The sequence below is a fragment of the Colletotrichum acutatum genome (genome assembly GCF_030867785.1).
Source record: "Colletotrichum acutatum strain CBS 112980 chromosome Unknown BDZ83scaffold_11, whole genome shotgun sequence".
Taxonomy (NCBI): Eukaryota; Fungi; Ascomycota; class Sordariomycetes; order Glomerellales; family Glomerellaceae; genus Colletotrichum; species Colletotrichum acutatum.
The window spans coordinates 9,000-127,256 of record NW_026849005.1 but is presented as its reverse complement, the minus strand read 5'-3'; the positions used below and the strand labels follow the sequence as shown (position 1 = coordinate 127,256).

The following is a 118,257-nucleotide window of genomic DNA, read 5'->3' as shown; positions in this document are numbered from 1 at the left end:
GATCCGCACATCCTCCCATCTCCAACCACATATGGCACCAGCCAGCCTGCAAAGCCAGAACTCTGTCCGACGCTGACCCTCAAGCCACAGCTTCACAATGATACGCCCGCGCGTACTCCCAGCCAAGGGAGAACTCCTGAAGACAAGAGAGCCCCCACTCGTTGAGTTCTTTCGAAATAGGTTTTAGAGCTTGCGACATCTCATCATCCACCCTCCCCCATCCGGTCCGTTCCGGTTGGAAGACGGAGCTGAAGCTCCCGTAGCTCACACAACATGCCAATATTCGACGCAGTGAGACATCACTCTGGCGCGTATTTTACCTAAGGCAAGGTACGACGAGGCGAGGGGGTTCAAGGTAGGCAAAGTTGTGTGCGCGCGCCAATCACTGCAGTAGTCCATGACGTAAGGTATACTTTTATCAACCCAAGTGGGCGGTGCGTCGGAGCCTTCGGGAAAAAGGTCATCATGATACCTATGCCCGCATACGCGTGTAGGTAGGTATTTGTGTGCGAGAGAGAGAGAAACTTCGTACCTACCACACTTTTTTCCAATTCCGCATTCCTCAGCCCGCCGTGTATCCTGGGACGAAGATTGGGACACGCAGCGCGAAAAGGTTGTTTCATCCCTTCCAAACCCATCTTCACCTATCCAATCGATGTGGTTTTCCCATCCCAATTGGATGTCGTTGCTTGCTGCTCTTTCAAACCTGCGACGGTGTCACGCAGTGAATTCGTCGTCTCATCTTCGGTCCCAGCTACCTACCTACCTACAGCTCCCCTCTTCTTCTGATTCAATCACCTTCTAGTGAAGCAACAATCCATTCAACGGGACACCCGGGCATCACCGCGGCCATGAAAGCCGCCTCGGCCGACCCCTTTGGCCAGATCCTCAAGGATCTGGTCCTCATCGTCATCAGCATCGCTTTCATCCCCTTGACAACGATCATCCTCGCCCTGAGTTATGCGTGGCAGCGCTTCTTGCGTCCCGGCCAGGCCTTCGATCCTGCCGCCGCCACGGACCGCCAACAGCAACAGCGCCGCACCATCCTCGTCACAGGCGTCGGCATGACAAAGGGCCTCACCCTCGCACGACTGTTCCACCAAGCCGGCCACCGCGTCGTGGGCGCCGACTTCTCCCCCCACGCCTGCGGCAGCCGGTCCGCCGCCCTCGCCGCCTACCATATCCTCCAGAAACCCGGCCGGGCAGGAGGCGGCGCCGACCCGTACCTCGACTCGGTACTTCGGATCGTCGAGCGGGAGAAGGTCGATCTCTGGGTCAGCTGCTCGGGCGTTGGCTCGGCCGTCGAGGACGGCGTGGTCAAGGAGGTCGTCGAGGCCCGCACGCGGTGCCGCGCCGTGCAGCCCGACGTCGCGCGCACCCGGATCCTGCACGAGAAGGATTCCTTCATGGACCACACGCGGGAGACGGGCCTGCGCGTGCCAGAGTCGTACCTCGTCACGAGCCGCCACGAGATGCTGGCCGCGCTGGATGAGGCGTCGGGGGGACTGTCCTACGACGCCGAGTCTGAGACCACCGCCAAGAACAACAGGAAGCCGCCGCCGCGCTTCATCGCAAAGTCGGTGGGCGTCAACGACCGCGGCCGCGGCGACATGACGCTGCTGCCGCTGCCGACGGAGAAGCAGACGTACGATCACGTCTACCACCTCGAGTGGCTGGGCCTGTCGGACAAGGAGCCCTGGCTGCTGCAGGAGTTCATCGACGGCGAGGAGTTCTGCACGCACGCGCTCGTGGTCCGTGGGGAGGTGAGGGCGTTTGTGGCGTGCCGCTCGGCGGAGCTGCTGATGCACTACGTCGCGTTGCCGGCCTCGTCGCCGCTGTCGAGGGCGATGCTCGAGTTTACGCGGAAGCAGGCTGCGTCGTTTGGGGATGCGTATACGGGCCACCTGAGTTTCGATTTCATGGTGAGCTACGAGGACGTTGCTGCGGCGGAGGCGGGGGATGGATGTAAGCCTGAGCAGCTGAAGCTATATCCGATCGAGTGTAACCCGAGGGCGCACACCGCTGTCGCATTGTTTGGAGAGACGCCGGACATGGTGGAGCGGTACCTGAGCGTACTTGACGAGATGGGAACCTCTGGGGGCAGTTCGGAGACGGACGTAGTGACGCCGAGGCGGCCGGCTAAGTACTACTGGATCGGGCACGACCTCTTCACGCTGCTGCTGCTACCCACGGTGAGGGTGCTGCTCCTCCGGGTGTCGATTGCGGCGTATTGGCGGTCTATTAAGACGTTTGTCGAGCACGTGCTGTTCTGGAAGGACGGGACGTTTGAGCTGTGGGATCCGTTGCCGGCGTGGTGGCTCTATCACGTCTACTGGCCCATGACGTTCTGGGACTGCGTTGTGAACCGGCGGAGCTGGAGCCGGATCAATGTGAGCACTACAAAAATGTTTGAGTGCGATTGAGTCGTTGGGTATCAGTGTAGATGCCGTGTTGCTTGGCGGTTTTCAATTCAAGGCCACCTTTCAGAGGTTGCATGTCATTTACCCTCAGAGATTTACTTTCAAATGCTTCGAGAGCACAAATTCAGGCAGAGCATAGCCCAGAGAAGATAAAAAAAAGTTAAAACTCCAGAGTCGTAAAACTTATGATCAATGTAGATTCGGTGGCCGCTTCCTTGTTGGTCTGACATGGCAAGTAACCCCAGATACTAGGTAGATCTGGGACTTGACCCTTAGTGCCGGGATCAGCGATCCAGAAAACTCAATTGCGACGCTCATGTCACTTTAGGGCGGAGGGTCCAAAACGCATTTTTGACATTCGTTTGTCAAAACGGCGCCCTTTGAACTGGATTTGGGTTGACATTGGGTGTGTTGGGCTTATAATCGGAGCCGTTCCGAGAGCGTTCCGGCCGATGTTCCGAGCGACGACCCCGCGTTGAGCCGCCCCGCGCGGCTGGTTGACGAGTAGTCGAGTTCTCCGTACGCCACGACGAACAGCTTTCGACACCATTGACCTATTACATTACTGCAGTCTGAATCCACCTCCCAAGAATCGGGGATTTAGGAAATCGGATAATGATGTGATGGGCGGACCATAGTGGAGTACCAGATAGAGATGCACACTTCCATGTCGTCTATGAACCGCCGACCCTAGTCGATGAGCTACTCTTGATTGGCTGGGCTGTTACTTACTACGTCCACACACAATTGACTTCATCTCATGTGTGCGTCTCTCATACTGCTGTAAAGGTGGCATTATAGACTCGAGATATCATTCTCTATAAGACTGACAATCCTGCCCTCCAAACACGTACCCAGGCTCTGAGCGAAGAACATCGGTATCAGTACTTGGACCATTGATCAGCATACCTTCTTCAAGATGGACTCATCCGAATTCCGCACCGCGGCCGCAGAGGCCATAGAAGACAGTAAGTCTCTCATCACACTTTCATGGTTCTCATCACCGCCAAGCATCCTCACCCCAATCCTCATCCTCCAACCCCTCTCACGAAAGCCCTCAATCACTAACCACCATCCCTCAGTCACAAAATACTACGACACAATCACCTCCCAACCAAAAGTCCTCCCCTCGGTAACCCCAGGCTACCTCCGCCCCCTCCTCCCGCAATCCGCCCCCGAGGACCCGGAATCATGGCAGACCATCCACGCCGACCTCCAATCCCACATCGTGCCCGGCATAACCCACTGGCAATCCCCTTCCTTCCACGCCTTCTTCCCCTGCTCCTCCTCCTACCCGGCCATGCTCGCCGAGCTCTACTCAAACGCCTTCAACGGCGCCCACTTCAATTGGATCTGCTCCCCCGCCGTCACGGAGCTCGAGACAATCGTCCTCGACTGGCTCGCCCAGCTCCTCAACCTCCCGCCCGCCTACCTCTCCACCGCGCCCACCCGCGGCGGCGGCGTCCTCCACGGCACCGCCTCCGAGGCCATCCTCACAGTCATGGTCGCCGCCCGCGACAAGTTCCTCCGCGCCCGCACCGCCCACCTCCCTGCTGATTCTGAAGAAAAGGAGGAAGAGACCTGGCGCCTGCGCTCCAAGCTCGTCGCCCTCGGCAGCGAAATGGCGCACTCTTCCACGAAGAAGGCGGCACAGGTCCTCGGCGTCCGCTTCGCCACCGTCCCGGCCCCGGCAGAAACAGGCTACGCCATGTCCGGCGCCGCCCTCACCTCCACCGTCGCCGCCCTCCGCGCAAAAGGGCTCGAGCCCTTCTACCTCACCGCGACCCTCGGCACCACCGACACCTGCGCGGTCGACGACTTCCCGGGCATCAAGGACGCTCTCGCCTCAGACGAGCAGGACAGCATCTGGGTTCACGTCGACGCGGCCTACGCCGGCTCAGCGCTCATCCTCCCGCAAAACGCGCACCTCACGGCGCCCTTTGCGGCCTTCCACTCCTTCAACGTGAACCCGCACAAGTGGATGCTCACAAACTTTGACTGCTCCGCCCTCTGGGTGCGCGACCGCGCCTGGCTCGTCGAGTCGCTGAGCATCAAGCCGGCCTACCTGCGCAACCAGTTCTCCGAGGCCGGGCTGGTGACGGACTACCGCGACTGGCAGATACCGCTCGGCCGGCGCTTCCGCAGCCTGAAGCTGTGGTTCGTGCTGCGGGCGTACGGCGCAAGCGGGATCCGGAAGCATCTGGAGAGAGGGATCCGGCTCGGGGAGAGGTTTGCGGAGATGGTGAAGTCGAGGGGGGATTTGTTTGAGATTGTGACGGGGCCGCGGTATGCTCTGGTCGTGTTTACGTGCAAGGCTGGGGACAGGGAGAAGAGTAACAAGGTAACGGAGACGGTGTTGGAGGACGTCAATGGGGAGGGGGTGATTTATTTGACGCCGACGACGCTTCATGGGTTGTATGGCATTCGTATGTGTACCGGGAGCAGCCAGGTCATTGAGGAGGAGCACGTCCAGAAGGCGTTTGATATCATTGTTGCGGCTACCGAGAAGGCGCTTGCCGGTGGGCAGTAGAGTTCTGTTTTTCGTACGTTGGAAAAATACATCGAATAGTCAGGGTGGGATACGAGTATACATCATTTGACTCGCAGCCGGTCAGGTGAACGCGAAGCATTTTTCTGTGTGAATGAAGATGATGTCCCGGGCTGCTGAAACCCTCCAGCTCAGGATTCAGACTTGATCTTGGACATAACGCCGCATCATGGCTCTTCTGCACAGATTCGTTGCGGTGACCGAAGTTCCATGAGCAGAAAACCTCAACCGGTTGATCTCGTCATACCGTAGCTGGCCAGTAACCAAGAACTTAGAAGTTGACAATGATCCAAGTATCATACACAGAAGTGACCGAGGTGAGATGGTACTGTCCACCAAGTTGTCGTCAGATGCAAGGCCGAGTGTGAACTGCATAAATGCATGATTAAAATCTAAGCGAGAGATCTGTCAAAAAGATGAACCGACACAAAAGCGTCTAAACCATGTAAATGCTTCGCTCCAACATGAAATCTAGCCCAGTACTTTGGAAGGGAATAGTCTGTATCTGTTTTCGATCTCTTCCATATGTAAATCCCATTCCCACCATATGCTAATCATAATCATTCTCATAATGTCGTTTAGTGATGAAATGTCTTCATCCGTCTGAACCGATGGATGTTGATGCACAACCCACGCCAGAGCCTCTCTCTCTCTCGCTCTCTCAGTCCTCACCAGTTCGAATAATACTCCCTCGACCTCGACACAGGAATACTCTGACTCCGCCTCCGCTCATCATACCTAGGCCGGCGCTCCCCATACCCATAATCCCTCTGAAACTGATCCACAGCCCTCACATACTCCCTCCCGCCAACACCCCTGACACTGACACTCTCCTCCCTCGCAGTGGTCCCCCGCGTCGCCCTCGCCTCGGAAACATCGCTCGGCGGCGGCGCATAGTCCCTCACGGACTTATACTCCCTCTCGTGCCAATCCGGGTCGTAGTAATCCCGATCGCTTCCATCATCCCGAAAACTCCTCCCGTCGTCGGTTCTGCCGTCGTCGTCGTATCTGCTGCTATACCTATCCCTGTCCCTGTCTCTGTCATATCCTGCCTGGCTACGGCTGCTCCTCGGCGGGCGAGACCTCGACTGCCTCTCCCTCTGCCTCCGCCTCTCCTCCCTCCTGTCCTCCTCCTCGTGCTTTTCTTCTGTGCGCTTGAGCGACTTGTCGATCCCAAAGGCGACCGTCGCGCCGATGAGGCCGAGGGCGATGGCCTGGCCCCAGTCGAAGCCGGCGACTTCCTTTTCGAATTCTTTGCGTTCTTTGCGCTTTTCGGGTTCCGCTTTCCAGGGTCGTGGATCCGGAGGGAGTAGCTTGCTCGGCTTCACCATTTTGGTGTATGTGTGTAGTGTATATATGTGTATGTATTATCCTTTTCTCGTTGTTGGCTTTTGTACCTGATTCGGTATCTTGAAAATCGAAGTACGAAGGCAGATGGTTTGACGGTAGGTTATGTTACGGTTTCGGTTTGGTGTCAAAGAGAGTTGTTCAGCGTTCCTCGTACACGAACAGCTTCTTTGTTTCCAATGTTCTTGGTAAGCGTCTCGATGGTAAAGCGTGATCAAGGTTGGGTTTGGTGTCCCCTCAAAGCGGCGTCAAAGTGCCAAAAGTTGCAAAGGATGTAGCGGTACGTAGGATTATATATCTCAAAGGATTGCAGATGGCGTCAAGGCCGCTTGTCGAGGATAGGGCAAGAGAGGAGGGGTCCGGATGCCGAATTGAGACAAAATATGCAGGGGAGACTCTGACGGCGTTGCACTTTCCAACGGCAATCGGGAAGGGATCTGGATCGAAGTGTGTGGCTTGCTGGCTGGCAGGGGGACTGGACCACACGTCTGAATATCTTGGGTATGAAATGACAAGCACTACAGGCACAAGAGAGACATTGCTGGGCACCTGTAGAAATTTAATACCCAAGCTACTAACCCAGCCCCAGTCCCGGGCCCCTTCACCGCTGGACGCCGGCATTCCCCCGCATCTACTAGCTGACATCTTTCGTGATCCATGTTTCGACTGCCGGGAGCCTAGGGGGGGAGCTTGCCGTGCTTGTCCATTGGGCTCGAGCTGGAAAGCTTGTCGTCACCGTGCCTGCATGATGTCATGGGTTGCGGCCCCGAAAATGCTCCCCTCCAGCCCCACTCTGTTTGCTCTGTCGCTGCCATCGCTGGTCTTACCCCATCATTCCTGCCAAGCCGTTGACGTCAAAAAAGGTTCTCGATCTGGCCATAGCTCCCGGGCCTCACATTCTCCAAAACGAAATGGTTCCACCAACAAACGAGGCCTCAGCACCTCATCCGCGGTGCAGCAGTGCAGCACAACAGCACAACTCGAGAGCCCAAATGCCCATCATGAGACCATCGTGCCATCCTTGCCATCGTACACTCGTGAGGCATGAGTCGTGTCCTCTTATCCGAACACCCACACACTCCACGACACCCTACTCTCCCAATGCCCATACACCCTCGGGGAACAGACCCTGTCTTAGCCACGAGGGCTAGTAGGGTCTTCCCCCCCTGGTTTTAGCTGAACGCCTTCGACAAGCGGTTGACGCCGTCACCGCCAGCCGCGGGAAGCATCAGACATTTGTTTTGAGGCACACACTACAAAGGGAAATATGTTGGTCTGTTGTGGCAGTGCAAGGGTGGTATCATTCATGCTCCTCGTGTAGGCAAATCATGTCTGAGGTCTGAGAATCTACTAGATGCTGGCTCTCCTGGGTGCCATGGTCCTCCGCATCGCCTTCTTTGCTTCCGTTTCTTCCATGAACGGTAACGACCCGTCGTCTCTAAGTTTCTGCAAGTACTCTTGCCCATACTTGTATCCCATTTGATAGAGTTCGTCAAACTTGCCAAAATCGAGGGTGCCATAATCATCGATCGGAGGCCGCATGTAAAAGCAGCCTGGCATTGTCTTTGCCCGTTCCAGGGCATCGACGCTAGACACGTAAGCCAGTCTAGCCTGGATCTCGGCCAATGTCGGCGGGTTGGCTGTGCCCGAGAAAGGATTCCACCTATTCCAGAATGCCCACACTCCCGACAGCGAATCACCATACGCCTGTGGGGTATCGTCGTCCAGTGACCCAACGTCAACTGAGAAGATGGTGTCCACACCCAACCTCTTCATGTGAGAGACAGTCAGATTATCAATGTAGCCACCATCTAATAGCATGCTGCCCTCATCGCAGAGTGGTGGGAGCAAGCCAGCCAGTGACATGGAAGCTCTGATGTATCTCCACGCATAACCACTGGTGTGGTATTCGATTCGGCTCTTGCTGATGTTCGTCGTGTTGCAATAGTACTCGAGCCAAAAGTCTTCAATCTGAGTCTTGCCAAATGTCTTGAAGATACCCCGGTTGAACTCATGCCCCGTGGTGTAAGAAGCAGTCGGGTATGTAAGGTCGAGAGCGAAACGCCACATGCTAGCCATGCGACCCGAAAACTTCTTGGCGAGGCCGAAGATGGGAACAACATCAGCATGACGGGCGTAGAGAGCGCCAATGAATGCGCCGATTGAGGTGCCGCCAACAACGTCGATGGGGATGCCAGACTCTTCCATGGCCTGGATGATGCCAATTTGAGTGATGCCTCTTGCGCCGCCACCACCCAGAACGAGGCCAACAGATTTGCCGCAGAGACGTCTCGCTAAGCGATGGAAGTCGCCCTTGTAGGGTGCATCTGGAGAGTAGAAAGGACTGTGCCGAACCTTCCTCGAAGTGTACTTCTGAATCTCCGCCTGGATGATCTGAACCCGCTCCTTCAAGGTGCTGGTTCGCTTGGAAGGCGGATGGGCAGGCATAATGTTTGCCCCGAGAGCCATTTGGACGTGATAGTGTCCGCCATTGATCCACATACGATTCCTCAGCCAGGCTCGAGTCAATCCCGACTGGGAGTACCTCTCAGAATGGAGGAGAACAAGAAGCTTTCTCGCGGTCGACTTCATGCCCAACATGAAACGCTCATACTCTCCAATCTCCGGTGATCCTTCAGCAAGACCAACAAGCAGGATGCAATCGGCCTGAGTAATGCATGTCTGAGTCCACGGAGAATTGACGTTGGTGTCTGATGCAGAGTTAGCATCGGTGTCCGACCAAGAAGTGTCATCAACAAGCGTAAGATAGGTAGTCCAATCAGGAAAAAATTAGAGTATGTTTGGCCATCAACGGCTTTTGCCTCCGCAAACGGTGTTTGTTCATCATAAAAAGGACAGTGTGGGAGAATAGAGTACTAAAGAGAGATCTTACCTGCGACGTATACAACGAGGCCATACTTTTCCTCGAGATCAGCCAAGTATTGGGAGAGCTTCAGCTTTCCCATCTTGTTGAAAGCATGCTTGCCGAGATGGTTGAGAATGGCAGATTGGTTGAGGGAGGTGGCACCGTTTGCAGGGCCAACTTGAGACAAGGCATTCATCAGCCGATTGCCAAACTCGACTACAGGAACCCCAGAAGTCACTGGCAAGATCGCGACTGTCCTCAGGTTGAGTGAAGAAGAGCCTTTGGTGATTGTGTTGGTATTGCCTGCCTCCTTGGAGAGAAGCTGTGAGGGATCGTCGACAAGGTTTCTCATCCGCGACGCAATGATCTTGGAAATCTTGATTGTGATGTTCGGGTGCTCCTGAGCAAGACTGTTGAAGAGTGTGCGTGGAAATTTGACCAGCTCAGTCTGACGGATAGCGTGAAGCGTGCCTGGTCTGACAGACTCCGTCAAGACTTCGAGTTCACCCACACTCTCGCCCTGACCGAACTCGGCTCGCACACTGACACCGCCATCCTTCCTGTCCTGCACGAGACGAAGTCGGCCATTGAGGACAATGTGAATCGCCTCGCTCTCTTCGCCCTCATGGAAAAGCACTTGACCAGCATCGACTTGCTCCCAGTCAAGAGCAAAATCGATATGCATAATCAGACGCGGAAGCAAGCTCGTCAGCCGCTTAGCCATTGTAAGCAGGACAATGGGATAGCGGTCGACGATCCTCTCCAGAGCAGAACGCGGCAGAAAGCCGACATAGACGTCTGTCTTGGCCACGACGTCGATGAAAGATCGGTACGACGATACTGTGCCCACGTATCCAGCGAGGCCACCTGGCTTGATGAGTGACACACTGCGACGATAGGGCCGCTTCTTCTTCGCGTCCAAGTGATCAGGCGGATACGCGGGAGACCCGTCCATACCCATGTGATCAGTGTGCAAAGTCGTTCTGCTTGAGGACTGCAAAATGTCCGCTGAGGTATCCTCCTTCGACGTGCAAATGTCGAGAAAGCCATCAACGACGTAGTAGAGGCCAGGATTGCGCTCGCCTTGCTCAACTAAAACAGAACCCTTGGGGAAGAAGACAATCTCCACGTCATCCTTCATATCGCTTGCCAGGATGTGCGCGTTGGGCGGCGTATTCAATGTGAAGCCTCCGGATGTCATAGACTCCGTGTCTCCATCACCAGAAGCATCGAAAGGGCCCATAAGACCGAAAGCATTATTGCCTAGACCAGGTCTCGAACGCCTCTGGTCGTAAGAGAAGAGCCGCGGGGATCCTTCGACAGACTCGGCTTCACGAGAGACACTTCCATTGCTGCTCAAACCGATTGCCTTGAACATGCATTCAAGAATCGATTGACGGAAGAGGTTGTCTTCATCCAGGGACTCTCGGCCGTCGATCGAGCCTCGAGACTGCCTCTGAGTAGTGAATGGGTTGAAGGCTCGCTGAGCAAGCGGACTTGTGCCCTCCTGACGGAGAGCGTCAGCGACTTGTTCGAGGTGAACACTGGCCGAGCCAGATGGTCGGTGGCCAATATGCCGGGCAGACTGGATGTTGGCCAACAGATCGCCGGGGCTTGTCTGAGTGGAAGCCCTCTCCCTCGGCGGTCCGATCGTTGTAGCGACCTGAGAAAATGACCTCTCCTTGGTAGTCATGGAATGCATCATTGCATCCTTGCGGAGAGTCGAAGTTGACTTGCGCCGACGATGCGCGTTGGCGTTGTGCAGTGCAATGCCTTTGCTCTCCGATTCGCCGCCAACTCTCTCTCGCTCCCGGTCAAACTTCTCCTTCAGACGCTGCAAGGCATCGCCCCTAAGCATGTTCGGCAACTGACATGAAGTGAAAGAAAGCATGTTCTTCTCCGTTTGCAAGACTTCACCAGTGAGCCCCAGGTAGTTGTAAGCCGTCGCCAATGTGACTCTCTGGAAACGGGAGAGAATGACTTGAACAATGTGGGAAGTCGCCTTGGGGTAGACCTTGGTGAGCCGGCGAAATGCGCTTGCTGGGATGATGGCGATAGTCGTGTCTACCGTCGCTCTGGCAATGATATCTGGGTGGGCTGAGCCAGAAGTTGCTCGGCTCTGAAGCGGGGGACGCTTTGGCTGACGAGCACTGCTGGGGACACTGCCGCTGCTGTCAAGCGAGATGGGTGGGATTCTTGCGCTGCCAGGCAAGTTGGGTGTGGTGGCCCGTTTTGGAGGTTCCTCGATCCTCACCGCAGGCCTTTCCTCTGAGATCTCTGGGAACTCGGGAGTTGCTGGGAACGGACTGGCAGGGTCTGATGGCATGCGGCGGAAGCCTGCGGTGCGCGGGAATGGTGAGGTTCTCAGTCCAGCACTGCCTGAGGTGGGTTCCGGGGTGTCGTCATCTGTCGAACGAAGTTTGACGTCTTCCGTGAACAGTGACATGATGGAGAAGAGAGACGACATAGGAGCTCCATTGCGAACCTCTGTAAGCAGTTGGTATCTCTGCTGTGGGGCTGACGACATGTCGTCGTCTTCTCCAGGATAGGCAGATTCTCCCCCGAAGCTGTCGCAAGGGTCCGGATCCATGGCTCTAGCATTTCGGCCAGATTTGACAAAGATTTCCACAAGACCGTCAACAACGATACAGAATCCCTTCTCCTCTTCCAGGTTAAAGGTCTCGCCAGCAATGAGCTTGCGAGTCTGCATGCTCCGGGTCAACTCGTGGAAGACCTGCCGCTCGAGGTAGCCAAAGATTCTGATGGCACTGAGGAACTCGTCCAAGTAACTCGAAAGGCCTGATTTCTTGCCCTCATCGTGGGATTCGGGGAACAAATCGACGTCAGGCTCTTTCCTCTGCGGCTCCGGGGGAAGTCGAGAGTACATGTTGAGGATGCGGTATCGCACCACCCAACTGACGGCGGATATGATGGCAACCATTATTACCATGCTGCGCGTCATGTCAGCAGAAGCTCAGAGGTAGCCTGGTAGAATGATGAAGCGCATACAGAGTAGTGGCGTTCATCGTCACAGTCCAGCTTGTTGAGAACAAGGTGAAGAGGACGGTAGGGATTGTAATGGTAACGATTCGAATCGCCCAATACAGGATCGAAGAGATCAAGGACAGCATGGCGAGGATCAACCGGCCAAAAAGCCCCAGCCAACTTGACGATCCCTGAGCTGCGACGACCTCCTGCGCACGCGTAAACGCGGATGGCAGGGCCTCGGGAGAAGCTTTCATTGTGGCCGACAAGCCCTCTGATACCGCGTGGGCGGCACTCGAAATGTCGGACGACGACATGGCTGCGGTGTGTTGTGTTGGGACGGGCGTTGCAGCATAATGCAGCAAGCAGGTAAAAAAAGACAGATTACATGGTGCAGTGCGACCCTGAGGCTAGCAGGGTGCGGGCAAGGGAGAGCCTCTGGTTTTAAGCCGTTGTTTGGTGGCTGAGACGCAAGACCGAGGTGGAAGGTGGTTGGAGAGAGAGAAGAGGGAAAAAATAGAAGAGGGAGGAAGAAAAGAGCTTTTGCGCTGTGGGGGAGCTTGAAGAAGCTTGTAGCATGGAGGAACATGGGCACGGGCGGTCAGCCAGTTTGTGCCGCCCCACCCCGCCAAAAAGCTCCCAGGGCGGGCGGAACGTGCGGCATGTGACGCCAGCCCGGCCTAACAGTGACCATGGCTTTCCTTAATGTGGTGGTGTTGGTAATGCTTGCATGGAGGGGCACGACTGGCCTGCACTTGTGTAAATCGTACACCAGGAAACTTTGATCTCTAAAGATCAGTTCACGATTTCCAACAACCAAATATCGACACCAAGTTGCGCACAATTCCCATGCATACGACGCATGCTCTGAACATAACACTCAGCAATCAGACGCGATGCCCTTTGCGCAGCTCATTCTCGGCGCTCCAGGCTCTGGAAAGAGCACCTATTGCGATGGCAGTAAGCCACCCTTGCCAACACACTTAACTTCGTCGTCTGCGATGCTAATATATTGCGCCTAGTGCACCAGTTCATGGGCGCCATTGGTCGTGCATGTTCCGTGGTCAACCTCGATCCCGCAAACGATCACACAAACTACCCGAAAGCCCTCGACATTCGCGACCTCGTCAAGCTAGAAGATATCATGGCTGGTGACAAGCTGGGTCCCAACGGCGGCATCCTCTATGCCCTGGAGGAGCTCGAGCACAACATGGAGTGGCTGGAGGAAGGCTTGAAAGAATTCAGCGAAGACTATATTCTCTTTGACTGCCCGGGTCAAGTCGAGCTATACACACACCACAACTCTCTGCGCAACATCTTCTTTCGACTGCAGAAGATTGGCTTTAGAGTAAGCTGCCCACGATGCTTCCCCCCGGAACGACCTTGCTGACTTGTTCCTAGCTCGTCGTCGTACATCTCTCCGATTCGTTTTGCTTGACCCAACCCTCGCTGTACATCTCCAACCTGCTCCTGGCCCTTCGCGCCATGCTCCAGATGGATATGCCACACATCAATGTCCTAACCAAGATCGATAAAGTCGCCTCCTATGACAATCTCCCCTTCAACCTCGAATACTATACCGACGTCGATGACCTCTCGTATTTGATCCCATACTTGGAAGAAGAATCGCCGGCAATGCGCAACGAAAAGTTCAGCAGACTCAATGAAGCCGTGTCAAACATGATCGAGAGCTACAGCCTAGTCCGGTTCGAGGTCCTCGCAGTCGAGGACAAGAAGAGCATGATGCATCTCCTCCGGGTGATCGACCGAGCAGGAGGGTACGCCTTTGGCAGCGCAGAAGGCGCAAACGACTCCGTCTGGCAGGTCGCAATGCGCAACGAGTCGTCCATGATGGAGGTCCAGGATATCCAGGAGCGTTGGGTCGATCGAAAGGCGGAGTACGACGAGCTGGAGCGGAAAGAATGGGAAGAGCAGGCCAAGATGCGGGAGGATGATGATCCAAACGCCGGGCAGGCGCCGCCGCCGCCGGCCGACGATTATGATCCGGACTTTGGCGACATGACGATACCTGCAGATAGTGGCATAAAAGTAGTACGCAAGAACAAATGATACCCTTCAGCCGTCTTCTTCAACCATGTCATTCTCGTCAGAGACATCCGACGCGTCGAACATGACCGCGTCCTCGGCTTCGGTCCTAAACTCTGAGAAAAGCGGCAACGCGCCGGCGGCAGCAGCCGCGGAAGAGTCTTTGGCGGCGAGCACGAGCTGTCTAGCCTGTCGAACGGCCTCTTCCTCGGCCTTTCGAATGGTTCCGCTGACTCTGACAACCTTGAAGGTGCAGGGCTTGCCCTCTCCGCTCTTGAGAGGCACGCGGTTCATAAACGTCAGAGCAGCCCAGACCAGACGGTAGTGCGACCTCTTCACTTTCAAGATAAAAGTCGACGTTGCCTGAGAGAGATATTTGACTGCATGACTGTTAGATGCTACTCAACACAGACGGACGTATCTTGCTCCATGAACTCACCGACAAGATTTCCTTCTATGGCACCAGACCCGTAGTCACCGAAAAGAGTAGCGACCTCAGCTCGTATCGCCTTGAGAAGTGACTGAGGTGTGAGACTTCCGGTTGTCGGTTGATGCATCACCACAAAGTCTGGGACGTTGGGTTTCTGTTTTGAATCTTCTGGCGGGTACAGAATGTTGACGAGAATGTATCTCTCTTTGATTCGGACCATCTTGGCGCGCTCAAGATCGTGTCGTCCAACGTCGGCCTTGAAGGTTGAGTCTTGTAAAAGTTCAAGCTCGAGGTACGTATCCTGCAAGTGCAATCCGTCGGAATGGGTCCATGCAAGGACATGAGTCCCGTTGCTGACTAAGGCGGGGAGCTTCACCTCCGGTAGCTCCCTCCTACCACAAGCTCCCGACGTCACCAGGCATACTAGGTAATCCGCTGAAGTGACATATACCTAGTTCATCAGAGTTCATGTGCTTGGTGGTCGCCGATTTATCTTGAAGAAAACTGTGTCTGGAAACCATTTTTCACTACTGTTTATAGCATTTCGAGCTACCTCCACTATGACTGACACCCCGCTCAAAGTAGCTATCTTGATCGTGTCGACGACAGCATCGAAGGACCCATCGACAGACAAATCGGAACTTATTCTACGAGATGTGATCGAAAATGAGGGTGGTGGTAAATGGCAGGTCACCGATACCAAGATTGTGCAAGATCATGTCCCCCAGATCCAGCGACAGATTATGCTCTGGGCGGATTTGGGACCCGTGGAAGGAATCAACTTGATCCTTACCACTGGTGGAACTGGATTCGCTGTGTCAGATAACACACCCGAGGTACGGTGAACTACATATTGTATATATGCAATCGATGAATGCTGATCATCAAGCAAAGGCTGTCGCAACCCTCCTCCATAGGACCGCCCCAGGCCTGGTTCACGGAATGCTTGCTGCATCCCTGGCCGTGACTCCATGTAAGTGAGTCTGATACTCACAGGTAACACCAAAACTGACTGTAGTAGTTGCAATGATGTCAAGACCGGTGGCAGGTACACGCAACAGCACCGTCATCGTCACCCTACCCGGCTCCCCCAAAGGCGCCAAGGAGAACTTACAAGCCATCCTGAAGACCCTGCCGCATGCATGCGTACAGGCCGCTGGCGCTGACTCCAGGATCCTACACTCTGGCGGGGTGAAGAAGCTCGAGTCTGAGGCGGGGATCCAAGGTGCTTCTGCAGGATCAACCACCCAAAAAGAGCAGGCGCACTCTCACGATCACCACAGCCATGATCACGGTCACGGCCACGGCCATAGCCATGGACACTCACATACCCACGGACATGGCCACGGTGGTCTCGTTAGGCATACTAAGCCGGAAGAGAATCCCCTCTCCAACGATCCGAGTCTCGGCCCGAGTCGCAGATACAGAGAGTCGCCGTACCCGATGCTGGAAGTCGACGACGCTCTGCGGCTAATCAAAGACTTCACCCCTGACGCCGAGGTCGTAACGACCAAAGTAGACGTCAACATCATCAACTCGGTTCTCGCAGAAGACGTAACGGCCAGAGAAAGCGTCCCGGCCTTCAGGGCATCCATTGTGGACGGGTACGCGGTGGTGGTCCCCGAGGACGGCAACATGAAGGGCGTCTTCCCCGTCACCGCAGTATCCCACGCCGCCCCGGGCGAAGCTAAGACCCTCAAGGAAGGAGAAATCGCCAGAATCACAACAGGAGCCCCCTTACCGCCGGGAGCCACCTCTGTCATCATGGTCGAGGACACGATTCTAAAATCCAAAACAAAGGACGAGAAGGAAGAAAAGGAGGTAGAGATTCTCGCCGACGGCGTCAAACCCGGCGAGAACGTCCGCGAAGTCGGCAGCGACATCCAAGAAAACGACACAATCCTCAAAAAGGGCGAGCAAATCTCCGGCGTAGGTGGCGAAATCGGCCTCCTCGCAGCCGTCGGCGTAGCAGAAGTCCAAACCTACAAGCGGCCCGTCGTCGGCATCCTCTCCACGGGCGACGAGATCATCGAACCCGACCGCCCCGGCGGTCTCCGCCTCGGCGAGGTCCGCGACACGAACCGCATCACGCTCATGTCCGCCGCTCGGCAGTGGGGTTTCGAGGTCGTCGACCTCGGCATCGCGCGCGACAAGGAAAAGGCCCTCGAGGAGAACCTGCGTGAAGGGCTCCGCCGCAGCGACTTGCTCATCACCACGGGCGGTGTCTCCATGGGCGAACTGGATCTGCTCAAGCCGACCATCGAGCGGGCTCTCGGCGGCACGATCCACTTTGGCCGTGTGGCCATGAAGCCGGGCAAGCCGACCACCTTCGCCACGGTGCCCGTCAAGACAACGCTCGGGAAGCGGGTCACCAAGACCATCTTCTCGCTGCCGGGAAACCCGGCGTCCGCCCTAGTGACGTTCCACCTCTTCGTTCTGCCGGCGTTGCATAAGCTGTCTGGCATCGAGCCCGCAGGTCTACCCAAGGTTCCCGTGACGTTGGGCCACAATTTTTCTCTGGACAAAGCTCGGCCAGAGTACCACCGCGCCATAGTCACCGTCGGAAAGGACGGGTCCCTGTCCGCAAGCAGCACCGGCGGTCAACGAAGCTCAAAGGTCGGTAGCCTCAAGTCTGCGAATGCCCTACTCGCTCTCCCGGCCGGCTCGGAGCCGTTGAAGAAAGGGGCCAAGGTGGCGGCTCTGATGATGGGGGACATCCGTGTGGAGTATTGAATCATGAGGCTATGTTCATAACAATAATAAGAATGCATATGTGATGGCATGATCTTCGGTCTTCAACAATAACCTTCACCCTTCATGTGCTTATTCAGTTATACAATGAGCTCAAAGGCGATTTGTCATCACTTGTTTCCGGTTGAAGTACAACAGCTGCGTGTGGATGATTCGGGTCGAGATCCCACCCTAGGAAAACCAGAAGTCAAAAATTTATGACGCGTAGAAATCATGTCGATGAGGAGCTATAATACTTGGGATAGTGTACAATACAAAATGTCCTCGCCCTGCCTGTATACCATTAACGCCCGCCCAAGTAAACCTTGGTGTAATGCAGTGCTTCACTATACATCGTGTCCGAGGTAGATAGTTGCTATGCTGTCGGTGATAGACCTCCTCTTTTTGAACCTTTCATATTGTGTAGACAGCTTGTTATGCCTTATGCCTTACCGAAAGCGTTGGCCTTGCCAGAGACAAGAAGTCCAACAATCAAACCAAAAAGACCGAGGACAGAGCTGAAAATCTCGACAACAAGAATCTTGACGAAACTGTGCCCAGGCTGATTAGCACATGTATACGATCGCTCATCGCATATGGATAAACATACAGTGTAGGGTCGGCGGCATCGGCCAAAGCGGCTCCACTGCCGTTGATGCCGACAGCGACACCGCAAATGAGGTTGCACATTCCGACGGTGATACCGGCCCAGAAGAGGGCAAAACCAGTGTAGTAGCTGTTGCCGTCGTGCAGGACCTCACCCTGGACGTTCTCGAGCTGGGCGGAGAAGACGATAGCCATGATAACGCCGTAGATGGCGACGACTTCGCAGAAAATGATGGAGATCAAGTTCTTGGTTCGCACGCGCGGGGCCTTGACGCCCGCGCCGAGGATGGAGGAGCCGGTGATGAAGATACCCCTAGATTTGTTCGCCTCGTTAGATTATGCATGGCTCTGCGCCGCGCGATCGCTGCGTCAATTGCTGGAAAGCTTGGATTCATACCATGCCGCGCCTACAACGGAGAGACCGATGCAAAGGGCAATGCCCGTGTCCGCCCACGCGTAGGGTGAGATAGATTCGAGGAACTCGCCGACGTTGAAAGCCTCGCCCGATCCCGTGAAGAGCATGTCTGTTTAAAAGGTGTTAGCTGGGACTGTGATCCGCGTAATCGTCGGTGCCATCGCGGGAATGGGGTTTCGTACAAGCTCCCACAACGAGAAGGGTGCTCCCAATGCCTCCCAGGCCATATGTGAGACTCATCGTGCTCGATTCGGTGCGTTTCGTTGCCTGTGTCGTGGTTGTGGTTGACGGCGGAGGGCTTTGGGGGGCGTTGCAGCTACGTCGAGCTCTCTAGTCCAGGTCATTGAGGTAAGGTATCTGAGGTAAGGCAGAGGGATCCAGAATCGGGAAGGTCACATGATGTGGCTTGATGTATCCTTAGGTAATGCAGAGAGCCACGGCAAGAAGGACCGCCAGGCGTGGGAGGCACCAGGGTGTCATCAGCCACGGCAAGAGCAAGGGCTCCACTTTCGTCAGATGAATAAGCAGAATCCAAGGATATCCTCAAACAAGGCCACTATAAATACAACCTTGCCTCTTTCACACTCACAACCGCCTAAAACGACCCGCCCGTAGGAGATCAGAACAAATCTCCAAGATGGCCGCCGCACCTCAATCTTTCTACGAGCTTTACCGCCGTAGCAGGTACTGCGCCATCCATAATAATTACTATACACCTGTGCTACAGATGACTAACTCATTTGCTTAATGCAGCATCGGCCTTGCGCTGACAGATATGCTGGACGATCTTATCAGCGAGGAGCGCATTCACCCTCAGTTGGCGATGAAGATTCTGGCCAATTTCGATCAGGCTATCACAGAGGCCCTGCAAAAGAGCGTCAAGGCCCGCTTGACTTTCAAGGTATGTGCTGCTTATTTATCATCTTAGTCGTTTGCGCCGAGGCTCGATGTCCCTTGCCAGCCTCCGGCGCATAACCCAGAACACTTCTTCTGTCTTTGGGGCGAGTCCCTATTGGAATGCGCAGGAGATGCGCCCCAATTGGTACAAGAATTGTGAATCAGAGCTAACGTTGCGCGCATCACAGGGAAGCTTGAGCACCTACCGATTCTGCGACGAAGTCTGGACGTTTCTTATTAAGAACGTTCAATTCAAGCTGGATAATGGTGGGCAGATTGTGACCGCCGACAAGGTCAAGATCGTCAGCTGCAACGCCAAGAAGCCTGGTGAAGGCCCTTGAAGGGTATGCGCCAACAACGATAGAGAGCATCAGAGGCGGCCTCGACCACCTTACTCGGATACACGAACGAGACGCAATCGCGGACAAGGGCGATGGGAACGACAACGAGCGCCCCCAGTGGCTGCATATTACAGGCGTTCAGGTTCATGCTCTTACGATGGCACGGTTTAAGGATACGGGAGTTTGTTCGTTCAAGATTGCCATTTTGATACCATCAGAGGTTTATACAGCATCGTTCATAGGTTTGCGTCAGCGCATCAATAGACTGGCTGCCTGCATTGGAACTGTGTTACGACTGGTGATGTTAGTTCTGATACGCTATGACTACGGCCCAGGTCTGGAATGGAATTACAACTGAATTTGGCATTTGGCAGTAATTGGACACATGCCATTGTATTATCACATTATGTAGGTATACAAATACCGCTCGCCCGCCATACGTCATCTTATTCCGTTTGTCCCAGCCGCGCCGGGTAGTGACGATGTTAGATGTTCCCCAATTGGCATCTATACGTTGTGCCGGCGAATTGAATAGAGACGTGAAGTTGACGCATTATGTGCCAACAAGTCCCGGCTTCTGCACAAAGTTGAAGCCATAGCCCCTGCCACTTTGTAGAGGGGAAGAAGCCGATGCCGGGTGACTGTTGAGCAAGCCGGAGCCCCATCTTCCGGAAACGGGGAGTACAACCGAAGTGGTTCCGCCTCGGGTTTCCTCCCTGGCAATTGTCGATTAGCAACTGGCGACAATAAGGTAGACCTGGCGCTTCTTTTCTCCTTGAGCCTCAACGGCCTATGATTTCCAACGACGTGGTCACCAATCGAATTCCTTTGTTCATCATACAACCTATACCGAGCTGCAGTGGTACAAAGATCTTGTCAGACCCGCATTCATACAGCGAAACAACACCTCCGAGGCTCTGAAAGACAAGGACGCGTGCCCCTGGACTCGCACGCACTGGGATGTTCCCCTTACACTAGTCGTGCGGCTTCTCGAGGACTTTGTCAAACAATCCCCATCCACACCATTGAGACACACGCCAACAGTCGCCATCAGACTTTCCCAAACCGCCCTCCCGCGAACCCGTTCCTCTTTTCTCTGCGCGCACACACTCTCTCTACCGCACGTGGGTACATCTGTCTGCAGCAGTTGCTGCCACACCGAAACCGCAGCAGCAGTAGTTAGCAGCGCACCGAGCTACCTTACCTCATCCCCCATCGCCAAGCCCACCACCAAGACCGTCATCCATCCCGTCCCATCCAAGCAAAGCAGTAATTAGCAGGGATCACTCACACCAACACACCCAATCTCCCTCCTTCCTCTTCCTCTCTTTTCCCTCTCCACATAATGCTCCGCCAGCGACAACTCGCCGCAGCATCCGCCCCCGACCGCCGCTCTCAAAAGGATCAGATACCCACCATGGCGGGCGCGACGACGACGACCCTGGACAATGAGCGCAGTCCGCTGCTCCCACGCCACGAGGACGACGCACACAGCGAACCGCCCACCGAGGCAGAAGGCGACGACGAGCAAGCGACTGAGAGCATGGCTTGGGCACGACGGAATCAGTGGATTGTGCTCGCCATTGCGAGCGGCGCCTGCGCTGCTTTCAACGGCGTGTTTGCCAAGTTGTGAGTTGATATTCTCGATTCGGTTCATTCGGGTCGTTGTCGAGTGTGGTGCCAAGACTTCCCATCAATTTGAGTCGACATCACAACTTGAGAACCAAGTTCACTGTTTTGCATTACCAGAGCAATTTGTTTCATACCTGTTAGCTCTGTGAACTCAATGCGCTCGTTTTGAGTGTCTTGGGCACACTGTCGAGCTACCGTCTTTTAATGCTTTACTTACAATTATATAGGACCACAACTGAGCTCACAACGACAATATCTCAAGCAATCTCCAACTTTCTCCATCTTCAAGATATCGAAGGCGCCTTTGAGGTTGTCATGCGAGCAGTGAGTCGACATGAAAAATCATGATCATCAAAATGCTAATCATGTCTCAGGTCTTTTTCGGTCTCAACCTCGTCTTTAACGGCATCGTAAGTTGCCCAGCCTACCATTCTCACCTACGTGAGCTCAACTGACACTTATCTTAGATGTGGACTCTCTTCACAAAAGCACTCGCCAAGGGCCAGTCAACCACGCAGGTGTCCATCATGAATACGTCCTCCAACTTTGTAATCACCGCCATGCTCGGCTTCGTCATCTTCTCCGAGTCGCTGCCACCGCTCTGGTGGGTCGGCGCCGCCATGCTCGTCGCCGGCAACGTCATCATCGGCCGCAAACATGAGGAGGCGGACAAGTCTGGCGACTACGCGCCGGTGCCGCAGCAGCCGGGTCTCGCTCCCGTCCCGCTGGATGGCGGCGACGAGGACAAGGACTCCGAGGACGAGGATATCGTCGATTTGGGGGATTTGAACTCTGCGGAACATCACGCTTGAGTTTAGACTGGGGCGATTGCATATAGGAGACCTTGTACATGTTTGCTTATATATACCATGCATGTTGGATAGATAGACAATACCCCGAGTTGATTAAGAGTGAACTTAGATGAGCTCCAACTACTTCTCTCTGCTTGTATACAAATGAAGCGACTGGCCACTCATATGAGTGTTTGCATGATCTGGTAATCGCTACCTACCACTCGACATATACCGCTCCTCAGAGTGCAAACGAGTTTCTATTAGCGATGCCCCATCAAGCTATGCTCGTCTACTCTGCATTAAGAAAGAAAGAGAGAAAGAAAAAAAAAAGTGAAAAAAGTGATTCGAACCGGCATAAATAATGCTACAGTGAGACGCCAGGCATCTGTAGACTTTAAATGGCAGGTTCGCGTCAGTGAAGGAGAAGCCGCACGATGAACCACTGGCCCAAAGTGTACTTTCTCGCCCACCCCGACAGACTCTGCGACTTGGTGGGCTATGATGGACGACGAGGAGTGTAGCCGTGTGGGGCTGTGTTGGACCGCAGAGGTGCCTGGTTGTGAAGTGTCTCCAAAGGTCAGTCAGTGAGAACCGCCACCCTGCTTGCCCCTTCCACCCGACTCGATGAGGGAGATTACGCCTTGGCCATGTGATTGTGTAAATATCGGGACAAGGCTCAGCTTGGAGATGCGAAATATCCGAGACCAGTATCTAAGAGAGTCTACAGCACATCACTTCAATCAAGATGATTGGTAAAGCTTCTGAAAAGGGGGCTGGAGGCCGCGATCTCGCCATAAGTGAAGCATATTGATGGATGTAGTAGCTTGAGTTCCGCATGGCATGTAAGTTATCAACATTACCATGGCTAGAAGAGTGAAAAAGAATAAGCTGTCGTCCATGGCGTTATATAGGACCGCGAGCCAACGGAGGACGCCTTCACCATTTCCGGCCAGAACTGTATCTCTCGGTTATCGGAAGGACACTGCCTATTGATAGCTCATCGATCTTGGGTCTCTACAATAGCTGGGATGGAGGGTGACTGGATAATAGGGGATAACCTAGATGGCCTAGATGGCCTAAGTAAGAGGAGTGTGCCTTGTTCTAACGAACAACCTCTCTGAGCTTAGAAGAAGTACTGACTCACTAGTATATGTGCCGTTGAGAAGGAGGCGACGCCTGGGTCTCACCTCCTTCCCTCTTATTACAAACCAAATCAACGCCAGGTAGCCAAGGGGTATATCAGAAAGCGCCAACCTCAATTTAACGAGTCCTCTCAACCGCCCTCAACCATTCGCTTCTTCCTTGAATTCTCTGCATTCCAAAGTCAAAAGGGTCTTAAGACCAAAAAGTTCAAGACGAAAAAAGAGTTCACCCCCCCGGTGCTGAATTGGGGGCTACATCTCTTGGTGCTCATGCTGGGATTCGAACTCGGGTACTCGCTAAGCCTGTCGTCGAGTAGGCTGGTTGGCGTATGTGTAAATCGATTGTTGACCATAACCCATTCCACCACCTGTCCCAGTTTGACCTGACCTCTCGACCTAGAGAGGCGCCTGCTGGTGACTGGAATGGACTTGAGGGGGGGTATATACCCTTCTCGTATACGGGGAGGTAGGTACGATCGGGGCCGCGAGGAGGGAAGGAACGATGAGATATGCTTTCGCAGCAATTGAGCACCGCAAATCTATTCGACGTCTATGTGCCCAAACCCCTATATGTTCGTAACTAACATTGTTGTATACATACGCCCGACCTCCCAAGATGACCATGTCCCTCACCACCTGAATCACACATTTCAAACTCCAAAGTTTCGCCCGCACCAAGTGAAATAAATCCAAAGAAAACCTCCTTTTACCGGTTCTCGAGCTCCAAAGCGCCGTCATCGACGTCGTCCTCGTCGCCGTCTAATATCTGCGCCCCAGCCGGCCTTCCACCACCGCTTCCGCTGCTGTTGTTACCACCACCACCTCTGCTTCCACCGCCCATACCCCGTCGCTCTTCAAACGACGAAAGTTGAATTCTCCCGCCGGAAGCCGTTGTCACCTTGTCAGAAACCCACCCAGCCGCACGCCGCATCGCACTCCATAACTTCTCCTGGCTCTCCGCAAAGGCAGAGTCGTCGCGTGGGTTCTCGGCGTGCTCGGCTGTGAACTGGTACTTGAGGCAGTCTTTCACCGTCACCAGACCCGACAGGCGGCCGTGGTACTCGACGAGCACGACTCGTGGGCCGATTTTACGGAACAGTTCCATGACGGTCTCAAGGGGTAGGCGCGGGTGCGCCGTGACGGGTGTGGTGTCGATGTACCGGCTGAAATCAACCGACATGGTCGACATCGGGTCCAGGTTGACTGTCACGGTCGGCGTAAGTGGAGTAGTTGCGTTGAGGGACGCCGGCGGAGGCGAGAAGGTGCATCGGGCTTCCGGGTTTATGGGTCTCTCCCGCCGTACGCGGTCAATGGCGTAGCGTAGCTCGGTGCGGCCGATATAGCCGACGAGGATCTTCGAGGCTATGTCCTCGACGATGGGAAAGCCTTGGTACTTATCGTCCTTGAGAAGTTTCTCCAGCTCGGAGAATTCCATGCCGCTCACGGGCAAAGATGTAAGCTCCTTTCGCATCACTTCCGAGACGGGGACGCCAAAGTTGTGCTCCTCCTTGTTGTCTAAGAAGGGGAACCCGCTGAACCAGATCATCCTGTCCGCAATGCCGCCCTTGCCGAACGTTTCGCTGACGATCTTGGTCACGCCCACCACGATCATGGTGGGTAGAATGTACGTCAAGGCGCCGGTGAGCTCGAACATGATGACAACGACGGAGACGGTGATGTGCATGATGCCACTCAGAGCGGCAGCAGCGCCAAGGAATGCGTACGTGCCGGGAGTAATACACGGCTCGTCTGGCTTGCAAGCTGCGAAGAAAGCACTCGTAGGGTTGGCCTCGTGAATGGCCTGAACAATGATACCCACTGTCCGTCCAAATGAAGCCCCAATGGCCATGGACGGAACGAAGATACCAGCGGGCACTTTGCAGCCGTACGAGATGATGACCAGCAGGATTCTGAGGATCGTAGCCAGAGCTAGTGACAAGATATTGGAAAGTCTCTTGTCTGGCTCACACAGGCCATGGTAGTCCTCAGCCCCTTCGCATTCGAGGAACAGGATTTCCATGCTCTCAGTCATGTCGATCCTCAGAAAGACATTGGGGTAGCAGATAATGGCAGTGCCGGCAGCAAGAATCGTTGCTTCCGCGATGGCGTACTTTGACAGGTATTTCTTCCGGAATGCCTGAGCCCGCAGATTCCACTTCATCACAAAGGCGCCGTATAGACCGCCAAAGATGCCCAAGATGATGTAAAAGACAACCTCGAAGAAGTGCCACGAGCGATCGTAGTGGACCTGGAACATGACGAGCTGTCCCGTCCTGAAGGGGTTCATGGCCGCAAGCACAGCCGTCGCCACAAGAGCGCAGAAGTAGCTGCGCCACAACGTCTTGAGGGGAAAGTAGTTAGACATCTCTTCCAGAGAGAAAAGCACTCCGCCAATTGGGCTACCGAACGCGACGGCGACACCAGCAGCGGCGCAGGCGCTCAGTATCTCTCTCGTCTTGGAGGCGTTGCGTCGGTACTTCTCGAATAAGCGAGAAATGACGTTTCCGGTACACACGGCGTAGTGTACACTGGGACCCTCCTTGCCGACGGACAGACCAGAGGCGATGGCCAGGGGCAGACAGACGGACTTGATCAAGAGCGTCCAGAATCCCAAGAACCCCTTCATGACGAAGCCCGCAATGATGCACTTGATCTCCGAGATACCCGATCCCGCGGCGTACGGTGCAAACGACTTGACCAGAGTAGCCGAGGTGAAGGCGAAGAGGGCGCCGACGACAATGTAGATAACGTAGTTGGCTGGGCCAAACCCCGTCCAGGGATGCCACTCGTCGCATCCATTGTCCTCTCCCCAGCAGCAAAAGTTCTCGTTCAGGTAGAACGCCGTTGTGCAATGTCCCATTTTTATATCGGACAACCACTCCGTAATGATGTTCAGGAACGCAGCGTTGAGCCCAATAGCGATACCAATCAGCGTGACGACGAGCCATCCCTGCGCAGCATCGTAGGACTCGCGCAGACGATACCTCCAGCCCGCCGCCTGACCTGTGTCAAGCATGCCGGCGCGCCGCCTTCGACGCAGCTTTTTGCGCGCCTGCTCCCTGGCGGCATCTTGTACCCAGTCTATGGTGGTGAAGTCCTCATAACGCTTAATCTCGGCGATCTCGTCTTCGATCTGCTGCTGCTGATGACTCGCGGGCGGGGCGCCGGCGGCCTCGTCATCGTGCTCGCTCTGTTCGGCGGTCGAGACGGCAAATGAGATCCTCGAGCTGATGGAAGGGCGCGGGGGCCGGTGCGGGCTGTGCGAGAAGGATGTGCTTCGGGAAGTCATTGTCGCACTTGCGCCGTGCTCATGTTCGCGGCGGTCGAGGATTCGTGGTGAAGGGCCGGACGTCCCAATGGGTGTCGTCCTTGGAGTTTGGCTGTTTTCTCGTTCGGTTTGGCTCTCGTTGTAACAAGGCTTCGTGTGGTGTCGAGTCGTAGATATTCTCCAGGTACGCCTTCTTCGCTTGCCAATCACTGGGGAGATGTGTAGTTGTAGTCGTAGGTTGCGGCGACGAGGCTAGCTGGGTGAGCCAGGATGATGAGGACAGTGATGGCCGATTTGCCGTCTCCCAGCTAATTGGGGTCACTGGGGACGCTGCGAACGTCTCCAAAGTGGCGGGGGCTCCCCTGCAATTGGCGTTTAAGCTTCCACTTACCTCGCCCGGTACATTGCACACCAGCGCGTTTTTTAGTGGTCGCGTCCCAGTGACCTTTTGGCGCGACCCAACTCTATCGAAAGTGATTCCTTCTCTCCTTGACGACCACATCTGAGAAGACATCTCACACCCACGAAGCCTACAACCGACGATACCAAGGTTACTGCCTAGCAAATAAATCACTGCATCATAGCGCATCAGCTCATTCAAGCCAAAACCAAGCAGACTTGACCGTTGACGCCGGTATCTCTTCAGCCCCTTATCCTCCTCGGCAGCCACTCACGCCAAGGTCCAATCAGGTAGGCTGTTCTTCTTCTTCACCAAAATCCGCATTTCAACCCTATGGCACGACAAATGTCGACAAGAGCATGACAATCGGCATTTTATGTATTATGAGACGATACTAGATAGAACTTTGGTCCATTCTTGGGCTCACTTACATGCACCCAGTCATTGCATGAGCTCCGGAGATGGTCTCTGATGCTTGGCCTGCGTTAGGCACCTTTTGAGAGGTCGTCTACCTCAGGTCCTTCAACCAACTCAGTTTCATTCCATCTTCCTGCGTACTTAGGCACCTTGGGAGGTCTTACCAACTTACACGAGCTTTCATTAGCAAAGTCCATTGTCTCATATACCTAGTAGCTAACATTAATCAAGGCACATTACCTAAACCTCGCCTCCTGACAAGACACTACTCACATCCCATCCCAACTCACAATGCCTCCCAACAACAACGCGATACCTCCCAGAAAGGAGGTCACAGGCCAGCCGGCCCTGCCTTGTAAGCCCCCTTTCCCCCATCCCATGGTATCATAAACTTTTCTAACATTCCCTTACAGTGGCCCGCGTGAAGAAGATCATTGGCACAGATCCAGACATTGGGATCTGCTCAAACAACGCGGCTTTTGTAATCACTCTGGCAACGGTATGGCGATGTCACCTACGCTCTTCCTCATCTCTCATCGAAGGCGTATGCTGACCCTTGACTTGAAAGGAAATGTTCATCCAGTACCTTGCCGCCGAGGGCCATAACATGGCAAAGGCAGAGCGCAAACCCCGTCGTAACGTTCAATACAAAGACTTGTGTACGTGTTTTTCAGGAACCTAGTTCCCAATTCTTCTTCAACCATTACGCTTCTATCTCAAAAGACCCTTGAGATGCTTAAGAAGTGAAGTGATTAAAGCAAAAATGAAAAACAAACAACCACTGACACAGCAAACGCACCCTCCAGCAACCGCAGTCAACCACCACGACAACCTCGAGTTCCTCGAGGACGTCATCCCCAAGACAGTCCCCTACAAACAAATCAAGGACTCGGCCGCCGCCGCACGCCTCAACCCCAGGAAAGCCGACCAGGAGCCCAAGAAGCGGCAGTCGACCCTCAAAACCAAGGGCGCCGGCGCTTCCAGCGGCAACAGCAACAGCAACGGTATCAATGGCTCAGCCGCCACCGCCGCTTTGGATCCAGTGACGGCTGTCATTCACTCGGACGATCCCAGCGCCCAGCTCGTCGCCGAGGCTCGTCGCGCGGCTGGTGACGAGGACGTTGACATGACTGGATAGGGAAAGTTCTAGTCCGTTCTTCTTCTCCGACACTTCCTTATAGGGGCAGCCTGCTCCTCTTTTCTAAAGCTGAGTGCACATCTGGATGCTTGGCAGATTGTTATTTGCGGTTGTTTGTGCGGGATAGGGGCATCCTTCGTCACAGAGCTTGGATCTGAACAGCCAACATTATAATAACCAGGACCGCAGCATTCACCAATGAGGGAGAAAGGGACACAATATTACGAAGTGTACGATGAATAATTGGTTCCCATTTTTTGCCACCGAATGAATAGTGATAGGATCTTTTTTCTCCTCAGATCCAACGAACCCTTCATCCATCAGCAAAAGGGGGCAAGGTTCGTCTTCAACTCAAAATATCCCTTTTTTTTAGTTCTTCATCAACAAAACAAACGCCAGTCCATGATATGGCCGTTTTCTTTTTTCGAAACCGTAGTTGAAGACACAACCGTTCTCTTCCCCCAAGTGCATCCTTCTCTCGCCCTGACTTTCTTCCTCTCTCTCTCTTGAAAGTAGGAGGAATTCGAAGAGGTCCTTCCTACAACTGCAGCCAGAAACACTCAGTCCTCCATAGTAGCGTCCCCATCCAGGTGTACCCCCGCAGGAATAGTTCCCTCGGTCAACATCTTCTCCAGCCGGATAATCTCCTGCAGGCTGTCGGCCTTCTTGATCATCTCCTTCAGCCGCTCCTTCTCCTTGTCCGTGAGCTTTATCCTCGAGAGCTTCGAGGGCGCGGCGCCGCCACCGGCCGTGCCATTGGAGGCTGCGGCGGCGATGTCGAGCTGTTTGGACTTGTTGCCCATGATCTGGGAGAACACGCACCAGAGTAAGTATCGACTAGACGTGAAAAGCATAAGGGAAGGAAGAAGAAAGAAGGGGACACGGAACGTACCTTGGCAGCCGCTTCAGTAGGCTCCTCCGCCGTACCAAACAGCTCCCTCGCCTTCTCCCTCTCCGCCTCCTTGACCTTTTGGTAATCCAGGAACCGCACAGTCGGACACCTCCAGACGACCCAGTATCGGTAGTTCTAAAGCCTCACTGTCAGCCCTCCACCCCTCCGTGAATCCTCCCCTTTTTTCCCGTCAAAGAAATATGAGAGGAGGGTAAATCATGAAAAGCGCACCTCCTTCTTGGTCACCGGGTTATCCACCAACACCAAATGCGTCAACCGCTTGAACCCCGCCAACACATCCAGGTCAGCGAGCTGCGCAATTTGGTTCGACGCCAGCACGAGCTGCTGCAGGTTCGGAATCGCGTTGGGGAGTGAGGTCTGTATGCTCGCGACGCGGTTATGCGCCAGCAGCAGCGTCGAGAGGCGCGTCGAGAGCGGGAAGTTACCCAGGACCTGGATGTCGTTGTCGGTGAAGTCGATGGAGTCGTGGGGCTGTTTTTGTGACAAACGGTCAGCCATGAGTACTTCTTCTTCCCAGAGCTTTGAAATCAAGGGGGGAAAAAGTCAAGGGAAGAGGACGGGCGAGAAAGGGAAGAATAACTCACGCCTGCAACACCCAGATTCTCAATCGCCGGGATTCGATGTCCTATTCATTCCAACCGGCGCAAGACGCTATCAATTCTGGCCCTCAAAAAGTGTAGTACCTGCTCCTTTCACACAAAACGCACCTCGGAGATCAAGCTCTCGCTCCTTGAGCGGGTTCAGGTAGGAGAGCGAGCCCTTGATGAGCTCCGCCGTGAGCCTCATCTTTGGTTTTGGGGCTTTCGGTTGGTGACTGTAGGTGATTTGCTTGTGCTGGGGGTTACCTCTCTCGAAAGTTCTCGGGTTCGCCGTCCAAAAAGGAATAACAAGCCGTGCGCTCGATGGTGTTGCGACTCGGGTTTGGTCGTCGAGCTGTGTGTTCGGTCAGTGGCGCCGCCGCAATTCGTTTTTCGTTGTCGCGTCTTGGTCGCGTGGGTATAATACTGGGTGGACGATTCGACGAGGCTGAAAGTTGGCGGTCGAACAAGGCGCTCAAAATTTACCACTTGACTAGAGCTGCCATCCCCGCGATTCTGTACTGTGCATTTCCTCCCCAACACGGTCAAGGGTTCGAGCATTACTTCATTACGCACTGTGCCGTTTGTATCTCTCAACTGCGTCTGATTCCAAATTTATTCAGTTGAAAAGACATGATATTGTATGGTTCGTTATGAAAATGCTTCATCACGAAGATCTTCATACTGTCAGTGGTATTTTGTAACACTCAAATTCATTTCCCAGTTTATTATTAATCTTGTAAAATTTATTCACTTGGTATCTATGTTCAAAGAACCCTCGATCAAACGCCCAAGAAGCAATCCGCTATGAAAACACAAACACCACGCCAGACCGGTCCACTGACAGCGTCATGCTATATGGGAGCTCAAGGAGCGCAACATCCATAATGGAATCCAAGTGAGACCGCAGAAGCTGCTGCTGCTGAAGCGAAATCACAGTCGAGCGCGGCGGTCGCGCACCGGCCGCCGTGCTCTTCCCGCTGACCGCCGCATTCGGAGCCGTCGGCGCTTGTCGCGGGATCCTCTCCGTGTTCAGCGTCATGGCCGTCGTCGGATGAGAGGCCGTGAACGTTGGCTTCGGGTCCTCTCCTTGTAGCCCGCTGTAGACCACGGAGCTTTCTATGCGAGACAAGTCCCAGAATCGTAACTTCTTGTCCGATCCCGCGGTGACGATGAATGCATGTCGTACGTCGCGTGAGTCCTCCGAGGCGCCTGTGCCTGCTACCATCGCGCGAACACCTCGGTCTGTGTTTCCGGTACCGCTTGGCTCAATATTGGTAGCAAATCGCCCAAGCATACCTTCAGGCTTGTCCTCGTCCACTTCCCAAGCCTCGTATCCCTTCGGGCCCTCCTTATTGCCCCCAACCCGGTAAATCTCTCTGCAAATAGTGCGCTCTAGGTCCCAGACGGTAACTTCGCCCTGGCCCGTTCCACCAGCAACACAAACCCATTTGCCTCTGCCCTTGCTCGGGTGTATGCATAGCCTGTAGATAGAACTCTTGCCTGGAACGCCCCAGCCCTTGAGTCTCATTCGGAACCTTAGGTCCCAAAGGTCTATGACTCCGTGAGTTGTTCCTACGCATAGCCAGTTTCTCTTACGATCGACACAGAAACATGTAGGTGTACCATGGTGGACAGGATTCTCCAGCGTATACAGCAGTGACATAGTCCGCAGATCGATGCCGAGGATCCTGGAGCGATTCGTCGCAAGGAGCATCACCGAGGTGGATTCCACTTTGAAGTGCTCACACCACACTGCGTACTCGTCTTCTGGGAGCTGATACTCCCGGAGAAGGCGAAGCTTCCCATATCGCAGGGTGCCACTTGCCGAGACGGTTTCGACCTTGACAATGTGAACGCTTCCATCGCTGGCACAGCTGATGAAGCAGTGCGTGTTCTCAATAAAGCACAGCGCAAGCACCCTAGCCCCATCGGCATGCTTGTGGCTTTGCCTTGATCGGTGCGTGATGTTCTTCTCGAGGCGGGCACTATCCCAGACTCTGACGGAGCCATCATCGCCTCCTGTGATGAAGAACACATGGTCTGGAGACACTACCAGACGGTTGATTGAGCCGGTGTGTTCAGCAAACGTAGCAACCATGCGTCCCTGTGGGTGCCACGGCTCGTCGCCTGGCTGACCTACAGAGCGATTCGTTTTCCGACGTGTTATAGGGGTCACCATCGGTCCGAACTCAGCGATGTCGTGAGGGTAGTTGTCCTGGTACATCGAGTCGAGCATTTTGAGAATGCTGGGGTCGGTTCCCTCGTAGGAGTGATTGGGCCTCAGTTTGGCCACGACGCTCGCAGTGCTGATTGAACGATCCTGTATGTTTGGTCGAGTAAGAGGAGCCGGGGCAAACGGACCCTCCACTTGGCCAACAGCATTCGTTCCCGACATGCCAGTCTCCGGCACGCTCTTGTTGCTGTCTTTACGATCCAGAAGACTAAGAGCACTGGCCTGGTGGCGAATGGCCCTCCGAGTGGCGTAAGGCTGATCATGGATAGAGGCCCCATCGTCACTCGGGCTCCCGACCGTGAGCTTGCCCTGCCCAGTCGATGCCCGTCTCGCAGGATCGATCTCTCTCACACGAGAAACATCACGCGAAGTAGACCCCTGGTCTTCCACCACGCGAGTCCGGAGACTATTGAGAGCCGCAAACCGTCTCCTTCCTGTCGAGTCATCAATTGTCATAGAAGCATCCAGAAGAGCGTCAGCAATGGTGTACGGGCCCTTCTGATTTGACTCGGGCGTGAATGTAGACTGTTGCAGGGGCTCCTCGTCAAAGAATACTGTCTGCGGCGTGATGCCCAGACTCTTGAGAGAGATCACCTCGTTGAGCCTGGCCGGTTCGCCGTCCATGCCGTCTCGCGATTTCATCTTGCTGATTCGCCAAATGAACTCTCGCAAGACGAGGAGTTTGAACTCGTCGTCTGGCCCGAGGCCAAGGTTCCGAAGACGTCCAAGCCACAACTCGTCTTCATCGTTCCGCCAGACTTTGCTCAGTGTATCCTTAGACGACCGACTGCTGATAGTCTTAGGGAGCGATCCAAACGAAAATGACCTGAGCTGCTGCGTCAGCTTCCAGAAGACGCCTTTGTCGGTCTTAAGAGCCCAGACTAGGGCCTGATCAAATACAGCTCTCGACATTGGCCGCTTCAGAGCGTCCAACAAGCTGAGCTCAGAAAACGCAGGAACCATTCCAGTTTTAAGGTACTGCTTAACCAGAGGATATACGATGCACCTGACGTCTGCTTGAGACAAGAAACGAGTCGTTTCAGACAAGAACTCCGTCGCAGATTCCCGGATCCATTGGTTGGGGTGCATCGTAAATCGTGCAACAACGTCAATTAGCTCCCAAATCTTGGTTTTGGAAAGAAGGCCCAGCCGTGCCAGCTGTGCCAGAGAATGTAGGGCTGCTTGTACCACGAACTCCTCTGGATCGGTAAAGGCCTGCACCATGAGCGGCAGCATGAACTCCTCGAGGCTGACGCTTCCCACCACGCTGGCTATGCTGACGATGGTTTCGAAGAAGGCACACTTTAGCATCCAGTCTCGGTCATTTAAGTAGGTGTTCAAATGGGTCAGAAGAATGTCGTTTGCCTCTGCGGGACCAAAGAAAAGGCACAAATCGGGCACAGAAGTCAAGAACGCCCTGCGAACAGAAACATCCGAATCTTCCACGAGTGCCTTCGTATGGAGCTCGAACATTTCGTAGAGCTCGCGTTGTGCATCGTCGAACAGCCCATCGAAGGCAGCCTCCGCTTCGATCCCTGGCTCAAGCTCAGGGTCAGCTACCGTCAGGGTTCCATCCGACTTGAGGGTTGCCGCGAGCTCCAAGTACCGAGCTGCTGTGGTCGCAAGGCTTCCGATACAAGATGCATAGGTTGCTCGTACCAATGGGCTGGCCGGTTTCGATGGTGCGATCAAGGCACTTTGCAGTCGAGGTAAGATGTACTCGACAAAGATGTGCGAGTTGACGGGAGACACCACTCGGACTAAGTGTAACAGCTGAGATATTGACCGGAGCGCTGCGATCACCACAAGTTCGGACTTATCGTTAAGAAGCGTAATGAGGTATGGCAACACGCGGTCTAATTTAGCTTCGTCCGTGATTCTCTCGGAGAAGGCAAGCAATACATCACAGGCTCTGATCTTCGACGCCGCCCTAGCCGTGTTACGGAGGGATGAGACAATCAGCGTGAGAAAGATCAAAGTCCCGTCATCTTCTGGCGGGTCGGACGACCCAGTGATGTACTGTTCATGGTTTGGTATGTTGAGGCGAACAGGAAAGTGGCCCAGCCCCAGCTTTCCGGCCAGGGGCTCGACTTGCATCGGGCGTTTGTCGTTTGGATAACCGAGGAAGTATGATATTTTGTCAAAGTCGAGGAACACGCGGTCGATGCGGTCGTCCGCCTCTCCCAAGTTCCTCGTCGCACCAGATATAGGACTGTTCCCAGATGAAGGATCCGTAATCAACTCCATGTACTGGTGAAGGAAGTTGTAGAAGTACTCGGGGAAGACCTTCTTCTTCCAAAAATCCAAATATTGCTCTGCAGAGTACCGACGTTCAGGGTCAAGCTGAATCATGTGCGATATCATATCCCGCAAGTCCTTGTCCGGGATACGACTGATTTGCGAAATGACTGGATCGTACTCGCCCTTGCGGAACTTGTATAATGAACTGAGTGTGAATATGGGCGACTCCAAGAACATCTCGGCAATGACGCAGCCGGCGCTGAAGACATCCATGGCCCACGTAAGCTTCGCGTCCTTGCTGTTAACCTCCTCCGCTGCGACGAAGCGTTCGGGCGCCACATAACATGTTCGTCGTCCGGATGTGTCAAAGTAGTATGAGAAGTCGCCTGGATTGTCGTCGGGCAGCAGGATGGGCTTGAAAGGAGCAGAGAAGTCGGAGAGGTACAGCCAGTTCCAAGATGTCACCAGCGTGTTCTCCGTCTTAATGTCGCCGTGATAAATGTCTCGAGCATGGCAGTCGCGCAGAGCGCACAGCAGCTGGAAAGCAAGCCATTTCTTCTCTATATCCTCCAGGAACGGACGGGTGCTCATGCGATCGTAGAGGGAGTTGTAGAGGAACTGTCGGACTAGGTAGCCATTCGTTTCGGTCTCGACGATCCGGTGGAAGCCCAGCGCATTGGGCACATCGGCTAGGCCGCTACGTTGTTCTGAGAGGAGTCAGCCATATGTTCAGCGATCTCGTGAAACGGTTCAGAGGCTGGCTCACTTTCTATGTCGCGTTTGTACTTCCCCAGAGGCATCGGGGTGTATGGCTTGACCAGGACCTTGACAAGAGCGACTCCATCGTGATGCCTCGCGCGTATGCTTTTCATGAAGCGCGCATTCCCAATACTCTTCTCGTACACGAGGTCGGAGAGCTCGGGTATATCGATGCCCGCAGAGCCCGCGGAGGGCGTCGCCAGAGAGAAGCCTTGGCCCATGGCGGGCAGAGATGCTCAACTGCTCAGGAAGCTATGCGATTACTTGATTGGTGTGGTGGAAAGCGGTCATGTTGGGGAAGGCAAGTCGCGAGGAGCAGTCATTTGACCTAGATGTACCAAGAGACGGGACTCTATCTGTTGTAGAGTTCTCGTTGCGTCGTGAAGATTAAGGAATTGTTGATGGAATGCCTGGTAGCAGTGATGCAATCACGAGTGCAGTTAGGTCACCGTCCCCCAGATCAAGCAAGGTACCTGCCGCGGGACGCAGGCAGTCCACTTAAGCAATCAGTAAAGGTAGGTAGGTACCTTACCTTACGTGGTACATCGGCGTCACGCCGTCTTGAACCTCCGCACGGCGTACCCGTAAAGATGGCCCGTGCTTTTACCCCTGTCAGGCCTAAGTTGAATGATTGAAGCTCACCCGGTAGCTTAGTCCAATATTCACAGAAATGAGAAGTAGGTATACGATAGCTTACAAAGCTTGATCTGCAAACTATCATTCAAGCACAAGTGTCGACCTCTGTCCGCGTCTGCGGACGAATCAAGCGAGACTTGGACAAAAAGGCTGATTACTACCTAGTAATGCAGCCTGCAGGAGCTCTCAAGGGTGGTGTATTTACTCCCAGCATCCTCACGGCTCATTGCTAAACTCATAGAAGAACCGTTTCGTGTACTGATATCCCCAGCTCCGTAGCCCATGTGTATACTCCATTTCAAGCACCGTATTATCACAGTCTCGTCATCTAAGCCCAAGCAGGAACAATACTTCCCAGAACGTCAGCAGTTGCTACTCAAGATAGGTGGGTTACACACAGCTCACGCACCGTAACATCAATCGGAAACCAGCTCATCTAAGAAAGCGAGAGAGAGACACACACACACACACACACAAAACACAAGCTGCCTGTATAAGCGGCAGCTTCCCAGCGAATCAGCACGCAACAAGAGCGCCCGACGATCGCCAAGTTGCGAGATGGCACACGTCAAGATCTCCCCGAAGCGGAAACCTCCTCATACCTTACCGCGTAAGGTGGGAGCTATGAAGAAACCAACCCCTCCAAAGGAACCCCCAAAACCCCCACCTTGGACACACGCCGCAGCAGTAAGAACATGGAAGTTCAAAGGCCACCGCCTTCACCGGGAGGTAACCCGGCCGTCTCGGCGTTACACGTCACTAGCCAAAGACAAAACCTACTTCCTTCCATTCGTACAAGATAAGGTGAGAAAAAGCGACAGGTCTCAGAAGCTAGAATAAAACCGCCCCTCCTCTTCGGAGGAACACCTTGATAATGGAAAGAATAGCCCGCCGGTATTATTCCCAAGCGGAAACCCTTTCAAACACGACAAGCTGCTCAGCTTGGCAGCAACACCCTTCAACTCTTCCCTTCCCTCACCCAATCCCAGGCCCGTTCCATGATCCCCCAAGCTGCGCGATCCGAAGCGAGGGAGGAGTAGGACAGCAAGAGTCATGCCTGTCCATCAAAAGTGGATGACTCTGAAGATACAGTTCGTCTGAAGGGCTACGCCATTCCTACGATGCCCATGTCTTCAGTGTCAAGATCTAGGTCTAAAAGTCTCATCTCACCAAACTCTCTTTCCAGCCCTAGCCTCGCCGCCAAATTCCACTTTCACAAACGCCCCCTCGTTGTGTCAGCATTTTCTGAGCTTCTTAATTCGCGATCTTAATCTTCCTGGTTCAGGGACTTTCCCGACGGAGCACAAGCTGAAAGAAGCTGCTCATGCGCGCGTGACCACCAGAGTTTCAGCTCCCGATGCGGATGAAACCATTCAGGGTAGCAATAGCGGCACAAATACCACGCTATCACGTCTGCCTCACAACCGTCAACTATAGCGAGAAGCATCATCAGTGTGAGAGAACTCTCTTTGGTATTTGAGCTAAGTAAATTGAGCGGCTATCCAGTAGGTTACAGGAGGAAGCCAAAGTAATATCGTCACGCCATGTGTAGCAGGATAGGTTTCGCGCCGCAACAGCCAACGATTAAGACGAAATCCGATTCAGCTCCTCAAAGCCACCTGCCCATGCTTTCGTCGTTGTCCTCGCTTTCACCTAGTTGACGAAGGGTCGACGTGGTGACCAGATGGCACCAAGGACAACAAACCAGACATATCGGCTGCCACAGGCTCAGCTCTTCTGCCCAAGAAGTCCGCCATTAAGTATGTCGCAAAGGCCCTCCCCGACCTCTTACTACTCCACAAACATCAGTACCTCGTCACCGCACCATGGGTATATAAGTCGACTGTTCGAAATAAAAGGGGAGGGCGCACTGCGTGCGTGTTCGTCATAAAACTAAGATCGCGTATCGTTGTCTCATCAGAACCACTCGCATAGGGTACTGGAATTGGTCTGTGAAGGCTTCCGAGTGGCCATCGTGATTCGAAGCGATGCCGCGTTGAAGAAGAAAGTTTCGTTCGTTCGTCTAGGATTGATGACATTAGGCGGGTCGTCGCAGAAATATAGTTACTTCGTCTCTATGTGCAAAAAGCCAAGGGAGTCAAGTGAACTGCGGTCAGTGGAAACGTTAAGCGCGTTTCATTAAGAGTCGCTGGTCAATGTCGCCCGAGGGAAATTTCGACCTCTCTGTGAGGCCGAAGTCAATACAAGCTCGATGCCCAAACGCCGTAGCCCATGCTGGAAAGACAACTATTTCGTTTAGGTGTATGCAAAACTCAGTAAATTGGCCTTGCTTTTTTCATGAAAAAGATGAGTGTCCTTGGTGAGCGCTGGAACCTTCAGTCGAGACATCTCCCTCAATAGTTTTCCTCCAGTGTTCTGGCAAGCAGACGCAAACGAGGGGGAAGGCCTTGATCTCGCCGCTCACGGGCGGCGAATTGTCTTGATGTCGGCCAGAGGTGTTGGAAACACCGCTGTCTCGTTGGGCCTGTCGTCGAGCTTCCCATTCATCGGCCCGCTCGTCCACCAGAATACCCGTTGCCCAACCGTCATCCCAGATACCCACAATCTTGAGCATGTCGCCGCGTTCGAGAGTAAATTCATCGGGGGCACGGGGTTGGTAGGCCCAGAGTGTAGCGACTCTATCACCGGGGTGGATATCGTCTTGAGAGTAGTAATCCTTGAAGAATGGCAGCTGTTCAGATTGCTGGCTGGCCATGCCTTGTGGGGACGACATTCCGGCGCTCGTTGGCGATTGCGGATCCGCCAGGACTGAGCTACTGGATAGAGATCCGGTCCTCCGGATGTTAGTGGGAGGGGGCCGTAGAACACCAGCTCTGGATTCCGACTCGGGGCTGTCTCCAAATTCGGATGAGGACGGATCGTCACCTCTCCTCCTGCCTGTCATATATCCTGCTGCTCCTCCAGCGGCGGCGGCCATGAGGGGGCCACTGTTGCGACTAGGTGGAACAGGAGCCGGGTCTGATGCGCTCTCCAAAGCTGACATCCGGGCGATTCGGCCGCCGGGCAAGACTTCGTAACCGCTCGTGGTCTGGGCCGGTGCTATCTTAACCGTAGACGGTCCTTGCCTCGAGGGGGACGGTTGGTTGAACACACTGCCCTTTTGGCTCCCACGTCTTCTTCTTTTGGCGAGCAAGATGCATGCGAAGATGAGACCGGCAAGCAACAGGGCGCCGACCACGCTGCCGATAACGATGCCGGCTATGGCACCACCTGATAGGCCTTTGGATGCAGCTGCTGTATTTGACGGGGTCGGGGTCGCCGTTGCCGTTGGAGGTGCAAAGGTCATGGTAGGGAAAATGGAGGGTAGCGTGACTCCGGCACAACGCTGGTCGATGTTCGAGTTGTAGCAACATGTGTCAGTAGAGTTAATACCACCAGATGCGCAATAGGAGCACAATCCCACGGTGCTGTTGCCGTATCCACAGTTTTCCTTTTCGTTGGCGATGCCTTGAATGCAGTTGGAAGATGACAGAGACCCGGCAGGCAGAGCGCAGTTGGTGAAGTCTGCTCGAATTTGATTGACGAGATTGCTGCCCGGATTGCCACAGAGACTGCTGTCCGAGGTGAGCAGAGCCTCACTCTGTGCGAATTCGGCCTTGGATTCATGTCAGCAACTGTCGCAACTGCTACCAGTTCCACGAGTCACTTACACAAGTATCGGCGCACACGGGCCGTGAGTTGGATGCAGTCAAATTGCATGCGTCGATCGAATTCTGAACAATTGAGTTGCAGACAACCGTAGCCGTGAAACGTGCATATAGCTCATCCGGGTTGGTAAGATTGACATTGCTACAGCCAAGTAATGTTTGATACCTTGTTACGTGTGAGCAAAAGCATTTACGAAATCGCCGACGGATGAGCTTACTTCTCCCGCACGTATGTTGTCTCAAGATAAGACGACATCTGCTGATCAAATGTTTCCCTGCTGGACACATATTGAAGGAAAGGGCTATCAAGGATAGTCAGTGTTAGGACACGGCAATTAGTGATTGCACAACGTACAAAATCCCCGCCACAAAGCCTGTCGTCGAAACGGATGCTGATTGGAAAGCTGAACATGTCGTCGATCCCTGCAGAGAAATACAGCTTGACTGCGCCGAAACCACTGCCGCGGACAGCACTGACGAAAGTGCTGCTCTCGCTATTTGACCCATCACTCTTCCTCTGCCTGTGGGCTTTTCTTTGCCGGTGGTAGATATTGTCGTTCCGTAGCTCGTGGCCACCAGCTTGAGAGGCTCGATTTGAAGTCGTGGCTCAGAGAAGGATCCCGTTCATGACTATCTTTCCAAGATGTCACAGATCGTTGTCCCGGAGGAATTTCTTGGCGGGCCGAACGGGAGATCGTCGCGAATGTTTGACAGCTAAAGTAAAGAGTGCTTGTGGCTCTGAGAGATGCTGGACGAGTGATAGTCGTAACCAAAAAGGGTTCGGGCGGTGGTTCAATTGATTTTGTAAAGAGGCCGAATCGTTTTCACTGAGCTGTGGTTGTTGTCGTCGTCGGGAAAAGAGGCGAAACGGTGGGTAGGTAGGTGGTTGATCAACTGGTGTCAATTGAGGAAATAGCTCTAGGTAGGGACCGAGGAAGGTGAGAGGCTGTCGAATGCTCGGGACTTGGGTCGCGATTAACGTATTGACATGGAAACCGGGTTGAGATTTCGTCGCAGGAAGGAGGTTGACCAAGAGATTTAGAAATAGGTACTCGGAGAACTGCACCACTAGGTCGGTGGGTTGCGAGAGATAAGAGGCTGAAAGAGAGTAAGTAAGTGAAGGCAAACAAAGGGTGATTGACAATATTCGGGTAGGAATACAATTAGGAGGATGCAGTCAAGATCCGAGATTTGTAAGGAAATTCGACGTGTCACGGTCGGGCTCGTCGAGGCGAGAGAAGAAGGGAAAGGCGATGATGTTGTTTTGAGGCGGGACGAAGCTCGCAACCACACAAACACACACACTCACGCGCGGGAGGGAAAGGGAAGGGGAGGCAAGAGGAGCACTCTGCGGCTGGTACGGGAGGACCTTGGGGAAAATAGGGAAAATTTGGAAGGCAGCAAGCAGCGCGAGGGACATGGGATGGGCACATGGGCACAGCCGATTATCAGAGGTGCGGTGGAAGGTACCTTCCCAAGTCTTTCCACACTTCCTTCCCTCAGGTTGACCCCGGGCCGGGACCTGGGCGGTGGACCATGGACCAGGCCTGAATGGCGACGGCACGCGGCGGGAAGGTGCAACTAAGAGGTTTGGAGGTGTGGACTTTCTTCTCTGGTAAGGATGGAAGTTCTTTCTGGACGCGAACTGGGGCCATATGAACATGGGACATGGGGCATGGATGTAAGGAGGCTGGGGCCCTTGCCTTCTTTGGGTCTTTGGGGAGAGACTCCCACTCTGAGAGAGAAAAGGAAAGAGATGAGAGCGCACCATCAAAAAAGAAAGTCGCCCACCTCACGGCCATCACCCATCTGCAGGAAAGCCATCCGCGCGACTTTCTCTCCAATGAGAAAGAGAGACTACCAGAGACCCGTCAGCTGTGGACGATATGAGTGGCTGCGCTACCAAAGAGGCACAGAGGCTACTCCAGTCTGGCCACCATCTGTGTGGGCAACCGCTCAGAAACTTGGGTACATGCCATGTATTCCTTGGGTGCTGCAAGTTGCGAGTTGCGACCAGGAAGGTAAAGAAAGTTGATGGTAAGAACAAACAGTACGTACTTTCCCCCTCGTACCTGGCAACGTACCAGCTACCCCTGCTCTTCACGAGAACTTGGGAAGCAACGACCACCGGAATTGTCAGAAACAGGCAAGGCGCCTTGATCATTCAAAATTGGTGGAGCAGGGGAGCAACTACGAGCTGACAGGGGCGTCTCAGGGTCTCCCCTCGTCGGCCATGGATCAAACTGCCAACACTGCACTACGCCCGTCCAATCCTCTCTTATCGTTGGTCTCTACTCCGTTTTCTCCCCATTTGAATCCGTCCCCTCCGTCGCTATGGATATATCCCATTTGCATAAACCACAATAAACCCCTTCATCGCAACCTTGGCCCGTGGCCACCAGCACAAACTTCCCCCTTTCATGGGCATACGGAGTAGACAAGGCCCGTGGTTCGGCTCGTCAACTTAACCTCAAGGCTGTCACCGTTGTTTTTATCATCATCTTCTCGGAACATTTCCTAACAGTGTCCCGTCCCGAGTACTTGGAATCCAAGCGCCTCAACGCCGGCAGATTCTACGGATACATCTGGAGAGACAACAAGACGGTTGGTCACCTGCCGTTTCTTTCCGCCTCCTTTTCATTTCCTTAACTTCACTCCCAGAGACACTCAATCCTATGGCACCAAGCCATCCTACCATCCGTTTCTATTTTCAAACTTCCACTGCTCACGTCTACGTTGTATTTACGGCGTCACAACACCAATGTGCTGGCAATGTGGGCAATGAAAACAAACACCACCTGAAGATGACGAGGAAGACTAGGAACATGAATTGAATGGCTTCCACCATGGGGGGACCATCCCTCTTCCCCCGGCTTCGTCAGGTCAGTGCGGCAATGGCGGGAAATCAGCCGTCGGCAACACGTCCTCCTCGTCGTTGATCAATCTTCACACCACACAGTCTTCCTTGTCGAAGCTTGATTATCGCGATGGTTAGCCCGCTCGTGTCACTCGCTGCCATCCCATCTCAGATAATGGCTGTGATGGGAAGTCTAGCCAAACCGCTCAGCATCTCAGCAACAAGAATGAAGAAACCCATCAAACTGCAAACGATCGTGCCAGCGTTGGCAAGGGAGAGCCATGTCTCGAGATACCATGTGCCGATACACGCTTGTTGGCAGACTGTCTCACGGCTATCGACTCGTGTTTCAACCCACTTTGTTCTACACAGTCACTTCCTCAGCTTCTTGAAGACACCTCGCAGGCTCACAGTCAGTAAGGATACGAATACCTACTCGCTATCCAAGCCATTTCCCCTCATCCATCCGTTGTGATCTTGATGCATTTTCTGGGGTACTGCCGGCACCCTCCCCGTCCGAACACGGTTCACAAGACGGTTGTGGGCGACAGCTCGCATACTGGCTGGTGCAGGACGGCCGAAATCGGCAAAGTGGACAACTGCATCCACCAGAAAACGATCAATTAGGAAACGGGCAACAATCTGCACAACGAACTCATTATGTTTGCAAGGCGACTGGGCGTCGGTGTGGTGGCTTTCTCACCATCAGGCTTGTGCAGGTACATGTGTCCGCAGAGTCACACTGCAGCAGCGCAGCTGTGGCGCGACGCAGCATACTGGTTGCTGCTCGCAGACTGCAATCATGGCCATTGCATTGGCATTGCCATTCACGTTTCAACAAGACGATGACGCGAGCTGTCAAACTGCGGACTTCCATCATCGTCAGCCCAAAAACAGAGCTCCATAAGCTAAGTGAGCATAAACATGGTATCCATTCAGCGAAGAAACATCCACAAACTGCCGAATAGACTCGAGGGGCAACCAAGGCAGTTGGCAAAGCGGAGTAATAGGCGAAATTACCACGACTTCGCGCATGTCTCAACTCTATCAATACTGGGCTCTGATTGGTGAGGCTCACAATGCTTCAGGATTACAGCAGGGGTTGCGACTATAGTGGGGGCGAGAGCAGCGCAACTCCATCGCTCCCTGACCCAGAAACCACGTCGGCTACTGGCGATGCCAGCGTTTGCGAAATGAAAGATGGTCCCAGCGCTGCCTCTACCTTGCGTGGCACGGACAAGGTCTAGCCACTTCGTCGGATTGTTCCCAAGGATGAACGCGCCGTTTGGACGATCTACCCAATGACAGCTCGCCTTCATTCCGACCCCATCATATCTCAATTAGGTCGCCAGTCAGCAGCGCCGAGTTCTCGAATTCAGCACTCGAGGCTTGACTGCGAATTGTCCAATACTCGAATCCGATAACAATGCCGATCATTGTCGTGTTTCAAGCCGGACCATTTGCGGGATTCCACATCCGTAGACCAAGATTTCGGCCGTTTGTTCACCACGCGGCCAGCCGCTCCCGCTGTCACGGAGAACTCACTCAACCCTGAATCGAAGCACGTGCAATGATCAGCAAACAAACATAGAACCGGCGTGGGATGAGTGAGAAACATCGCAAATCGTCGAGCTTGAGTGTCTTCAACTGCTCGTCCCATTTTCACTGCCAATCGCTTGTTGCAATACACGTCAGCCGACCATGGAACAGTTCGGATCCGAGGTCAAATCCCGACTTCGGGTAAGCACGCTGAAAGTCTATATCCACACGTCTCGCGGCTGTGAGGCACAGGAGGCTGGGTTGTGCGTAAGAATCTCCTCGCCGTCTGTCCTCAATTGTGACGCCAGTCTCATCTTCGCTGTTGAGTACCAGCGATGTTGTGGGTGAGGATGATCCCTTGCATCGACATTTCCAGGCTCAGCAGTCACACACGGAGTATCCGCGCATACTGCCTCAGTTCAGGTTTAGTCGGGCACGACAACTCTAGATTTTTGCCACAGTTCGGACCGCTCTTTCATGTCTTGAGACACCGGCGCCGCGCAATATGGTTTACCTTGCATGCCGTGGGAAGCAGACGGATCCGAGCGTGCATGTTGCCGCTAAGTCTTAGGCTAAAACGCCCTGCCATTGGCTTTGTGTTGGCTTGTCGTCGAAAGCTATCAGCTACTATGCTTCCTTCTTCAAGAACGTGGCAAGCGTTTGCCCCATCGAACTAAAATACCTATCCACACATCCAACAAAGATCAATAAAGAAACGTTTCTGACTTGAGACCGTTGCTCACCACACTACTGCACATAACGGCGTTCGAGTGACTGCGTATTTCTTAGGTACTCAGTACACTTGACAGCTCCGAGTGTCTTGATTGCCTTGTTTAAGTAAGAGTTGGAAGGAAACGGCTCCGCTGTCAAATTGAGAAACGGCCGCCGTCGGCAACTACTCGCGGAGCGGCGTTTGAGAAACGACACGCAGCAGATATTCTTTGAGGACTGCTGCGGCCTCGCCGTTATTGCCTCCTATGCGGCGAAACGGTGGTGTCACATCGGTTGATAAACTGCGGCTGACACAGCTACGACTAAAGCATGGCAAGTTCATGCTAATTGAACAGACGCATACCTCCGGATACTACTACCTCGGATTCATCACCCGGGAGAAACTGCTCCTATGCCTCGCAGAAGACATGACCTGATTGGTATATAGTCCAAAAAAGCTTGAATATTGTTCCTCAATCGGTGGATAACCCTAAACGATTTAAGGTCCAACATTCGGGTCTGTTAATGGCATTGCACTAAGGCACTCTTTTTCCGATCGTCTGGTCGCGGGACATCAAAACGGTGTTGTCGCAACGTCAATATGCGTCAAAATCCCATGTGCGACGGTCGTATCAACGGACACTATCGGGAGGTTCTCAAAGTGGTTCTGCATTCTCTGGACAATCCGTCTGCTCCAAGGTTTTGTCATCTCAAAGAAGCTTCCACAGCATTGGAAAACATCTCTATTCCGTTCAATGTTGACACGAGCAATGTGCCATGGACATCTTCTCACGCAGTGTTACCATGCCTCACAGTCATGTTGAATATCAAACAATAATCATCGCCTGTGCCAGCTTGGAATTCTCTTCCAAGTCACGGGAGTCTAGCACAACCCCCAAGGGGGGAAAAATGGTTGTGCAACAGGTGGAAAGCTCAAGTGTCCGATGCTACACACTACAGCCGAGTTTGGCAATGAGTTGTGCATTGCCGGGTCTGATCAACGTTAAGAGTCTTGGACGAGAAAGCTTGAGTGTCTGGCCGCTTGAATCAACGAGGTTGTTCCATCGAGCTTCATGTGAGCTTCAATGTCTGTCGAGCCCATGGTCCTTATGCAGCATCATCTGACCTTCTAGGTAGCCAGAGGGGCATTTATTTTGACTCGATACCCTTTTCAAGAGCGGCGTATTATGGGCTGGACACGCCTCATGAATCACGGGACGCATCTCAACGACACCCATCAACCATAAAAAGCTCGCCCATGCCATTCTTGTCAATGAGTAAGGGTATGTTGATATGGTCGATTAGAGGCCACATTGTCTTCAAACCGAATACGGGCGAAGACCAACATAAGCATTCACCGCCGCTAGCTCTTGTTCAATGTTCTAGCAAATTACTGCCAGAAACTCTGGATTCGACATGGCTCATAAAGAGAGATTCACGAGCCGTTATTTCCGACAATTGGACACACAAAGTCGAAGTCCGGTCAGCACCGGTCCCTTACTTTCAAGGTCCGTGAGCGTCGCTTCCCAGCCATCGACATCGCTCGCTGCGGGACTAACGGCGGCGCACGTCCAAGAGGGATGCGGACCACCGACATTGACTGTCCCAGGTAGACCGGCAAGGGACCGATGGGAAACATGTCTCTGCACCGCAACCTTACTGTGCAATGACATGCCCCCTTCCTCTTTCCCCGATCTATAGTGGCCGGCGATGAGATGGGGGCAAACACCTACAGCCTTGTTCTGCATTAGTTTGACTGGGGCTGAGTCGTCTCGCAAGTTTCCGACATGTGCGAACTCTTTCTCTGTTCTCAAGCATCCGAGCCTACAGAGATCTTACATGTTGCGTGCCGCGTGCCGCCGCAAGCGTGAAGCGTGAAGCGGAAGCGATGATCGCGAGGGGCAAGGCTCTACTTCTTAGGCTCGCTATTCGCTCCTCGGGTCGATCCTACGGCTTCAAGTACGATGGGTCATGAAGGGTGAATTTGAGGAAGAGGCCGACTACTACAATCGAGGAGGAGAGTATGGGGTATGAGAGGCAATATACTGTCATCTCGTTTCTTCACAACGCCATTCTATCTATGAGACGAACTCCCAACGCTCACCACCCTCGCCCATTCTTCGAGAACACCACAAAAGACCGCACAAACTCTCACCGAGGGCCAATCCGACTCTTTCTCGCTCTCAGCTCCCCTCAGCTCTTGCCACAGGCTGAAACTCGCATCCGCCTTTGCCTTTGCCTCGCCCGTCACACTCTCTTCCCCATGTCCGTGCCGAATAGCTTACATAGACCAACGCACCCTTCGCCGACGCTAAGAAAGAACGCACTCGAAGCTCAGACGAACATGTTTCCGCGCGGCAGACACGATGATAAAGAATTGCTCTTACCCCGGTCTTTTCCAAGAAACGAGCCGTACGGAATGAGGGGAGAGAGAGAGGGTTCTTTCCTCTCTTTTGACTTGCATTCGGGGTGGCTATCACGTTTGGTTGAGATTCACTCCTCCTAGCACGAGCATGAGCATGAGCACTGGCTGCCAATCATCCTCGACTGTCCAGCTCTTTGAGTCTCCTCCTCCCCGGCTGTAGCTGTTTTGCAGGTGCTGCTTGGCTTGCCAGCAGCTTCAAGCCTGTGAATAGCTACTACCCCTGACAGGTACTTTATCAGAATGGCGGCACTTATACCCATTGGGGCTCCGGTTCGTCTACCCTCTATTCCCTGCCCCCTTCCTGTCCAGTATTACAAGAAAAATGAGAACCTCACAGCTAACATCGCAACCTCCTTTCCGCCTACCAGCTGCCTCTGTATGGGCCTCCTTACCCCCCACAAGTGGCCGCCCTGGGCCTTATCCCAGACGTGAGGGTAGACGTTCCAATCTGCATCATCCTCATCATCTTCTTCTTCGCCGCCGCCCTCCTCAACGGCGCAATCTTCATCCGCAACAATGGCCGGGGCCACAAGTTCCTCCCCTCGGGCGTCCTCGTCGGCTTCTGCCTCACCCGCATCATCGCCCTCTCCCTCCGCATCGCCTGGGCCACCCAGCCCTGGAACGTCTCCCTCAACATCGCGGCAGCCGTCTTCGCCGCCGCCGGCGTTGTCCTCCTCTTCGTCCTCAACCTCCTCTTCACCCACCGCCTCCTCCGCGGCCTCCATCCCAACATTGGCTGGCTGGCTGCCGTCAATGTCTTCTTCCTCTTCACCTACTTCCTCATCTTCGTCTGCCTCGTCTGCGCCATCACCGCCCTCGTCGTCAGCTTCTACACCCTCGACCCGGTAAGCCTTTACGACTGCCGCGTCGTCCAGCTCTTCACCTCCACCACACTAGCCCTCATCGCCTTCCTCCCCATCCCCATCCTCCTCTTCGCCGCCTTCTACCCGGGTCTCCGCCGCCCTGAGCCCTTCGGCTACGGCTCCCTCACCACGAAAATTATCCTCGTCCTCACCGCCGCGACCCTCATGACCATCGGCGCCGCCTACCGCTGCGCCGTAAACTACGCCGTCCGCCCCGTCCTCTTCCCCGGCTGGTGGCACCACAAGGCCTGCTATTACATCTTCAACTACGACCTCGAGCTCGTCGTCATCTTCCTCTACGCCCTCTTCCGCTTCGACCTCCGCTTCCACGTCCCCGACGGCGCCTGCAAGCCGGGCCACTACGCAAAGGGCCAGCACGCCTACAAACGCGTCAGCACCCTCACCGTCCGCGAGAGGTTCCGCGGCGGCCGCAGCGGCCGCCACGGAGGGCGCCACGGCGTCATCAGCTCCTTCTCCAGACGCACCACGACGGCGGTGCGAGGACGAGCCTCGTCTCGCACAGAGTACTTCACCCCGAGCGGTTACCTCGCTACCGACTACACCCCGAGCAGCTACTTTACGGGATCCGGGAACAGCCGAAGCGGCTACTTTGGCGGGACGCGTTCGTCGGGGAGTAGCCGGTCCGAGGAGATCAGCAACGAGATCAACGTGGGTATAGGCGGTCTAGGCATCGGGGGAAGAAGGAGAGAGATCTTCCGAGAGCGCGTAATTGTCGAGAAGAAGGTGAGAAGGGGTCGACCAACCAGGAGGAAGACGAGCGAGGAGAGGAGGCGAAGTCATGAACGTCGGCGTCGGCGGCATAGGAGGTGAGGAAGAATCATAGGGACCAGGGTACAACGTTACATCCGGCATATAGTCCAGGAAAGATGATGTACGATGACGACGATGCATAATTGGGAGGTTCTGAATACGGACCTACAGGCGCAAGGCGATCATTTGTCGTGTACATTAATAAAATAGCAGCTTGGAAGCTCACCTTGAAGGCATCGGCCCGCGACTTGGTTGTATCCATGCGTGGCAGGTCAGGGTGTAAAACGGAACTTGGAACATCAGCTTGTCATTAACATCGACACCTTCTTTGTTGCCGGCGGTCTATGATGAGTATCTAACGTGATGACAGAGGAAAGCGTCCAGGATACACCAGGAACCTTAATGCTAAGGAACTCTCGCGCTCCTAATCGAGCGTCCTGGGGCCATTCTGTTTCTCTCTCGCTCTATATCATATTGCTCAACGCAGAATCTCTCTTTCTTGGGAGTACATTGGTTCTCTTGGCTTTTGTTGTAATCTTACAAGATTAGACGCCCCTAAAACACCAATGCAAGTTGAGCATGCACGCCCCCATCTCTTCGACTCCGTCCATGGATGACATCCAGATCGATCTGAATGACGGACGGTAAGGGTATCGGATAGGTTGATCAGAGGAAGTAGTCGGGTGTGCGTCTCGAGACCATCGGCTCGCCGGCTCTGGGGCAAGGATCGAATTGCAGGCTGCGCATAGTTAGTATATGCCTGTCAATAGTACGTTGGTGAAAAGTGTGTGCTTACAAAGTGTACTTGAGATGTTCGTCGATTTCCATGATCGCCGCCTGGTTACCGCATCTGTAACAGTAGTTGGGTGCTGGCTGGGTTAGTCATGATTCTCCAGCCCATCGCATCAAGGAGCATCGCTTACCAGAGAAAATTGTCACGACGTTTCTGTCTTGAGACCAGTTGTAGCCCTCCATCACCAGTTGATGAGCACGCGCAATAAGCGTCAGACCGTTGTTGTGATTGAAAGCCTCGGAGATGTCCTGACCGAACGTATAACCGGCACCACGGGGTGATATCCCCCAGCCGCAGCGGTCATCCGGGTCGGACCAAAGGAGGTCGCACATGGGGCCCTCGTGGGGCACTTCCTGAATTCTGTCGAGAGCTCTGATATTGTCCAGGGTGTCGATACTAGGAGACAGACCACCGTGCAAACAGAAGATCTGGTTGTCGATGAGGGCGGTAAGGGGGAGGTAGTCGAAGAGGTCGGTGAAGTACTTCCAGACATTGGCGTTGCCGTATTTTCTGAGACACTCGTCGTAGAAGCCGTAGACTTGGGTAATTTGGCGGGACTCGTGGTTGCCACGCAGGATGGTGATGCGCTGGGGGTATCGGATCTTGAGGGCGACGAGGAGAGTCACGGTCTCGACGGAGTAGTAACCACGGTCGACGTAGTCACCTAGTAAGGTAAGCGGCTATCAAGAGAGTACGAGGGCGTGATATGGTCAGCATACCCATGAAGAGGTAGTTGGTGTCGGGGTTCGGACCGCCAATCTTGAACAACTCCATAAGATCGTGAAATTGGCCGTGGATATCACCGCACACTGTCACCGGGCATTTCTGAACGAGGGGGGTCAGCTTGAATTGCTTGCCCTGCGATCGGGGATACATACGACGGGCTGCACATTGGATTCGTCCTGCAAGACTTCCCGCGCCTGTTGATGGACGTTAGCGAGGCGTTCCTAGGGGTCACGCGAGAGGGGTGATTCGAGATGAGGGGAGGGGAGGCCGAATGGCGAACCGCAGCTATGACGCTGTTGGAAACGCGCATCACGACCTTCATCATCGCTGGGGACGAAAGGCTTACCTTCTCGCAGAGTCTCTGGACGTCGGCCTCGACGAGCTGCTTGCAGCTCATAAGGCTCTCGATCCAACCATCTAAAGTAGGGATCGTGGTGGGCTCGAGGTTCTGGGTGGAAGGCAGATCGGCGGGGACACGGCCGACATCCTCCATGTTCGTATCCATGCTGAAAGTCGTCTGATCGATTGAAATGCTTGTGATGTTGATAGATGACTCGATCGCAGGGTCGTGGGGAGCAAAGGAGACAGCGTCGTCGGGGTCGTCGAGTTAGGTTGGGGATGACGTTGTTTTCAGCAGCCGGTCGCGGTATTCAGATTGGCACAGCACCTCAATCGTAGCGTGGGGCTGGCGGCGAATCGTCACAGGCGGTCAGAGCTTCGTCTGAGGCCAGATAAGGAGGACGCGATCGAGTGTTTTGGGCGAGGGAGAGAAACACAACGTTGGAAGTGTTCGCGCAGGGTGGGGTTGGAAGGGATTATGTTCTCTGGATGCTGTGATGAGAACGGGGAAAGACGTCGACGTTGGGCACTGGGGATTTTTGCGATGTGGAAGGTGGTGCTCTAGTGCTGGGTGCAGGTGCGGCGGGCGTGGTGTGGTGCTTGCTGGTTGCAGCAAGACCAGCAGACTGGGGCAGGAGGGGGATTGAGAGATACACCACCACACTGGATGGGACTTTCCTGAGCCCCCAGGCAAGAAACACACCCGAACCATGAGGCAGGAGACAAATGCCTCCCATTGGGTGACACCTCCTGACCTAGACTCGCTTAATCCGATACACTGCACTAACGTAAGCCTCGTCACTTCTGCGTCTACTCCTTTGATGCATCAACCTCGACATGAAGATAAAGTCCTATAGGTAGGTATACCTAGGTAATACGGTTTTCGGGCAGCCAAAGCAAAGCATCTCAATCTGAATATCTTAATAAGACAGTAGACACACTGAGCATCATGTCATCGATCCATCTCACGCAACTCTGATTTCTCTGATTGCCTCTGTCATACTGGTTGCTCCTCGTTATTCCCATCAGCGAATTTCGATATAGCTCACTTGTCCTATGGCTACTTATTTCCCTATTTAGGTAACAAACGTCGTCGCAAGTAAACAGGCCAGGGGCCAGACAAGCCTCAAGTGGCCCAAAATACCTGTGCACATGCCAGTGGCCGCGGCTCTTCCGTCATTTCGTCCTCGATGTCTCGGTATCATTTACTTGACCGCGGACCAAACACAGCCCGCAATCTTCAGCCCGTCCATTCATTGCCCATTACCATTACCATTGCCATTACTCAAGGCCCGTCAACACCGTCTCTAGCATGCCCATTGTAGACGTCGCAGGGTCTCGGTACGCTCAATCGTTACCAACTACGATAGCCCGAGACCAACGGGACTGGTGACACCCGACGAGTGCTCCAAATCACGTCCAACAAGTGTGCGGAAATCGAGCTGCACCTCGTTCAACATCTTTGCGTGCTCGTGGGCGCGCTCCATGCATTCGTTCCAGACCTTTCCGCCGCGCTCTGTTCCGCTGAGCTGCCGCGCAAGGATGCCGTTGAACGTTTCGACCTCTTCCTTGGCCCATTTGACGCAGGCGCTCATCATCGGCGGAGGAAAACAAGAGTGAAAGCAGCTCACGGTGTTGCGGATCAGAGAGAAGTAAACAAACGAGAGCTCCCAGATGTACAAGTGTAAATCACCCTGGAAGATGCATTGTCTGAAAGGAGGTTAGCCAAATCCAAAAGGATATGTAGCATCGCCAATCTTACCTCGATCGCTTTGTGATAATATCATGTCTGGCGACCAGATATGCCTCGCGAGCCCTGTCTTCGTAGCCAAGTCTGGCCAACCAACTAATGTTACGCTTGTTCTTGGTAGGCGCCGTGTGTGTCGTCTCGAGCTCGCGAATGATCATGCCCGCCAACTTGGCACATCTTTCTTCGACCTTGAAGCTGATGAAGTCCCGCGCCACCGCGTTATTCTTCAGGCCTCGAGCGAGATTCTTCAGCTTCTCGACGCGGTCAACTGCCGGCTCAAAGCTCTGTAAGGCAATGTCAATATCGAGCTCGTCCATCTGGCTTTCGACCCATCGTAGATTTTGCTGCTTTCCATCAACGTCGATGAGCATGTCCTTGATGTCAGACAATGTTTCCAAAAGCTCAGTCTTCTGCAGCAGGCCGGGATCACGGGACGCAAAGTAGTTGATCGTCTCCTTGGCCTTGTTGTTTGCCTCCAATTCCGACTGTCGCTCTTTGCGCAACTCTTCCACTGCTTTGCGGATGTTGAGAAGCAGACTGTTCTTCTCCGTATCCTCTGGCTTTTCGGTTCGGTAGATGACAGATTCCTGGCCAACACCTCTGACCATGACAGCATCTGCCAGTTTGTTTCTCGTCGTCGAGCCATCGCCGGGCCCGGCCATGTCAACAACCTCAATATCAAGCAGTGGCCAGCAACGATCTGCGACCAGCTTCACCAGGGGGCCTTGAGCTTCGCGAGGCGGGACATCAGCCTTTCTCTTCTTGCGAGATGCAATAAGCAAATGGTCGCTTAGTAGGAATATCTGCATCGCTCGTCGAGACTTGTATGTGGCGTTGTCCAGCTCAATCCAAGCTCCTGCATTCTGGATGACATGGCGCCGAGCAGAATTGGGCAGAAACTTTTGGGAACCCTCGACATTTTTGTACAGTGCCTGCATCTGCGAGTTCCAAAGGGCGCTTCGATCTGCGACTGAGCTTCGTTTGTCCCTCTTGCTCAAGCCTGTCGACAATTCGCCTCCAAGGCTTGAAGACTCGTTGTTTCCATTATTTGAGGCCTGGCGAAGTGCTGTTGTATTCACCTTGAGGTCTGTCATCAGGTTCTTCAACGCTCGCATCTCACCCTTGAGCTTCTCGGCCTCCTTGCTAATCTTGATGAACTGGGTACGGTTCTGCATGACATTCTGCTGCAAGTCTGCGTTGGCTCGGCCCTTGAGATTGCGTAGGTTGTCCTCGAATTCTCGGATCTGGTCCTCGTCCGCTTCGCTAAGCAAGGTCGCAACATCTAGAACTGCGTTAGTTACATGCTTATGAACCAAAGAGGTCCATTACTCACATTGGTCTGGAACCAATCCGGGATCTCGCAATGCCTTTATATCGACAATCGGCGCTGGTGCTGTGCCTCCACGGCTGGGAGGGGGCTGTGCTGCTCTCCTCTGGCGGGACTCGTACTTGTCGAGGGATGGCATAGACGGTACCGGCGGGTTATTCACGTCGAAGTCGTTCGGCAGGGTGTTAAACCGCGTCGAGTATCGTCGCTTGACCAAGTCCGAGGTCTATTGATTCTTCCATCAGCTACCAATACCCTCAACTTGACTCTCCAGTCAGCCCCTGCTGAGGGTGCTTACCTTTCCACCTCCAGCTTGTGGCGGCGGGCGAAGCCGAGGCTGGATCGGCGGAGGACCTGCATCTGCCATCGGCCTTGAGCCGGGAGACCGTACTGGGCCAGATCCATCTTGTAGAATGGGCTCTGAGATCTGGCGAGGTGCACTAATCTGCGGGCGGCCCTTTCTCTTTCCACTTCGGAGCGAGATCTTGCTGCGCTCCCGATCCTCCGACATGGCGGGCGGTTGAGTTGGTGTTACGTGCTGAAGGGAACGTATCTAGTAACAGTTATCCTGCATAGAGAGACAAATGTATGTGGGTAGAAAGAGCGAGGACAAAGCCCCTTTGGTGAAGTCGCAGATCAGGTCGGATTGAAGTTGTTTCATGCACCGTCTGTCGTCCGCGGAGTGGGAAGCTGCCGTGCTATGGTGTCTATTGAGAGGACAAGACCCCTGCCAGTTAGACATTAAGATGGGCGTGTAATCCCAAGTCGTTGTGGCACGCAGCACTTATCCCTCTATGTAATCTGGAAGGTGGGCACCTAACATCGTCCTCTAGTGGGCAGTACATAGTGGCCTCTTGGTGGGTGCGCCAGCAGTGCACCTACCTCCCTCAGTGAGCTGTCGATTCAGTACGTATCTATTTGATCAGTGTGTCTGCGGTGGTCTGTGCTCTCGGAGACCCACTCCAGCGGCTGCTTGGCAAGAGAACGCGACCTGGGAACCATGGCGCAGAGGCTAAAAAAATTGGTAGAGGAAGCTCCATCAATTCCCGATAGAGCTTCTTTCCTTCGATATTTACTCCGTCAACGAATCCTCGCCCGTTGTCTCCCCCCGGTCATTCAACCATCTCCCAACTCACAAAGCGCAACATTGTGAACCTGAGCACAAATTCCGTCAGCTCCCATCGTCGCCATCAGCTCCAACTGCTGTAGACCGAAAGCCAAACCTCCCGTCCGCTTTTCCCCAAGTTCCCAGAAAAAAGATGTCCCAGACTTCCACGATAGTGACGGCATCAGTCGCCGCCGCCGTTACCGGCTTGGTTGGTGAGTCTGCCTCAACACCTCCACGCAGTTCGATATCAACATTTTCCCTATGTCAATTTCGTAGTGGGAACGAGGGACCAGTGTAATTGGAGCCGCGTTTGCTAACGTTCGTCATTGAAGCGTACGCCGCCTTCTTCGACTACCAGCGACGCAACAAGGCCGAGTTCCGGAGAGAACTGCGCCGAAACGAGCGCCGACAGCACAAGGCCGAGAAGGAGTCGGCTCAGCAGGAGACCGTCCGACAAAGGGAAGCCATCAAGGAGGCTGTCGATGAGGCCAAGGAGGAGGGCTTCCCTACCGACGTTGAGCAGAAGGAGGCATACTTCCTCCAGCAGGTTTCCGAGGGAGAGACCCTCTCCGCCGACCGTTAGTTCAACCCCCACGCGAGAGACAAAATACCTGGAATGAGGCGAGATGGTTCAGCTTGCTGACAATTATTGATGTTACAGCCACGCGCGCCGTTGAAGCCGCGCTTGCGTTTTACAAGGGCCTCAAGGTCTACCCTACGCCTGGTGATCTGATCGGTATCTACGACAAGACCGTTCCCAAGGTAAGAGACCTTCTTGGACCCTTGGAATCTGCTCTAGCATTCGATCTGAAACTGATCTTACATCTAGCCCGTCCTTGACGTTCTCGCCGAGATGATCGCCTACGATTCCTCTCTCAACATTGGCCAGTACCAGGGTGGCATCAACGCTGACCTCGGTGGCATGCCCACCGTCGGCCTGGACTAAAAGAGCCTCGTTCGAACGTTGTAGCTCTCACCATAACGAGTTCCCCTCCACTCTCTCACATCCCCCAAACCTGGACACACATTCTGGCGCGCGCTCGCCTCCAAAAAATCCGCAGTCACTCCACCAATGGCGTGATGCTGCGAATCCACCATCCCATACGTAATCCCCCAGCATCCTGCGAGAAGAGGAAGGAGGAATTACGACTTTTCATTGTACAATACCTGGCCGGCTGGGGCTGTTTTGATAGAAGGTTTTGTAAGAGGAAAGAAACCAAGTGTATATTGACGATCCTAGCAGGGACAAATAGGCAAGAAGATGAAGAAGATTCACGAAATTCCACAATTTCAGGATGCGTGTGTATCTGGTGTCTTGAGAACATGCAGCTAGCGCCTTTTTGGTTTCCCATCTTAATCACTCCTCTACCGAATAACCTAGGCCTCGATTTTCCTGCCCTTCCTGTCGACTCTGTCATCTCTGGGGTCGAAACCGCCTTTGCCCCAGGTGGCCCATTCAGGCGTGGCCTCGCCCATGTAATCCTCCGGTTTCCAGTCTCCGTCGGCGCCCCGCTCCTCCAGCAGCTCAAAGAAGCGCTGATAGTCGATGCGGGGGTGCCACTTGCCATCTTTGTAGAACCGATCGCTCGCGAGCAAGACGCAGCAGCTGTGGGCGTGCTCGGCGGCGATGCCGTACTTGAGCCCCTTTTCGTTGAGCCTCTTCTCCAGCGCCGTGACGAACTCTTGGACTTCCCAGTAAAAGGGGACGTTGGACATGCTCAGGCCGGCATTGGACGCCGTCGAGGTGCCGCAGTAGGTGACGCCCTTGATCTCGACGAAGCAAGGGAGGCCCTTCTCCACGAGCTGCGCGTAGCCCTCGACCTCGTCGTCGACGTTGAAGCCCTTGACCAGGGTCAGGCGGAAGACAGTGCGGTGCTTGAAGCGCTTCTCCCTGAGGATGTCGAGACACCGCTGGAAGCGCTCCCAGAAGTCGCGGTGTAGGGGGCGGTCGATCTTTCGGAGGGACTCCTTGTTGGAGGCGTCGATGGAGACGTACAGCTGCGTCACGGCCTTGAGGGCGGCGAGCTGGTCCGGGTGCTGGGCGTTGCAGACCAGGAAGGAGGAGATGCGCTCGGCGTGGAGCATGCCGAGGAACTCGTTGATGTAGGGGTAGAAGATAGGCTCGCCGACGAGGGAGAGGGCGCAGTGCCGGATGCGCATGGCCTCAGCGAAGCGCTCGGCGCGGACGCCGGGGACGCCACGGAGCATCTTGATCTTGTTGTAGTGGTTCGCCTTGACGCCGTCGAAGATGAGCTCGGGCGGGTCGACGACCCAGCGCCAGGTCGTGCCGACGGGGTTGGTGCCGTGGCGCCAGCAGAAGACACACTTGTTGGAGCACGAGAGCGACGGGGTCGTTTCCATGCACTGGTGGGAGTTGATGCCGTAGAAAGAGTACTTGTAGCAAGAGCCGCGGCCGCGGAGGGCGGATTTCGTCCAGCGGCAGATCTTGACGCCCGAGTGCGAGCCGACAATGGAGTAGCCCTGCTTCGTGAGCGAGGCGTACGTGGGCGAATTCTTGGGAACCATCTCCTTGGCAGCGTTGAGCGGGGTCTTCTTCGCGACCGTCTTGCCGTATGTCGTAAAGTCCACGGCTATGGGCGCCGCTGACCCGGCCGTTGCCGATTTGGCTGCGCTGCCGTTTGTGGCTGCGTCGGGGTTGGAGCTCTTCATGATGCGCCCTAGATCTTCGACGTCATCGATGTTCTTGCGGCTCTTGAGCTTCTCGGGCTTCGCCTCGGAGTCCTCGATCAACACCTCGTCGTCGTCCTCAGCCGCAGACTCGTCATCGCTTTCTTCAGGGGCACCGCTTCCCGGAAGTCCTTCTCCTAGGCTGCCAGTCTTGGCCAGCATGCCGAGGACGTCGACGACACCCTCGGACCACTCAGACAGGCGTTCGGTATAGTCTCTCTTCGTGTCGCCCATTCCGACAGGGAAGGCTCTCTTCCGACCCGTCAGCTTCGCCATCCACTTGTCGACCTGCTTGGCCTGGAAACAGAATCCATCCTCTTCCGTCGGCCAGCCCTCCCTATCACCAAAGCCAAAGACGGAGTATCCGAGCAGCGAGGACAGCGGCGCGGTATCGATACGGAAGTCGTGGTGGGTCTCCTGGAGGTGTTCCAAGAAGGTGTCGTTGATGGTGTCGATGTTGTAGCTTGGCAGTAGGAACAGATAAAAGAGGTCCGCGGGGTCCTCTTCCGACTTGGGCGGGGTGATGAAGTAGTCGTCAAAGTCGACCTCGGCAAGATCCAGCACCTCGGGAGTCATGAACGAGCAGTCGGTCTCTGCAGCGACCTTTTGCAGCTCCTTCTCCAGACCCTCTGCATACTCCTTTGCGATCTTGGGTGTGTTTGCGGTGATGCTTGAAAAGAAGACTAGAGGCCTGACCTTGCGGACCAGCGCCTCTCCCTTTGCGTCGTTAGAAGAAGTGCGCTTGACGATTCCGCCTTTTATCCTTTTAGGCCCGTTCGGCTTTGGCGCTTTCGACTCGACGGTAGGGTTCGGGGGGCTTGGTTTGACATCCTTCTTCTCCTCCTCCACGGGCTTCGTCTCGGGCTTCTCTCTGTTGTAGGCCTTGGGCAGGGCCTTCAATTCGCTCTTCTCCTCCGTAGAATGGAGATAGAAGCGCAGAATCAAGAGTCCGAAGGCCGTGAACAAGATCACAGGTATGCGAACCTGCTGCCAAACATCGTGGACGTCTACAGTACAATGAGCGGCTGAATAAGAAACAGGGATGGCAGGAAGTACCAAAGGCAAGAGTCAACTTACTGTTCAACATGGACTTGAAGCCTACGGGCTCAAGAATGGAAGCCATTGGTGCTGCGACGGAGCGCGGTGCTCGAAGACGAGCTTTGCGCGGATTGTTTCGTCACTTTTTCAGGAACGCGCCTTGAGGTTGTGATTTCTTCCAAGTTGTATATGAGCAGTGGCGGGGTGTGCGAAATGGGCTTTGACCAGTGGGTGCGAGCGCAATTGCAATAATTATTTCAAGTGTCAAACTTTCCCAGTGGCTGACCTGGGTGTTTAGTGGTGCCCCGCCAAAGAATTTTAGGCCCTGCACCTCATCGACCCCGCCATTAGCGTCTTTGGGGTTCCCCAGTTGCTGACCATTGGCATTGAATGGCACCTCGGCCAGCTGGAGGGCATCTCAAGGTGAGAACACCATGACTAAGACAGAAGTCCGCCTGTGGCAAGAGTCCGCCTGTGGCAAGAGTCCGCCTGTGGCAAGAATATCTGTTTGCAAATTAAGTTGAAGTCAATTTTTCTAAACGGTTTAGGCTTGTAACTCGAACCGAAATCTACGTATTGCGCTTAAATTATATTTCAATGCTTCTGGGTACACAATAGATGCCTACATGGCTGATGGTGGATGTCACACCAGATTAATCATTGATATATATATTGGTCAAGAGACCGCACGGGAGCTTGACTGGTGTACAGTAAATAGACCCAGGCTTGTGCCCTTGGAGGCAGCCATTTGCCACTGAGTCGCTGTTACTTTGGCTTTTCAAATCGATCCAGTTATTAAACCCTCCTATCCGATCCTGCCTGCGCTTGCTTGTCTCGGATATCCTTCAGGCACGGCGCAAAGAAAATTTCCCCAGAAATGGCCTGATGAAGTGTTCTCACCGCAACAAGCAGCCAGAGCAAGCATACAGACAGCGAGAAGATCTGTCAGGAAAAATCAGCAAACCGGGTGGGTAATCATCGACAAGAACGAGAGAGGGACAAACCATGGTCATGACCCTGAAAAAGGGGCTGTCCAAGTCCTGGGCCAGCTTGCCGGTGCAGGTCGCCAACACGCCCAGCGGGAACGTAAACCCCCACCAACCCATGTTGAACGGGATCTTCTCCATCGTAGCAAGGCTGATGAGAGCAAACGACAACCAGACGAGCGCGAAGCCCCACATGACGAGCGCCAGGAAGAGCCCGACAAAGTAGAGTATCTCCCCGCCGTGCACCGCCCCCGGAGCCGCCACGGTCAGAGCCGCAGTCTGGGGGAAGAGCTTCAGGGACACCTTTCCGAGCTGCTGGATGCCGAAGCCGCCCTGGCCCAAGGGACCGATGGGCAGGAACACGGAGACGATGGCCTCCTTGGGCGGGAGGCTGTGAATCGTCAGGCGGTGAAAGTACAGCGCGAGAACCATGCCCGAGAAGCAGATGCCGATACCCCAGAGAACGTAGGATGCGATCAGAGTTGTGAAGGCGTGAGATGGGTTTGAGAGGGCTTCGGCGACGATGCCGCCAGTGGAAGATGCGACTACGACCGGGACGATTGGGAGGAGACTTGCGGCTGTTACTGCCTGGAGTCCAGGGCGGTGTTGATGAATCCTTTGAAACATGGTTGGTCAGTCTCGATTTTGAACGTTGTGTGGTGATGTCACTTACATGACGAAGGGCACCGAGATGCAGGTTGCCATTGACAGAGCAGCATCAAGCCACCAAAATGCCCATGCCCAATTCACCACCCACTGGCCCCAGGCAGGTGCACACACGAAGATCATCATGTTGATAATGGCTGGTCACAGAGATTAGTATATCTTGTGGTGTGGGGAGAACTTCGCGACTAACTGGCAAACCCCATAGGGAAACAGCCAAGAAACATGGACTGGGCAGGGTGTACAACCATGGCCTTCCAGATCTCGGGGTACAATGCGTACCGTAGCACTGTGATGACGGTGAATACGGTAAACAGGGCGATGTTGAGTACGAAAAAGGCAACGGCAAGACCATGCGAGATCCACGTTGCATTGTAAGGCAGGTTGCGAAGGAGGACTGAGACTATCCCAGTTCCCATTGTGACCGCAAACCATCTGCACTATGTTAGACACACTCCAGTTGGTCGTTGACTCTCAAAACTTTGCTTACGAGGGTGTAAAGTTCCTGACAATTCTCCTCCAACCTACGTTTTCCTTATTACAAGGTGAACATGGGGTTGGGGCATCTTGACAAGAACTTTGTTGCGCTCCTGACTGAATTGTCGAGGTTGCGCTAACAGTAGCCATAGCTTTGAAGAGCACCTGAGACCAGATGACTTCGCCAAAGTTCTGTTCCCAAGTCTGCCTACTGGTGGCTGGACAACTCAATGGCTATTTCTTTCTGCTACAGAAGATGTAGCAAAATATTTGACCAGAGTTCACCCACGCAACAATGAAAAAGGAATTTCAGAGCGGCAAGTTTCCCTATGACTCTGGCTCTCTTACCTAAGGTAAAGCCGTTTCCTAGCGTGAGTAATCTAGACGAACCCATTCTGGTAACTAGCCCCACACCGGATCCGCTCAGCTGACTCTGAGGCGGTGCGGCTATCGGCCGACGCCGGCAGCGATCCACCCATTCAACTGGCAAGATGAGATTTTCATGTTGTCAAGAATTCATTTTGATATTAAAAATCTGCATGAAAATCCTTTGACTAGATACAGACCCGTGAAACTCTAACAAGGCCTATCTCGTCTGGTGTTTGGCCATCTGACCACCAAAAGTATCGGGGCTCACCGTCGCCTATCAGCGGCTTTGCCGGGATCCCTCGACTTTGGTAAAGTAGGTTATCTCATCCAACCAGAAGCGCCTATTTTTGGAGACCAGTCCACCAGACGTTGAATTGGTCACCGACTAATTGTCCGCTGCGCTCTGGCAACGTGGACAGATTGCCCTGTCAAAGAGAAAAGTCAGGACCGACGAGACGACCCACCCGCCGAAGTCGGATCAACCAGTAGTTCCGCCAGTCCCGCTCGTTTCCATCAGGTAATGCCAGCCAGGCCCGGTCACCGGGTAGATTCGTATCACCGACGAGCAAAAAGAGTCCAGCCCCCCGCACGACACATTCCCAACAGATCATTCCAAGCAACAATCGTCCAAGCACCATCAACATCATCACCAACAGCACCAACTTGATAGCATTCCATAGCAGCCATGGCCGTCGATATCTTGACCAAGATCACCTCCGCCTTCGGGCATAACCTCAAGACCGATGTCAATCGGTTCGACGAGCTCGTGTTGGGATTGAAGGAGGCGCTTGGCCCATCATCAGGACTTGATTCGGCAGACGTCGATGTCAACGAGTTGATGAAGTTGATGGAAGAGTATAACACAACGGAAAGCGAATGGATACAATTTGCATTCGCCGAGAAGAGCATGGGATACACCCGCAACCTCGTGGACGAAGGCAACGGCAAGAGTAACCTGGTGAGTCGACTCGAAACCACGACTTCGTGGCACCAGGTAGTATCATGGCTAACGCCGCACAGCTTGTGCTTGTCTGGTCGCCAGGCAAGGGAAGCCCTATTCATGACCATGGCAATGCGCATTGCCTGATGAAGATTCTGAAAGGCGATCTCACTGAAATCCGCTACGCCTTCCCAGAAGGCAGCGAAGAACAACCCATGCAAATAATCTCTGAAAGAACACACAAGGAGAACGCGGTGGCATACATGGCAGACGAGCTTGGCGTCCACATGGTCTGCAACAAGGGCAGCGACTTCGCTGTCTCCCTTCACCGTAAGGTTGCCTCGCCGTCTCTGCCGTAACATGACTGACCACTTCGTAGTCTACACTCCTCCCAACGTCGCCAAGGGTGGTTGCAACATCTTCAATGAGAAGACTAGCAAGAGGAGCCATGTAGCCAAGTGCGGCTACTATTCGGCGTACGGCCGCCGACTGCCGAAGCAGTAAATGGTGATAGGGTCGATGTGCTTTTTCGTCCTGGGCGTTTGCGTACTTGGCTTCGATGACGATCCGGGCTTGGATTTGTCCTGTTTGATATATAACTGAGGGATGCCGAGAGCCGCAGAGCGCTTGCCGGTAGACGATGAATGATGATGGTATGAATGCTCTATCCACCGTATATAGTGGATAGGCACCGTCGGCGAGCTCAACCTGCCGCGTTTCCGTATGTATTTTGGGTACCAGAAGATAGCAAATTCATCAGAGAATTACCTGAGACAAGAAAATAGAAATGAAGTGAAGTTGAGAAGGTGTAAGAGCCGCAGAGTCGTCGTCGTTGGCCAGAGACCACCCAAACGGGCCCGGAGGCAGGTCACGTGAAATGTCGTGATTTTGCAACTCACGATGATTGGCTTGTGTGGGTCTTCTCCACGATGGCGTGCTCGCACGAGGTCACTTGATGGAGAGCGACTCAGCCACAGTCTTGCATCTCTCCAGCCACTGCACCAGCCTCATGGTTCTGGTGTAAGAGAATCCCTGTGTCGATCTCACCACTCAGGGTATGCGAGAGACGCGTCTCGCGTCTGGTCCGATTTGTGAGAGGTCCCAATTGTCCAACCCAGTTTCGGCACGCCAGATCTGGAATCGTTCGGTACCAACCTGTCAGTTTCCGTAAGCTGACAGCTTTCCCCAATCCGCTCTTTTGTTTCACGAATTAGTACCCATCCGGCCCCAGAATACGGCCCCAGAGTCCGGGGGCTCGGACGTTGAGGATGCCACCCAAGAAGCGCAGCATAGCTGTCATCGACCTTGTTAGTAGCGATGGCGAAGACGGATCTGCCCAACGACCCAGCAAAAGGCCGGCTGGCCATCACTTGGGTCCCAGTCCAGCCAGCGGCAGGGTTTATGGAAATACCCCATCAAACTCTCAATCCCGTTTGAGCTCAGGTGCTCTTGCTCCTCGCTCTTCGACTCAGTCTACCGACAACGATGACGACCTTGTCGATCTGACCCAAGCTCCGGATGGCCCACCAAGAGAACTTTATGGGATTCTCGGTACGGCGTTTGGGTGTTTCGTAGGGTATCATCCTGTATGCTGATCTGATATTATAGACAACAAGATTGTCGGCGTTCGCTACTACAATGGATATGCCTCTGCAGGCGAGGTGGTCGTATGTATGAGAGAACCCAGTAATCAGGTACTGAATCACAACTATCACAAGCTCAAAGAATCCTCTTCCAATTTGAGCTCCCTTCTTTGCCGTCAGATGTCTGACATGACCATAGTATGATCGCAATGCCATCCGAGTGTGTAACGTCATGGGCGCCCAGATCGGCCATCTTCCACGCAAAGTAGTTGAAAAGCTAGCGCCATACGTTGTACGTACTTTGATCCAGCATTCCAATCGCTACTAAAACCTGTGCTAGGATCGGGATGAGATCGCGATAGAAGCTATTCTTACAGGGGAGAAGGGCATGTTTGACTGCCCCATTCGTCTACAGCTCTATGGTTCGAGCAACCCAATCGACCGCTCGGCGTTGGAGGACAAGCTGAAGAAGGACAAACTGCTCAAGGCTAGAGAACTTAAGCAGACGAGAGCCGAGGCAGAAGCGCAGAGAAAGATGCTAGGCATCAAGGGCAGCCAGTCTACAATCGGTTTGAACCCTGCTGAGCCAGAGGTGTCTCTGGAGGACCTGGCACAAGCCAGTCAGGCAATTTCGAGCCGTCCACGCGGTGATGCTGTCAAGTCGCTAGTGATGGACGAGGAATTCTTGTCCAAAATGCCGATGGCAGAGCAGCCCGCCGTTCTTGAGTCGACATTACTGCCATACCAATTACAGGTGAGCCATGTCGAGCTTTATGCATGCTGGTCTACAAGCTGCACTCCCCCCCCCCCCATCCCCCTCATTTCCTACGTATCGAGAATCTTCAGGGCTATGGTGCATTTTGGCTAATGGTGATACAGGGTCTGGCGTGGATGACGTCGAAAGAGAACCCCCAGATGCCTCCTAAGGGCTCACAGGAGAGTGTCCAACTGTGGAAATGGCACCCGAACGGCCGTAACTTGTACCACAATATGGCCACGAACTTCGTGGTACAGAGTGCACCCAAGCTCCTTTCGGGGGGCATACTAGCAGATGACATGGGTCTTGGCAAGACTTTACAAGTCATCAGCTTGATTTTGACTGGAGGGGCTGGTCCGACGCTCATCGTTGCTCCGTTGAGCGTCATGAGCAACTGGGACCAACAGATCCGCAGGCATGTCAAAAAGGAGCATCTGCCCAAGATCTTTACCTATCACGGAAACAACAAGGCCACCAAGAATGAGCTGGCCAAGTACCAGGTCGTCATAACCAGCTACAACAAGCTTGCCCAGGAGGGAGGCCAGGAAAAGGTGATCGCACCTTTACCACCCCTCATCGCCACGAACTGGACTCGCGTTGTACTTGACGAAGGTCACACGATCCGAAACGCAAAGACCAAAGCTGCCATAGCTTGTCGAAAGCTCAACGCTAAGTCCAGATGGGTCCTCACAGGAACTCCGATGTAAGTGTCCTGAGGATGGATTCAATCAAAGTGAGCATACTCAGACTTACTGTCACTAGCATCAATAATATCAAGGACTTCCAGTCCTTGCTTCAGTTCCTTGGAATAAATGGTGGCGTCGAGCAACCTGCCATTTTCACCAGCGTGATCGCACGGCCCCTTGCACAAGGGAACGAGACGGCAGAGGCTCTCCTACAGCTACTAATGCGAGATCTCTGCCTGCGACGCAAGAAAGACATGAAATTCGTTGACTTGAAGCTTCCGCCCAAGACGGAATACGTCCACCGCATTGCCTTCAGGCCAGACGAGAAAAGCAAGTACGAAGCATTGCTGTAAGTCGCCCGTGTTACCACTTGAGGGACCAAGCTCAGGTATCAACATAGGTCCGAAGCACAGATTGCGCTTGAGAAATACCAGAACAACACTGGTGGGAAGGGCCAGTTTCAAAGTGTACTGGAACGCCTCCTCCGCCTACGTCAGGTGTGAGTATTGCCCACCGTTGATAAATCGGCTATCGCTAATGTTTCCATAGGTGCAATCACTGGACGCTCTGCCGCAAAAGGATTTCCGATCTTCTTGAGGCCCTCGAAGGCCAATCTGTTGTTGTGCTCAACTCAGAAAACACCAAGATCCTCCAAGAAGCCCTTCGTCTTTTCATCGAAACCCAGGAAGACTGTGCGGTTTGCCTCGATACTCTGAGCAACCCTGTTATCACGCATTGCAAGCATGTCTTCTGCCGCGATTGCATTTCCAAAGTGATTCAGACACAGGGAAAGTGCCCCATGTGTCGTAACAAGCTCGATGAAGACGCGCTTCTGGAGCCCGCCCCGGAGGGCGGCGAAGAGGAAGATGAGAACTTTGATGCTGACGCGAAAAGCTCCAAGACCGAGGCTCTCCTCAAAATTCTACAGGCTACAACCAAAAGTCCCGACTCCAAGGTCATCATCTTCTCACAATGGACTTCGTTCTTGACTATCATTCAGAACCAACTCGTCGAGGCCGGCTACAAGTTCACCCGCATCGACGGCTCCATGACGGCGCCGAAACGAGACGCCGCCATTCATGCCCTGGACAATGACCCGGAGACGCGCGTGATGCTCGCGAGTTTGGCCGTCTGCAGCGTCGGCCTCAATCTCGTGTCGGCGGATACGGTGATTCTTGCAGACAGCTGGTGGGCGCCGGCAATTGAGGACCAGGCTGTGGATCGTGTGCACCGCCTGGGTCAGAAGAGGCCTACAACTGTGTGGCGTCTTGTTATGGAGGGGACTGTTGAGGAGCGTGTGCTGGATATCCAGCTGGAGAAGCGGACGCTGGTCGGCAAGGCGTTCCAGGAGAAGAACAAAGGGAAGAAGACACAGGAGACCCGCATGGCGGATCTGAAGAAGCTGCTTGGTTGAAGAGCGTTGAAGGAGGTCATAATGTTAACGTAGTCAGAAGTCTGACTCGTCTAAAAGTTCGATGTGCGGCAAGGCATTGCTAGAGCAACATCATGTATTGATATTTGTATTTCTCATTCAGGGCCAAGAGGGGCTTTAGAGATTATTCGAGGTGACTCAACCTCACGTGTACCTGTATTACCGCAAAACGTACGGAGCAGCCCCTCCATCAACTTTAGAACCCCAGAAAAGATGTTATTAAGTTAGTAAACTGCAACACCGGCGCTTTCACGACGGTACACCCATCCGAGTATATTGCGAGGCCTCAGACAACTATGGGACTTCCTGCCTCCATGCGTTAGTCGTAACTCACACAACTCTCCTCGCTAGTCAGAATTCGCAGACAACTCCCAATACGAAATAGACCATAACCGCTTCTCCACCTATTTGGACTCAAAAAAATCCATGCACACGGCACGCTTTGGCCAGGTGGTTCAACCCAAGTTTCATCCAGTCTGATCCCAATATCCAGGGGACCTCGCCGACGGAATACTCCAGATTGTCGGGACTCGGAACCGCCGCAGAATGGTATGTGCAAGGATGATATGGGGAGCCCAATCTACTACAGAGTACAACTCATAGGGCGTGACAGTAGGGGGCAGATCCGAAAACTTTAAGGCCCTTCTTAGCACCCTACTCACTTGATATGCTTCCCAATACATCCGTACATACCTAGGCAATACGGGTACGGATACTCGCTTCATACATTTGCGGTGGACCGCAAGCTGGGCTATGGCGCAGTTGTAGTCTTGTAGATACCTCTTTACATTGCGACTTACTCGTTCTAAGCTTCGAGTCATGAACCTGAACGGAGCTAAACGAAACCTTAAGCTAGTAGATCTTACGGATAAATAACACTGCATCCGGAGGGATGGGAAAGAACGCAGCGTACGGGGACGCGAAAACACCGAGCTTGCGATTACGAGGGAGATTTAGCAATTACAAGCTATTTGCATTGCTTCAGGCGGATATAGTTCAAGGGTATATAAGTCATCGTATGTTCCGTCCACAGAGAACGCATCCACACCAACAATTAGCAGTCAGAGCCCTTCTTTCACATCGACTCAGCAACTTCAACTGAGAACACAAGATACTACACTCGTTCAGCACAGGATAGTCCTCTTTGACAATTCAAACATATCTTCCTTCAAACCATAACCTCAAGGACAACGAAAAATGAAGTTCACCGTCCTCCTCACCGTTGCCTCATCCCTGGCGATCGCCAACGCCAAAACCTGCCAATGGACCCGGAAATCATGCAGTCCCAACGGCGGCCAAATATCCATGCAAGCCTGGATCGACCACTCCCGCGAACTCTGCACGCGGATCGGCGGCTCCCCTCAGGGCATCTACAGCGACGAGGTCATCTGTGATGCTCCGGGTACCTTTGTGCCGAGACGTCTCTCGGCGACGTTTGATGGCAAGAGTTACCAGTGCTGTATTTCTTGCCCTGGTGATGAGAGGGGAAGCTGTTAAAGAGGGAGAGTTGCTGAGAGGCTTACGAATTGGATCAAGGGTAGATTTTGGTTAGCTTAAAGGGCTGTGGTCTTTTGGTTACATAGCATAGTGGTTTGTGAGGAGTTCAACCAAATTCAAACATTTTATTTGAAGATTCACCAAAGCACAGCTTTGCATAAAATTTGGGCTTCGAATGCTTACTAAGTTAAGTATAGAAGAGAATGGGCATCCTAAAACAGTTTTCTGCTACGTCTAGTTTGTCGATAATGTGCCCTATTGAAGGCATGTTTGAAAACGTACCAATGCCATCTTTCACCTTGTCTTGGTGACGCCAAAGCCACCATCGTGGCGCGTAATAGCAACTCCTACCAAAACATTGAGGGTGCTCAACTAGCTGATCTGACCTGTACTAGTGGCTATCGGGCATACTGCTGCGCGGGGTTTGTTGCTTCGTGCATCACCAACGCGGGTAGCCTCGTGCTCTACGGTCAGAACGGCGACGAGGTCATCAAGCGCGGTGCCATCACAGGAGATGAAAGTGGTGATGCGATACGGATAAGTAGTTTATTTCGAAACTGTGGCTAGCCGTCCACACGGGCGGAATTGTGCCTTTAAGAAGGGTGATTTTTCCTGACCTGCATATCTCATCATGCAAACACACCAGGGAATTCTTATGAAAGATCACCAACTCGGTGAGATGTGATATTTACGTCAAGGTGTCGTGTCAGTGTCTCAAAAAGTCTCGGTGGAGCCCTTCACCCGTTGCGGCCCTACACCCCAGACACCATCGTCACCCAGCCCATGCCGATGATTTAGAAGGCGTTCCAGGCGTTGAGGGCGATTCTGGTCGCTGTAAAATGGCTTGTATCAATGCTAAAAGAGCTCGGCCACCCTGCCTGCCTCGACAAAAGACCGGTCGCTCTTGCGTGCGCCGGCTACACCCCCCTCGTCCCCAACGTAGCCCTGGAAGCTGAACGGTAGCAACAGCCAGAACCCCTCTTCGGCATTGCCATAGGACTTCCTTGAGACAGACTCACTGTAGATACCAGCGTGGACTCGGGATAGATCCGAGTGATCAGGAAACGGGCCAAGCGATCCAGTCACATCGGCCTCAAGGTCACTTTGCGCGGCGGGGAAAAGGCAGATGGGCGGGATATCCTCCAGCCCCGGTTGCTGCTTCTGTGCGAAACGCTGTATTGATGTGAACTTGGCTGCGTCTGCGGGAGGTACGGCGAGGCCCGGAGCAACGTGGCGGGATCGCGGCCGACGTGCGCGGGGCGGAAGGGCGCGTGCAAAGCCGTCTGGCACTGACGCCGTATCAAGCACAGCGGGCGTGAGTAAAATTCCAGACTGCGACTGGCCTGTGGCAGCATTATCGTTGCCCACGATGCGTGTCTCGATGGCGTTGCAAAAGCTGTTCCACGCTGGGCGTCGCCATATGGCCGCCACTCCCAGCGCCCGCCAATCTGTTCGCTGCCAAACTGGTAGGGTGTATCGTGGGGTGTTACCTTGTCCTTCTCCATGCGAATGAGTTGAATCCAGTCGGAGATAATCGTCTCGAGTGGATGCCACAGCGCGGCATGCTGTCCCTCGTTGACGGGCAGCGCGAACTCGTAGTCAACCTGGCTCATGAAGAAGTCGGCGCGGTTGGAGGACTAGTGATACCACAGCCCACCGCCAGACCGGCCGCCCTGGCCGTTGATAGCCGGATACAAACAGACAATGGCGGCCTCGGGCTCGTCGAATAAGTCGAATGTGTCGTTGTCGAAGAGGCGATCCGGCTCGGTGGTGCCCCCGGCCCAGAAGAAGAGTGGAGCTGGGTCGTCTACATCTGCGGGAGGTAACATGGCCTTTTCTAAAAATTCTGTGAACTATGAGTCGAGCCGCGGACGAAGAGCTTCAGCGGCGTCGGCGTGGGTGGCGAAGAACGTGTCGTCGTTGTTGTCTAGATCGGCTGATGGACGGCTTTCGGCTGCCTAGGCGTAGCGCACAAGGTAATTGTGCAGAGATGAGCATCGCTCGCGGTCCATTCCCGATACGTCGGCTCTCGCTGGGCTGTCTGCTATTACTAGCAAGTCGTCAATATTGGGGAGCTGCAGTCCGTCCATGGCGATACGAAGTGGGCCGAATTTATTAGCCGTGTAGTTGGCGGTTACGTGTGCTCCTGCATTTGACGATGACGAAGAATGTTGAATGAACTTGGTCGTTCGATTCTCAGATACTCCAGTGTTCCAGCAAGCCCGGAGGTGTGATGACATCTCTGTAAGGTAGGGTGATAGGCAAACCCCTTCCTTGCATAGGTTAGCTACGTACCATCAGCTTCCTACCCGATTGGGAGACAAGCTGTGCCGTGTGTGGGTCCAGACTGGCCGACCGGAGACGGGAGGCCCGTGCTCACCGGGGACGACTCCGGGATGGGTTTGACGGAGACGGGGGCGTCAACTTTTGTCAGGATTGGGATGCGTGAACGTATGCTACGCGGAAGGCTGCCTGAACAGAGAATCCTTCATATTGGGCCCCGTGTCCGCCATCTTCTGCTCATTCTGACGTGCGGCGGATCCTTGGTTGCTAGGTTTTCAATACCACAAGAGACGGGAACTTTCGACACATGCTCATCGGTGAATACCTAGTCATTATTTCAAGGATTCCACTCGGGGGAGCGATTGCTCGGCAAAATTTCCTCTGAATGCCCAAGACTGCTGGAGCTGCCCTGCAAATGAAATCTGTTACCGGCAGCTTCATAGAACAGTAGAGTGGCTCACCAGCAGCACAGCCCACATTGTCTGATCCCTCAGCATGGGTTCAGCTATATCAGAACCTCAAAGCTGTTGCAACGAACATGACCGACTAAGCTTAACACCTTCATCGGACTCTTTCAATTTCATGATGCCTGTGCGCCTAGTCTTCGTTAAATAGCAAAAGCATCGACCTCTGCACAGAGCCCCAGCTTTCAAGGGGATCGGGAGGCCCGCGAGCAACATGGAACTTGCGTGTATCACCCTCCGCCTTCTCATGCGAAACAGACGGGGCGAATAAAGGCGTTTGATACGGCTAGTCGGCTTTGACACTATTCTCGCCAGGCGTTCGTCTACATGAAACTTTGTCGGAAGCTGAGTCATGTGCAGCCGTGCCGTTTACGTGTGGGCTTAGTGACTGTTCTGATTTAATTGATTCCACAGCATGGACTGTTTTCATGGGACTGTCGCGAGCCTGTATGAGTTCATTCCCATGTTGGCAGTCGAATTAGGATTGTCTTGGTGTTCATCCGGCCTCAATGGCTACTTGCCGACCGACGTCGGCTGGAAGTTCAGTACGGAGGATGTTCATCCCGTCTCTCATGTTGAAGTCAAAGTCTCTCTCGCAAGAATGAACAAAGTTTCAGAATACAAGCAAGGTATCTCCCGTGAACTTAAATCGGAACTACATCACGGACAACCGAAGTCCCGACGTGTTGGAAATCCCCAGCTTCTAGCCAGTCGAAGCATATCCTGCCGAGTTGACAGCCCTATGACTCGCATCGCACCCCAGCCGCAACGCGCAAGCGGCCACCAAGGCTATATTGATGCCTTTGCGCACCCAAACATATAGTACCGTGAGTACTCAACGGGGGAAACCCTAAATTGCGAGCATAAGTTTCAATCTAAATCCGCCATGTGGGATACCGAACGTCACACGTTCATCAAGGAATTTAATGCCGATCAGGCCCTGCAGCAACGATCACCTTTGATACGGAAAAAGGAACAAGTGGGGAGTCGTTGAAGTAATGCATTAATACAGACCAACAACCGCATTCTTATTCTCCGGCTCTCCCTCTTCATCTTCGAAATTCTACTATACCATACTAAAGCTCTTCATCACCCCATCATCTAATAAGAAAAACGAACAAAACAAACATGCATTTCCAATCTCTCTTCATCTTCGCCGCCGCCGCCCTCCTCGGCCAGGCTGCGGCCCAGATTCAGACAGTTGGGAGCAAGTGCAAACAGGTACCGGACTGTACCAAGGACAATGTCGGTGTAGCGTGCAAAGTCACCTGCGAGGACAACGTGAGTAGACCACCCGATTCTACCAGATCAATGGCAAAGCCTCAAACCCTCGCACATACTAATCTTCTCATACACAGCCTGGCGGCACTCGCATCACCAACGGATTCTGCAAGAATGGGGTCTTCGGATTCAGCTGCACTCCCTAAACCTTATTTGGGGGGGGGGGGGGGATAGTCACGATGCAACGACATCGACTTCCTTACACGAACTTTTGCACCATCTTTGGGGGAGGGCGATAGCATATTGGAGGGCGCGGTCAGCTAGCTTGACAGAGCGGTTGAATCAAACTTCCCATGCAAGACTGGGAAGGTGCTCTCAGTAGGATCGAAGAATGAACGAGCGGCCAGACATGACAGGATGGCGTTGGTGGAATTACTATTTTCTGTGAACGGTGCCTGCTAGATCACCCGGCGCTGTAATAGACATCCTTCATCATGCCAAAAACTTTTACCATGTCCCTAGAGATGGCTGGCGAATGCCGAGAGGCCCAGTTCATCCAACATCTCGTCGCATGATTCAAAAGCGTCACGAGTAAATATGTGGCGCGCACCGACGACTTCATACAGCCGGCGGGATAACTCTATTCACGCTCTATTTATATATCAAGAGTCGGCTCCCCCGAGCTGCCCTTATTCTGCGAATAGTCTGCCAGTATGAAGGACGGGAAAGAAAAAAAAGAAAGAAATCAGAAATTATTGCCTGCTGTGTAAGCCGCTTCGCGTGGAAGACGTGTCGACGACTATACGCGCTGATTACAGAATGCTAAAGCGAAGCTGGCGGCAGAGACGCTAGGATAAAAAACAAGCAAAGGGCCTTGGAACAAACTTCGCCATCTAGGAAGGCCTCAATGAACGGGAGGAGACTTTGTCGAGATCGCTTCGCGTTAGGCACGGCTCAAGAATCGAGATTTCTTCACAGTGATATCTCAACTCAAGACGGCCACAAAACATTTGAGAGACGTTGTTGTTGCTGTCTGGCGCGCGATTGCTCTATATTTTCCAGTGAATACCCTCGTACTATTGACGGGCAAGCAATTGTATTTTGGATGACTAGTTGTAGGGGCTATACATGTCTCCGAGGTAGATCAGATTGGTGGTAGGTAAGAGACGCCGCAAAGGAGATCTATTCACGGCAGACCAACGACTGGAAGCTTCCCCCGATTGAAGTCGTTGCCTCTCAGCCTCCCACTTCAGGAGGTGGGTACACTTATATATACTTGTAGATGTATAACACACATCTAAAAGCCCGATCCCAAACTCACATGCGGTTATACAGGAGACAGAAATTTGTTTATGATCGAATTGTACACTATATACAAGAATGGCATGACAAAGAACACCAGAAGTTACCCAAGCAATGCCCATGATTTCCTGTTCCGATGTAATTTGTTTTTTCCCACTCGCAAAAGATAACACCATTGAACCCGGCCGTGATGTATGTGTTGTCACCAAACCCCAAAAAATTTTTCCACCCCCTAGTTGAAGATAAACGATGCAAGCGAGATGCATGTTGGTAAAAAAGAAGACTCGTCGAAGAAAAAAGCGAAGCGAAGGAAGTTTTTGAATCCACTGATGGAAGAAGGGGGTTTCTTTCATGTCGTCGTCATGATCACGTTCTAATGTTGTTTTGATGTCGTGATGTTGTTTGATGGAGAGGTTGGTGTGGGTCAGGAAGAAACTAAGCTTGCTTGCTTTAGTTGCTCTTCGTCAGGCTGCGGGCCTCGAGGCAGAGACCGAACTTGGTCTGGCAACCGCAAGAGGGTCTGCACTGCAGAATCTTGCTGCCGCACTTGCCGGCGGCGGAGCAGCAGGAGCCGAAGGAGCTGCCCTCGCAGGTGAAGCCGGTGCTACCACCGCAGGTACCATCGGTGGAGGGGACAAGGGCGCCAGGGGCGGGAGCAGAGGCGGAAGGAGCGGCGGGGGCGGCAACGGAGGTGGAAGCCGGGACGGGGGCGGCCGAAGTCACGGGGGCAACGGTGGCGGCGGGCGCGCTGGTAGCGACGGGGTCCTCGGCGGCGTACTCAGCCGAAGGAGTAGCGGCGGGAGCAGAGGAAGAGGCAGCAACAGCGGTCTTGGAGGGGGTGGCGGAGGCGACGGCAGCGGCGGCAGTGTTGGCGGAGCCACCAAGGAGGTTGAGGTTGACGGCAGCGGGGATGGCGCCGGGGGCGGCGACGGTCTTAGCAGTCATCTCGATGGTGGGAGGTCCCTGCCAGTTGCCGGCCGTGCACTGGGCAGAGATGCCCTTGCACATGTTGTCGTTCCAGACGTAGCAGTTGGCGGCGCCGGTAGGAGGGGCGGAGTCGAAGCACACGTTACCCTGGGCGTAGCAAGCGTCGACAGCGGCCCAGCAGCCGGTCTGGGTGGTGTAGGCTTCGGGAGCCTTACCGCACCAGTTGGCGTTCTTGATCAGGCAGTCAGAGGGGACACCGCCCTCGAAGGAGGTGGACTTTGCGCTGGCGGAAGCGGTGCCGACGGGGCTGTAGGGCTCGGGGCCGGGGATGGGGTAGGGGTACTGCGGGTTGTCGTAGAGGTTGAAGTTGTTGCCGGCCTCGGAGCCGTCAATGTAGCCGGGGATGCTGACGGAGTACTGGGAGGGGATCTCGAGAGCGCCGGAGGGACCATCGGAGACGTGGATCTGGGCGCAGCCGACGTAGTACTGGGGGTCGTGAAGGCTGACGGCCTGGTGGAGGGCGAGGATCTCGGTGCGGACGAGGTAGTAACCAGCGGGAAGACCAGAGGGGAGCTCGACGGTCAAAAGACCCTTGTTGGCGATGAGCTTGTCGGTGCACCACTGCTGAGTGGACTCATCGTAGCCCTCGTCCCAGATCTTGAACCAGTTGGGGCCAGCGGCGGCGGTGGTCATGTCGTCAACCTTCTTGACATAGACGGAGCAAGGGCCCCTGTGGGAAGGGTCGATGGAGCCCTCAGCACGGGCATCGGGCCACTGGCGGAACTCGAAGGTGAGCTTGGAGTTGCCGGGGGCAGCGCAGGTGTAAGCGGCAGCGATCTGGCCGTCCTTGCCTATGGGTGATGTCAGTAAATGTGAATATCAAAATAAGCAGTGCCCAAGCTTGTTGATGCTGGACGAAGGCGTGGTAGTAGCTTACCGCAAGCCATGTCTTCGCTGGTCAGACCGGCAACGGGGGAGGTGGCGGTGTCTCCCTCCTTGGGCATACGGATGCAGGTAGCATCACCCTGGGACTCGCCGTTGATGTATAGCTTGGACATGAGGGTGTGGGCGTTGGCAGCGGCGGCCATGGCCAGGGCGGTGGTGAAGAACTTCATTTTGATGGGTTGAAAGTTGGGTATCCTGAGATGAGATGTTGCGTTTTTTGTGCAAGAAAGAACGTCGAGGTCCGAAAAAGATGGGTTTCTGTGTACAGCTGAGAGCAGGCCTGCTGAAGAAAGTCGAAATCGAAGATATCGAATGAAGGACTGAAATGTAGTTGGTGGTTTTGTTGCTTTGGTGTAAGCGCTTGGCTTTGCCTTGTTCAAGGAGTGGAACTGTTCAACAGTGACTTCGTGCTAGACGAGAGAGACTGAAGGAGCAAACGAACTGACGAAAAGTTGTTTGGCTCTGGTGGGTATAATGAATGTAAAGTTCGTTCAAGAAAGAGGACGAACAAGAAGGGAGTGTGGTATCAGCGGCCAGCTGTGTACAGAACGCGATGGGGGTCAGGGAACAAAAAGAGGAAGCGGCCCGATATCGAGGGCACCGAGATGGATTTATATCAACCAACCAACGGACCACAACCCCAGCGGTCCTTGACAGGGCGAGCCGCGAGAGAGGGCCTAGCATGGAGGGAGGGCGGCAGCGGTTTGCACAGTTGCAGTACGGATGCTCCATAGTGCCCTTGACCCTCTCCGAGGCTCCGTCATCCTGTTGGAAGAAGCACTAGCTGGGGGCGGAAGCGAATAGTGGCACTCTTGTTCAGCAAGAAGCTCAACCGCCTTGCACGCCCCCCCTTTAGACGTGCAGCTCCGCTCCTGCAAGGCCATAGACACCCCTGGTTTGGTTGCTTTCTCCATCTCTCATCTCGGGCGGCCTGGTACCTTGCAGTAGGCAACGGGCTGTGGACTCTGGGTGGCGGGCAGCAAGTTGGCTGTTGGCAACCACCCCCACTCGCCTTGTCCACTACTGCAGTACTACAGAGAGTTCTGTGACTTCTGTCTTCCTCGTCACCATCCTATCTGTGCCTCTTCCGCGCCGCCATCTTGCCCCCAGTTCCCGTCTTGCAGGTTACATTGGGTGGTGCGCTAGCGCGGCCATTCTACCGAAAAAAGGCATGCTTCAAGACAAATTGCCGCCGCTGGGTTGGTGGAGTTCCCACTGGAAAGCTGGAAAGGATACGGGATCTGCCATGGAGGGTTGCCTCTGTTCAGCCTTTCTCTGCCTGCCTAAGCTAGCCAAGGGTGTCAGATCATGGTGCCGGGGTCGAGGGGGCACAGCAGAGAGATACCGTGAAGAGAGAGAGACAGATACGGGTGTGCTTGTGTGTGTGGTGGTGAGATGATTCTGCCCGAGAGGAGCGAAGTGTGAACAGTGAGAGAGAAGAAAAAACAGCCTGACCAACAGGAAAGAAGCCTGGGCCCTTGCCAAGAGAAAAACCACTGACAAACATAGAGGAAGTTCATATTGCAGGGACTCGTGGCGTGCGTTAGTGGGGACAACGGAGATGGGAACATGAAACAGAAGTGGGCGGCGCTACTGGGGGCACTTTGGGGGTACGTATCGTTGGTATCTCACTTCCTTCCCATCTTCCTGCCATCCATCCCATCGTCCCTTCCATGGATTTCATCCCATCCTTCCCATCCATGGACCATGATCCATCCCTCTTGCCCTCGTCGTCCGAACCCGCCCCGCCCTGATGGATACGTACCTGACTGTGGTTTTTGTCTAGTTCCATTGCCGTCGCCTTCGGGGAATTACTGCGTAGGATTTTCCAAGGCACAGAGAACAAACAAGACCAAATGATCGACCAAGAGCCGAACAACGAATTAGACGAGCGTTGTTATCATACCACACACAGGATGTCAGGATCAGAGAGGCATTTCCCTCAGCCCTGGGTCCGTGGTCTGCGGGTACGAATGGGTAGCCGCGTCCACTTCTCTCTCCTCCCCGAGTGCCCGAGTCCCCCGACAACGCGCACAGTCTGGACTCTCTGGAGTCTGCCCACAGGAATACCAAGACCGGATCATCGTCATGGAAGGACGAAGAAGCCCGGTAGCTGCAGATGGAGCCAGACATTCCCGCGCTACAATTCTCCCACCAAACGATGTACTGTGCTGACACGCATACCTATGTGCATGTAAATGCCTCTGACCTCAGCAGAGATCGAGCGATGGAAACGCGCAGAGCCGAAAGTTCAGACGCCGTTTTAAGATTCGTCGATCTCCCCTGGCACTAAACCAATTCGGCCCATCTCGAAAAGCCGAAATGGTGCAGATTCGCGTGTGACGCGCGGGGTTCAGGAGAAAGGAGGGGGTTTACTCGAGTCAAATACGGATACTGTCAATCAAAAAATCCCGAAAGTATGACTTCAGGAGATACCTTCCTGTGATACCTCAGAGGCGGACCGGAAAGTAAAATCTAGGGGGTCCAGGGGCTCGGGAGGGAGGCTGTCACCAGCTAGATAACTCGCACTTCAGCTTTTTAAACTCGTGTTTAGTTCCGCCTCCGCCGCCACAAGTTCGGCCGTTTGACCATGACACCAACGACACTTTGTCTCGAAAAGGCGAAGAAGGCAGGCTGGGTTGGGCTGGGGCCGGCTAGCTGCCCGTCTGTCTAATGTCTATCGCCCGAGAAGTTTCGCTTGGCTGCGTCGATTGATCGTCTCGTTGACTGATTGGCGCAAGGGGTAGCGGGAACAATTTGAAGAAGGGGGTTGGAAAGTGTTTGTCTTAACACAGAAGGGGGAAAGAAGAAACAATCTGTCACTTGAGATCTTGGTCCGAAAAAGTACCAAAAAATGAGACGAACCGTGATTGAGGCGAGACAAGTCAATCAACTCCTAACTTGCCTCCCGTTGAAGTGCATACTCATAGAGTACATGTCTGCTGAGGTGCGTTAGCTAATCCATACGAATAAGGCCTGGAATGACACCGAGCACAGTAAGGTTAAAACGTTTAGGCAAACTGTTTTGAAACTTGGGAAACGCACCTTAACAGCAATTAACTAAGCTACCAGGTAAGCTTGAACTGCAAAGTCGTAACGTACTAAACACATAATTGGGCCGAGGGACCCAGAGCCACGCATGTCCCGGCACCAGGTATCACCTCTTGAGCCTTTCCCACTTCCAACGCCTCGATCCATTTTCTCCAGTGTACCAAGATCCAGAAACTCCAAGAGTCCAGCCAAGTTCTAGCCCATTCTTTTTCTGAACTATGAGTTGTGATGAATTCTTTCGATTTTACTCCAGTAATCATTTCCCCAGGTTACATTACAGCGAGAGAAAAAAAAAAACCACAAAAAAAAGTCTTGTTTCTTCGTCGCGGACCAGTTGGTGACCAGGCGTCACGCCCTGCCAAGAAGCCCACTCCAGATCCCACCAGCGTGCCAGTCAAACCTGTCAGGTTACTCCATAACCTGTCCCGAGCCGCTGTTTCGTTTTTGCCAATGAACTCTGGGACATTCCACACGAACCACGCGAGAGGGAAGAGGGGGGGGGGGGGACGTTCGTCTCGTCTTTCCCCCTCCCTTTCCCTCCAGCCGCATCCGAATTCCAAAAATCTAAATCCGAACTAACCGTCGTCCCTTTTTCGTTTCCCGATTGGCAGCTGAATATAGCCAAACATCACACACGCAGCCGCCAGCCGCCCAGCCGCCTTACTGCGTCAAACGTGCATTCTCAATTCTCAGCAGCGTTAGGTTGCTTGCTGACTTTTGGGGCCGGCCCCCTTGAATGTGCCCCCATATGTCCCCCAACCCCTGAATCAGAACGAAAAGAGGACCAGCAAACGACTGGCTCCCATTCATCGCTGACAAGATCCTCGAAAATCTCGCAGCCCAACCTTGTTCTCCACAGTTTCCGCGGTATCTCTCTCCCAGTCTCCCTTCTTCAATCCATGATCCATGGATCCCTACCAAGCTGTGGACTTTCCCTGGTGGCCCGTGGGACGACATCACAGACTCGCAGAGACAGAGACACGGAGAGAGAGGGAGGAAAAAGGGGCGGTCCGGTGTCTAGATTTCCCGACTCGTGGTTCACTGGTCTCTCTGCCCGCCAGAATGTAGCCGAAATCCACCGTCTGCCCGGGACACCCGTCGGATCTCATATTCACTCGCATAGAACCTCACTGCTCACTCTCATTCACCCTACTCTCAACCTCAATCTCTCATTCCCTCTCCCGCGGACCATGACCATGTCCATGACCATGGACCGTGGTGGCCCGTGAGTTATGAACCCATAAACCCGTAAGAATCCCACTTTCCATGTGGACAATGCACAATCTCGGAGCGACTCCTCTTCATCCATCTCGCTTCTTTCTTGATTTGATCAAAGGTGTTTAATTATGTTTATCCCGCTTACCGGATCCTCCCTCTGGGCCTCTGCTTGTGCTCACACTCTTTTTTTGCTCTGTTTATCGCGCGCAATTACTGCCTTGTTCCTAGTCATCAATCCATACCTATAACGGTCGAGACTCAGCTTGTTGGCAGTGGCCCTCTGCACGAGTTTTTACCTATTATGTATACAGTATCCATTTTCTGTTGATTATGTTCAGAGTGTCCCAGGGCCGTGCTTGCCCATTCATCACCTGGGGAAGAAGCCGCGTCCGAAGAAGACAATCCTATTGTTCTCCCTCCCTCCCTCCTCCACTGAGGACGGCGGGTCAGACACGTTTTTTCATCAACGAGCATTCCAGCACCGCCCAAAGTGTGACCAGGGGCAAAAGAACAATGGGCAGCGAGAAGTGTACATACCAGAGTTGGTCACTGGTGAGACAGGAATCACCATGATAGAAAATGACTCGGGCACAGGCCGAGCCTCAATCGCATATCCACAGCCCACACCGCAGCCCGAGAGTGCGCGCGGCGTCCCCAGATGAAATCTTGATTGCAATTCCAATATCAAGCGCTGCGGCAGCCTCTCTCTGTATCCACTGATGATTAAGTTCGCCTCTCCCGCCCACTCGCCCGTCCCGAAAGAATAGCTTGTTTGTCTTGCACCGCCCACACTCGCTGGTCTAGCAGCAAGACATACCTAACTCGCTCTCCCCTTGCGGATTACCGTATGTCTGTCTTGTCTGATGCCTTGCCGCTACGTCCGCACCATGTCCTGAACTACTGTCCAACATGCCAAGACAAAACATCTCAGACATTGATCGAATCTGGGACCTTGAAACTTTCCAGTTTCGTTAGGCTGTTGCAGCACTAGTTGTCGAAAGTCAGACACCTTGTTTCGGTGTGCACGTGTGCCTCGTATGTGCGCATCCGAGAGAGCACCTGAGAATGAGGGATGTGCTGCGCTGCGGCTGCGGCTGCTTGCGCAAAACGATTGTTCCCGTCTTGGCGAAAAGGGAACAAGCACACTGCCCGTCGACGTAGCGAGTCTAGATGACGTACGTCATGTCGTGGCCGTTTGTTGTTTACTGCTACTCTCCTGATGGGCTCGAAAACCATCCCAAGCCAAAACTTTGCTTCTTATCCCCCAATCTGTCAACTTTGTCTGGGGTTTCTGGATTGTCTCTAATCGGGTTGCCTCAGCCGACGATGATTGATACGATCCAGTTTCCCTTGCTGGGTACCACCGCATGCTTAATCCATGAAGCTTGACCGGGTGCGTTCAGTAAAGAAGCACACCATGCCCGCGTCAGCTTCTTAGTCGTGATAAACTGGCATGTTTTAGACGGTTGGCTCTGTCTGAAAGGAGTAGAGCATTGTCTAAACTCTGCAAGACGTGGTTGAGATGGTGTCGTACTATTCACCAGGTATTCTCAATGAATGAAGATCCCCACTTAGCCGCGTCCTGAAATACACCCGTCTCTGTAGTATGTTGTCTATGATTTGCTCATAGGAACTCCTCGCAGCAGTCATGCGTCGAGGTCAGTTGTCAGGTGCCACGACTATACTAAGCGCAACCACACCGGCCAACCATAGCTTGCTACGAGAACATCACACCGGACGACTTGGGGCATCAGGGCGAGAAACTGGGTGGCAGAGAGGAGAGGTTTCTTGATGAATCATAATCCGCCCAGGGAGAAGCGTTTCCAGCCTATGACAAGAGCAGGAGCAAGAAAGAGAGGGACACGATTTGTGTCACTCCTCTTACTCAACTCGTAGTCCCTCCACTCCGTCTCCTAAGCAGTTCCCCGACTCCTCCTTCGCGGAAGCTAAATCACATCTACTATTACACCACACCCCCAAAAAGTCTCTATGCAAAAGGCCGAACCTGTCACTCCCCTCCATAATGCAGTTTTCCAGCGTTCATTGGTTGAATATTCCAGGTAAATTGAATACTGGGCGGGGAGTCATGCACCCTCCCTTACTTCGCTCTCATATTTGGAGTTTCTTTTGATACACGGTATTGTACACACGCCAAAGACCTCGTGGGTATCTTTTACACCTTTTTTTTTGGTTTGAGTCGTTTCTGGCAGATTTCTCTCTGTTTATGACTCGTTGATCTTGGCGAGGATCCTAGGTGAAGGGAATCACGTTAGTGACCTTATCTTTCTTTTGGTAACACGCATCGAACCGCTTGCTAGCTGAAAGGGTTTGTGTGGTAAAAGGGGTGTTGTAGACTTACTCGCTGTCACGGAAGAGGTGGTACTCCTCCTCACCGACCTTGACGGGGGAGCCGCCGAACTGCATCACATCTTGTCAGCCCACCGGATCCATATGTTGTGCTTGTTCAACCTAATCGCCCATCCTGTCTTCACCCGCCCCCATCATCCCATCACTCTATTTCCACTTCCGCCGACATAATGCGGTGAAGGAGATATCAAATAACGAGGTGCTAGGCACTGCATATTCCCAACTGTCACCGCCCCTCATAGGCTAGGTCGCAGAAGCAGGGAAGCAGAGAAGCGGGGAGGATCGATGACTGGCGCCGCAGTCGATGTTGCCGTCAGGGATCGAAAACGTACCTGGGGGATCAGGACGCGGTCACCAGAGGCGACGCCCATGGGTAACCGCTTGCCGTCTCTGTCGAGGGCACCGGGGCCGACGGCGAGGACCTTGGCCTCGTTGAGCTCCTTGACGGAGGACTCGGGAAGGAAGATGCCGCTGGCGGTCTTGGTCTCGGCCTTGACGCGCTGGACGAGGACGCGGTCGAGGAGGGGCGCAAGGGCGCGGATGGAGCGGAAGGAGGCAGACTGCAATGCGTCTGGTCAGCAAAATGGCTTCGTGAGATGTGACATTGCTGTCAATGGCGACAGACAATGCCAGGGGGACAACATGGGGGATGCCCGTCTTGCGGCCGATCTAAGGGGAAGGCTGCCGCCGAGACTGCGGCGTGATATTGAGGATGCCAACGTACCATTGTGACTGTTGTGATGGAATTAACAGCGAGAGCGGCAACTTTGGTCTGTTGGAGGGATTGGGCGGATGACGATCGGTGAAGTGTGAAGTCGATATGGGGGGACGAACTTTAAGCCTTGAAGCTATTCCAAGAGCTTCCAGAATGTCAACAATTTTTTGGACCGATCGGCCAAAGGATTTCCCGGAAGCCCCACCGTCACATACCCCTGGATATCGTCCGATTGGCTGCAAATGCCGAGGAAGACGGATGTACTTACCAATCGACCATATCGCATTTAACGTATGGACACAGACCATCCATGGATGAAGATGAGTTACTCCCCTACCTCGACTTGCCTTGGATCCTATATCTCTTGATATCACTCGATCACGATTGGCTACCTAGGTCGACGTATTGAGTATTTTCTGAATAGTATTATCTACCTATCTAATTCAATCGCTTGATCCAAGGCCGTGAGCGGAGCCGCAGCATCTTCTACAAAACCTCAAGACGGACTCCGATACCACCCAAGCTCCAATATCATCGCTGTTTCCCCAACCACGAGGGGCTCATGTCATTCCAAATGTCGTCCACACCCTACCCATTCCAAAACCCCGTCTACAACCGGTTAAACGCCTTTCGGACATGCAATTTGTGGTGACCGCGCCCGTGCAGTGACTCCTACTTCGGGGGCTGTGGTGGCTCAAGAGTGTGAATGTGATCCTCTGCGTGTACAACGCGGCCCGGCTCGGGTTGTTGGCATATGACTGTGTTGGCAACCCAAGGCTCATCGAGAATTTCTTGCATCGTCGCACGATCCTTCACCTTGATCTCCAGCATGCGGCCAATGATGTGACGGCTCTCGCGAGGGAGCAGGCGCAAGATCCTCCAGGGACCTCTTATGACCTCTTTCTTGTCTGCTGGTTGCTGGCCGTCAGACTTGGCCGAAATCTGTGTCGAGCTTCCCTGTGCTACACTCCCCTCGCCGTCTTTGGGAGCTTCCTTCTGGTTCTCCTTCTGGCTTTCTTTCGGCTCGTGCTTGTGAGTATGATGCTTGCCGTCCTCGAAAATGTCTCTCTGAGGAGTGTTGGAGAGGTCGTTCGCAGACTTTGACGGCATAATCAGCTTTTTGGGGTCATGTCCTGCTGTTGGCTCGGCGGCGAAAAGCTTGAACGAGTTGTCCGTCATGCGAGGGACCTTCCACGGAAATCTGCGTAATGTCATACAGCAAAAGATGATTGCTAATGACCAAATATCGACCGCTTGGGGATCATATTTTCGTTCGTCGTAAACTTCAGGAGCCAGGTAAGGATCGGAGCCCACGATGCCTATAATCAATTAGCCAATACGTCGAAGCCAATTTGAATGGAAGACTCACCTGAAGCGAGGACAATGTCGCTCTCGAAAGGATACTTGTAAACGTGGGCACTACCAAAGTCGATGATTTTCATAATCCCATGCTCACTGACCACGACGTTGTCAAGCTTCAAATCCCGATGAGCAAGTCCCATGCTGTGCAGATATGTCACACCATTGAGGATCTGCAGGAAGCAGCAGCCGACCTCCTCTCGTGTCATCTTGCCAGTCATAACACATGCGAAAAGGTCAAACGGAGCGTACTCCATGACCTCGTACCACTTGCCCTTCTCCTGCAGGATATCCAGTGTTTCGATAACATTGCCGTGGTGTAAAGTTGACCCAACACAAAATTCAGCCGTCAGCTTCTTGACGTACTCTTTCTCGGTTTCGTAAGAGTGTCTCGGTCGGAATTCCTTTACAGCGAAAACGACACCATCATCACTGCGCTTCATCAAACGAACGGATCCTCCAGCACCCGATCCGAGGACTCTGCCGAGCTTTCCATATTTCGAAGTAAGTCCGTGGTCGTCTCCAAACGGAACGTGTTGCGACCCTCTAGTAGGGGGTGTCTTGGTGCCCGAGCGAACCGATGATGGGGAAGCTTCCCTCTTCATCTTGTGATGTCCGCCGACCTTGAAAAACCTCTTCAAGTCGGCAAAGGAGCCTTGTCTGCTCGTGATGCTAGCCGAGTCATCGTGAGGAACCTGCAGCTCATCGCCATGTCCCTTCATACCCAAGAGCCCGGAGTGTCGTTTGTCGCTTGCTCGGCCTAGACTTGAAGTAGAACCAGATGGCGAGGACCCGTGCTTGTTCTTCCGGCGCGAAAAGACGAATCTTGAATCGATCTGGCCCCGCTGAGGGGCGGGAGCCGGTGGTTGACGTTTGTGAGCCGCATAAGGGTCGTTGGCATCTCCGCCTGGCGTCATCGGCTTGGAGTAGTACAATGAGGCCCGAGACGGACTAGATTCTCGTGAAACCGGCACTGATCCTCCAGGACCAACAGAGAACATTCCTCTCCTATGCGACCTCGTGTCGTGTGGTTGGTCTTCTGCCGAAGCTGATCGCTGAGGTACCTCCTCCGTGGACTTGCCTCGGACGGGCAACTCTTTCCTGGTCGATGATGGTGGTGAGTCCTGAGAGGACGAGGCCTGCGGGGTGATGACATGGGGGTCGCTCGTGGATGACTTGCGATCGTCATTTTGATCTCTGCTCTTCCTGGCTGTCGGGTCTGAGGGATCGGTCCCCGCCGGGGTCAGGGGAGGTGACTGCATCGGATGCGCCGGACCAAACCGCGGCGATTTCGGTCCGCTGGAGTTCGGGGTTGGCAGTCGACTGTTGTCAGATTCTTCCTCTCGTGAACCGACCTATAGGTGCCGGTGGTTAGTAAGAAGCAAGCTGTGCAGGCTGGTGCGTGCGATGCAATGGCCGAGTGGTGTTGTCATGACAGGTTGGGGGGGTAAGTGGGACGAGCATGAGACTGATCATTGGAGGTTCCGACGAGGAGCTCCATCGACAAGAAGCCTCAGATGATTATAGCGAAGACGATGTGAGATGTTTGGGGAAGACGAGTCTGAACGTCGAGGCAGTGTTGGTTGGGTGGAGGGGTAGGTATGAGACTTTGAAACACAAGGTATCAGGGCGGACGCCCAAGCCAACAGGAAGCAACGTCAAGAAGCTCCGAGACCACGCATAAACTGAAGAGTTATGACGGAACAGACTACTTACGCGTGATGCAGGTAGTGAGTATGGCTCGAAGCCAAAGACGTTCATCCGGCGCTGCTGCAACGGTGCACCTTGGAGGGACTTGGAGAGAGCTCTAATCTGATCGGGCGTGACTTCGGCCAAGGATTCTTCGCCGTCTCCGGTCGCGGCGTCGGTGGGAGAAAGAGTCTCGGTGGGTGATGTCGTGGTGACGGTTGGCGTTATCTCTTCGACGGAAGAAGCGAAGCGGACAGCGGGAGCATCTTGAGGGGGCATCTTGTCGTCTTTGTGGATATTTGGGTTATCTGGAGGATTGTGGGTGATTTCTAGGCATTGCGCACAGTGGTCAGCACAAGACGGGATCTGCGTTGAGGATAAGATGCAGGCTTGGGGCATGAGCGTATGTGTGAGGGTGAGCGTGAACGTGGGACATTGGGCGAGTGAGTGTTTGTTTGACTGTGACATGCGCAACAGACGAACCGAGGGCGGGGTTGCGCGCGCCGGAACAGACGGAAGGATATGGCGTTTGTACCTGGGACTTTAACGTCCTCTTTCTGAGGATCGCGGGCGGGAGACGGGGTAGCCATGGGCTTGGCTGGAGCTGCAGGCAGTGACTGTTTGTCGTCTGCAGCTTCTCTGGAGTCGAAAGAGGACGATGATGACAACGGATGGCGGGGAAGAGGAGCGAGAGGGAAGAAAACCAGGACCAAACGACGACAACACGAAGGGCCGGGCTTGGGAAAGAGAAAAGTACGGATACCCAGGACTAGGTGGATGAGTGAGGTGTGGATGCCAATTGCGGATGGTGGGGCACTTTGAGATGCACTAAGACTAAGAGTCAATGGAAGTACCTAATCACTACGTATCTGATGGGAAGGTACTGGTGAAATGCATACGGCATGGGTACGGAGTAGACGTTACAAAAATTTGAAGGTCCATGCCGGAGGATCTCTCCCTACCCTGTGATTTGACATTATTCAACAACATTGTCGCAAGCTCTAGGTTCTCATCTCACGTCTTATTCTGTATGGATCTGGCTCAAGACTCGGATGAACAGGCGAAGAACGACCTAAGTCGCCTGAGACTACATTGGCGGTATGTAGACACCGGGGCCCGAGGGGAAAATATCAGAGTGAGAGTCCGAACCCGGTGCAGATACGTATCGCGGAATCTCGAGTGCGCTGTTCACGGGTCCGTCTGACCTCCCGTAACCCGCGCCGAGCCAGGTACTGTCATATGGGAAGGTATTGTAGGGAGTATACATTGGAAAGGTGGGAGGGTCAGCAAGTACACGATACTTGTGCTAAGTGAGTGAGCTTGAAAAGGATGCAATCTGAATGGTCAACTGGATCGTTCTCCATTCCTTATCGGGGAAGCGGTGGGCTGGATAAGACACGGTGACATGGCACTGGAGCACCAGGGCCGCCGAAAGGGAGCCGAGAAAAGGGAAGGGGCGCCCTGGGCTGGAGACTGGAGGCTTTTTTTTTACGGCTTGGAGCCTTGGAGACGGCTTGGGAACGGGAGAAATACTTGGCAGTACCCCCAAAATCATGGATGCATTGCGCGTATCTGCATCAGGAACCCGGCTCAAGGAGAGAAGGCCCTTGCCTGCCCTGCGCGCATGGCAGCTCGCCAGCTCCTGCCTGTCCCTGTGGTGATCGGAATATTCTATTTTTTTTTTTCTACCTCATGACCAGCCGGTTCTAATTTCCTGGACTTGCCCTTTCGTGGTCCGTCGGTCATCGGCTTTTTCCAAGATCCCTCCAGAGAGTGCCTTCACCTCAGACCGCCCGTCTTCGAAGTGCCCCCAATTTGCGCCAAGGGGTGGTTTCTCGGCTTCGCATCCGTGACACATGCGACATCTGTGAGGCGTTATCATTCGGCGGCTCGGCGGTACCTGTTGGTAACATTTTAACCGTTTTTACGAACCTCGCAGCACACCAACGAAGACTCATCCATGGATGTTGATGGTTTTTGCCTGCTTCGGCCGCGGCCCGATCTCCACAAGGCCGATGACTCTCTCAATTTGTCGCGCCTCTTGAAAATATTTTCTTTTGGTTCAGGCTATTCATTCCGCCGACGGTAATCAGGGCATACCCGTCCACAAAGTCAACGAACGCCAATGCGCGCCAGATTATTCGACAATGCACCTCTTATCTAGGCCGGGACGAACGAGTCAAGCCCGCCAGGAAACAAAAGTACACCAATCCCAAGTCGTCGTCGCCCTCCTTCGGGCTTCAACAAACGAACAACAGATTACCCATTACGTCTGGGAAGGTTGAACGCACACCCGACGGCCCACCAAAAGAAAACCCCGTCATGAACCGGCTTACACGAGCCGCGAAGTCCAGCTCTCTGTCAGCTTCCGGCAAGCAGGAGTCAAGAGGGGGGTTACGATGGAGTGATGAACAGGAATAGACGGAGCTTTGCTCCCCATCTTCCCCAGCTGCCCACTAGCCCGAGACACATTTTCAGAGCACATGCCGAGACGTACCTTGACTGGCCTGCCTTCGTCCCGCCCTTCCGCCCTACGAACACCGCCGCATCTCCGGTCCCAGACCGACGAGCCCAGCTGCCCCAGCACGGTGGCGTGGTTGCTGATGTGTTGCACCTGCAGCATGAAAACGGCCACTGTTCCGTCACATCACCGGCTTCAAATCGGTCCCACACTGACGAGGCTTGGAGGCGTTCTTGCAGATGACAGGCTGCTGCTGATGGAACCCTCTATCCAGGCACGCTGCAAAAGAGGACCATCTTTCAGGGGCACCAGGTGGGAAAATCTCCATCGGCATGGCCCTGGCATTGTCTAGATCTGGGCCTGCATTTCGTCGCAACCAGCGAGCCTCCACCGATGGAGCTTGCATCTGCCACCGGGGCCCGTTACCCAATACTGCACAGCAAGTACCTTCTTGCGCAGGCTGCTTAGAGGAAGTTTTGTATCATAACCAGGGAAGGAACTGTCTACGACACGCTGCACCAACCATGAGGAGGAAGACGTGTAAGGTTCCAATCTCAACAGTTTTGTCGATCTCGATTGTGAAGCTTCGGGAGACTTTGAGCCATCTCTTCCCCACTGATGTGCTGGCTTTGCCGCTTGCAGGTCAGTTCCAGACCGCTGATCGCACATCTGACTTTGGAAGGACCTTGTCATTTATCCCCCAATCCTGTGCTTCAGCACGGCACAATGAAGCTTTCCCCTCACACCATCTCAATTCGACAAACAGAGTTCTGGCAAGCCATGATCCAATCCGCCCTGCGTTTTGCTCAAGCAGGCGTTCAACAATTGACATTTTGTTATAATCCTTTGGTTCTATATCGATTCTTCCATTCCGAATTTTTGGACAACGGCCAGACAGCTAGTCGTTTCGGTCTCCCACGGACGGTTGTCGTACTCGCACTATCGTGCGCAAGTAGAAGCGCGAGAACGGACTTCGCCTCAAAACGAGACATATATTCAACGTCACTGCTCAGTTGGGACTTCTGGGGCGCATGAAGCATCCCTTCAGGCGTGCCATGTTCCGACCACGCGGCGCTAGTGTATGAACGTTTTTTTGTCGCCGTGCTCTGCCTTTGCTTGGCGGCTGAGATTCTCATCGTACAGTACCTCCTGTCTGCTATTCTAACCTCTCCTCGCCTCGCCTCGATCCTCCAATAACTGTACATGGTCACGCTCTTCCTCGTTTGAGATGGTATACAAGTGGATGCTTTCTTTCCGCGCCTGACTCCGTTTTTTATACGTGGTTGAAAATAGACTGTTGCAGGACACGTGCTCTATGGCACGACGTTGATACCAATGGACTTGCACTGGTAGATGACGGAGCGGCAGATGGCCTCGAGGCTGAGACCTGATAGACGCATTTCCGTCTGCTTAATCTTGGCGATCTCGTAGACGTGCTTCAAGCTGACGGTTCCGACCGTCTCCTTTCCGGGGTTTGTTGCGCCCTTCCGCTTGCCCTTCTTGCCGACCGGCACCTCGGCGGCGTTAAGGAGAAGCCAAGATGTGTGAGGTGTGCGGATGTCAAAGTGGAATGATCGGTCGCCTCGGACAGTGACTCGACAAGGCATCGGCGTGCCGGTGATGATGTGTGCTGTTCTTGCATTGAACTCCTATCGAATGAGCAAAGACACGTTAGCATTGATCTCAACCATGGCATAACCACCCCCTTAAAAGCACAGATGTTGGGCAGAGAGTGGCATGTGTTGCTTCATCAGAGTCCCAAGGGCAAGTCTCACCTTGCAAAAATCCATCGACTTGACACCCTTGCTACCCAGCGCAGGACCAACTGGGGGACTCGGGCTGGCCTGACCGGCGCCCACGATGAGCTTCACGACCTGGTCTGCAATTGTCGCTCCTCTCTTGGACATGGTGGCGGATATACAGACGAGTCTGCTCGTTGGGAAAAGGGGAGTGACGGGGTGGGTGGTGATGGGCAGGTATATTGCGCCGCGCGACAGACAATCAAGCTTCAATCAATCGGACCTGGTGCTACACCTTTTCGGAGGTGGAAAATTTAGGAGCCTTGAAGCACCAGCCACGCGCCAAAGGTCCAAGCGACCGGGATGCTCGGGGGAGCGCAGGATCCACCCTGGCCGCATTAGCCACAGTTTCACCGTCATTGGGTCGTGGGATGACCCCTCGGCCCCTCCGCTGGTTCTTGTTTGGGGCGGTCAACTCAACTTCCTTCTCAACTCGGTTTTCCTCTTAAGAACACCACCAAGAAGCTTGTTCCTCTTGTTACCTGTGTATAGACCTGCCGCATTTTACCGCCATCGACGACCACCCCTTATACCCCTCCAGTTTTCATCCGTCGTCACCCGCTCACGCGTCCTGCCGTCAATATGTTCAAGTGGGCGCAACAAAAGTAATTAGTGTTTGCCGTTCCTCCATGTTGCGTCAGCCAAGGCTAACCTTTTGATTCTGCCAGGCTCGCCGATGTGGCAGGTACCCAAGAGCCCATCTACGGCCCGACAGCTATCAGATCTGTCGCCGAAGAGGCCAAGACGACCACCCACACGGAGACCACCAAGGAGGACTTGAAATGGATTGCGGCCGACTCGACCTCTGTTGAGACGCAGAGCTTCTACCTGATGGGCGACAACGGACACCTTGGGCTGGCCCAAATCATCTACAGCAACGTTGGGTATGGGATAGCTTCCGTGCCTTTCGCATCTGTCTCTCGATGCTAACCCCATGTTCTAATAGTGGCATCCGCACAACATGCCAGTTCAACGCCAAGATCTTCTACCCCAACAAGTCCAAGCCGACGCTCTGGGAGACCACACAGCTCAGCCACTACGAGGTGAGCGAGGACCGGATGTCCTTTTACGCCGATGACTGCGCCGTCGAGCTGTCCGAGGACGGCACCTACTACACGATCAAGAGCATGAACTCGGAGAACGCCATTGTCAACCTCAAGGTCACCCGCATGTCGCCCGGCTTCCACGCCGGCAAGACGGGCAAGACGCTGTTCGGCACCGATATGTCGAAGCCGTGGGGCACCATGCGCCACGCCTTCTGGCCGCGCTGCATCACCGAGGGCACCATTACCACCAAGGACGGCGCCGTCGACTTCAAGGGCCGGGCCTTTTACGTGTACGCGTTGCAGGGCATGAAGCCTCACCACGCGGCGGCCAAGTGGAACTTTGTCGACTTCCAGGGACCCAACTACTCGGCCGTCATGATGGAGTACACCACCCCTCCCTCGTACGGCTCGACCACCGTCAGCGTCGGCGGTATCGCCAAGGACGGCGAGATGATTTATGGCGGCGTCACCCAGACAGCCAAGCACACCAAGGCGAAGAACGATTCCGTCAACGAGTGGCCCGAGCCCGAGGAGATCAAGTTTACTTGGTCCGGCACGGACAAGGATGGCAAGGCCGTGGAGGGTATCATTGAGGGCCCTCTGGGCGAGAGGCTGGACAGAGTTGACGTATTGGCTGAGGTCCCCGGCTTCGTCAAGAAGATAGTAGCTGGCACGGCCGGCACCAAGCCATACATCTACCAGGTTAGCTTCCGTACCGAGTCATCAGTGGCCCAAAGAACCAGGCTGACAACGATCACAGTACTGCCCCACAGAGAAGAAGCTCACCTTGAAGCTCAAGATTGGAGACCAAGAAATCTCCGAAGAGGGTCTTTGCTTCAGCGAGGCCACCTTCATCTCCGAATAGACGTATGGACAATGAAACGACGGCGATGAAATTCTTGGGTAGTTGTTGCCGGTCTGGTTAGGCGTTCAGATGGGGGCTCTGGTCACTCTTTGAATTGGGTACGCATACTTGTTCTATAAAGCTGTTCTAATACAAATACACACTTTCAATATTCTGAATATACGGTGTAAGTTTCTGGTGACGGAAAATCGTGTGCTTCGCCACGGCTTCACGCTTGACCTGTCCCGCAGGCAGCATAGCTTTCAGCTACCCAAAAGCTGGGGCATCACATAGACCCCGACCCAGACTTCAGAGTTTATCTCTTGAAACAAGACATATGACAAACATTCGCCGGCAAGTTCCCTGCACCTGCATTGCGAGCGATGAGCTTTGACAGTGCGTGGGTTGCGTGAATACGGTGTTTCTGCACAGGGCAGCTCAGCACGGGCCAAGTTGGATCGATAAGACTCGAGACGTGACCGATAAGGCAAGGCAGAAGCGTCCCTGCCGCACCTGTCTCCCTACCTACCTTAGGTACCTCCACTACCCTGCATCCAGTGCTTCTATTGTCTCTGGGCACCCCAAAGGCCCCCTAAGGCTGCCTTGAACCATTGCCAACTCCCCGCCAACTCCCCAACAACAGCCCCCCAAGCGGCGCGTGCACCCACCCCACGATCCTCACCTTCAACTCCCCGTATGCGATTCACGATCCCAAACCGTCACAAAAGAAAATTCCCAACAAACCTCTTCGTTTGGCAGTCTACAACCCCCACATCATCACTCACTTCACCATGCCGCCCGCGGTCGCGATCCGAGGTGGCCCGTGGGCGTCCTCGGCGTCCAGCTCCGCCCGCGGTAAGCGTGGTACCGCATCCAAGGCGAACCAAGGTGGAAAGGGCAAGACTGTGCTGCGGAACGCGGGCACCGGTGCGAAGAGACATCGGTAAGTGATTTCTCTTTCCAGTTTTTTTCTTTCCCGTACGGCAGGTGGGACTCGGCTACTAACGAGGAGAATAGGAAGCCTATGAGGGATTGTATCCGGGGTATTAGTATGTTTAACCGAACCTGCTTGGTGGCTTATACGATTTAGATATGAGGAACTGACTTTGATCACTTCTTTAGCTAGGCCTGCTATTCGGTATGTTTTTTTTTTCTTTCTTGATTGTGAGAGATTTTCTTCAATCGAGATTTCTTGGTCCATCTGGATGAGGGTGAAATTACTCAAGTTTACTGAGATGAGTGAGGGCGATGAGGGGAACTTGCGTTTGGCGTTTTCCTCCTTCACCGAATCTCATTCGGTGTTCATCACGAGCATCATCACCTGCTTCACCCACCTCACCTACTCCGGTGTCTCTACCACGACGACACACACTACCTCCTTCCTTCCTTTTAGAAGTGAATCTGAAGCTAACCGCATATTCTCATGTAGTCGTCTAGCTCGTCGTGGCGGCGTCAAGCGGATTTCCGCCATGGTCTACGATGACGTCCGTTCGGCTATGAAGACCTGGCTCGAGTCTGTAAGTCCACTCTCTCATACACACCTAATTCTCATCTTCAACAAAAGCTAATTAGGTACGAATAGGTCCTGACAGACTGCGTGACGTATGTGGAGCATCGTAAAATGAAGACTGTTCAAGTTACCGATGTGAGTCTCATCACCTGGCCTGACCTTCCTCTGAATCATCGCCTCCCATCAGATGCCAGCAGTGGGTTCAATTTGTTCTATGGAGATTGGTATCTGACATTCCCTCCTCCTAGGTCTTACATGCTCTGGCCCGCAAGGGTAAGCCGATCTATGGCTTCGACCCCGATACCTTTGTCGACCCGAAGTCGCGCAAGGCCAAGGCAGCAGGCATCCACGACTGAGAGTGTTCTACCCGTTTACCCCTTCTTGCGTCTCTTCAGGTTTAGAGAGGCAAGCTGTTGGTCAAAGACGCCAAAACCATCTCCACCACCAGTCAGAAAAGCGTGTCATCGCCATAGCCATTCGTTGGAGCTTATCACTCTTTCTGGTCCTCTTTTACTTGTCTTATGAGGTACAGGCACCTCTGGCGTTTACGGTTGAAGCGAGTATGGACGATAAAGAACAACGGAATAGGAATATGTGTGTGTCTTTTTCGTCACCTGGATCCCGATGTTGGGCTATGGGCCTTTGCAAACGAGAATCCTCAATGGCTAGGAGGATCTCGTGTGGGGATGTGAGGACCCATCAACCGCCTGAAACGACGGGGAGGAAGAATGAGGCATGTCATCGCGACAGAAAGACTGAAAGAAAGGAGATTTGGAGACTCCTCTCTGGATATTCGAGCCTCAGGGGTGAGGAAGGCATGGAAATTCCGTACATTGTCAGTTCTCGATTCTGGGCACATTATCAAACAAAGTCACTCAGTAGCATACTTGGCAGCAAAAAAAAGTGAAATCTTATAGTAAACCACACAGGAGTCTCGCGGCGGACATGGGATAAAGCGTGGTGAGGCGATTAGTCGTGAATGATATAGGCCACGTCCAGACAGTCTAGGCCTTCTCTAATTGGGGTGTTTTAGTCATGGATTGACATTGGATCATTAGTGAAATCGGTTTTCAAGTGAATGGGTGAAACTGGGTGAAACTGAACGTCGCGGTTGAGCCTACCCAGCAGAACTCATTCTCTAGACATTATGTCTTAGCAAGGCAGCCAAGTATCCTCTCATGAATATGTGGTAAGTCTCATCTATACTTGTCCACAAAGCGGGAGGGTTTCGAATCACGATTTGTACGCCATAGTCCAAGAAAGTGTGAACGGATAGATACGTTGCCAAACGAAGGGTTTATATTAGGCAGCATGAAGGAAGGGGACGGATGATGCGTAAGGGCCTTCCCCCCTTCCCTCTTCTCAAGCTGCACTTCTAGTGGTCTGTTGCATTGTGTCCGCATTTCCACGCCCTTAACTCAAGGGGGTACCACGAAGACTCCTGATTTCCTTCTTCTCTATACAACAAAAACATTGTATAATCACCGCCCGAGGCGCCAGTATAAAACCAAAAGCCGTTTGATATAACGAGGGGTATCGTTTGAAAAGTAAGACAACCAAAAATGAAAGATGCTGTAGGAAGGTTTCCCTTGGGAAACAATAACCCGTCGGTACTCTTTCCACAGCTCTAGGGTATATTTGTAACCAATTTCCATCGATCGTCCCCGCCCAGTTGTCCGAAAAGAGGGAGCAACAGAAAAACGCACATACGCACACACGAAAGGTTGCGAATAAATGGGTAGTAGCAATACGAGATAGAACAAATGTCTGTTTGTTTTTTGTAGATGATGGAGAAGTGAGACGACGACGGTCTTCACCTCTTCTTCTTGGTGAGCTCCCGCTCAGCCAGCACGCCATCGAGCGTCTTGGCGGCCCAGCGCTCGCGCTTCCTAAACACGCCGTTGAAGAACTCGGGCATGACCATGCGGCTATTGGCGTGCTCGAGCGCGAAGCCGACCTCGGCGTCCTTTCCGCACCGCTCGCGCGTGATGCGGACGGCCTCGTCGAGCATGTCGGTGCCGACGCCCTTGCTGCGGTAGCGGAGCTTCGTTGTCCAGGCGCGGATGATGCCCTTTCCGCCGCGGAAGCTCGAGGCCTTGTTGCGGCGCCGGCTGCTAAAGGTGGAGGCGACGGCTGGGCTCGCAGGCTCGAGGTGGAGCACTAAGGCGCCGACGAGCTCGTTGCCGAAGCGGGTACCGAGGACCAGGTCCTCCTCGTCGGCGGAGGCGTCTGGGTGGGGCCGGATGAAGGACCACGACATTTGCTCGGCGAGGGGGAGGTAGCCGCTCGTCGCCCAGCGGATGGCGAGGAGGTAGGTCATGATGACGCCGCTGAAGAGGGTGAAGGCTAGGCCGATGTCGCCTTGGCGGGCGTAGGAGTACTGGTAGGCGACGCCGAGGGTCGCTGTGAGACCTGCGAGCGGCACGGGATGGAAGACGAGTGAGTAGGCGGCCTGTTGGCGTTGCTGGGCGATGGAGTCTGCCACGAGGTGAAGCGCTTCGGCCTTGTCTTCGCGGGTGGAGAGGATTTCGAGCGACAGGGGAGGGATGTCGTCAAAGGGGTCGAGGGTCTGAGAGGTTGCCAGCGGAGATGGGGCTGCCGGGCGATGGGTGTTGGAAGCCACCGTAGGCTGGAGAACGGGCGTGTTGGTGTTGGACGACATGGCGGATGGGTTCAGGACCAAGTTGGCGCGGAGAAATGTGAAGAAGGCTGGTCAAACTGGTCAGTTTACTTTCCTCGTGATGCCCGGATCCAAGTTGCAGCATTGATGGAAGCCAAGGGAAAAGAAAAGGGTGAGATGTGGTCAGGTGTAGTGGGTTGCGAGGTTGTGACAGACAGGATGAAAAGCTTGTCAATAGTTTAGATGAGATTTTCGTGTTCCACGTCCTCTTCTGGATTGGTTCTAGAGCACCGAGAGGCCGATAGCCGTGAACGTGGCCGAAACTTTCGGCGCTTTTGCTGCACGTTCTGAGAAAAAAAGCCAGATCCCCAAACGATCCTGCCGGAGCGTTGGAAGATGGGATGGGATGAACTTGATGACGATGTTGGGGTTTTGATGTAGGCGTATGAGTGAGTTGTGAGAAGGAGACACACACAACACGAAGTGAGATTGAACGAGAGAATGCCAAGATGAGAGGAAAAGTAACCGTTGAAGAAAAGGTGGCCAAGAAGAAATGATTTAAAAGAGCCGCAGGGCAGAAAGGCAGGGAAGACGTAACGAGAAACCAAATGAGGAGAGGAAAAAATTGTGTTAGCTCTTACCTGCGCTTGTCTTGATGGCGGGGACCGCATGATTGAAGGTATCGGTAAGGGCATTGTGAGAGTGCCAGTTGCTCACATTGAGCTCGCGAATGCCCATGTGGTGTGGTGAATCCATCTTATTGGCCCGTTGGTCTATTCGACTTGATGACCCAGTTTGGTTGCTGTCCTGTCCGGTCCTGGAAGGAGAAATAAGTCGCTTATTAGGCGGGCAATTGTACGGATACGTCTTGACTTGTCGGGGGCGGGTTTGCCGTCAAGACTAGGGAGAACCGCCGGTAACAGGGAATAAAAGACGCCGGCTCGGGGGTGGTTGGAAATTGGAGAGTTGGGGCTGGTTGAATTCTTAGTGGCGGCAGCTGGCGACAGACGATGATAAGCGCCGCCGCGAAGCTCAAGATGGATGGTGGTCTCGTGAGGTCGTAGAATGGAAAGAAGTGAGAGTACCCTGTCACGGAAGGAAGGGCTGCAACATGGATCGATGGGTTCCGTCTATCGTCTATATATCCTCCGGGGTTGGCCAGGTCGTCGTCCAAAGAAGGCCCCAAATACGTCGTTCGTTCGTGTCTTTGGCGTTGGGGGTGGCTGGAATGTCCAGGGAACAGAGTTGGTGGTGGCCGTTGCGTTATGCCCTTGGGTATTAGTAGTATGGTGGTTTATCGCCGGTTAGGTTGGTCTGGTCAAGGTCTGTGGTGCCTGGGTCTTGGACTGTGTCTGTTGATTTTGAGTCGGCCGTTGGACTTGCACACAGACAGGTATCTGTAAGATGAATCGCCCGCGCACCCGTCGTCGGGGATCCCGTCCCAAAGTGGCTGGTGAAGGGGGCTTGATGAAGAAAGAAGCCAGGGGGAAGAGGGATAGAAACAAAGCTCGGAAAAAGGATTAAATAGAGAGTAAGAAGGGTCTTGTAGTATTTGTTACTTTTGTTACTTGACCCCCGTTCCTTCGTCCAGCAAGATGGGAAGACTAATAAGTGGGAAATGAAAATGAAAAAGGCTTGGGACCTTTAAAAATCTGCAGAAAAAAGGAAAATTTTGAAGAGTGGGTGGACTTTGGTTAAGTAGGATCGGTAGGCGTGGGCTGGACAGGACTGGACAGGCCCGGGGATGGATGAGAGAGAGCTGCGAGCACTGATCAATGAGCAACGAGCATGGAGCATGGGATGGGATGGATGGGGAATCGGGATGGGCATGGGAGAAGAGAAAAAAGAGAAAGATTGTCGTCGTGTGCGCGTGCGAATGGGAACCTCCTTCAAACCAAGCTTCGAAACGAAGTACCTCCGCCGCTAGACGTTAGACGTACGGCACAGCCAAGCTACTTTGGGTCTGTTTTCCTTCAGCTCGAACCGGGGCTGCTTGCTGGTCATAGGTATTGCAACTCTTTTCTCCCTCTGTCTTTTATGATTCTTGACCAGGAGGCCATGACCGTCACTCTGGAAACCTCACACCCCCAACCCAACCTGGAAGTGTCATGTATCTTCTTTCTTGCTGCGCCGGTCTTTTTCTTGTTGGTGGCTTGATGCATGTGGGTGAGCTAAAGGTGAGGTATACCGCATGTTACCGCCATATCAACCCTAATATCCGTATCATCGGGTCGGATGGCACCACTGGTTGGTTGTTTCTGCCTTCTCTTGGCTCCTCTCTCCTGTCTATCTCTTTCCGCGGTGACGCCAGTGGTTGGATGCATTTGCAAGAGATACATGGAGACGCACACACACACACACACTCTCTCTCTCTTCCTCCATGTCTCTTCCTCCATGTCTCTCCGTCTATCCGTCTCATTCTTCCTCACCCTCTCTCCCTCTATCTCTCTCACAGACACACACTGACAAACAACCCCCGGTCGACGTGCTTCTCGCGCCAGCGCCAGTGTCGCGCGTGCTGCGGCGTGCTGCTGGGTTGCTGGGACCAGAAGAAGCTGGGATGGTGATGGGAAGGGCTGGGCGGTGGGAAGGATTGCATCGAGCAGCAACAGCTACTGCAAGAAGCAGGGCAAGCCGCAAATCCACACCCGCCGTCTTGCATATTTCTGATAAGGGTCCCCCCTCGCCGCCGTGTGCGCGTGTCACCCGTGTCACCGTGTCTCCGGAGCTTCTCACAGGCTCGATAAGGCGGAACCGTGGGCACGCCAATCATGTCTGGCGGGACCGCCGCCATGGCTTGTCAAGCCCAAACAAGGCGGCGAGCGTGCTGCCAGCGTCTGGGACCAACGACCGGGGTTCTTGGCTCGGCCGGAGAGTGGGTGGTGGGGGGAGCAACGACTGAACAGTGAGAGACTGACAGAACTGTGACCTTGCCCAGACCAAAGGGGGTGGTGGGGTGCCCAGCCTGGTGGAGGGGTCCTTGTCAGTGAGTCGAGTGTCAGGATCCGATCCAACGCGACGTGACCCAATGCATCATGGATGTGACTTGTCCCCTAGCCTACTCCCAGGCTCCCCCCCCCCAATCCACCTGGTAGTATGTAGTAGCGTAGCGTAGAGCAGCCGTCCCCTGGTCCCCCCGGTCTCCAATCGACGGCCTGGGCCCAGATTCTTTCTCCGAACCATCGTCTATTGTTTTTTTGGCGTCTGTCTAGATGCGATGGTCTTTGATGCCATCGGTTTCGAAGAGTCGTCATTCGTCGCAGCTCTTTGCCGGCAAGCGATCGAGAGGGAGCTATTGGCGATGCACAGGCCATGGATTGCGTACATATCTTTCGTGTCCTTCTTTACGAATAGAGAGAAGTGAGAAGTGAGAGGAGGTAGGTTAGGTTAGGTGAGGTCGCATAGGTATCTCTCTCATACTCGTCCCCTCACACTCTTCCACATCTGCCCTTCCGACATTTTTTCGATATCAGAGTTTCTCGGGGTTAGGCGCGGCGGGCGGACCTTGGCAGACGGGGTGGTGGTGACATTGCTTCAGACCTTGAGGTTGCTGATTGTCGATTCTGCAAGATGCTGTGTCTCTGGCGTCACCCTGAAGTCCCCGGGAACAGGCTGAAGGTGTGCTGGTTGCACAACTTGGTGGTGTTGGAACTGGCACGACTGACTGGCTGGGTTTGTGGTGGTTGGGTGTTGGGACCTCTTTCTTTTAGGGTGTGGATGGCATGGACCAACGCCATTTTGAGGGTAGTGGTGGGATGAGTGGGATGGGATTGGATGTCTTGGAACTGATAGCGAATTCGCCCGGTAGGCCGGCAGCAGACCTCAGAGAGAAGCCAGCGAGCGGCTGGTCCGGCCGAAGAAGAGGAAAATCTGTCGACCCGGCTCGACGTGGACAATGATGCGAGTGAGGCAAGTTGCAGCTCAAGTTGCAGCACTCGAAAAGAAGGTTTGATTGCGGGCAGATCAATCAGCTCAGTTCTATTGCACTAGGGAAGGTAGTTGCTCGATCTTTCCTGATGCCGTGGCCCGTACTCCGTAAGGTATCTTTCTTGCAATGGCAAGTTCTCGTGGTCTGCAGCTTCCTCGGGATTCACGCACGTCGCTGATTCAGTATCCATACCTTCACATTTCAGCTTACGCGGTACGCTTTCCTCCTCGGTTTGCTCTTGCCGTCAATAAAACAAATGACGTGTGTAACGGGGATCACAGCGGGGTGAGAGTTTCTACTTTTGATTAACACGATGACTCGAGTTCTCCAGAGCAATATCAAGAGGGAACTCAGTTTCAACCAAACAATTAACATCGACACTGGCTGATCCAGGATGTAAAGCACCACTATGGGCATCTCTTACAATGTACGTCGTGTACGGAGTAGGTGACATTCACCCAAGAAAGTCTCACCCCTCCAAATTGACCTCCCCCCCTCTTCTCCCCCAGATTGAGCTTCACAAGCATCCACCACCAGCAACATCCTTGCCGGCGCGAATCACGGCTAATCCGCACCACCAGTTTGCTGCCCTTTTCTTGCTTTTTCTCTCTACCTTATCCTTACCTGGTTATTCGTATTTGCTGTCTGTTCGCCAAGATCGCCCGCCAACGTTCAATATCTAAAGTCCGTCCGCCGCCGAAGGCCTCCCCGCCGAAGGCGGACTGACTGGCCGTTCACGGGCTGATCAAACTATTGCCTTATCTCGTGAGAAAATGCAACGCTGCAGAAGTAAGGAAAGATGCGAGCAAGCCCGTGACAGCGCGGCATCAAACGAGGCAAGATAAGAAGAATAGCACCGCCCTGCATAATGACGTGCCGGATCATCTTCGCGAGGCCAATGAGACAAAAATTCGAGGTGATAAGGTTGAATTCTCCGGGGGACAATCAATCCAAGGCCGTGTTGCCGCATCATTCTCAACTTGGCTAGCCAAGTATTAATGTTGTTGACTTTTTTGGATAACCTTTCTATTAATGTGTTTAAATGTTACCTCAAAATTTCCCCTGCTAAAACATCACACACACAAGTATCCGTACTCCGTACCCCACAGACTGTATCCCTCGAGGTACCTCAGCCTTCTAAACCCCCTAATGCATTACTGAAAACTGCCCTAAACAAGGAACCCGTACTAGACCGAGCCGGTAGCAAGCGGGGAAAGCAACGTCGTCTGCCCAATGATCCAAGACTCGGAGACGATGGAGCAGACGGCGCCTGCCGGGTTCGCGAAGCCGGCTACGGTGTACAGGCCGGGCGGGAGCGTGAGCGTGCCGTTGGCCACGGCCGACGTCGTCGGCACCGTGAACGGCGGGGCGGCGGTCGTGGTGAAGCTGCTGACAGTGGTGGTCAGGCTGCCGCCCGGGCCGGTGCTGACGATGGTGCTGCCGACAGTAGTAACGCTGCCAGACGCCGTGGTGGTGCCGCCGGTGTTTCCACAAGTGGATGCTTTTTTTTAGGTGTTAGTGAACATGCGTCTTGATCACAGCTCCCATCCGTACGGGACAAAAAATGAGCAGAAAGGTGGAAACATACCAACAACGGGACCGAGTTGAACGGGAGCGCAGTTCGCTGGGTACGCCACGGTCGGGTCAGCAAAGGTAGCATACACCTGGCCCGCCGCATCCTGGCAGAACCCAGCCTGGCCGCCAAAGAAAGCCGGGTTCGACCAGGTCAGCGCGCCGTTCCGGAGAGCAAAGGTGACGGTGATGCTTCCTGGCGGGCTGATGGGCCGGAGGGGGATGAAGGGCGTCCCCGGGTTCACGGAGATGACCGAATCGCCGACGACGAGCTGGCCGAGCGTGTTCAGGCTAAACTCCGCCGCCACGCCGCAGTCGCTGGTAATGGGGTTGGCGGCCGTGTTGATGAAGCCGCCGGCCGTCTGTCGCTTGCTGATGCCGTTGCTTCGCTCACGAAGGGCGGGGATCGAGGGCTGAGGGGACCCGTCGCCGCCGACGAGGTCGGGGATGGCGCTGGCGTAGGCCCCTGCTGCGTAGGATGCGGCGGCTAGTGCCGCGACTTGCTTGAGGCAAACCATTGTGATAGTGATTGTAAGGTACCCAAGAATGACCCCTGCGAAGTGCGATGACTTGGCGAGTGAAAGAATGGACAAGGGCAATAAAAGCACCGACTAGCTTGGTATTGAACGAGTGACTAAACGAGAGTTGTGGGAAAATCGGGCACTAATCAGTGGTCAGTGTATCCAAACGGCCGGGGAGGTTTCCGTATATAAGATACTGCAGGTCTTGTCAGCATGGCCATGGCCATCCGCTGGAAAGTCTGGTGAATGTTAAACACTTGGTCGTCAGTCTGGAATGTGGGAAATGAAGCTCATGGCCCAACAAGGGGCGGGGGATGAGAGATCCATACGGTTCACATTCCTCAACTTCAGGAGTGAAGTAGCACAGAAGGAAGGGAAGCGAAGACGAGTACCTAACCATGCGCCAGCCCACAAGAACGAGCCGATTCCTGGAGCTGCCACTGACGAAATCACTTCCATATGATTACAATCAAAGATCTATCTCTTCTTTCGACGCATTTTCCAATTTCATACGGGCAGCCAAACCAGACTCAAAGCTCCAAACGCCAGCTATGTGCCTTTGCGACGGAAGAGGGGAGGCTGAGACAGAGGCGTTGTATAATATGAAAAAGGCACGTCGTCGACCTCTGAACGTTGGAATCCAAGGCTATCAGCCGCAAACAAAATCTCGGAGGTTAGAACAGACGGACGGCCCGCGGTCAGGTAGGTAATTGCTTCATTTGGCATTTGGGTATTGCCCATGGTGGTCTCGGCCCGAACAGATCGAAAGCACACTGAAGACTTCACTATCAGCTGTCGAGGCAACGACCGGCTGGTGGTTGATAGTCTGCCGGTAGCATGTTGCTCCCTTTCTTGCGCCAAGCATACCAGGAGAGAATTTATCATTCAGCCTGTACGACTGTTGACTTCGCATGGCACGGTGTGTAACGGTTGAGCAAGAATGTGTATTAGTCGCGATGCAGACAAGCTATTGGTCAGTGCCCGAGCCAATACTTGCTGACTAAAGGAGCGGTAGTCAAGCATCTCGCAAAAAGTACGCATGAGGAGTGACCTTACCTTACGCCTGCCATCCTCATCCTGTACGACGCCGTGAACATTTACTTACAGACAGGTATCCGTATAGACGAATGCACATGTTGCCACATGGGGGCGAGCATGGTTCTGGCGGAGCTGACCTGAGAATATGTCTGCAACTGCTGACGTACTCCAGTCGATGCTGGCCCCCGTCGAGGACGATTCTGTAACCGACGCCTGCAAGCTGGAATCGACTAAAACAAAATCCCCGCATCTGGGTCACCCCCTGATGGACAACTCAAAGGCAGCTAGCCATGCCAACTGTTTTGGCCCGCCTCAAGTTGTGCTCTTATTTGCCCCGAGAAGTTCGCTCAAAGCAATGCGAATATGACACGATATGCAAGTGCTAGCAGAACGGACCGACGAGTCGACAGCACCTGGTGCATCAAATTGGGCCCGCCGTAGCCGCTATACGTGATGGTTGGTTTAGAACTTTCCTCGTCCGGGGGGAGAACATCTCGAACGCTCGAATCTCGACGATTCAACGGCTCTCTGTTGATGCATGTCTAAGTCCACATCTTCTCTTTGTCGCTCTTTGGGAGTCTGATTGGACCGTGTCAGCCTGCAACACGAATCCTTAGCTATGCGGTTCAAAGGAACGGTCGAGGGATGTCGTGCCACCGGCGATCCGCCCACATGCCCGATATTTGAAACAGCGGTTAAGTAGCTTTGCAGCATGTATGCTGTGCCCCCTTTGACGATCGCCCTCTCCCCGAAGCATGCTCTTTTGGCTGACAAGAATCTGGAGTCTGGAGTCTGGGCCAAACGGGGCGTCGCCGTGCAGGTTCGTGTCGTGAAGTGCCAAGAATAAGATGCTTCCTTGAAGAAAGGTTACAGCATCTACCTCATACAAGGTCGTCCGAATGGGGCCCGCTTTCCCCTAACAGATCTTCGAAACGCGCCCCCCGCCCCCATGTCACCATTCGCTGCGGAGCTCATGACGCCGCCTGATGTCGACATGAAGTCGTCGAATTGGGGCGGGCGACGGATTGAGTCGGCGAAGCCGGCCGGGAGTTGCTCTCTTGCAGATAATTACCGAAGCGGCGGGCTCAATCCGGGATTTCCACATGGTCTTTAACCAAGACAGTGATATCCGACGGCCTGGGGCCTTGGGGACTTTGGGGGATAGCGCATTTTGCTAGGCTGTACTGCAGGCGTAGATCGCATGACCATGATTGTCTATGATGGTGATGGGAGGAAACAAGATGCATCAAGACTGTCCAGTAACGCATCAGCGATTGGAGTTCAGCGAGCGGTGAGATCAAGTTGTAGGGTGATGTTCCGCGGTCTAGACCACTGAATGTCGCTAGCAGAGATTCTACTGTGTAGAGACTTTCCGGTCGTCGACTAGGTCAGAGTCTATGAGAATGAGCGATGCCTTGAATGCAGCTAATAGCTAGCTTTCCAGACCTCCGGTATATCCCGGAAGAGGAGTAATGTGCACAATGTGTCCGCCGTGGTGATCGTGAACTTGGGGCTGAAGGCTGAATGACTGAACGAACTTACGAAGCATCCGTACTAGCTATGCCAGGGTTGTGGCCTGCGAGGTGTGGTTTAGCAGCAGGCAAACCCCAGTTGTGTGGCCCAGGGAAGGGATACATTGAACGACGGATGACAGAAGACTTGGGACGACTGCCAGCATGATGGTTTCCGGCAAAAGAGTGAAGCATCACGTCGTCGGAATGCCGTCCCATGAGTTTGATATGTTGAGAGCTCCTTCCCTGCGTACCTGCCGTTGATGCTCCTGCAGTCTTCAGTCGGAACCCAACACATGGGTAGCTCCTCCCCTCCAAGGGGCGCATGGCTGCTTTCCTTCCTTCATTGCCATGCCACTCACTCGGCCCCGTTCCTGCCGTCGGGTGTTTGCACAAAAAAAAAACCCTGAGAAAAAAACTTCAAGAAAAAAGACTCAGGACAAAGAGCTAAGTAAAACCAGATAATCTTCAGAGAGTTCAGCTTCTACTTGATCCCATCGTTCCCGCGAACTCAATCTCCTTCCGACACTTATAGGAGTCTGCAGGGACAACAACTTCCTTACCGCAAAGTCAGATCGTCATCCCTTGTGTGCGGCGCAAACGACTAGACAATACGGTCAACCGACACTGAGGACCTTACTCTCGTCGCGACCTCACTGGGATGAGTACAACACAGTTGCTTGCTTCACCTCTCCTGCAATTCTGCGGAGGATTGGTTGCGCCGGCATTCCATTCCTCAAGTGGCTGAACTCCATGTTCAGCAGCACAGCTCAATGTGCAAAGCCACTGCGGCACAGCCTACAATGTCATCTCCCGACGACGGGTAGCCCAGGACTTTCGACCTGCCTCGTATGGGCGCGGGTTTTGGAGGCTCCGAAAGCCTCAGCGTGCTGCATTCCGCCAATGCTACCATCACCATCGGTTCTCTGACCAATCGTCTGTGCAAGTGCACCCCGAGGCGGATAGCAAGGCATTCTTCTCCGTACGCTTCAAGACTGCGTTTCCTGCACCAACCGCGGCTTGCCTACCAATCATCGGCTGTGTGCCTTGCTGCCTCTACGCAGGCAAGCCATCAACGAGATAGTACCAGACTGAGACGGAGGCTTATGCCGTCTACCTCATTTTCTGTCGCAAGTGCTGAAGAGCGGCAGTCCTATGAGACTACTACCTAGGAACAGAGGAAGAAGAAGCCAAACCGGGCCTATCCGTTTTCACGACCAGGAGACCAAAACGATTTGTTGATTCGAAATCTGTTTGTTACAGGAACAATGGGATCTCCCGTGTTGACTCGAAATTGAACCTTCAAAGGCCCAGGTTGGCACGATCATACAAAGTAAGGTCATTCGCTAACATGCGCAGCCAAAATCTCACTCCGCCCCGCGACCCTCTCGTCCTCTCACCTTGGAGCCTCGGAGGCCTGCCACCCTGCCTGCTTACCTCACCATGCCGTCCACTCTACAGAGTGTCCGTACGCGGTATGGCATTGGATGGTACCCGACCCGCACTGAATGTCTCTTCCCCCTCTCCCGTCTGACGCTCTTTGGCGGGCCAGTCTGACCAAAGTTCGCTCCCTCCCAGGCAGCACGCACAGCATCTGCCGGTGACCCGGGAGGAGACCACCTTTTTCAGCCAGTCCCGACCCGCAGCTCAAGTCCTAGGGATGCTACCAAGTCCTGAGAGTCCTACGAGTCTACGACACCGACCAACCTTGATACAATCTTGCAGGCTTCATCCACCTCATCCTATGGACAAATAAAACCAAAATGGGTGGCAGATCAGCCTCGACCCGTCTCTGACCGTTGCTTTCCTTGCAATTTTGGCCTTTCATTTCCACCTGTCCGTCCTTGGGAGCACCTTGGGCGCACTATGGAGTCCAAGACTTCGCTGTCGCCCTTCGGGGATGACCGCCGTTCGCTGAATCAGAGCCCGTCACCTTCAGCCCTACGAGCTCTCACCTCGTCCCGCCTCAGTTTCGGCCGCTCACGACGGGACTCTTGCTCCACGAATTCGACTTCAACCTCTTCGGCCCGCTCATCCATTGACTCGCCCACCTCGCCATCATGCGTGTAAGTCTATCCGCTCAAGATTTGCTTCCTTTGTAGCCTCGTAGATCTCGGGCTGAGATAAGAATCGCAGCACTCGCACAGTAAAACCAGACCAATGCGCTCTGCACAGGTTCATAGTATGGGCCGCTGTCCAGCGTAACAAGTCTCAAAAGATGACGGCCACTGACCGCCTCGAATGTCCAATGCTTCGCTGTCGCAAGAGATTCCCGGACCACGCTGCTATGCTGGAGCATCTCTACGAATGCCCTCAGCTCAGCACCGGCGAGTATTGGTGCTATGAATGTAGCAAGGCTGAGAAGTTTACCGATGGAAATTGCAAACGATGCCTCGGCCATCCTGGAAAGAGACGCAAGATCATGAGCGTGGCTAAAAATTTCTTCTCATCCCTGGGACAAAAGTCAAGAAATAATAAGAGTATTCCCGACTTCCGCCTGACCAACGTATCCGAAGTCGCCATTGCACCACCTCCGAGTTACGACGACTCCTTGCACATCCAACCACACCAAGTTGAGCTTTCTTCGTCGTCGGAGATCTTGGAGATTGACTCGGTTGAGGTTCCCTGGCCCGTTCTCTCGAATGCCAATCACAATACTGTGGTGGCTCAACCTCATGTACCCACAGGCATGGTTCCGCCAAATCTCCAGCACCCAAATTCGATTCTGCCCGATCCTTGGTTCGCGGAGAATAATTTGGACATCGACGAGAACACAATGGGCAAAGCCGACCGGCCGTTGTTGGCCCTCAATACTGACGTTTTTAGCCACCCCCGCAAACAACTGCAGCCCACGACAAGAAACAAGAATCTTTCACCGAGCAATTCACTTAGATCAAATGCGAGCACTGATACAAATGCTAGCTACCTTATTTCACCTGCGTCTGCCTATAGTGGCGCATGGACAACTGCCGAGACAAATATCACATCACCGACCTCTGACGGCGGCTCAGGCGGATATCTCTCTAGGGGATGTTCTAATGCGAGTCGATACTCAAACAATAGCGTGGAGCCATACAACTTCATTTCGGAGCTTCCGGCAGACGATATTCTACTACAACCTTTTCCTATGACACTTCCAGCCGTTGATTTCGACCAGCCGGCATCGTCATTGGAGATATCGGCAGCCGTTAGCCCCTTATCCGAAGCCGCCGATGTTCTTGCTCAGCAAACAGTCGATGATCGTGCGCTCAACAAGCGTTCGGAAGAAGCATCGTTTGAACATGTCGTCGACGCCAACTCGCTCGTCGGATCGGCGTGGGATACCCTCAAGACTCACATCAGCTCCTCTCTGGAAAAGCTGCAGCATGTCTCATATAGTGCTCTCGTAGCACAGCTGAAAGATCTCTCGCCGCAACAAGTAGCAGACAGGGCCCTCGTTACGTTGAAGAGCATGTCTGAGGGCAGGCATCCAGCTTCCAGCATTGATACCCTTTGTTTCGTTCATCTCGTCTACTCGATCTCGCTCGTCGTTCACGAAGATGGTGCTCGGGACCGCTCCAGGGAGCTATTCGCTCAAACATCTTTGTACAGCAATGTGCTTCCCGAGTGGGAGCAATCAGACTATCTTCGAGTGGCATCAGCGATCTGGCAGCCCTTGGACCTATCTGCCGGGGAGCTGGATGGTGTCTCATCAAGAAAATATAGGGGGAAAGTTTCTCGGTCGTCGAGCAAAAAAGGCAAAGAACGGGACTCTGGTCCGTCGACATATCAACCTGAACCTGGACAGGATAAATTATTGGAGGTGGCAATGTTCTTCCTCGATGGTATGTGTACACTGGTCCTCTGGCTGTTTGACAACTGCTGACCCTAGATTATAGAGTTGGACTATGCTGTTCTGTCCAGCGGGCAACCCGAGTCGGGCGAAGTCTTGACCTCGCTGCTTTGGGCTCAGCATTGGCAATACGACACCAATCGGGCTCCATTGAATGGCGCACTGTCTGCAAGTTTCAAAGGAATCCGGAGCAAACTCAACCAAGACTTCCCTCACGCCGATGGTCTAAGTGCAAAGTTGAAGCGTATTCAGAAGCGCATCAACGATGGCAGTATCTGGAGCGCCAGGCAAGCAGAGATAGAGCTCATGCAAGCCGGTAAAGTAAGTCTTGATTATCGGAGGAGTTCTTACCGTATCATGCTAACGTCATGAGCAGGGATCCATGGTGTTGCCGAACTACTTCAATCATTATGTTCCGAGGGTCAGGGCACAGTCCGAGGTCCTCTACGCCAATCCAGGGACTGTCTCGCGGATGAGCTATTACGCATACGCTATCAATCTGATGGAGTCTATCATTCGCGGTGTTTGCACAAAGGAGAGGCTGGAGAAGGCCGCTCAGGACCCTTCCAAGATGACGAACGAAGCGGCCCTCGATGATTTCATGAATCTGACAACGACCTTGGGCGACACAGCTTGGGGTGATGTCCGGGCCACGATGACCGATGCGCCACTTATCCCGGCTCCCATGCCTGATATTGAAATTTACATGGATGTAGACGGCAATGGCTTGTCGGAGCACTTGAAAATGTTCTTTGAGGATGGCGGGGTTCCAGCAGCGCCAGCCTCCCAGACACCACCATCCATAGCACAGCCCAACAACGGCCCTGACAAGTCTGCGGCTAAAGTCCAGGAAGATCTTCCCTCGAGCTCAGCACCGAAGACAGAGGCTGAGGCCAACGAGAAGTGTGAGATATGTGGATACCGTCCAAAGGGTCACCCTCAGTGGTTCAAGGGCAGCATGGCAAAGCACAAGAAGATGCAACACTCGACGGCGCCGCCCAAGATTTACAAGTGTCCGTTCCCGGGCTGCACAAGCCAGTACAAGAACCGACTAGACAACCTAAAGCAGCATCAGCAAGACAAGAACCACTTTGTGGACGGGGAAACCGAGAGGAGACCGAGCAAGAGGAAGAAGAGAGACTAGTGGAGTTTGTGAGGTCTGATTTCTTCGACAGTAGTAATCCCGCATGATAGAATGGGGTTTTGATTTCCGGAGTTAAATAGATGGACTGTAAAGATACCACATGAGCGAACAGAGCCTGGGTTCTTTCTTTGTTGCTCTTTTTTTTTTTGGTTGTGTTCAGCAAGACGCTGTATTCTATACCCTCAATTTTGGACTAATGGCATTCGATGACGGAAAACGGAGCTGACATGACAACGTGATTATTCATATTGAAAATACCAGTCAATGATTTCAACTTTTGGTCGCGTGGCTCTCTCGATGGCCACGATTACATGCTCGACCACTGTCACGTCCCTGTAAGGATTGTTTCACTCGGAGTCAGGCCCGACTGTTGGGTTGCTTCCTCGATTTCTGTGTTTTGCGATTTTGGAGAAAGCTGCTGCAAACCGGCTCGGTGGATTGCTTTGAAGGTGGGCTTAGATGAGCAGCATATCCCACGTGCTGTCGCGATATTCTATTGCATTAAGAGGAGCAGTTCGAATATAAGCGAGGGAGCCGACTTGAAGAACTACGATTTGGGGCTCCAACATTACCTACAGCAACTTATCAATGGAACTAGTTTGTAGCTCTGTACGATTTAAGGGTCCCGGCTTGATACGGGAACAACTCGAAAATTACATATATGCTAGAATACGCTGAATGGTAATTATGTAGAGAGATGTTCGCAAAGGGTGGGCTTTTACTAGTCACCTTTGGTCAACTTGGAATGGAACAAATCAGACAACAAATAAAATTGATTTGTTAACGGTTGTTGACATTGAATATGCCACATTTCTGACGACTTTCCTATCGAATACAGAAAACGTAGCATATGAAAGTATGGCTTCTACCTAAATTTACCACACACCCGGCAACCTGAGCTTGAGCACCTTTTGGCATAGAGCTCATTCACCTCGGTGAGGTCGGTGTAGGCAACGTGAAAACACGCCACTCTTTGATAGCCCAGCCTTGGGCAGGGATTGGACCTGGTAGGTACATCGTTGTGACTGACGGAGGTAGGACCCCCACTAAAAAGCACCGCGAAAAGCACAGACAGGCCACCCAGCCCTCTCACTATCCGGTCTCGATTTTGTATCATTTTTGCAGGTGCCGGGGGTGGATTGTAAGGCTGATTTGCGGGCTGCTCCAGGGGGAGCTTGGTGCTGTAGCGAGCCGTCGAAACCCCCGTAAATGCATGGGGTGCGGGACGGGACAGTGTTTTTGGTATCTGAGGTAGGATAAGGTACGGGATGGGAGCTTCCTTATCTACTTGTACCTTGCGTGGCCTTGAAGAAGGAAACAGCGTTTGTAGTCCGCTCTTTGATGGCCCGAAAAAAGAAGGCATGACATGCAGAACCTAAACCTAAGTTATTCTTCTCGACTCGTACTCCGTACTGTTCAGAGATTCGGGGTTGTGGAAGGGGACCTGAACAGAGCAGTTGGAGGGGGCGTGGGCGTGTGGTCCGGTCGATGTCCCCTGGGGCCCTGGGAGGAGCTTGTACCTGCAAAAAAGGTGGTACAAGCGCAATCTGGATACCTTAGGCGTGTAGTGGTGCTCCATGGAAGATGGGTGGCTTATCTAATCACTTATGCTTCTAAGGAGTGCGAATAGCAAAAAGCAAGTGCAATAAGTCACGTCCAGTGCAGCGCGCCTCAGCTGTCAGGTCAGAGAGGTGTCGAGCCAGCGCAAAATGACTTTTGGAGCCTCAAGTGACACTTTTCCCACCCACTCGGACACTCCCGCCATCTTGCAATTTTTCCAATCTCACGCCTCTGTTCGGGGACGTGGGTAAACGCCAGGAGCTGTCACCCTCCTTTTATCTCTACGTGCACCTCGATGCCGTAGTGGATGGAGTACCTAGAGTCAAGATCAATCAATCTTTTGAGCCTCAATTGTAGATGTCCACCACTGTCACCACTGTGACCACTGTGGATTTCTCCCATCCCGCGTTTGCGCTTTGAGTCGGCTGAACACGCGCAAGTTCTTTAATCCGATGTTTTGCTGCGCTCGTGTTCGCCCTTGACGAAACAGGTTGCCTTTCTGGCTCTGTTATTGTTTCCCCCCCCCCCCCCTCTCTCTCTCTCTCTCTCTCTCTCACGCGCTGACGAACGCCAGCACTGCCAGGCGGGCGGTTAAAAAAAGAAGTCGGCGCAGCCAACAATGAAGGAAAAAAAGGGGGGGCCGTTCTGTCCGTTCCGTTCCATTCTTGATGACATCATCGCTGGGCTTACAGTCACGTGCTGCGTGTCACTCCAGCCAATGCTAGCTGGCCAAAAGCCTCCTTAAGGGGGGCAAAGGGGGGGGGGGTTTCCTTCCCCCTCGAGACTCGACTCCTCAGGCTTCGATCCCGATTCTAACCCTTCCCTTCCCTTGAGTTTGGCCGTCGCCGCCCCGTCCCTTTCCTCTCTTTGATGCGCGCCCGCCCAAAAAAAATAGTTCGGGTGCACCTTGAGGAAACCTGAGGGCCCGCGCCACAGAAAATTTCTCCCGGTCGCCTTTCAGCTTTACCTTACTGCGTAGGCCTTCCCCTTCCCTGTCCCCCCGTCCTGGTCCTCACTATTCTTTCCCATCGCTCTTTGGCTTCCTGTGTGCTTTGCTGCTGCCACCGGGCTCTCTGGGCTTTTCACGCCAGTCCTTTCTGACTTGACACGGTCCTCGGGTCAAGTCCCAAGTCCAAGTCCAAGTCCACGTCCCTTCCCCCCCCATCCGCCCAGGTCTCTTCCATGTCCGCCGCCCTTCTCTTCCTCGCACACCACCCTTCACACCTCGCATGTTTGCTCTCCCCCTTCTTTTCTGTGCACACCTCCCAGAACCCACACACACTCCACGCCTCTCCCTCCCCCCAATCCCATTATCGACACCCCCAGACCACATTCAAGGGTTCGTTTGTTGCATCCTTTCGAGCATCTCTGGGATTCGGGTTACGATAGCGGAGGCTCAACGACTTTGAGCCAACGACTCCGACGTCCAAAAGTCGAAACTCCACGCGACTGTCCATCCGTTGATTCTGACGATACCCTCGCCAGACACGTTCTCCCCCGAAGCCTCGCCTCGCCTCGGCGGGTGAACGACTCCCCCCTCACCCTCACACACACGCACACGTCCGACCTCACGCTCCCTCTTTTTCGCCCTCCTCGCCTCCCTCCCTCATCTCCATCAAAGGCTTCGACCACCCTTCTCTCGGCACACAATGTCGAGTCTGGGGCAGTCGGGAAATAGCCATCCAGGCCTCGCCTTTCCCCAGCCGGGTAGCCTTCGACGAAGTCACGGCGGCCCAGGCGGCTTCCCGCCTCTGCAACACGCGAATCCTGCCCAAAAGCCATCCCCAGGCCCTCACAACGCGTCCCCTTATCAACAACAAGCATACACGCCTCAGCAGCCGCCCCAGGCTCAATATCCCCATCACCTCTTCCAGACACCGACGCCCGTCAATGGTAACGTCAACGGGACATCGCGTCCCCCGAGCCACGTCCCCAATGCCGCCGCCCTGGGAGCACGCCAGAGGGGGCCGCCCCAGAGACAGCAGATGGGCCAAGGTGGTCCCAATCTGTTCCTCCCTCTAGGCAATCAGCATGGCCTCGGTCAGCAACAAGGACTCGGCCAACAACAGAGCTTGGGTCAGCAGCAGGGCCTGGGAGGTCAACAAAGCCTCAGCCATCAACAGGCTCTCGGTCAGCAGCAAGGCTTGGGACAACATCAAGGCCTCGGCCAGCAGTCTGCCCTCAGCCAGCAAGGCCTCGGTCAGCAGCAGGGCTTGAGCCATCAGCAGAGCCTGGGTCAACAGCAGGGACTCGGCCAGCAGCAAGGTCTGGGTCAACATAATCAACATCAGCAGCACCAGCAGCAGCATCAGGCACATCAACAACACCAGCAGCACCAACAGCAACATCACCAGCAACAACACCAACAGCACCAGCAGAGCCTGAGTCAACAACAGACCCTGGCGCAGCAGCAACAGCAACACCAGCAGTCTCTTAGCCAGCAACAACAAAAGCTGAGCCAGCAGCACACTCTCCACCAGCAGCAACAGCAGCAGCAGCAACAACAACAGCAACAGCAGGCGCAACAACAAGCCCAGCAGCAGGCCCAGCAACAAGCTCAACAGCAGGCACAACAGCAGGCTCAACAGCAGGCTCAGCAACAAGCCCAGCAACAGGCTCAGCAGCAGGCTCAACAACAACAACAGCAGCAGCAGCAGCAGCAGCAGCAGATCAAGTCTGAGCCAATCGTGCCGCAGCATACCCCTCAAGCCCAGACTCTGTCACAGCCCACGCCTCCCGCAGTTCAACAGCAGCTGCCGCAGGTTGCTCAGGTCCAGCAAGTGCCTCAGCAAGTCCAGCAAGTTCAGCAGGCCCAACAAGTGCCCCAGGCTTCTCCAGTCCAGCAGCAGGTTCAGCAGCCTGCCCAAGCCCGACCTGAGACGCCTGCCCAGGCTAGCGATCACCATGGGGAGAGTATGGAGGTCGATGCATCCCTGGCCGAGGGGGATGATTCCCTTGAGCCAAAGATGATTGATGGGGCACCGTTCGTTCCTCGGACGCCAATGGGAGAGATGATGTCTGCTCCTCCCGAGGGAGGCAGTTTTCCAACATTGGAGGCGGTGCACAAGAGCGTTCTCGCATACTGCACATCAGTCGGTTACGCAATCGTCATCGGTCGCTCCAAGAAGACAGTTCCTGGACTCAAAAAAGTTTTGTTCGTGTGTGACCGGGCAGGCAAGCCTCCGAGTCGCGTCAGCCCCGAATTCCGCAAGCGCAAGACGTCATCGCGTAAATGCGACTGCCAATTCGGCTTCTTTGCCATCGAGCAGCGGACCCAGTGGACGATTCGATACCGACCGGATCCTCAGCATCTGCAACACAACCACGGCCCTAGCGAAAGCCCGCTCCTCCACCCAGCAGCTCGCAAGCTAGATAGCAAGATGGTGGCCGCCGTCAAAGCTCTCAAGGAGAATGGTGAGCCGGCAAAGACAACACCACGAGAAAGAGCAGCCGCTGACTCTTCGACAGGGGTTAGTGTGAACGAGACACTGGAGATACTGCAAGGCGAAAATCCTCACGTTCCCCTCCTCCCTCGCGATATCTACAATGCTAGAGCTGCAATCAATCGCAACCCGCAAAAGGTGGCTACGGGATTGGCAGAGAACAGACCGGCCATATACAGCAAACCACACCCCACGGCAGAGGAGAGGATTCGGGCAGATCTCCGAAAGGAACTCGCAAAGGCACGCGAGGACTTTGACAAGTACAAGGAGGATAAACAAAAAGAGGTGGACGAGTTGAAGAAGAAGCTGGTGGAAAAGGACCAGATCATTGAAAGGTTTGAAATGTTTATTGACATTTGCAATCAACGGGTCATGGTTCAGCGGGAGAGGCTCGGCGGCCCAGAAGGGTCTGGCAACAACGGCACGTAATAAACGGCCCTGGACGGACGGGACTCAGCAGAGGGTATCCTTGCATGGCGGATCGGGATCGGGAAACTGGTTTGAGAAGGGGCTTGTACGATGCTTTCCTTTCTGCGTCGCGGAAATATGGCCGTCGGTATGCCGAAAGTGCAAGGCAGGATGGAATCAGGTGTTTGAACGGGGCGGAGTCGATTATTGGTTGTGTTCTGAGGTCGGTCCCATTAGAGGCTGGGGTCATCAGGCAGTTTTTGTCCTTTGTTATTTTCTTTCTGTTTATCTGGAAGTCCGGGGTTGCATTGGGTGGGATTAAACCAGCAAACTATCGCGAACATGACTGAAGCAAGCATTCGACTTTTGACCATGTTACTTGATGCAACTTTACGTGACATTGACAGGCTGCGGGAAGTCGCGTCGGGAACGTCAGATGTGTCTATGTCAAGACAGTAAGACTACATTGTACCATGCGGAAATGTGAAAGCCGGCTTGACCGCGGCAAGTATCATTCAGAAGGGACGGGACGTGGGATATCAATTAGGAAACGAACAGCATTTTGAGGTGAGGTTTCGAACAAAGCAAGGTGAGAGGTGAAGTAGTGGTAAGGTAGTGGGGCAAGGGCGCGCGCGGGCTGGGCGGGAAGCTGCAGCTCAAGCTCGAGCTATCCAGGGGTCGCTGCTAAGTAAGAGGCGATTTTAAGAGTAATTTTGGATCCCAAGGATAGCGGGCGTGGGCGTTGGATGTGGCAGATTGGATGGCCATTTCCGCACTGGTAGCATTTAACCGGGCCAGGGGTCTAGTGATAGGTAGTCAGGTGATGGTGAATTGTGAACAGAGTAGGAGCGAAAGACGATCTCATTTATTATCATGCTGCTCTCGATCCGTGAGGCAAAGAGAAGTATTGATGGGCATTCTGTAGCTGTAGGTAGCTTACCTTATTCAGACGCGTCGTTGGCTGCATTACCTAAGACATGCGCATGTGAAGAAAGAACAGTTGTTGTTTCTGAGGTACAGATATGCAAGCCTACCAGTGAAGGGGAGGGGAGGGGCTTGTTGCTGCTGCTGCTGACTGTTCCCTGTCCCAATCTGCGGACATGTGCAGGGAAGGGACCCTGATGCACATTTATGCCTGGTGCCAGTGGTGTGGATGAAATGTACAGACGGGGACGTGTCGTGGCCAGCGTGTCTGAGCTCCTCTTATTCCCCTTTGGCTGTATGCATTGCCAGCACAGGACAAAAAAAAAAAAAGACTTGGTCACGGTAGATCGGAGCTTTGATTTGGCAGAGGTAGAGTATGCAGCCAATTAAATTACGCCCGCCGTCCCTGGTGGGTACTCCGTACGGTCTACGTACAATCTACGTACCTGAGCTTGACTGGCCAGCAAACCTCCTGACACATGCTGTCGCGACAAGGGTCCTGCCTGGTCGCGTTACAACTCGCAGACATTGGATCTTAGGGAAAGGAAAGGACCACCACTCGGAGCAATGTATCTTTTCCCGCCGTTTCCTGTGTAATTATACACTACCTACTCGCGGGAATGCTCCATTGCACTTGCACAAAAAGTTCCCAAACGAACGTGAAAGTGGAACCCGTGGACAAGTCAAGCCGTCTGGGGGCTCTCCAGTAATTCGTCTGGAAAGTCAACATTGCATTGCAGAAGACCGGGCACCTCACCTCCGACCTACCTACCTTATTACATAGTTGCATTTCGTAGACTCATCCCACGACAACCCCCCCGAATCTGCGCTGCGCATCAAACCCGCTGCCGCAAATAATCACCAACTACCAGACGACGACAACGCAACGACGAGCACATCTCGGTTCCCAAGCGCGATAACCACTTCCTCGTTCCACTCGAGGACACCATAACTCTCCTTTAGCATTTTCTGTCCTCTGGCTTCTCTTCGTTTCGATCCTCGGCACACCTCGACTCGTCCACCTCGCGGCCGACAGTCATCGCCCCTGAGGTTGCCCTTTTTGACCCGACAGACACACTGTCCGCTCACCCACGTTGCCGTCTATCCGTCGTACCTACGATGATGCCGACCTCGACCTTGTAAATATCGTCCTTCTTCGTCCGAAACCACATACCAAATACCCCGAGCCGCCATGGAGGTGGCCTCCACCCCGATCCCGAGCGCGAACGGCGTCGCCTCGCCCACCGCCGAATCCTCGATCGATCCGAGCCGCGTTCTCGATCACATTGCCCTGGTCTGCCAGATAGCTCTCGGAGCGACCAACGAGGATCTCGAAAGCCCGGGGAGCTTGCTTCACAAGCACCGCTATTCTGATACTGTCCAGCGCTGCACCCGTTTCGCTACCGATACCCCGAACGCCCTGTACATCCAGAAAGATATTTTGCCCGTATCCACGATACAGAATGGAACCGACGACTCAAGTTCGTTCAACCCGCGCAAGGCAGAACCCTTCATGGCTTGCATAGGCATCGCTAACCGCTTGAGTGCAGAGTCCCCATCCTACACATACTCCCTGACGACCGAGATCTCTTCGTCTCCCACGACCGTGTCATGCCTTGTTCTGCTCAAGCAGCGTCCCGGCCCGATCGATCCCTCGCTGCCGCTCACTTCTCAGATACTTTTGACTAATCTCCCAGGCCCTGCGACCCTGAATGCCACCGCCGGCGAGCAAGGCCCCTCCACTTCGCCCTTCGAGATCCTGCACTCTTATGTTCATAATGCGCTGGCGCCCTACTTTGATGCCAACACCCGAAGCCAGATCACCAACGGCGCCAGGGGCAGGGCGGATGTGGACTCCAAGACGGGAATCCCCGTCACCAAGAAGAGATGGAACGACTTGGAGTTGAGCTTGCTTCATCTCCAGCAAAATGTCGAAATCCCCGAGGTCTCCCTCATGTTCCACACAATGGTACAAAACGCGCTGGAAGAGGCCGATTCGCGACACTCGAAACCCACACTCGATCTCATCCCAGGCACCGTACTCTCTGACAGTACCTTCCTCAACAGCTTGCAGAATAATGTGAACAGCTGGATCAAGTCGATTCAGGTCATTACGAGGATGACCAGGGACCCCGCAGACAGCGCCAAAGACTTCAAATTTACGGCCAGTCAAGAGGTCAACTTTTGGCTTTCGATGGAGTCTGCACTGGAGGGCATCGAAGGACAGCTCCGTAGTGAGGGAGTCCTCCTTACTCTCGAGATTCTCAAGCACGCCAAGCGTTTCCAGGCGACTGTCAGTTTCACGGCCGATACCGGCTTGAAGGAGGCTATGGAAAAGGTCCAAAAGTACAACCAGCTCATGCGAGACTTTCCGCTCGATGAACTGCTTTCGGCCACCTATTTGTCCAAGGTCAAGGACGCCATTGTGCAGATCTTTGGCCACCTGAACAGGAAGCTCAGAATCTGCCCGTACCCCATTCGGAGAGCTCTCCCTTTGGTCGAAGCTATCTCTGGAGACTTGGACGAGGTGCTGCACCGACTGTTGCCCGGTACGGAGCTTGTCAACCTCGATTACACCGAGTTTAAGGCCATCATGAAGGCAAGCGACGATATCTTCACCACATGGGACGAAAGCATCAAGGAGTTTACCAATGTTGCCCGTGAGGTAACGCGTAGGAGAAACGAAAAGTTCATCCCCATCAAGGTCAACCCGAAGCATGCCGAGCTTCAAGGCCGTCTCAAGTACGTCAGCACGTTCCGCGACAACCACGAGCAGC

The 118,257-nt window shown here is 53.8% G+C and overlaps 42 protein-coding genes across 42 annotated transcripts in view; 22 read left to right on the top strand and 20 right to left on the bottom strand.

The window, feature by feature from the left end:
• Window positions 1–851: 851 nt before the first annotated feature.
• Window positions 852–2,423, top strand: BDZ83DRAFT_568371 (uncharacterized protein; the record flags this gene model as incomplete). The annotated part of the gene is made up of 1 exon (XM_060504062.1): window positions 852–2,423. The coding sequence occupies one exon, from the start codon at window positions 852–854 to the stop codon at window positions 2,421–2,423; it is 1,572 nt and encodes a 523-aa protein (XP_060369495.1).
• A 916-nt stretch (window positions 2,424–3,339) lies between these two features.
• BDZ83DRAFT_716275 (pyridoxal phosphate-dependent transferase) lies at window positions 3,340–4,950 on the top strand (the record flags this gene model as incomplete). Its single annotated transcript, XM_060511836.1, has 2 exons — window positions 3,340–3,388; window positions 3,503–4,950. 2 exons carry the CDS (start codon window positions 3,340–3,342, stop codon window positions 4,948–4,950), a joined length of 1,497 nt encoding a protein of 498 aa, XP_060369494.1.
• Window positions 4,951–5,636: 686 nt separating this feature from the next.
• BDZ83DRAFT_748209 (uncharacterized protein) lies at window positions 5,637–6,299 on the bottom strand (the record flags this gene model as incomplete). The annotated part of the gene is made up of 1 exon (XM_060513580.1): window positions 5,637–6,299. One exon carries the CDS (start codon window positions 6,297–6,299, stop codon window positions 5,637–5,639), a length of 663 nt encoding a protein of 220 aa, XP_060369493.1.
• Window positions 6,300–6,454: 155 nt separating this feature from the next.
• On the top strand, window positions 6,455–7,514 carry BDZ83DRAFT_32156 (uncharacterized protein). Its single transcript, XM_060502374.1, has one exon. The coding sequence runs from the start codon at window positions 6,629–6,631 to the stop codon at window positions 7,361–7,363; it is 735 nt and encodes a 244-aa protein (XP_060369492.1). The 5' UTR covers window positions 6,455–6,628; the 3' UTR covers window positions 7,364–7,514.
• Window positions 7,515–7,665: 151 nt separating this feature from the next.
• Window positions 7,666–12,483, bottom strand: BDZ83DRAFT_568474 (patatin-like phospholipase; the record flags this gene model as incomplete). Its single annotated transcript, XM_060504073.1, has 3 exons — window positions 7,666–9,026; window positions 9,209–12,132; window positions 12,191–12,483. The coding sequence occupies 3 exons, from the start codon at window positions 12,481–12,483 to the stop codon at window positions 7,666–7,668; spliced, it is 4,578 nt and encodes a 1,525-aa protein (XP_060369491.1).
• Window positions 12,484–12,851: 368 nt separating this feature from the next.
• BDZ83DRAFT_32150 (uncharacterized protein) lies at window positions 12,852–14,423 on the top strand. The gene is made up of 3 exons (XM_060502373.1): window positions 12,852–13,126; window positions 13,189–13,514; window positions 13,568–14,423. Exons 1-3 carry the CDS (start codon window positions 13,063–13,065, stop codon window positions 14,234–14,236), a joined length of 1,059 nt encoding a protein of 352 aa, XP_060369490.1. The 5' UTR covers window positions 12,852–13,062; the 3' UTR covers window positions 14,237–14,423.
• BDZ83DRAFT_748206 (Rpp14 family protein) lies at window positions 14,243–14,862 on the bottom strand (the record flags this gene model as incomplete). Its single annotated transcript, XM_060513579.1, has 2 exons — window positions 14,243–14,592; window positions 14,652–14,862. The coding sequence occupies 2 exons, from the start codon at window positions 14,860–14,862 to the stop codon at window positions 14,243–14,245; spliced, it is 561 nt and encodes a 186-aa protein (XP_060369489.1).
• A 340-nt stretch (window positions 14,863–15,202) lies between these two features.
• BDZ83DRAFT_716272 (molybdenum cofactor synthesis domain-containing protein) lies at window positions 15,203–17,375 on the top strand (the record flags this gene model as incomplete). Its single annotated transcript, XM_060511835.1, has 3 exons — window positions 15,203–15,478; window positions 15,537–15,615; window positions 15,664–17,375. The coding sequence occupies 3 exons, from the start codon at window positions 15,203–15,205 to the stop codon at window positions 17,373–17,375; spliced, it is 2,067 nt and encodes a 688-aa protein (XP_060369488.1).
• A 439-nt stretch (window positions 17,376–17,814) lies between these two features.
• BDZ83DRAFT_568499 (ATP synthase subunit C) lies at window positions 17,815–18,633 on the bottom strand (the record flags this gene model as incomplete). Its single annotated transcript, XM_060504076.1, has 4 exons — window positions 17,815–17,923; window positions 17,983–18,291; window positions 18,376–18,502; window positions 18,576–18,633. 4 exons carry the CDS (start codon window positions 18,631–18,633, stop codon window positions 17,815–17,817), a joined length of 603 nt encoding a protein of 200 aa, XP_060369487.1.
• A 397-nt stretch (window positions 18,634–19,030) lies between these two features.
• Window positions 19,031–19,631, top strand: BDZ83DRAFT_748203 (transcription initiation factor IIA; the record flags this gene model as incomplete). Its single annotated transcript, XM_060513578.1, has 3 exons — window positions 19,031–19,077; window positions 19,147–19,294; window positions 19,479–19,631. 3 exons carry the CDS (start codon window positions 19,031–19,033, stop codon window positions 19,629–19,631), a joined length of 348 nt encoding a protein of 115 aa, XP_060369486.1.
• Window positions 19,632–20,976: 1,345 nt separating this feature from the next.
• On the top strand, window positions 20,977–22,075 carry BDZ83DRAFT_748202 (uncharacterized protein; the record flags this gene model as incomplete). The annotated part of the gene is made up of 4 exons (XM_060513577.1): window positions 20,977–21,260; window positions 21,491–21,587; window positions 21,638–21,673; window positions 21,731–22,075. 4 exons carry the CDS (start codon window positions 20,977–20,979, stop codon window positions 22,073–22,075), a joined length of 762 nt encoding a protein of 253 aa, XP_060369485.1.
• Window positions 22,076–23,696: 1,621 nt separating this feature from the next.
• BDZ83DRAFT_605073 (voltage gated chloride channel) lies at window positions 23,697–26,767 on the bottom strand. Its single transcript, XM_060507312.1, has one exon. The coding sequence runs from the start codon at window positions 26,486–26,488 to the stop codon at window positions 23,906–23,908; it is 2,583 nt and encodes an 860-aa protein (XP_060369484.1). The 5' UTR covers window positions 26,489–26,767; the 3' UTR covers window positions 23,697–23,905.
• A 549-nt stretch (window positions 26,768–27,316) lies between these two features.
• On the top strand, window positions 27,317–28,556 carry BDZ83DRAFT_31911 (histone-like transcription factor and archaeal histone). Its single transcript, XM_060502361.1, has 4 exons — window positions 27,317–27,639; window positions 27,698–27,783; window positions 27,853–27,943; window positions 28,091–28,556. The coding sequence occupies exons 1-4, from the start codon at window positions 27,576–27,578 to the stop codon at window positions 28,420–28,422; spliced, it is 573 nt and encodes a 190-aa protein (XP_060369483.1). The 5' UTR covers window positions 27,317–27,575; the 3' UTR covers window positions 28,423–28,556.
• Window positions 28,557–28,982: 426 nt separating this feature from the next.
• Window positions 28,983–30,121, bottom strand: BDZ83DRAFT_568296 (U2 small nuclear ribonucleoprotein A; the record flags this gene model as incomplete). The annotated part of the gene is made up of 5 exons (XM_060504050.1): window positions 28,983–29,228; window positions 29,315–29,449; window positions 29,546–29,806; window positions 29,920–29,960; window positions 30,043–30,121. 5 exons carry the CDS (start codon window positions 30,119–30,121, stop codon window positions 28,983–28,985), a joined length of 762 nt encoding a protein of 253 aa, XP_060369482.1.
• Window positions 30,122–30,718: 597 nt separating this feature from the next.
• On the bottom strand, window positions 30,719–35,370 carry BDZ83DRAFT_568168 (uncharacterized protein; the record flags this gene model as incomplete). The annotated part of the gene is made up of 2 exons (XM_060504037.1): window positions 30,719–35,097; window positions 35,157–35,370. The coding sequence occupies 2 exons, from the start codon at window positions 35,368–35,370 to the stop codon at window positions 30,719–30,721; spliced, it is 4,593 nt and encodes a 1,530-aa protein (XP_060369481.1).
• Window positions 35,371–35,999: 629 nt separating this feature from the next.
• Window positions 36,000–36,839, top strand: BDZ83DRAFT_31874 (uncharacterized protein). Its single transcript, XM_060502356.1, has 2 exons — window positions 36,000–36,170; window positions 36,231–36,839. Exons 1-2 carry the CDS (start codon window positions 36,068–36,070, stop codon window positions 36,623–36,625), a joined length of 498 nt encoding a protein of 165 aa, XP_060369480.1. The 5' UTR covers window positions 36,000–36,067; the 3' UTR covers window positions 36,626–36,839.
• A 1,113-nt stretch (window positions 36,840–37,952) lies between these two features.
• Window positions 37,953–39,972, bottom strand: BDZ83DRAFT_31862 (uncharacterized protein). The gene is made up of 3 exons (XM_060502354.1): window positions 39,672–39,972; window positions 39,457–39,619; window positions 37,953–39,401 (listed from the first exon to the last, which is right to left on the bottom strand). The coding sequence occupies exons 1-3, from the start codon at window positions 39,863–39,865 to the stop codon at window positions 38,082–38,084; spliced, it is 1,677 nt and encodes a 558-aa protein (XP_060369479.1). The 5' UTR covers window positions 39,866–39,972; the 3' UTR covers window positions 37,953–38,081.
• Window positions 39,973–41,430: 1,458 nt separating this feature from the next.
• BDZ83DRAFT_727158 (uncharacterized protein) lies at window positions 41,431–43,659 on the top strand (the record flags this gene model as incomplete). Its single annotated transcript, XM_060512776.1, has 5 exons — window positions 41,431–41,474; window positions 41,856–42,057; window positions 42,449–42,726; window positions 42,982–43,029; window positions 43,425–43,659. 5 exons carry the CDS (start codon window positions 41,431–41,433, stop codon window positions 43,555–43,557), a joined length of 705 nt encoding a protein of 234 aa, XP_060369478.1. The 3' UTR covers window positions 43,558–43,659.
• Window positions 43,660–44,077: 418 nt separating this feature from the next.
• BDZ83DRAFT_31834 (uncharacterized protein) lies at window positions 44,078–44,676 on the top strand. The gene has a single exon (XM_060502353.1). The coding sequence runs from the start codon at window positions 44,185–44,187 to the stop codon at window positions 44,524–44,526; it is 342 nt and encodes a 113-aa protein (XP_060369477.1). The 5' UTR covers window positions 44,078–44,184; the 3' UTR covers window positions 44,527–44,676.
• Window positions 44,677–47,362: 2,686 nt separating this feature from the next.
• BDZ83DRAFT_568426 (uncharacterized protein) lies at window positions 47,363–48,679 on the top strand (the record flags this gene model as incomplete). Its single annotated transcript, XM_060504068.1, has 2 exons — window positions 47,363–48,264; window positions 48,316–48,679. Coding segments are annotated over 2 exons (1,266 nt in total), but the record flags the coding sequence as incomplete, so codon positions are not given.
• A 547-nt stretch (window positions 48,680–49,226) lies between these two features.
• On the bottom strand, window positions 49,227–50,798 carry BDZ83DRAFT_31760 (serine/threonine-protein phosphatase PP2A catalytic subunit). The gene is made up of 6 exons (XM_060502349.1): window positions 50,485–50,798; window positions 50,291–50,332; window positions 50,132–50,237; window positions 49,543–50,076; window positions 49,416–49,488; window positions 49,227–49,358 (listed from the first exon to the last, which is right to left on the bottom strand). The coding sequence occupies exons 1-6, from the start codon at window positions 50,641–50,643 to the stop codon at window positions 49,286–49,288; spliced, it is 987 nt and encodes a 328-aa protein (XP_060369475.1). The 5' UTR covers window positions 50,644–50,798; the 3' UTR covers window positions 49,227–49,285.
• Window positions 50,799–51,838: 1,040 nt separating this feature from the next.
• Window positions 51,839–54,065, bottom strand: BDZ83DRAFT_568509 (Cullin repeat-like-containing domain protein; the record flags this gene model as incomplete). Its single annotated transcript, XM_060504080.1, has 4 exons — window positions 51,839–52,187; window positions 52,240–53,509; window positions 53,561–53,780; window positions 53,853–54,065. The coding sequence occupies 4 exons, from the start codon at window positions 54,063–54,065 to the stop codon at window positions 51,839–51,841; spliced, it is 2,052 nt and encodes a 683-aa protein (XP_060369474.1).
• Window positions 54,066–54,535: 470 nt separating this feature from the next.
• BDZ83DRAFT_605039 (MAS20 protein import receptor) lies at window positions 54,536–55,932 on the top strand. The gene is made up of 4 exons (XM_060507311.1): window positions 54,536–54,874; window positions 54,995–55,240; window positions 55,324–55,424; window positions 55,492–55,932. The coding sequence occupies exons 1-4, from the start codon at window positions 54,814–54,816 to the stop codon at window positions 55,606–55,608; spliced, it is 525 nt and encodes a 174-aa protein (XP_060369473.1). The 5' UTR covers window positions 54,536–54,813; the 3' UTR covers window positions 55,609–55,932.
• On the bottom strand, window positions 55,933–58,627 carry BDZ83DRAFT_605037 (wyosine base formation). Its single transcript, XM_060507310.1, has 2 exons — window positions 58,428–58,627; window positions 55,933–58,357 (listed from the first exon to the last, which is right to left on the bottom strand). The coding sequence occupies exons 1-2, from the start codon at window positions 58,471–58,473 to the stop codon at window positions 56,040–56,042; spliced, it is 2,364 nt and encodes a 787-aa protein (XP_060369472.1). The 5' UTR covers window positions 58,474–58,627; the 3' UTR covers window positions 55,933–56,039.
• Window positions 58,628–58,850: 223 nt separating this feature from the next.
• On the bottom strand, window positions 58,851–61,012 carry BDZ83DRAFT_31655 (voltage-dependent anion channel). Its single transcript, XM_060502338.1, has 5 exons — window positions 60,528–61,012; window positions 60,231–60,472; window positions 60,048–60,177; window positions 59,393–59,990; window positions 58,851–59,330 (listed from the first exon to the last, which is right to left on the bottom strand). Exons 1-5 carry the CDS (start codon window positions 60,662–60,664, stop codon window positions 59,184–59,186), a joined length of 1,254 nt encoding a protein of 417 aa, XP_060369471.1. The 5' UTR covers window positions 60,665–61,012; the 3' UTR covers window positions 58,851–59,183.
• A 556-nt stretch (window positions 61,013–61,568) lies between these two features.
• BDZ83DRAFT_568187 (cysteine dioxygenase type I) lies at window positions 61,569–62,327 on the top strand (the record flags this gene model as incomplete). Its single annotated transcript, XM_060504039.1, has 3 exons — window positions 61,569–61,841; window positions 61,904–62,153; window positions 62,203–62,327. The coding sequence occupies 3 exons, from the start codon at window positions 61,569–61,571 to the stop codon at window positions 62,325–62,327; spliced, it is 648 nt and encodes a 215-aa protein (XP_060369470.1).
• Window positions 62,328–62,857: 530 nt separating this feature from the next.
• Window positions 62,858–66,510, top strand: BDZ83DRAFT_605027 (SNF2 family domain-containing protein). The gene is made up of 8 exons (XM_060507309.1): window positions 62,858–63,374; window positions 63,432–63,517; window positions 63,606–63,698; window positions 63,747–64,160; window positions 64,286–64,866; window positions 64,926–65,198; window positions 65,250–65,348; window positions 65,399–66,510. The coding sequence occupies exons 1-8, from the start codon at window positions 63,092–63,094 to the stop codon at window positions 66,261–66,263; spliced, it is 2,694 nt and encodes an 897-aa protein (XP_060369469.1). The 5' UTR covers window positions 62,858–63,091; the 3' UTR covers window positions 66,264–66,510.
• An 806-nt stretch (window positions 66,511–67,316) lies between these two features.
• Window positions 67,317–67,817, top strand: BDZ83DRAFT_31590 (uncharacterized protein). Its single transcript, XM_060502336.1, has one exon. It carries the CDS (start codon window positions 67,479–67,481, stop codon window positions 67,776–67,778), a length of 300 nt encoding a protein of 99 aa, XP_060369468.1. The 5' UTR covers window positions 67,317–67,478; the 3' UTR covers window positions 67,779–67,817.
• Window positions 67,818–68,633: 816 nt separating this feature from the next.
• BDZ83DRAFT_748187 (uncharacterized protein) lies at window positions 68,634–69,607 on the bottom strand (the record flags this gene model as incomplete). Its single annotated transcript, XM_060513576.1, has 3 exons — window positions 68,634–69,121; window positions 69,184–69,415; window positions 69,482–69,607. The coding sequence occupies 3 exons, from the start codon at window positions 69,605–69,607 to the stop codon at window positions 68,634–68,636; spliced, it is 846 nt and encodes a 281-aa protein (XP_060369467.1).
• Window positions 69,608–71,653: 2,046 nt separating this feature from the next.
• Window positions 71,654–71,952, top strand: BDZ83DRAFT_748186 (uncharacterized protein; the record flags this gene model as incomplete). Its single annotated transcript, XM_060513575.1, has 2 exons — window positions 71,654–71,806; window positions 71,884–71,952. The coding sequence occupies 2 exons, from the start codon at window positions 71,654–71,656 to the stop codon at window positions 71,950–71,952; spliced, it is 222 nt and encodes a 73-aa protein (XP_060369466.1).
• A 1,546-nt stretch (window positions 71,953–73,498) lies between these two features.
• Window positions 73,499–75,090, bottom strand: BDZ83DRAFT_568385 (glycosyl hydrolase family 61-domain-containing protein; the record flags this gene model as incomplete). The annotated part of the gene is made up of 2 exons (XM_060504063.1): window positions 73,499–74,826; window positions 74,913–75,090. 2 exons carry the CDS (start codon window positions 75,088–75,090, stop codon window positions 73,499–73,501), a joined length of 1,506 nt encoding a protein of 501 aa, XP_060369465.1.
• Window positions 75,091–76,379: 1,289 nt separating this feature from the next.
• Window positions 76,380–77,358, top strand: BDZ83DRAFT_31575 (uncharacterized protein). The gene is made up of 2 exons (XM_060502335.1): window positions 76,380–76,530; window positions 76,707–77,358. The coding sequence occupies exons 1-2, from the start codon at window positions 76,490–76,492 to the stop codon at window positions 77,116–77,118; spliced, it is 453 nt and encodes a 150-aa protein (XP_060369464.1). The 5' UTR covers window positions 76,380–76,489; the 3' UTR covers window positions 77,119–77,358.
• Window positions 77,359–81,355: 3,997 nt separating this feature from the next.
• BDZ83DRAFT_605017 (chaperonin 10 kDa subunit) lies at window positions 81,356–82,383 on the bottom strand. Its single transcript, XM_060507308.1, has 4 exons — window positions 82,281–82,383; window positions 81,889–82,116; window positions 81,549–81,607; window positions 81,356–81,439 (listed from the first exon to the last, which is right to left on the bottom strand). Exons 1-4 carry the CDS (start codon window positions 82,281–82,283, stop codon window positions 81,412–81,414), a joined length of 318 nt encoding a protein of 105 aa, XP_060369463.1. The 5' UTR covers window positions 82,284–82,383; the 3' UTR covers window positions 81,356–81,411.
• A 560-nt stretch (window positions 82,384–82,943) lies between these two features.
• Window positions 82,944–85,598, bottom strand: BDZ83DRAFT_568240 (kinase-like domain-containing protein; the record flags this gene model as incomplete). Its single annotated transcript, XM_060504043.1, has 3 exons — window positions 82,944–83,590; window positions 83,641–84,985; window positions 85,347–85,598. The coding sequence occupies 3 exons, from the start codon at window positions 85,596–85,598 to the stop codon at window positions 82,944–82,946; spliced, it is 2,244 nt and encodes a 747-aa protein (XP_060369462.1).
• A 3,495-nt stretch (window positions 85,599–89,093) lies between these two features.
• On the bottom strand, window positions 89,094–89,687 carry BDZ83DRAFT_716258 (50S ribosomal protein L11; the record flags this gene model as incomplete). The annotated part of the gene is made up of 2 exons (XM_060511834.1): window positions 89,094–89,429; window positions 89,556–89,687. 2 exons carry the CDS (start codon window positions 89,685–89,687, stop codon window positions 89,094–89,096), a joined length of 468 nt encoding a protein of 155 aa, XP_060369461.1.
• A 297-nt stretch (window positions 89,688–89,984) lies between these two features.
• BDZ83DRAFT_605004 (oxidative stress survival, Svf1-like protein) lies at window positions 89,985–91,648 on the top strand. Its single transcript, XM_060507307.1, has 4 exons — window positions 89,985–90,184; window positions 90,248–90,463; window positions 90,526–91,327; window positions 91,386–91,648. The coding sequence occupies exons 1-4, from the start codon at window positions 90,162–90,164 to the stop codon at window positions 91,488–91,490; spliced, it is 1,146 nt and encodes a 381-aa protein (XP_060369460.1). The 5' UTR covers window positions 89,985–90,161; the 3' UTR covers window positions 91,491–91,648.
• A 411-nt stretch (window positions 91,649–92,059) lies between these two features.
• BDZ83DRAFT_31410 (uncharacterized protein) lies at window positions 92,060–93,438 on the top strand. Its single transcript, XM_060502326.1, has 5 exons — window positions 92,060–92,412; window positions 92,487–92,518; window positions 92,592–92,986; window positions 93,052–93,114; window positions 93,228–93,438. Exons 1-5 carry the CDS (start codon window positions 92,261–92,263, stop codon window positions 93,333–93,335), a joined length of 750 nt encoding a protein of 249 aa, XP_060369459.1. The 5' UTR covers window positions 92,060–92,260; the 3' UTR covers window positions 93,336–93,438.
• A 1,354-nt stretch (window positions 93,439–94,792) lies between these two features.
• On the bottom strand, window positions 94,793–96,355 carry BDZ83DRAFT_716255 (acetyltransferase; the record flags this gene model as incomplete). Its single annotated transcript, XM_060511833.1, has 2 exons — window positions 94,793–95,688; window positions 96,241–96,355. 2 exons carry the CDS (start codon window positions 96,353–96,355, stop codon window positions 94,793–94,795), a joined length of 1,011 nt encoding a protein of 336 aa, XP_060369458.1.
• A 4,012-nt stretch (window positions 96,356–100,367) lies between these two features.
• On the bottom strand, window positions 100,368–101,907 carry BDZ83DRAFT_31265 (uncharacterized protein). Its single transcript, XM_060502312.1, has 3 exons — window positions 101,818–101,907; window positions 101,116–101,762; window positions 100,368–101,028 (listed from the first exon to the last, which is right to left on the bottom strand). The coding sequence occupies exons 2-3, from the start codon at window positions 101,615–101,617 to the stop codon at window positions 100,715–100,717; spliced, it is 816 nt and encodes a 271-aa protein (XP_060369457.1). The 5' UTR covers window positions 101,618–101,762; window positions 101,818–101,907; the 3' UTR covers window positions 100,368–100,714.
• Window positions 101,908–103,072: 1,165 nt separating this feature from the next.
• On the bottom strand, window positions 103,073–103,557 carry BDZ83DRAFT_30940 (uncharacterized protein). Its single transcript, XM_060502301.1, has one exon. It carries the CDS (start codon window positions 103,370–103,372, stop codon window positions 103,121–103,123), a length of 252 nt encoding a protein of 83 aa, XP_060369456.1. The 5' UTR covers window positions 103,373–103,557; the 3' UTR covers window positions 103,073–103,120.
• Window positions 103,558–106,387: 2,830 nt separating this feature from the next.
• On the top strand, window positions 106,388–109,145 carry BDZ83DRAFT_716254 (uncharacterized protein; the record flags this gene model as incomplete). Its single annotated transcript, XM_060511832.1, has 3 exons — window positions 106,388–107,993; window positions 108,048–108,322; window positions 108,378–109,145. The coding sequence occupies 3 exons, from the start codon at window positions 106,388–106,390 to the stop codon at window positions 109,143–109,145; spliced, it is 2,649 nt and encodes an 882-aa protein (XP_060369455.1).
• Window positions 109,146–116,672: 7,527 nt separating this feature from the next.
• The window catches only part of BDZ83DRAFT_539016 (dynein heavy chain), a gene marked incomplete at both ends in the record, with an annotated part of 10,584 nt that continues 8,999 nt past the window's right edge, over window positions 116,673–118,257 (top strand). The window contains 2 exons of the mRNA XM_060503382.1: window positions 116,673–116,961; window positions 117,031–118,257. The exon at window positions 117,031–118,257 is cut by the window's right edge and continues 8,999 nt beyond it. Of these exons, the coding sequence (XP_060369454.1) occupies window positions 116,673–116,961; window positions 117,031–118,257 (1,516 nt within the window). The remainder of the gene's footprint in view (window positions 116,962–117,030) is intronic.

What these genes read in the sequence shown, in the direction of transcription:
- BDZ83DRAFT_32156 (XM_060502374.1), top strand. Translation starts at nt 6,629, where the DNA reads ATGGCGTCAAGGCCGCTTGTCGAGGATAGGGCAAGAGAGGAGGGGTCC.
- BDZ83DRAFT_32150 (XM_060502373.1), top strand. Translation starts at nt 13,063, where the DNA reads ATGCCCTTTGCGCAGCTCATTCTCGGCGCTCCAGGCTCTGGAAAGAGC. An exon ending in GAGCACCTATTGCGATGGCA is followed by an intron (nt 13,127 to 13,188) that starts GTAAGCCACCCT and finishes TATTGCGCCTAG; the next exon opens with TGCACCAGTTCATGGGCGCC. An exon ending in TGCAGAAGATTGGCTTTAGA is followed by an intron (nt 13,515 to 13,567) that starts GTAAGCTGCCCA and finishes ACTTGTTCCTAG; the next exon opens with CTCGTCGTCGTACATCTCTC.
- BDZ83DRAFT_605073 (XM_060507312.1), bottom strand. Translation starts at nt 26,488, where the DNA reads ATGACTTCCCGAAGCACATCCTTCTCGCACAGCCCGCACCGGCCCCCG.
- BDZ83DRAFT_31911 (XM_060502361.1), top strand. Translation starts at nt 27,576, where the DNA reads ATGCCTCCCAACAACAACGCGATACCTCCCAGAAAGGAGGTCACAGGC. An exon ending in AGGCCAGCCGGCCCTGCCTT is followed by an intron (nt 27,640 to 27,697) that starts GTAAGCCCCCTT and finishes ATTCCCTTACAG; the next exon opens with TGGCCCGCGTGAAGAAGATC. An exon ending in TTGTAATCACTCTGGCAACG is followed by an intron (nt 27,784 to 27,852) that starts GTATGGCGATGT and finishes TTGACTTGAAAG; the next exon opens with GAAATGTTCATCCAGTACCT.
- BDZ83DRAFT_31874 (XM_060502356.1), top strand. Translation starts at nt 36,068, where the DNA reads ATGTGTATACTCCATTTCAAGCACCGTATTATCACAGTCTCGTCATCT. An exon ending in GCAGTTGCTACTCAAGATAG is followed by an intron (nt 36,171 to 36,230) that starts GTGGGTTACACA and finishes CATCTAAGAAAG; the next exon opens with CGAGAGAGAGACACACACAC.
- BDZ83DRAFT_31862 (XM_060502354.1), bottom strand. Translation starts at nt 39,865, where the DNA reads ATGTTCAGCTTTCCAATCAGCATCCGTTTCGACGACAGGCTTTGTGGC. An exon ending in ACAACATACGTGCGGGAGAA is followed by an intron (nt 39,620 to 39,671) that starts GTAAGCTCATCC and finishes ACACGTAACAAG; the next exon opens with GTATCAAACATTACTTGGCT. An exon ending in CCGTGTGCGCCGATACTTGT is followed by an intron (nt 39,402 to 39,456) that starts GTAAGTGACTCG and finishes CATGAATCCAAG; the next exon opens with GCCGAATTCGCACAGAGTGA.
- BDZ83DRAFT_31834 (XM_060502353.1), top strand. Translation starts at nt 44,185, where the DNA reads ATGTTGTGGGTGAGGATGATCCCTTGCATCGACATTTCCAGGCTCAGC.
- BDZ83DRAFT_31760 (XM_060502349.1), bottom strand. Translation starts at nt 50,643, where the DNA reads ATGGATACGAACATGGAGGATGTCGGCCGTGTCCCCGCCGATCTGCCT. An exon ending in TCCAGAGACTCTGCGAGAAG is followed by an intron (nt 50,333 to 50,484) that starts GTAAGCCTTTCG and finishes GTCCATCAACAG; the next exon opens with GCGCGGGAAGTCTTGCAGGA. An exon ending in CACCAACTACCTCTTCATGG is followed by an intron (nt 50,077 to 50,131) that starts GTATGCTGACCA and finishes TTACCTTACTAG; the next exon opens with GTGACTACGTCGACCGTGGT.
- BDZ83DRAFT_605039 (XM_060507311.1), top strand. Translation starts at nt 54,814, where the DNA reads ATGTCCCAGACTTCCACGATAGTGACGGCATCAGTCGCCGCCGCCGTT. An exon ending in CGCCGTTACCGGCTTGGTTG is followed by an intron (nt 54,875 to 54,994) that starts GTGAGTCTGCCT and finishes TCGTCATTGAAG; the next exon opens with CGTACGCCGCCTTCTTCGAC. An exon ending in AGAGACCCTCTCCGCCGACC is followed by an intron (nt 55,241 to 55,323) that starts GTTAGTTCAACC and finishes TTGATGTTACAG; the next exon opens with CCACGCGCGCCGTTGAAGCC.
- BDZ83DRAFT_605037 (XM_060507310.1), bottom strand. Translation starts at nt 58,473, where the DNA reads ATGGCTTCCATTCTTGAGCCCGTAGGCTTCAAGTCCATGTTGAACA. An exon ending in CTTCAAGTCCATGTTGAACA is followed by an intron (nt 58,358 to 58,427) that starts GTAAGTTGACTC and finishes ATTGTACTGTAG; the next exon opens with ACGTCCACGATGTTTGGCAG.
- BDZ83DRAFT_31655 (XM_060502338.1), bottom strand. Translation starts at nt 60,664, where the DNA reads ATGGCTACTGTTAGCGCAACCTCGACAATTCAGTCAGGAGCGCAACAA. An exon ending in GTCAGGAACTTTACACCCTC is followed by an intron (nt 60,473 to 60,527) that starts GTAAGCAAAGTT and finishes AACATAGTGCAG; the next exon opens with ATGGTTTGCGGTCACAATGG. An exon ending in ATCTCGGTGCCCTTCGTCAT is followed by an intron (nt 59,991 to 60,047) that starts GTAAGTGACATC and finishes CATGTTTCAAAG; the next exon opens with GATTCATCAACACCGCCCTG.
- BDZ83DRAFT_605027 (XM_060507309.1), top strand. Translation starts at nt 63,092, where the DNA reads ATGCCACCCAAGAAGCGCAGCATAGCTGTCATCGACCTTGTTAGTAGC. An exon ending in AAAAGCTAGCGCCATACGTT is followed by an intron (nt 63,699 to 63,746) that starts GTACGTACTTTG and finishes AACCTGTGCTAG; the next exon opens with GATCGGGATGAGATCGCGAT. An exon ending in AGCAAGTACGAAGCATTGCT is followed by an intron (nt 65,199 to 65,249) that starts GTAAGTCGCCCG and finishes GTATCAACATAG; the next exon opens with GTCCGAAGCACAGATTGCGC.
- BDZ83DRAFT_31590 (XM_060502336.1), top strand. Translation starts at nt 67,479, where the DNA reads ATGAAGTTCACCGTCCTCCTCACCGTTGCCTCATCCCTGGCGATCGCC.
- BDZ83DRAFT_31575 (XM_060502335.1), top strand. Translation starts at nt 76,490, where the DNA reads ATGAAACAGAAGTGGGCGGCGCTACTGGGGGCACTTTGGGG. An exon ending in CTACTGGGGGCACTTTGGGG is followed by an intron (nt 76,531 to 76,706) that starts GTACGTATCGTT and finishes GTTTTTGTCTAG; the next exon opens with TTCCATTGCCGTCGCCTTCG.
- BDZ83DRAFT_605017 (XM_060507308.1), bottom strand. An exon ending in ACCGCGTCCTGATCCCCCAG is followed by an intron (nt 81,608 to 81,888) that starts GTACGTTTTCGA and finishes GATGTGATGCAG; the next exon opens with TTCGGCGGCTCCCCCGTCAA. An exon ending in CACCTCTTCCGTGACAGCGA is followed by an intron (nt 81,440 to 81,548) that starts GTAAGTCTACAA and finishes CCCTTCACCTAG; the next exon opens with GATCCTCGCCAAGATCAACG.
- BDZ83DRAFT_605004 (XM_060507307.1), top strand. Translation starts at nt 90,162, where the DNA reads ATGTTCAAGTGGGCGCAACAAAA. An exon ending in ATCATCTACAGCAACGTTGG is followed by an intron (nt 90,464 to 90,525) that starts GTATGGGATAGC and finishes ATGTTCTAATAG; the next exon opens with TGGCATCCGCACAACATGCC. An exon ending in CCAAGCCATACATCTACCAG is followed by an intron (nt 91,328 to 91,385) that starts GTTAGCTTCCGT and finishes CAACGATCACAG; the next exon opens with TACTGCCCCACAGAGAAGAA.
- BDZ83DRAFT_31410 (XM_060502326.1), top strand. Translation starts at nt 92,261, where the DNA reads ATGCCGCCCGCGGTCGCGATCCGAGGTGGCCCGTGGGCGTCCTCGGCG. An exon ending in GGATTGTATCCGGGGTATTA is followed by an intron (nt 92,519 to 92,591) that starts GTATGTTTAACC and finishes TCACTTCTTTAG; the next exon opens with CTAGGCCTGCTATTCGGTAT. An exon ending in AGACTGTTCAAGTTACCGAT is followed by an intron (nt 93,115 to 93,227) that starts GTGAGTCTCATC and finishes CCCTCCTCCTAG; the next exon opens with GTCTTACATGCTCTGGCCCG.
- BDZ83DRAFT_31265 (XM_060502312.1), bottom strand. Translation starts at nt 101,617, where the DNA reads ATGGTTTGCCTCAAGCAAGTCGCGGCACTAGCCGCCGCATCCTACGCA. An exon ending in TCAACTCGGTCCCGTTGTTG is followed by an intron (nt 101,029 to 101,115) that starts GTATGTTTCCAC and finishes CCTAAAAAAAAG; the next exon opens with CATCCACTTGTGGAAACACC.
- BDZ83DRAFT_30940 (XM_060502301.1), bottom strand. Translation starts at nt 103,372, where the DNA reads ATGCTGCAAAGCTACTTAACCGCTGTTTCAAATATCGGGCATGTGGGC.